Source organism: Lepidochelys kempii, chromosome 8 (genome assembly GCF_965140285.1).
Source record: "Lepidochelys kempii isolate rLepKem1 chromosome 8, rLepKem1.hap1, whole genome shotgun sequence".
NCBI lineage: Eukaryota > Metazoa > Chordata > Testudines > Cheloniidae > Lepidochelys > Lepidochelys kempii.
This window is the reverse complement of record NC_136387.1, coordinates 105252930-105356043: the sequence shown is the minus strand read 5'-3', so window position 1 is coordinate 105356043 and position 103114 is coordinate 105252930. Positions and strand designations below refer to the sequence as shown.

The 103114-nt window shown below is 60.2% G+C and overlaps 3 protein-coding genes across 7 annotated transcripts; 2 read left to right on the top strand and 1 right to left on the bottom strand.

Moving 5' to 3' along the window:
• The first annotated feature begins 1049 nt into the window (after nt 1-1049).
• PLK3 (polo like kinase 3) lies at nt 1050-12613 on the top strand. Its single transcript, XM_073357921.2, has 15 exons — nt 1050-1366; nt 2795-2902; nt 3030-3146; nt 4115-4244; nt 4351-4438; nt 4984-5079; nt 5996-6194; nt 6733-6859; nt 7388-7497; nt 7659-7776; nt 8415-8498; nt 8985-9147; nt 9805-9934; nt 10248-10358; nt 10994-12613. Exons 1-15 carry the CDS (start codon nt 1163-1165, stop codon nt 11186-11188), a joined length of 1980 nt encoding a protein of 659 aa, XP_073214022.1. The 5' UTR covers nt 1050-1162; the 3' UTR covers nt 11189-12613.
• Nucleotides 12614-15893: 3280 nt separating this feature from the next.
• Nucleotides 15894-20998, bottom strand: DYNLT4 (dynein light chain Tctex-type 4). Of its 2 annotated transcripts, none has more exons than XM_073358284.1 (2): nt 20938-20998; nt 15894-16746 (listed from the first exon to the last, which is right to left on the bottom strand). In XM_073358284.1, the coding sequence occupies exons 1-2, from the start codon at nt 20982-20984 to the stop codon at nt 16002-16004; spliced, it is 792 nt and encodes a 263-aa protein (XP_073214385.1). In that variant the 5' UTR covers nt 20985-20998; the 3' UTR covers nt 15894-16001. The 2 variants fall into 2 exon arrangements, with proteins under 2 accessions (XP_073214385.1, XP_073214386.1); XM_073358285.2 differs by lacking the exon at nt 20938-20998 and adding an exon at nt 19287-19417.
• Nucleotides 20999-24063: 3065 nt separating this feature from the next.
• BTBD19 (BTB domain containing 19) lies at nt 24064-102422 on the top strand. 4 transcript variants are annotated; one of them, XM_073357916.2, is made up of 8 exons: nt 24092-24731; nt 35933-36161; nt 44888-44941; nt 72196-72255; nt 98634-98702; nt 99742-99873; nt 100630-100755; nt 101569-102422. In XM_073357916.2, the coding sequence occupies exons 1-8, from the start codon at nt 24643-24645 to the stop codon at nt 101689-101691; spliced, it is 882 nt and encodes a 293-aa protein (XP_073214017.1). In that variant the 5' UTR covers nt 24092-24642; the 3' UTR covers nt 101692-102422. The 4 variants fall into 4 exon arrangements, with proteins under 4 accessions (XP_073214020.1, XP_073214021.1, XP_073214017.1 ...); XM_073357920.2 differs by lacking the exon at nt 100630-100755 and having other exon boundaries at nt 24087-24731; XM_073357917.2 differs by lacking the exon at nt 72196-72255.
• Nucleotides 102423-103114: the final 692 nt, after the last annotated feature.

Here is a 103114-nt window from a genome sequence, read left to right as displayed (position 1 = left end):
GGTAGGCAGAGCCCACCAAGGGCCCACTCCTGCAGGGTGCTGAGCTCCCGCCGCTCAACTCTGAGCAGAGTAAGATGACACAATGGGAAGTGAAGTATGAATCAAGGCAGACGGTGACCCTAAGAGTCCATCATGGTGGTAACCAGCCACCCCTTCCTATAACCTGCCCTGCCCCTTCTACAAAAATGAATGAGGAGAGAAACTCCTTTCAGGAAGAGCCTGACTGGCCCCATCCCCCTGATTAAAGTGCTCTCCTGTCAGATAAGACATTGGCCTGGATCCCAGTCGTTAGGTGCCTAAATACGTTTGGGCATCTGGCCATTATCTTACCCAAACAGAGCCAAACACAACTGATTGCAGGAACGTTGCCGCAGTATTTGGGGCCATTGCTGCAGGATAGCGGAGTGATTTGGTTATAAAATACTTTGGGAAAGAAACCCCCATTTCTTGTTCATCTCCGAAACAGGCTGGGGACAAGGAGGGCTCTGAGGGGCTGTGCAGACCCCAACTCTTCCCTGCAACCAGGTGTGGCTGTTACGCCAGGGGAAGCAAACACCTGGCAGCCAGAGTGTGGGCCCAAAGGACGGAAACAAACCAAACACACCCCAGGGACCGAATCCGCAGCCTTCTGGGGGCCGGTTTCTTCCCTTCCCAGGCCTGCCCTTGTGAACTGAACTTTTCCTTCTCTGGGTTTCCAGGGAGGGGCCCAGGGCAGACGCAGCCCCCCCCCGGGTTATTCTGTTGAAGAGTCTCTTGACCCTGCTGCGAACAGCGCAGCAACCCGGGGGCGGGCGGCCCTGGTTTCAGCCCGGGGGGCAGCGCAGCCGACGGCCACCCAAACGTCCCGCCCAGATCTAGCGGGCGCGGCCGCTGTCCCGTTACTAATTCGCTCGGTCGGGCGCCGACGGAACCGCGGCCCGAGGCGAGCCCCAGGCGAGCCCGCCGCTGCCCCCGGCCCCCGTCTGCTGGCGCCGCGGTCCCTTTAAGAGCTCGCCCCGCCCCCAGGCGGAGGGCGGGGCTCCGGGGGTGACGTCGGGCCCCTGCGTGGCTTAAAGGCTCCGGGGTTCCCTGGCGGCCGCGGCTCCCGGGTGTGGAGGTTCCAGGGCGGCTCGCCACGTGTGAGGGGCTGGAGCGGCGCGGAGCGGAGCGGCCGGCGCCCCCCATGGAGCTCGCCTGCCACGCGCGGCGTCACCCCGTCCGCTGCAGCCTCGTGGGCTCGGATCCGTACAAGCCTGGCCCCGCTGCCGGGGCCGCCCCGCCCGAGCCGAGCCCGGCCCGGGCCGAGCCCCGAGCGGCCGAGCCCACCCGGCTGATCGCCGACCCGCTCAAGGGCAGGCTTTACTGCAAGGGACGCCTGCTGGGCAAGGTACCGCCTGTCCCGGGGGCGCTCGGCGCGGGGCGTGCGCGGAGGGGGTCCCGGGGGGCGGCCTGCCGGGTCGGGGGCCCTGGGGCCGGGGCGGCGCCCGTGGGGGCAGAAGGCTCTTTGGACCCCCGAGGCCTGGCTGGGGCGCTGCTCTCCGATCCCGCCCCGCGCAGGTAGGAGCTGCTTGCGGGCTGCCGGCCCCTGGGGGTGGGTGGGTCCCTCCGTGGGCAGCCTGGCTCCGGTATCTGCGTGCTCGGGGGGCGCAGCCCTGCGGGGGGGTGATGCGGCTGTGAGCTGGTGCGTCGCCCCTTCCTTCCCTCCCCCATCCCCGGCACTGGGCAGCGGCAGACTCGGAGTCCGCTCGGAAGTGCCCCGGGCTCCCCCCCGGCTCCGCTGGGAGCTTTAGGGACTTGCTCTGGGGTGCGATCCAGCAAATCTCCCCGGGGCCTGCCCTCTCTCCCCCCGCCCCCGGGGAGCCCCTGCGGGGCCCGGTTCTCCTTCTGAGACAGCCTCCGGTTTCATCGCTCCGGCAGGAGCTGCCCCCGGAGCAGGTGTTTGGCTGCGGCACGCCCAGCCTCCGCTGCCTGTGGTCGCCGCAGTGGAGGGAGGCGACTCGATACTCTCCCCCTTGTGCCTCGATAACTCGTTATCTTTAGCGACACCCCCGTCCCACGCCCCCGAAAAGCGGCTTTCGCTCTGGAGGGAGCAATCGGAGGCTTCTGGTGACCTGCTGCCTTCAGCAACCTCCTCTTAGCACCTCGGTTTCAGAGCCCTGCCAGCGACCTCCCAGCCGGAGGGAGGGGGAAGTACTGAACAGGGCTGAGTTCTTTGTTCACTCCGGGCCGGGGCCTCATGGTTGGCCCCATTGGCTGCTGGGGCTATAGGGCAGAGGCTGATCCCCCATGAAAGAGCCGCTCGCCTTCTCCTTACCCTTCAGAGCATTGCTCCACCTAGGGCAAGGCGCAGGGCGCGATTCTGTGGCTGTGCGCCTTGCATCATGGCAGAAAAACCTGCCTGTACGGTTCTCTCTCCCCCCGTGGTCCAAAATCTTGGCCTGTTCTCGCTTCCCTCCCGTGTGCAGGACTTTCCAGTTGCTCTTGGGGAGAAGACTCAATAGTGGTGTGGTGGGAGGCTGGGCATGATACAGACTTACAGGAACTGATTTTAGAAAGTGGCCTGACTCAGGGCTGTCACTCCAGATTTTAATAATGGGGCTTCTAGCATGACAGGAAACCAGATATTTTGGTTTTCTTCAAAGCCCATGTGTTCCAGGGAAACCTCCAGGAAGTCAAATGGCAATTGTTCGATCCTGAGCAGGTGGACTTGTGAATAAGTGAGTCACTGACATGTGTTGAATGCTCTGACTTCCAAGAGCAGGGGGAGGAATGGAAAATGGTGACCCATGGGTAATGACTGCCTCTTCCTTTGCAGGGAGGATTTGCAAGATGCTATGAAATGACTGACGTCAACAGCAACAAAACCTATGCGGTGAAAGTTATTCCTCACAGCCGAGTGGCTAAACCACACCAACGGGAGAAGGTATGTGTGGAAGTGATGGCTGAGTGCTCAGCCCTGCGGGAGAGCAGAGAGATTTCAAGCTTGCCCTGAGCAAGGTCTTTGCATAGTGATGGGGCTGCTAATTGATGGGCTCCTTCCTCCTTTTCAGATTATGAATGAGATCGAGCTGCACAGAGACCTGCATCACAAACACATTGTCAAGTTCTCGCATCACTTTGATGATTCGGAGAACATCTATATCTTCCTGGAACACTGCAGCAGGAAAGTAAGTGGTGGGCTTGCCCCATATGGCCCATGGGCTGGTGTGGTGCTGTTGGGAGCGCTGGTGCATGGATTCGAGGTGTCAGTCGTGTTAAGGGGGGACCGTGCAGCAAACACACCCGATTTGCCTAGTGTAGGCAAGGCCGTAGCTGTGTTTTCGTTCCCAAGTCCCCGCAGGCCCCTCGTCACTCACCGCTTATGCACGGATGCAGATCTCGTTTTCTAACGGATGCTTGAATTCACACTCAGCTGCTTGTCAGATGTGCCCCTTTCATTTTCCAGTCCTTGCCTCATTGTGTGTCATTGGCCGGGTAACCGGGTTAGCTAAACACCACGTGCTGGTCTTGCGTAACCACACTAACCCTGTGACCGGGCTTCTCTTGGTGGGGCTGTTCCTAGATCCTACACATTGCTTGGGCCGTTCTAGTCTGGCTCTCTTGCCAGCAGTTCACTCCCTTGTAAATAGCAGTGGGGCTGACCCAAAATCCTTCAGTGACCCAAAGCTGCTAAGGTGGCATCTTTGGGCCTGCCTGGACCAATTCAGACTTTCGCCAGCCAGTCACGCTGGCAACTTCTCAGAACAGCCCCTGTGTAAAATGAGTGGCTCACAGCCACGGCTTCACCAGAAGTGGTATTTCGAGTCCTTTGGCCTGACCAAATATCCTGCTCCAGGAGCAGGCTGCACCTCTTAGTTCTAGAGCCTGAGGCCGGAAGAAATGGCTAGGGTGATCTAGTCTGACTGCCGATATAACGTGGGCCAGAGAACAAACCAGAGCCGCTCACACATGGGAATCGAGCCCCTGTTTTTCCTGGTACCAGAGCCAGCTCCCCTGGTCAGGGCGGGGCTTGCCAGATTAAGATCAGGGGTCTGCATGCTGCAAACCACAGCTCGCACTAGTGTCTCAGGCCTCTGGTGAGGCACGTCCCTGACTAAGGAGGTTTTCGCTAACTGCTTTGCTTTTCCTCTTCCAGTCCCTGGCGCACATCTGGAAAGCCCGGCAGACGCTGCTGGAGCCGGAGGTGCGGTATTACCTCAAACAGATCATATCCGCCTTGAAGTACCTCCATCTCAAAGGCATCCTTCACCGGGACCTCAAACTGGGTGTGTACCATGACCTGAGCGCCTGTTCGGGGGGCAGGGTGGGGAGCAGACCCCTGGGTAGCATCCATCCCTGCGCTGGTGTCCTAACACCTCCCTTCTGTTGTAGGCAACGTTTTTGTCAATGACAACATGGAGCTGAAAGTTGGAGACTTTGGCCTCGCCGCCCGGCGCGAGTCTATGGACCAGAAGAAAAAGTAAGACTCCTAATGTGCCAGGCTTTCCTGCTTGCCTGCACCCTGATACTTCATTCTTCCCCTCAGCCCCATACCCTGCCTGGGAAATCCACCACCGCCCTCCCATCTCTTACCTTGCTGTAATCAACTGCTGGCCCTGCCTGGCCGGGGGGAGGGGAATGCACAGGGAAGAAGGTGCCTCCTTGTCCCGGCCCCACACTCAGGCGGTGAGGGCAGCTGTGTGGGGATCAGAGGCTGGAGGGAGCTTGGTGCTGGGTCAGTAGTGGGGGGAGAGCTGGTCTGTAGATGCAGGGGGAGGGATCGTGGGGGGTTCTAATCTAGGGAAGGTGTTAAATTGGATTGTGAAGGGATGGGGGCAGGGTGCTTGGTGCATTCCCTGGAGAACAGGGGTGCTGGAGTCCTGGTGCTCTGGATGCAGAATATACATGCTGGAGTCCAGGGCTCGTGCGTCTACCCCGTTGGCCAGGGAGCTGCATGGAGGAAGACTTGTGCTCTGGTTTGTTACTGCGCCACTGACTATGCTCTGCTCTGCTCTCTCCCCATAGGACAATATGCGGCACCCCCAACTACCTCGCTCCTGAAGTGCTCCACCGGCAGGGTCACGGGCCGGAGTCAGACGTGTGGTCTCTGGGCTGTGTCGTGTAAGTTCCCAGCTCTTGTTACAAAGCAGGGCAGGGCTGGTGGGAAAAGAGACTGGAAGAATGACACTGTCCTGGGCAGCTTCCTGGGAAATCAGCCAGATCCGCTCCCCAGCACAGATGAGTGAGCTGGTCTCTGGTTTGCACGTGTACCAGTCAGATGCCACTAAAAGCAATGGGCCTTGCTGAGGGCCAAGCTTAGCTTGCAGAGATTTTATTACTGCTCCTGGATTGGAAGCAAAGCCCAGCTGGACTGATCCTGGGGCACCTGCAGGGCTGGCAGTTAAGGGGGGAACCCCGCTGTGCTTGTAAATGGCTGGCGCTTGGTGTCATCCAGTGAGCCCAATGAGACAGACGACACTGCTCTGCAGAGTGCTTTCAAAACAATGGAAAATGTCAGACACAAGAGGTGGTCACCAATCTATTAATATGGGCGGCTATCGCTCCCCACAGTGTGAATTGTAAACATCGCTCGTGTGGCTGTTTGCCCTGGTAAGCCACAGGCTTCCTGTTGAACTTTCCATTCACTCAGGCCTGGACAGATGGAGGCGGAAGGTGGGCTCACACAGCGGTGAGCTCAGCCGCCAGGGGTGGGACTGGGGCAGAGTTTAGCTCCACCCCTGCTAAATATAGAAGTGGCTCAACTGACATTCCTGGTTCCCAAGGCTTCCTTATCTCATGCTGTAAACGATTGCAGGGAGGCGCATTCCGGATGTGACTGCAGCCTCTCGCTACTTAGAGGATGGTGGTTGCTCAGAGGCTTGTTATAGGTGGCACTTAGAGCCAGGTGCAACCTCTCGTCAGCCTGTGAATAACTTACGTGCCTTGTAATTGCTTGGCTGGGGGTGAGTCAGGCCAGGGTTTGCTCAGGTGGACAGGGAACGTGTGCCCAGCCCTCACTCCCATCACCTCTTTCCAGGTATACCTTGTTGTGTGGGAACCCTCCCTTTGAGACCTCAGACCTCAAGGAGACGTACAGGTGTATCAAGCAGGTGGAATACACCCTTCCAGCCTTCCTCTCCACGCCAGCAAAGCAGCTGATCACAGGCATCTTGAAACGCAACCCGCGTGACCGCCTCACGCTGGAGGGGATCCTGGACCATGAATTCTTCACCAAAGTGAGTGGCTCTCCTGCAGGCAGCGAACGCCCCCCCACCCCTGGACCGGTCTGAGGAGAATGAAAGCAGGGTGGGCCTGATCTCTGCTCGGGTGGCAAACCTCCCAGGGTGTCTGTCTCAGTACACTGCACTCCTCCCATGACCCAGTGCCCCTGCAGGCTGCAAAGGACACCAGACTGCTGGAGACCCCAACCTGCAAGTGGCCGCTCTCCCTGAGCCTGGCTTATTGGCCATTAACATCACTGGGTCTTTAGCCTTAGCGTGCCTCCTAAATACCCTTGTATACATTTGAGCTGCATCTGCACTCCGGGGCCATGTGGCTGTTACACGTGAGCGGAGGCTGCGTCTCAGGGAGGCCGATTCTCAAGTGTAGCCCTTTCAAGGCAGCTCCCAGGAAATGTGAGCCGCCACTGGCTGTCAGAGGAGAGAAAGTGGCCACCGCCAACAAACCAAGGGCAGCTGTTGTCTGTCTTGCTGTGTGACGTGTGGTCCGTGGAGGAAGGTAAACCAGACAATGACACGCTTGCTCTCTCCCCAGGGTTACACACCTGATAAGCTCCCCCCCAGCAGCTGTGTGATGATGCCAGAGCTGAGTCCCCCCAACCCGGCAAAGAGTCTGTTTGCAAAAGTCACCAAGACGCTGTTTGGGAAAAAGAAACCCAAAAGTAAGTTCTCTCCCTCGTGTCTGTCTTGGCTTTTGTTGATGGCCAGCAGGTAGCATGAAGCCAGTTAAACCTGATGGAGGATGGCACGCCTGACCTCTAGAGCTCTGTCTGATCTTCCCCGGAAGCTTTGATTCTGACGCTCTGTTGCACAGAGCACTGCTCCAAGCAGGCGAGTCCTCATTGCCTAGGTTCTGCAGAACATGCTTGGAGCTGAAATGCCATTCCAATCCCTCTCCCTTGGGATGGAAATGTTTCCTTGCAACTTAGCAAGTTCACTGGGTGCATGAGAACCAGGAAATGAAACTGACTGAAACTGCCCAGCCTGGTTTCGCTGGCCAAGCTGAGTGAAGTGCAAAACTGGAACAGAATCAGGGGGTGGGAGAATGTAAACAAGATCTCAAACTGCTTCTGCTCTCGGCTGGGGCCAGTGGAAGGACTCTAAATATCGATCCTCTGACCCACCAACTCTGCTGGCCTCCCTGACCATCTGCTGGGTCTGCCCACTAAACGTCTCCTTCTTCCTTCTAGTTAAGAAGGGCCCCTCTGAAGAGAAGGAGGACATCTCCAAGTTGGTGGTTGGCCTCATGAAGACCTCCATCTGCAGGCAGATGAGCTACAAAACTGTGGAAGGGAATGAGGTAAGATTGAAGGCTGGGAAAGGGGAGCCTTGCTGGCTCCTTGGGCGAGGATCCTCTTCCCTGAGTGTCAGTATCCTGGCCGGGGAGCAGGGATGAGGTGGGGCTGCTCCTGGAACGGAGCCCCAGGTGGGACAGTGTCAATATGCACAACCTCTCTCCAGGTGATCCCCTTGACATGTCAGAGCACCAGCTGCAGCCCCGTGGAGACGCTGGCAGAAGAGGGTTCACGGAGGTCCGTCTCCAGGTCCATTAGGGGGACAGCAGCCAGCAGCTGTGAAGGTGAGTGAGGCGGAAGCCTGCTTTGAGCAGCTCCTGTATGTAGAGCCGTCCTGCCCTGAGATTCTCGAGTGCCTTGCAGCTCTGTCCCTGGCCTGCCGGGTGGGAGTGGCAGGGAGGCCAAGGAGCTGCTAGCGAAGTGTTGCACTGGGCTGGGGGAGGGGCACTGGAAACCCTGTGAGATCCCCAGCCGCCCCACGGGGGTTGGTGCTGACATCACACTTCCCAGCAAGGAGAGGACCATGTCTAGAGACCATTCTTTGTACCCAGCTGAGGGTGAGGGTTTGAATGACCAGTTACTGTAGACCCCAGATCTCTTCCTCCCATGCTTGTGACTCCCTGGTTCTGGCTGATGTGGTTTCCTGTTGTGAAGACGGGGGTCTAAATTTGAATCCCTCTATTCCCCAGTGACCTCAGAGCTGTGAATTCAAAAAGAACAGTAGCTCTTCATGGCAGCTCCACAAAATCCCTGCCCTTGCCTTGTGGGGAGGGAACATCGACTTGTGTCTTGGAATCTTCTTTGGCGTCAGACACAGCATGCTCCTCGGCAGCAGCTGATCAGGCTACCTGTCTTGCAATTTCTGAGCTGATCAGCAGCTCTCTGCCTCCAGTATGGCTGACGGATCTTTCTTCCCCTGCAGTGTTTGAAGAGTGCATTACGGCCTCTGCGGTCACTGAATCTGCCATCGGACTCCTGAAGAGCTGCCTGTCCTCCATGCCTCCAGGTAACGTGGATTCTCGGGCTCTTGCCGATTCTCAAGTTGCATCACACACAGGGTTAGCAGGGGGATGGAGGGGGACAACACAGGAGGGCCAGGTGTAGCAGCTTCTCCTCGAGGCTGCTGTTGGCTTGGTCAGAAAAGACTTCCATGGTCCCGGAGTGTGAAACCGAAGGTGGGGAGGGGGATGTGTCCCCATGGCTGCCCGGTGGCACTTGTGGGACTCCAGCATCTGTAAGATGCTCTGAATGGAGACTGGTGCCTCCTGTAGGGAACTGGCTACTTCCAGTGGTATTGAATAGGCTTAGGGAGGAAGCTGGCTGGGGTGGGTAATGTGGCTGGAGCAGAGGGCTGGACCTCTGGAGACCTGGCTGCCTCCCAATCTGCCTGCTGGGGCCAGCAGAGGTGCAGGCCACCCAGTGCTTGTTAGCATCCTCCATGAGGCACATCCTGGGTGTCGCCCTGCTCACAGTCCCTTCTTGCCCCCACCAGCCGAGCGGAACCCTGCCTCTCTGGCTTGCCATGAGCACTTTGCCTGGGTGAGCAAGTGGGTGGACTACTCCAACAAATACGGCTTTGGCTACCAGCTGTCCAACCACCGCATCGGGGTCCTCTTCAACGACGGGACGCACATGGCTCTGTCAGCCGATCGGAAGTAAGTGGAGGCCATGGGCCACCTGGATGTCTCTGCTCTGTGTGTGGGGGGACAGGGGGAAGTGGGGTCTCCTGGCTTTCTTCCTGTGTTGGCCTCTGGGCAGCTGCGTGGCACTTAGAACTCAAAGCAAGAAGGGGAGGAGAAGGTGTGGGGTTGGGGGGACTCTGTGAGGGCTTCCCTGCAGAACAGCAGTGTTCCCCTCCCCAGGGGCTGGGCCGAGCAAAGACTAGCATGGCTACAGGCCAATGGGGACCGGGAGGCAGTAACTGTACACGCCGAAGGCGGTGAACTCCAAGGAGTGTGTTCAGGTCCCAGGGGTACAAGCCCTGTTCCTAGACTCCAAGCCTTGGGCTGGGCGAGGGAAGCCAATGCCCTTCTCCCCAGGTCTAAGATCAGACTCTAACGAGGCTGCCAGCTCCTCTCCTCAGCAGGGCCCATGTCCTATGGTTACACCTCAGTCACAAGACGAGACCCTCAGACTATTGTTGGCTCTGAGCAGGTTCTGCCGCTTACACTAGAACCCCCCATCCAGCTGCGGGTGACCTAGGCTCCCCACGGTCTGGAACCTGATGGTGGAGCCCATGCGCATTGCACTCCTGGCAGTGCAGGGACTTGCTGCTGGAGATGGAAGCTCACCTGGTCTCCTCCCCTTTCCAGGATGGTCCATTACAACCTGACAAATAGCAAACACTTCGCCTTTCCCATGTCGGCCATCCCAGAGCAGCTGCAGAGCCAGACGAGCGTCCTGCGGTACTTTGCCTCCTACATGGAGCAGCATCTCATGAAGGTGAGTGGCCTTCTGGCTGTCCAGAAGCCAGTGCTGTGGGGTGGTCTCCTGGCAGAGCAAGCTCACTTGCTGAAGGGGGAGCCTGTGGCTCAGCAGGCGTGTGGCATAAATACCGGGGGGAACAGCCAGGTGTGCTCCTCAGGGAATGCACTCTGGGGAGCTCAGCTGGTGGCTTGTGCCTGGCCCAGGCGCTGTCTAGTCTCGCAGCAGTAGAAGCCTGTGAACCAGTGGGTAGCTGAGATGCTTGCTGGGTTTTGTCCTTGAGGCTGCTGCTCGGGCAGGAATCGGTGGCTAATGCGGATGCTTCTCCTAGGGGGGAGACCTGCCCAGCACAGATGAGACTGAGCATCCTGCACTGCTGCTCTTGCAGTGGGTGAAAACTGATCAGGCCTTGTTGATGCTCTTCAGCAACGGAACGCTCCAGGTATGTGTGTGGGGCCCTGGGGATGGAGGGGGGAAGATGGCATCTGCCCGGCTTGCCAGTCCCTAGACCTCTGCGTAGGTTTCCCAAGGCTGGCTCTACAGAGCTAGCCCCCACCCCTCTGTAGATGGCTGCTTCCCTCACCTGCAGGGAGCAGCTGCTTTCAGTGCTTCTCCACTTCTCCCAGATAATCTGTTTCAGGGCTGGAGTTTTCACACCAGGGCTTAGGAACCAGTTCTAGTTACAGGGGATTTCTTAGTCTTCCCCCAGAGCTCTGGGGCTCCTAGGGGGAGACAACAGGGGCAGAGCAACCTCCTCACTTGGTCTCTTGCTCATCTAACCTCTTGATTGGAAACCTTTGCAAGGGGAAGGAGGTTCCTTGGCTGAGTAGCCAACCTGTGGCTTCCCAGCATGGGACCCTTAGCCGCATGTGTCCCTCCCAGCTTTTGTTAGCCCTGAGGCTCCCCTTCTGCTTGGCCTAGCCATGGCACGGGGGCTGCCCTCCTGACCGTGGCCAAAGCTCCATCACAGGTCAGGGAGAAGGGGCTGGCTGAGGCCCAAAGCATCAGCCTGGGAACTATGAGACACACCCAGCCCGAGGCTGGAGAAGTAACTCCTCTGTAACATGGCTCTCCTAGGTGAACTTCTACAACGATCACACCAAGGTGATCCTCAGCAAGCCAGACCATTCCTGTCTCCTGACCTACGTCACCAAAGACCGCAGCTCCTACACGTACAAGACGAGCAGCATCAGGGAGCTGGGCTGCTCTCCAGAGCTCCAGTTTCGGCTCAAGTATGTCCTCAAGCTCCTCCAGGAGAGGGCCAATGCCTAGGCTGGAGCCTTGGGAGAAGCCTCCTTGGATTCGAAAGCCTTCCCCTGTCATGTCAATGGAATGAGTGACAGCTCTGGCTGCCCACCAGAACTTTCCTACCCAGCTAAATATGACCAGGCTGAAGGAACTTAGATAAGGGCATCTGGATATTTTGACTTAGCAGCAGCTGGCCTCAGCATCCTTCATCTCCTGATGGCTGATGGCTGTTGATACTGAAATCCTTGCCCTGGCGTTTGTCAGCTGACTGCTTCAATCCATGGAGGAGACGGGGAGGTGTGTGGGGTGAAGTTACACGTCAAGTTTACTCCTGTGTAATCTTTACACAGCTTAAGTCGTGCACGTGGTTGGGTAGGGGAATCTCCAGGGAACAGCTGTTCCTTCTCCTCCCATGCCAAGCAAGCTGAGGAGAGAAGGAACAAACCTGATTTTTAAGGGGGAGAAAAATCTTTGTCCAGTGTCTAAATGCCTAAATGTTAAGAGCCCAATGTCTGTCCAGGTCAGTGTCCTGGCCTCTGAGCTGGGGCAGGGAGGAGCTGAGAACCATGCTCCATCTGGGCTTGGTTAGAACCTCCCTGCTCCCACCCTGTCTGGCCCACATGGGGAAGGCTCCTAGTGAAACCTGCCCAGTCTGTGGGTGGCTGGGGTGAAGGGGAAGCTGCTTTTAGCTCCTCTGGCAGCGCTGCTGACTTTATGCTGAGCTGCTACCCCCAGGAACTCTCTTCTGCAGAGGGGGGTGTCTCCATGTCACTCTCTGGCCCTGGGGGTGGGATCTTAGCTAACACGAGCATCTTGCCTAGAGGCCTGAGAGCTGGATGGGGGCCAGGGCCACTCAGCAGGGGTGGGAGAGCCTGCTGTGGGGCAGACCAGCCTAGGCACAGACACACCAGGAAATACTTTATTGAACTTGAAAATATCTCTACAGCAGGAGCCCAATCGCTGTGTCAGGAGGGGATGAGAATAAGGATACCATCTCTGAGGGAGGAGGTATGGTGTTGCCAAGGCCAAGAGCTCTAAGGCAGAGCCTTTGTGTCAGCCCAGGCTGGCCCCTATTCCGGCCCTGGGTGGGGAACAGGAGAACTGCAGAATTGTTACACTAAAGAGGGGGCAGGGTCCCTCTCGTGCTGAGGCTTGGTGCGGGCACATCCCCTGCTTGTCTTGCAGCTTGCGCCAGGGAATGTGAATTGCCACGGTACAGACTCGAAATGCTTTAAAAAGGGACCCGATGAGCCCTCGGCCAGCTGGGACCTAAACAGAGTTGATTTTTTTCTGGTTTCCAAATGCAGGTTTTTTGGCCTGATGAAATTATTTATGTATTTGTATTTATATTGAAGTATTTATTTCACCCCTTCCGTGGTCTCCTGTCTGTGCAGGGCCCTGTTTGCTCTGTGCCTTGCTCACTAATAAAAGTGTTCCTTTTATAAAACACATGGGCCTGCTGCCACCCTTCTCTGTACCTTCTTGGGGAGCTGGGCCCTTGCTGGGGCAGTGCCATGTCTCTCGCTGCAGCCCCTGGCTCAACAATGGTTGCCTGCCTGTATGGGCATTCCCTGTGCACTGGGGACATTAACCTGCCCTATGCAAATGACTCCCATGTATCCTCCAGGGCCTAGGGCTACTGCTCCTGGCTCTTGAGCAATTGACTCTCCTAGGAAGCAGCCCTCAGGCTGCCCCTCACAAAGATGGGTGCAGGGGTGTATTATTGCAGAGGGGCAGCACCCCAGTGCGCTGTTTAGCAGCTGATCTGTACATGCTCCTACATCTGCATCGTACTCGGCTTGTCTGAGTGCTGGGGGTCCTCAGAGCCTGGGGTAGGGTTAGTGCTCCCATGTCGGCAGGGGGGTGAGTAAGGGGTGCTGGAGAGACAGCACCCTAAAATCAGGGCCATCCCAGTGCTTATTCTCAATGCTTTCTTACACGCTCTGCCTTGCTCTCACCTGTGCGGGATGGATCGCTGCTCATCTTCGACCCTGCCATCAACTCCATGCCGCAAGGGGCTGGCAGAGATGAGAAACTGGTTTTAGGCCCATCTTGCTTTAATCGTGACCAAGTAAAGCTCAAATCCTGTCCCTCCAACCTGCTGGAGCAACATCAGTCCCTGGCTATCCAAAACACTGCTTGGCTGCTGAACAAGGGGTCCTTAACAGCGCTAGTGTCCCCTACGGGGCTAAGGCCAGGTACAAAAGGGGGTTGGAGGGAGATCTGGTCAGGAGGCTTCTCAGCTATTGCCTGCTGAGGAGCGGCCCTTAAAGCACTCTCCAAAGCAGGGGCTGGGGAAGATTGTCTCGGATCTGGTCTGCTGGGTCAGAGGGTTGGATCGGTGTTCTCTGCCCTTACGAGCTGCTTTGTTTTCAGAACACTCTCAATCCGCAGCAGCGAGATGAGCTGGATGACACGGGCCTGGTGTAGATGGGGCGAGGGGGGGCCGCCTCGTGAGCCGAAAGGGTGCTTGGTGCTTTGGCAGGGCAGCGGGTGCTGCTTGTCAGCCTGAGCTCTGCCTTGATGGAGGAGCTAGGCTGTGACACTGCTGAGAGCTCAACAGGCTGGCTTCTGCAGCTCTAGGGAGGAGCGGGAGGTCCAGCCAGCCCCCTCCATGACTCAAATAGGGCTGGTAGCACACAATGGGGCCCCTGGGACTGGGGTTGCCCTTTGTGAAAGCAGCTGGGAGAGGAGCCAAGAATGTGCAGTCCTTTAATCCTGTGCTGGGCTGCAGAGCAGAGAGACCCCGCTGAGCCTCCACTCCTAGGCTCTGAGCTCTGAACACAAGAGGCCTGAACAGCTGGCCTTGCATTAAATCCCTCAGCTGCTGGGCTTCCTCCCTAGGGTGTGGCTGAAGGGCTGACTCCAGGAGGTGCTAGATGCTCCCCCCAGGGAAGTAAAAAGCCCCCCAAGGTGCAGTTTCCTTTGCCTGGTGCTTGCAGGGCAGTGAGCTTTGGGCAGCTGGCTAGCAAGGGGCTCCTCACCACTAAAACATGAGCACCAGCTGTTGGTTAACAGCTTCACCCCGCAAGGCAGGGAAGAACTAGCCCCATTGCGTGGATGGGGAGCTGGGGTGCTACCAGCTGAGAGCAGATCACCAACCATGTACATTCAAAAACCCTGAGATTGGCTTCACATCCTGAGATTTCAGACCTGAACCTGGCCTTCTGCCAGCTGAGCCAGGGGCTCCCCTCAGCTCCTGTCTTGGTGCTTCTCTCCATGCTCTCGAGGGCCAGGAACTACCTCTGCCTTTTCGAATGGGAAGTAGCGACGCCCCCATAACCCCGTGCCTCCAGGAGCTGGGGCTTTGAGAGCCTTCAAAGGTGGGGCTGAACTAGGCTGAGAACCCAGCTCCCTCTGGCCCCGCTCCCCAAGTACCAGCCCATCCTTTCTCCCCAGGCTGCAGCTTTCCAGTCATTTCTAGCAGCTGCCGTCAGCACCCCCAGAATTCTCCTTTTCTTAGCCACCTCTCGCCCCCTTCCTGTTGCTTCCTTGCCGGAGCTGGCTCCTGCAGACCCCACTAGTACTGCCGGCGAGAGCTGCACCTGCCGCCTCCTGGGTGGGCGCCCGCGCAGACTGAGCTGGCATTGTCAGCGTCCCAACAAAGGGGCTGTTCTGTGGGTGGGAGGCTGCTGGCTGTGACAGCTACTCTCTCTGTCTGGGCCCCCGTGGGGGCTACTGCCAATGGGGGCAAGTGACGACGGAGCTGCAGGGCCCTGCTGTGGCCCTGACATGGCGAAGGAGGAGCCGGGCCCCTGTGCTCCGGCTGTGGGAGTTGGAGGCAGGGCTCCTGGTGAGCTCAGACCTGCTGGGTCGTGGAGCAAAGCTCCTCACCTCTCTGGTGCCCTGTGTCCTGCCGTGTCTCGCAGGGAGGCGTGGGGACAGGGTGGCGCTCAATACCTTGCCACTCAAGCCCTTTGGAAGGCTCCTAAGGCCTGGGCTTGGGTGGGAGGGTGTTGATGTCTGCCTGTGAGCACCCTTCCTTCTGGGTTGTGCTGGTCCTTGGCCTGCCCTTAGGGGCTAGTCACCCTCTGGCCCAAGGAACATGAGTTGGGACCACTGGCTCAGACCAGTCCCTTGTGGCTCAGGGCAGGCTGGACCAGCTGGGGGGCCTCCAATGCGCCCCTGTCCTCAGGGCTCAGCAGCAGCCTCTCCTACCACGGGAGTAGCCAGAAAGCCGGGGCTGGGAGGGTTCCAGGGACTTGCTCAGACCAGCCAGAGCTCTGTGCTCAGAGGGGCCCGAGCTTGCTCTCCTCCCTCGCTTTCCCAGCAGGACAGGCCACGATTCAGGCCAGCAGGGGATGCGGGCGTTGTGGCTTCAAGTCCCAGCTCTGTTACAGCCTCCCTGTGTGCCCTGGGGAAAGTCCTTTAGGCCGAGATTGCCAGACGTCGAAACCTTGTAGGCAGGCTTAACAATCTGAGCTTTCCTCTCTGCAAAAGGGGCAGAACGCCCCCACGCCTCCCCTTTGCCTGCCCTGTCAGTGCACACACTGAGCTCGCCCTCTGGGTCGTGCAGCGCCTGGCACAGCGGGGCCCCGAGCTCAGCTGGGGCCTTTAGCTGGTACGGCAGTCCCCATCGCAACCCCCCGACAGTGAGTGGAACCCGGGGAACAGCCCATTCTCTCCTGACCCAGGCCCCCACGGCAGCAAAGCACAAAGGCCAGGCTTCCCCATGCCGCCGGCCAGCCCCACATCTGGTTAAGAAATTACTGGTTGTGAGTTAACAGAAGCCCCGGAGGTCAGGGCGGGCTTCTCTTTATTTCTGGCTGGGTCTCTCCTGCCGTGCCGTCGGTGGCCGAGTGTGGCACTCGGATCCTGGCAGGAGCTGGCCCAGGCGCTACTCGAAGTACAGCCCGTGCACCGTGGCCACGGCAAAGAGGGAGGCGTTGACGAAGGTGGCGGAGGCCATGCTGTCGTTCTCCGGGTCCCAGAGGCAGCGGCTGGCCACCTGCAGGCTCTGTTGGCCCTGCTGGCCCAGGAAGACGTTACAGACCAGCTTGTAGCGGGGCGGGGTGAGGTCCTTTAGGCGGCTGCGGATGAGCTCAGACAGGCTCTGGGCCAGCTGCCCGCTCGTCACCGGGTTGTACTTGGCATCCCCCAGGTAACTGGTGAGGGTGGACTCCAGAGCCCGCTGGGCCCGGCAGGGGTCAAACTTACAGCCTTCGTCTGGCTGGGTCTTGTAGGTGTTCTCATACTGCGTCTCCCGGATGGGCTGGAAGAGGGGGAGCCCCGAGAAGCTCACCCGCCCGCTGTGCATCCAGGGGCCGATGGAGAGGCGCCTCCCTCCCATTGCCATGGAGACAGAGTTTCTTCGGCTGGTGAAGGGGGCGTTGGCGATGCTCATGATGGAGCTCCTCCGCGAGTGCAGGGAGGGCGGCTTCCCCTCCTCTATGCTCTTCAGCCGCATCAGGGGCCTGGGCGGGTTGTCCACTGAGTGAGAGCTGCGGCGGGTGGACAGCAAGCCCGCCCTCAGGCGTGCAGCCTCCGGGTTCTCTGACACTACTGCCTGGTTGAACTGGGCCAGAGCCTCCTGGAACAGTGCTAGCGGCTTGCCTGCCATGCCCCCGGGGTGACACCTGGGTCTGGGCAAAGAGAAGAGCAGTGCTGGCAAGTTACTCCGCTTCCACCACCCACCCAGCTCATGGCCTGCCTGGGCGCTGGCAGGCAGGATGCCTGGGCTCAGCCTGCTCAGGGTTATGGCGACTAAAGCCTTCCCATAGCGGTGCTGGAAATGGACTTGTCCTGCTATGCTCAAGGAGCTTCCACCACCAAATGAGGACGGGGACCTGGTACTGACAACCATTGGAACAAGGGGCCATCTCCCTGGTGCAGCGAGACCTCGAGGCATGTTCCCCACAGCCCTGGATGCTCTTAGCAAAGTGTCTGGGACCATCAGCGAGCCTGAGCGAGCGGCTCCTGCTTCCAACCCGCATAGCGCAGGAACCCCAGCGCCGGAGCTGCCTCCTGCAAAGTGCCCTGGCCTCCGCTAAGTGAGGTCCCTGGGAATCGCTCTCCCATTGGGCTGTGGTGGCGCTCTGGGGATAACGCCCACAAAAGCCAGGAAGGTCTGAGTTAATTCACAGACACATCAGGCATCTTCCAACTCCTTCCTGCTGCTTCCTCACACTCCCCCTTTTGTGTCTAGCCAGACTCTGCCTGTCCCTAACCCCGCTCTGAACTCCCCCGCGGCTGTAGCTTTAGCTTGTTATCTCAAGGCTGTTTCTATTCTGGTTCACTAGTATTTACTCTGCCCCCAAGTCCCTGCATTCCATGGGGAGCCAGACGTCTCCGCAGAGACCCAGGCAAGAGGAGCTGGTGTGAGAGCTCCCAGCGGCTGGTCTGTTTGACAGGCCGCTCGGGGGGCGGATGGCCACGAGCCGAACCCCTTTCACTTTGCGAGATGTGTAAGGAGCAGCTGTGCCAAGGGCAGCAAAGACAAGGACCTCCAAGAAAGGACAATTACTCAATCAAAGGGATGTAAACAAGGCCTGGAGGATGGTCCTGTTGCATGTGACTAGAGCATTTTAAACGGAGCACCAGCTCCCTTGGCTTTGATATGAGATTTCCTATTTTAGTCTCCTCAGGCCCATCACCATGGTATCTGGTGCCTTTGCGGTTGGGAACCTGTGAAATGGAAGCCGGAAAACTGGGTTGGATGGAACAAGCCCTGACCCAAAGTTCACTCTCCTTTACTGGGAGCGGTGAGGGAGTCTGGCTAACTTGCCCCTGGCGTTTCATGGTCACGGCTACTGCTGCACTTCCCAACTTGTGCCCAGAGTCAAGAAGCAGAAGTGCCAAGGAAGGAGGTTGACTTTCTGGGCTGTTTCCAGCCTCGCTGGATACAGGAAGTCTCTCACCCCTACGCCGGGTGTCAGGAGAGAGTCGGACTAAGGATCGGATCCTCTGGGGGCTGAGCTGGACCACACCTAAGAACTTCACTGAAATTCACCCATCACCCCCTTGCGAGTATGGGGTTGATGTTAACATGTCTCCCCTGGTTTTCAGTGCCATTCACTGTTACTGACCTGGGATGTCAAGCAGAGATGGGCACGCTCAGGGTTTTACCCCCTTTAAATGGACTAATAGGAAACAAATTCCAGCCAGAGACAGACAGGAGCCAGGATGGACGTGACCCCTCAGCACCTTCCTCTGGGTCAATGCACACACGTTCTCTAGTGCTTTGTCCAGCTGGCCCATGCAAAGAGCCTCCTTGTTTCTGGGGGCACCACTGAGAGAATATGTGGCCACCAAAGAGCCCCTGCTTCATCTTGCCAAGGGGTAGGCATCTCCCTGCTCTTTGAGTCAGTTGCAAATGCCCTGGGTATAATGGCAGAGAATCCAGCCTTGCAGTGCGCCTGGTTCTTGGGGAGTGTGAGCAGGTGAGTACACCACAGCAGGCCACGTCTACACTGGAGCTGGCGGTGTGATTCCCAGCCCCAGTCGACATACTCGTGCTAGCTGTCCTAGAGCTATCCATGGGGTGTCAGTGAGTTTGTACTTGGGGCGGCTAGCCCCTCCCACGGCTCACCACTGCCCATCCTGCCGCAGCTTCCTATTGATCTTAGCCTGCTGGCTCTCACCGAGCTCGCATGAGCGCGTCTACTTGAGCTGGGTGTCACACCCCCAGCGCTGAGTGTGGACGTAGGCTGGGACCCAGCCTCCGCCAACACCTAGGCGGGATCTCCCAGTCCCTGATCCTCTGCCAGTGAATTCAGTGGGAGCTTTACTGTGGAATCCAACAGGTGCCAGCTCACATCCCTTGTGCATTGAGGGTCGGTGGGTGGGTGTTCACAGGCCCGCAAGGGTCCGATGTACTATAAGCAATGCCGTGGGAACAAATACAGTCGCAGGGCACCTTGTTGCCCGCATCCCATCTGCACTGGGGTGTCTTCACGGAAACGAGGATCCCTGTGCATGCAGGAGAGGGACAGGGGAAGCCAGGGCAATATTATTTCTGAGCTTCACTCTCATTTGCTTTTTCCATGCAATGACTAGAAAATAAACGAGCCTGCAATTAATAATTGATCCTTCCCTTGGAAACAGCCCAAATGCAGTGGGCTGGAGTGGGGCGAAAGGAATTTGTGGTGTCACTTCAGCAGGCAAGCCTCGGGCGCGATCTCACCTGGCAGTGCCACCCGCTCCGATGGGGGGCTGCGGGATTGCTGGCAGGGTCACCGCCCCCCGGATCTGGGAGTGGAGATATCGCAGGGAAGAGAGCGAATGGCGGTTATCTCACCAGCGCTTGCACTGGCTTGCTGTGTGCTCCCCTGGAGCTCCCTGCCTGCTGGCTTAATACCCCCCACCCCCCCGCAGTAAATCATTGGCCTCTTTGATGTGACAGTTCAATGCAAGAGCCTTCAAAAGGGTGGGGGCAGGGCTGGGCAGGCTCAGGTCCGTGACTCTGTTGCCTGTACAAGTTCTGTGAAGCCCTGGTTTTTTTCTTCTTCTTTCCCTCTTCTGAATTTCGTGGCGTTTTGAGTAGCAGGGTTTGCTTGCTAGAAGGCAAGACCAGGCTGCCCTATCCCCTCCTCCGGCAGGGGCCGACGGGTCACCTACCCAGACCTCCAGCCCTGACTCCTGGGATCAGATCCCCGCAGGCACCCCCCTGCGCCCACGTGGCACCCCCGGGGCTAGACCTGACCCGCGGAGATCTAATGGCAGGATTGGGGCCTCGGTTGGGGCTGAGTTGAGGGTTTATTTGCAATTTTTTCTTTTTAAAGGGGCAGCAGCTCCCGGAGGGAGCCAATACCAGCCCTTGCCATGTGCCGGGGGTACCGCTGTCTTGTACCCCAACCCACGTCACGTGTCAGGGGATGGCAGCCAAGGAAGTCCCACCATCTCTTCCCAGCACTCTGGGGTGTTGTTACAGGCCCCCTCCTCACTCACCACTTTGGCCCTGCCCCCGCCCCCCCATCAAGATGTTCCCTCACCTCTCTGCCATAGACATAAATATTCACTAGTGCTGGCATGTCCCTGGCCGCTCTCCTTGACCAGCCCTAGTGGAGGGCAGGAACCTGGGAGTCCCACTTCACCCCAGATGCCTCTTTCCTCCCTCGTTGCTTTGGCCAACAGTGTCAGAAGGGGCGAGTGGATACAAAGGCCTTGATTTCCTGACCCTTCTGGAAATTCGGCTTTAAGGGGCTCTCAAGCCAGGCACCCAAAACCAGGGCTCACTTTTGGTAGATCTTGTCCCTGGTCTCTAAGTCCCCTGTCCCCTACCCCTCTCAGGAATGGATCCTTGCCTCGACCCTGCTTCTAATCAGAGCCGTATTCCTCTCTTCATCACGTCCTGCCCTGGCTATCACAGCACCTTCCATGGTCTCCTCTATCTCCACTCTCTGCACTTCAGAGGCTTCGGGATGCCGCAGCCCCACTGATCTCTGACTCTGAGGACCTGGACTCTCTCACCCCAGCCTCCGTCAGACTCCAATTCAGAATTGCCCGGCCTGGTTTACAGAGCTTGCCAGGACTAGTGCCATGGACCCTCCCAGACATCACCCCACACATCCTTCCCGCTTGATCACACTGCCCTTCGAATCTCCACGCTGCCTTGTCCTGCTGCCCCCCTGCCCTCCCTCACTGCATCCCCTGACCTTGTTCCTCTCCAATGCTGCATGCTCCTGGCCTCCTCCAACCTGCCTGGTCACATCCACCCATCTACCTGGTCACATCCATGCCACTGCTCCCACCCACTCAGTCCAGTCTCAGCCCCCTCCTCTCGTCCCACCAGTACGCTCCTGAACTGGAGCCATGGCCTTCACCGCCAGACCTACCTTTCCCCCTCAGCTCCTGTGTGACTTTCCAGGAGGGGCCGGGACATTGTGTAGTAGGGACTCTGCCCAAAAATGAAAGGCATTGTGTTTATTTTGTAGTGAAACATTAGGTGTTGCTATGTGACACTGAAATCCTTTGGCCATCAGGCAGAATAGCTTTAACTCTTCGCTGCCCGGTCCCAGGAGCTCTCCTCTGCATTCTGCCGAACACACATGTTCTCTCTTTGGGGAGATATTTAAGAAAGTGATAAACTCCAACACAAAATCTATAGCTGTCTAGCTACCTAATCTAGCTACTTAGCTCTCCCCCATCCCTGTGGCATTGAGTGTGTAAACAAACTGCCCTGAACACTTGCGTGTGTGACTGCATGTGTAAACGCTAAAAGAACCAACTTTTATGGCGTATGATTGTTTTGTGGCCTGTATCTAGGTAGCTGGATCCCGACCAGCATTTGAGAGGGAAGCTGTCACCTCCGCTTTGCCCTCTGATTTAGACTTTGTACAAACAAACTTCGTACAAAACCTAAAGGCCTGTAGAAATGTTTCTATTAGTTAAAAGAAAAATCCGAGCAGAGTAGTTATTTTTAACCGTATAACTGCTCTCAGAAGTGTTTGCAACCCAACAGTGCCCTTCCAGAACCCTGACAGTAGTGACCAGGATTTCATTCTCTTTTATTGGCCAAAAAAAGAGACACGCAGAGTGACCAAACAGCAGAACTAGAGAAAAGCTCAATGGGTTTCTAAAATTCTTTCCTCTTTAATAATCTGAAGTGTTGTTTGTGACCCAGAGAAGGACACATATTACCGAGGTGTGCTTTTAAGCAAAGTGTGTCCCTTTAATTATTATTTATAATTTCTATCCCCCTAGCACGTAGGGGCTCTTGTCACAGACCAGAACCCCACTGCGCTAGGTGCTGTTTACACTAGCCCAGAACACAAGTGGTTCCTCTTGAATAGCGGCAGCCTCAGTCAGGGCGTCTTACATTTCGCCATGTGGCCAATAGGCCCTTCACAGCCGCTGCGTGAGGGCAAATCCAGGACCATGCGGCAGGAGCTCCTGCCCTGGCACAGTTGATTCAGTCAAGCGTTCTGCTTCCTGCAGTTGCAGAACAGACGAATACTCCATCCAGCCCGCTGTCCTGTCTTCAACACGGGTCAGAGCTGGACGGGTTGAAGAAAGACAGGGCCGTCTCTCATGTCATGATTCACCTTGCTGGTGATTATCTTCTGCCCTGAAGCATGAAAATTGATAGCCTTCATGCTTCCATCCTAGCATGCACTGGTGATGATTTAGTTGTTCAATGCACTAAACTAGTGAGGAGAGGAGTGAACGGCCTTGCAGGTCTCTCTCTCTCGCCTCACTTTTTTATAGGGCCCTGCTCACTGTAGCTGCCAGGAGGTTCAAGGTGGACTCTGCTCTCACCAGCCGTGGGTCACTTAATTCAGCCCTGAACCAAAGACTGGAGATGAGGGAGAGAGAGGGAAAAGGAACAAATCCAAATTTCAGGCAATCTGGGTTCCTATGGACACCCAAAGGGGGTACCCCCCATAATCATGTCCCTATGTCTCGCTAGGGTGGCAGCAAGTTTCAAGGGTAAGATGAATGGGGTGGTTCACACCTACTTGGAGTGATTGTTTCAGGCTGTCTGCAGACTCAGGCAGGTGTCAGTTACAGTCAGGTCACGTTGTCAAGCGTTTCTTTGCAGCTATGCGGGCGAGGAACATTGTTTTTTCTAATGAAGGCTGCGATTCTGATCTGGACACGAGGCACCAGGAGTTGGCACAAGCCTGTAGTGCCTTCGCCTTGGTCCAGCCCTGCTTTGGTGTCTGTTCGTGTGGACAGACTTCTGCGAACAGGAGAGTTCTGCACCCGGACCGGTCTGATCTCTTCCCTCCAGGTTTTCAACGGACCAGACCCCTGCTCCTGAGGGCCACACCCCGGGCACTGCTTGTTCCTGTGGGCACAGGTCTGAGGGCGGGTGGCAGGGGCGGGGCAGGTTCACAGCTTATTGAGGCCCCAGCCAGCTCCTCCCAGCCGGTCCCACTTCCCATCAGCGTTGGCGCTGTGCCACCTGGGTCGGTCCTGTCCCCTGCAAAGGAGTGCTGCACCTCGGGGCCTCTGCCAGCATGCCAGGCGTTTGCTGAAAGGGAGGGGGGAACAGCTATGACCCCTGTGGGACGCCCCATGGGAAGGCTGGTGAGGACGAGGGGTGGCTGCAATGCTCCTTTGCCGTGCCAGCCACCACCGGGACACATCGCTGACGTGCCGAAGCAGCGCCAGGCGCCGGGGAGCTGCGTTGCTGCAGGGGGTGGCCACAGCCCTCGGAGCAGCCCGAGGAAGCGCCCGGCAGCGTGGCCCCGTTTCCAGGGTCGGGCGTCCGAGGGCGTGCGCGATGGGGGCTTGGGTGCGGGACGGCAGCTGAGGTGCCTTTCGCGCTAGTGCTCGAGGCCGGGCGTTGCAAGGCTGCTGTCTCTGCCGCGCGTGGGTCCTGGCTCCTTACAGCTCATCCGTGAGATGGCACAAAGAGACCCTTGGTCCGAGCAGCCGCGCCGCTGCCCTCCCTCCACCGTCCAGCTGGCTCGGAGGCCTGGCCGCAAGGCAACTGGCGTGCTGGCAAGGGTCACCGGCTGCAGGGCTTGCCTCAGTGCCGGCTTCTCGGGGACAGAGCCCAGGCAGGGGAGGCTGGAGACAGATCTTTAGTGTTGAGCGCTGGCCCCTCTGCTGCAGCACTGCGGGCTATCGCTAGCCAAGAGGGGCACGGCGCCCAGCCCCGTGGCTGGTGGGTGTAGACTTCCCCTGGGCTTTCGAGGACTCCCAGGAGAACACCCCACCACTTCCCGCAAGCACCAGGATCTCCCCTGGAGGCCTGGCCCCCCTCTGAGCGCTGGCCCCGACAGCCCCATAGCAAAGGTGCGAGCCCACCGCACACGCATGCTCTTTGTGACCCCACAGCTGTGACTTTGCCCTACGTTTGGGAACTAAGAGAGCCTGCGGGCCCCCCGGAAGTGGCAGCAGCTATTCAGCCGGCCTGAACGACGGGTGGGGCTGGGGGGGCACCGGAAAGTGCTCAGCTGCGGGAGCCGTTTGCTTTCTTTCAGGGGCTGAGATCCGCTCAATAGCTTCGCCCCAGGGGCTGGCCACGGACCAGCCCTTCAGTTCCAAGGCTGAGCCAGGCTGAGCTCCCAGATGGTGGCTGGCTCTGGCTGGCTCTGGAAAGCAGATGCTGTGTGGGGTGTGATTTTCCAGCTGCTTTCCCGCCGCCCTCCTGCCGGCCCCAGCCGTGAGTCTCGGCCCCTGCAGAACTCCTGTCCCGCTGCTCCCGCTCCCCTCTGGTTTGCTGCCTTTCCTCGGCCTGGCCCCCGGGCCGGCTGGCTGCCTCGCTCTAGACTCTGACCCTGCTCCTCTCGGTTCAGGCCCACGGGTTTCCCACACACCCCGTCTGGCAGCCGCTGGATTTCTGGAGCTGGGCAGTGGCCGGTTTCCTTAGTGATGAGCTCTGTTGCTTGCAGCAGGGGCCTCCTCCCCGTGGCCTAGGCCTGCCTCCCCGGCTCTGGCCTGCTCCCGCCCGCTCCCGCCGGCTCTCTGCAAGGCGCTGGGCGAGATAGCGGCCCGCAGGCCTGGCTGAGCCGCTGAACCTGGCCGGCTCTCTCGGCCGCACGCCCAGCCCCGCTCCCTCCCGCCTGCCTCGGTCGCCGCCCCAGGCCATGGCCTACGCCGGCTCGGCCGTCCTGGAGGGGGACGCGGCCGCCTTCGCCGCAGCCATCAGGAGCCTCGTCAACAACCCGCGGTTCAGGTGAGCTGGGCCGGGGAGCGGCTGGGCCAGGCCGGGGATATGCCTGGTACAGCTGGCGGGGCCGTACGCCCGCCAGAGCCGTACTGAGGGTGGGCCCTTCCCTGTCCCTCGACTCCACCCTGTGGAAACTGTGGATGCATCCGATGACGTGAGCTGTAGCTCACGAAAGCTCATGCTCAGATAAATTGGCTAGTCTCTAAGGTGCCACCAGTCCTCCTTTCCTTTTTGTGGAAACTCAGCCGCCCTCCCGCTGCGCCCCCTGCCAGAGCGTGTGCGGGCGCGGCCCCCTGCCCAGCCCCTCTGCCCGTAGCCAGCATCACTCCTGAGGGCCTGTGTGCTGTGAGCTACTCCCTTTGCTCCCTGTCCTAAACCTGCGTGCAGCGCTGCTGGGGGCCGTGAAGCAGTCGCCGCGGCTCATCCCAGAGACGGCTGCATTCCCGTGCTGGACAAAGTGCTGTGTGTGTGGGGAGGGGGTTGAGAATTTCAGAGCAGCCGAGAGGGTTTAGACACGTGTCTAAACGTGTGTCGAGGTCCCCTAGCCTGCTTTGAAAATCTCCGCCTCTGTCCATGGAAGTTTGCAAAGCTCGCGGGGCTGCGTCGGAAGAACAGCGCCCTGTGCACGCAGCCCAGGTGGGTGACCCCCTAGCACTCTGGCGAGGAGCGGGCCCCGCCGTGGCCGACAGCAAGTCCGTGGGACAGGGTCGCTGGCCTTACATTGGCCCCCCACGCTAAGAATTTTATGCAAACTTCTGTGGTTTCAACTCACTTCTTGCAAACCATTTGACAAGCCCGCGTGCGGAACCGGCTGGCACCTCAGGGCTGATTTCGCCAACCTAGGGCCAGCCCTGCGCTCTGATGGGAGCACGTCGCCCACTGGAATCCATTCCAGGGGGGCCGTGGGTCTGGTCTGTTCGCTGAGTCACCGGCAGTTCTTTATTCTGGAGGCGGCTTGCGGGGCCCGTCTGAGCACTGAAACCCAGGGAGGGTGGAAGTCCCTGTGGGCAGTGCTGGGTTTACAATGGGCCAGTGGCACCATGGAGCCGGGCCCATGCTCAGAAGGGGCCCTGGCCTGCTCCGCTTGCTGGCTCCCCCCCTTCCACTTGCTCCTCTCGGCCTGCAGGGTTGTGCAGGGTGCTCTGCATTTGTGGGGGACTTTGGGGAGCCCTGGCCATAGGGAGTTGGGGGGGGCGGGTGTTGCAGAGGTGCAGAGGAAATTTCTGATTTCCCCATGGGTGCTTGACCCAGCTCTGTCCCAAGCCCCACCCCCACTCCACCCTTTCCCCCAAGGCCCTGCCACCCACCTCTTCCTGCCCCCACTCCACCCCCACCCCACCTCTTCCTGCCCCACCCCGCACCCTCCCCCCGAGCGCCCCCACCTCTTCCTGCCCCTGCTCCTCCCCTCCCCCCCAGCGCCTCCTGCCCCCTGCTGAACAGCTGATCAGCGGCACGTGGGAGGCGCTGGGGCGAAGCTGATCAGCAGGGCTGCCGGTGGGTCCTGAGCAGCCCCGGAGCACCCATGGAGTTGGTGCCTATGGGGTGTTGGGCGTGGGGGGCTGTGTGGCACGGCCTGGGCCTGCCCCCAAGGGGAAGGGGCACGCTGGCAGCACTGGGCTGGGCGGGCCACTGTGCGTCTGCTGGTTTGTGAATAGTGCCCTCGCACTGGGCTGGCAGAGCGGGGCCGCCCCTGCCATGCCCCATTGCCCCTGGCCGCCCCTCACTCTGGGGACCGACCTCCCCGCGCCGGTTCCATTGCCCCTATGGGGGCCCACAAATATGTTTGGTGCCAGGCCCACAAAATGTTAATCCGGCCCTGCTCATCCCTGGAGCACAGTGCAGCCGCTACGGGACTGTTTTCGGGCCCTTGCTGTCTGCTGGCCGTGATGGGGAGAGTTCGTGGGCAGCCGGCGAGAGAACCTGGTGGGAGGAAGGTGTGCACCTCCACTGCTCCTTGGGTTCTCTTCCTGCGAAATGGAAACCACCAGCTTGACGCGGGGCTGAGGCCGTGGCTAGCTGGTGAGCACGGGAAGCCAGTCGCATGCCCGTGACGGTTTCTTTTGAGGAACTTAATGCCCCCATGAACTCCACCCACGTCACCTTTACTCAGGCCTGGTCTGCACCAGACAATTAGGCCAGTTTAACGACGTCAGTTAGGGGGATGAAAAATCCACACCCCTGAGTGATGCCGTCGCGCTGACCTAAGTCACCGTGTAGACAGTACTGGGTTGACGGAAGAATCCTTCAGTTGACCTAGCTACTGCCTCTGCTAGCAAGAGGAGCCAGGAGTAGCTGTGATGAAGTGGGAACTGTTGTCATGTTTTGTAGGAGTACTGTGTGTGCCTCAGTTTCCCCAATGTGTTGCACAAGTATCTAGCTGGTGGGACAAAGGTGCGTGATCGTTGCAGAAACTCTACCGGGTAGCTGCCAGCGCCCAGACAATGGCCAGACACTCTGCACCCTGGCAACTGATGGCTGGGGCACATCCTCTTCAAGGAGCCAGCCGAAGGAGTTGGAGAACAAACAGACATGGAGGCCAGGTGACAAGTTTGCCTGAAAAAGAGACAAAGGATGGAGGGGCAACTGGGCACAACCGAGGTTGGGTTGCTGGAAGTGAGTCAGTCTCCTGGACTGGGACTCGGGGGGAGAGCCTGGGGCTCTGGACCCCCCCAACATAGACTTTGCTGAACCTTCCTGATTTCTGTGCTAGCAAGAACTGTTCTACGCTGCGTTCCAGATGACTAATAACCCTTCTGTTTTAGCAAAAAGAACAGGAGGACTTGTGGCACCTTAGAGACTAACCAATTTATTTGAGCATGAGCTTTCGTGAGCTACAGCTCACTTCATCGGATGCATACTGTGGAAACTGCAGTAGACATTATATACACACAGAGACCATGAAACAATACCTCCTCCCACCCCACTGTCCTGCTGGTAATAGCTTATCTAAAGTGATCATCAAGTTGGGCCATTTCCAGCACAAATCCGTTTTACACGCTGGCCAAGAGTCACTGCAGAGTTGGGGTGCAGAGCCCTCTAGGGGTGTGACACAAGCCCCCATCGAAGATAGGATTAGCCGTTCCACAAAGGGGCTCTTCCCACTTCTGCGTTCAGCACCCTGGTTCACGCGCCCCGGTGACGCCATGCTGACTAACCTGGCCGCCTGGAGTCTGACCAGCCACCCCCTCGTCGGCAGGCTTTGCCAACCCCATACTCGGTCACTGCTCTGTGTGGGGTCCCTGGCTCCTCTCTCCTGCCATGGGGCAGAGGCCGAGCATTGGTCTCTGTACTAGACCCCGGAGGCCCTGAGCGGAGCCAAACCCATAGGTACAGTTGCACTCTCTCACCACTGGATAGCTCACGCCTCAGCTCAGCATCGGCCTGCCTCCCAGCCATTATCTATTTGTGAAGGCTGGCGGGCGCGGCTGGCGCTGCCTGGGCACACAGCTCCTGCCCCACCGGGTCCTTCCTTCTGGGCCAGCTGGCTCTGGGAACTGTGGCACACCAGAGCTGGTAGCTGGACAACAGATTTGTGAGGCAGCAGGGGGCTTGGACAGTCCCAGCATGGCTGGTATGATGCGGTAACCCGCAAACACCCCCCACCCCGGGCACACAAGGAGGGCACCTCATTCCCCACGTGCAGTTAGCCAGAGAACCTCTCCACCCCAGAGCCGTTGCAGCTGCTTTGTTCAGCAACTAGAATCCCAGTGGATTGCCCCGATCCAGGGAAATCTGCAGTTCCAGGGAAGGGTGACTAACAAATCAGGCAGGTTTTCAGCGCTTGAAAGCTGAGCAGGGAAGGACCTGTCACAAGGCCCAGCGATGCACTGGGCTGAGGAGCGATGTATACGGCACGGTCCACACACTGCTCCTCCCTGGACAGGACTGGCTGAGGACAAGCTAAGCAGCAGCCTTTGCTCCTGGTGGTGGGTTTCACCAGTCGGTGCAGCCACACGTCACTAAAAGAAACCCAGCGCCTCCCAGCGGGATTTGCGCAGCCTTGTGCACTGGCCACGTGCTCCAGTAGGGGAGAGAGCCCTGGGTTTGTGCTTAAGGGCTTGACCCAAACCTTTCCACTGGCTTTGGTCAGGCCCGACATGGGGAGCGTGCGAAGTCACCCCTTTCCTTTAGGCCTACCTGCGGAGTCTTGCACAGCTAGGTGCCAGGTGCCAGTCCAGCCTCACTAGGGGGTGGACCCAGAGAGAGGAGCCGGGTGGGGCTGAGCCTCCCAGCACAGTTGGCCATCGTCGTCTCCCTTGGGGGCAGCCGTGGTGGAGAAGCCCAAGAGCTGAACAGGCCGCTGGGCGTGAGCAATCTGCTCCCTCTGGGCCCCTGGGCGGGCAGTGTGTGGCGTGGCGCGGCCACTGGCCCAGGCCCTGCCTGCTCTAGGGATGGAGAAGAGCCTCTCGCTTCTAGAAGCAGAGTGGAGCCGGCGGTGGAGGAGGAAGCTGGAGCCAAGGGGCGGAGGAGATGCTCAGGAGCGAGCTTTGTTGAGGCTGCTAAGGGAGAGCAGCTAGCAAGGCGTGCTGGGGAAAAGCAATTCCCCAGGCCCATGCACCTCACTCCAGAGCTCGGACTTTGGCACCATTGCTCATGGAGGCCGAGTGGTGTGAGCAGAAGCCAGGTTTCCTCTCCATGCAGGGCTTCAGGCGGCTGCCGAAAGCACAAAGGCAAACCTGCTGAGCTGGTGGAAAAATGTGGTTAACAGATTTTCTAGCACTTCATCAGCACTTTCATCTGTGGCCCAAGGGGCAGGTTTCTAAACGCCCAGGCCTGAGCGCTCGCTTCCCCCAGCTCCTATTCCCACTCGGATGGGGAAGCTCAGGCCTAAATGCCGGTGGCACGTAGTGGAAGGAGGCAGCTGGAGCAGCCATCAGCCATGCAATAGCTAGAAACTGGCAGGTGATGTGGGGCTGCCGGGCCAGTGTCCTGGCTGTGGTCCAACCCCAGGCATTACAAACTCAGCTGGCATTGTCCGGTGGCCCCATGTTCTCCACTGCCTGGCCATAGCTGTTGTGCCGTGTTGATGTGCGCTGTTAAACAGCTGCTGCGTTTCACCCCAGAGGTGGCTGGAGTTTTGGGCTCCATGATGTGAGGCTGGCTTGGGAAGCAGCTGGGGATGAAATGTAACGGGCAGTGATCCCTTTCCCTGCCTTGCGAGGCTCTGCCCTGAGCGGGGGCTGGGAGGTGCCCTTTTGATTCCCAGGGGTTCTCTGTGCCGTGAGGGCCAGTTTGATACTACAATGTGCGAGCGTCTCGCGTGGGGGGGAATGGGATGGCTCAGGCGCTGGGATACGGAGCTTGGCCCGTGTCGGTCACTCATTCAAATCCACTCGACACTCCACCGCTCTGCCAGGCAAGAGCCCTACTAAGGCTGCTCTCCCCTTGCTAAGGGGTTGTGCTGGGTACGGATGGATTTAAACAGTTTGGCCTAGATCCTGAAGGGTATCTAGGCTCCTAATGCTAGTTGCTTCCTGGGCCTTCCTCCCTGGGGCAGGCTCATGAAATACACCCAGGGGCCCAGCTGGCTGCTGTCAGCCCGCGTTCCCTTCGATGGCTGCAGTGCACGGGGTACAGTGCGGGACAGCATCGGTGCAGAGGAAGGATGGCCTCGTGCGTCGGGCACTTGAGAGACCTGGGCTTGATTCCCTGCTCTGCCACAGAGTCCCCGTGTGACCTTGGGAAAGTCCCTTAGTCTCTCTGTGGCTGAGCTCGCCAGCAGCATGATGGGGGGATTATATTAAAGCTACGCTGAAGGTAGTGAGGTGCTCAGAGGTGCCAGGGCCGGAGAAGGACTCCGCTCAAGCCACTGGCTTGTCTCAGGTGGCTTTGAAGGACAGAGTTCCAATGTTCTTAAGGCCAAACACTGGGCGGGGGGGGGGCCCATTTCAATGAGTCAGGCAGCTTTTCCCAGCTGCTTGGGGCAGCCTCTGGCTCCCACTGCCCACCAGGCAGAGCCTGGGCTAGCTCTGGGAGAGGAACAGGCTGGGTTAAGTGAGACAAGTCCAGGATTTGCAGTCTGCAGTGGGAGACAGGGACCACGCGGCAGTGGCCTTTGCTGGGAGAGGCCTGGCCACTTGGGCTGGAGCTGTCAGAGAGTGTTTGGGGGGAGGGCGGACGAGCCACATTCCTGGGCTCACGTAGACCTGGACTCTGTGATGCAATGGAGAGTATATCCCAGTCTCCGTCAAGGAATGTAGCACGCGCTGACCCTTAGTGCTAACGGGGTGGTTTATTGTCTGAGCATCATCTCTGAATTCCCAGGGCTCCAGCCTGTATCCCACAGGGTTGACTCAGCCTTCCAGCATAGGCACACTGAGTCCCTGCCACTCACTCCCTATGGCATTTTGGCTGAGTCCTTGAAGCTAAGGTCCTGTCTGCTCTACACAGGTACTAAAGAGCCCATACTTCATCAGAGGGTAGCTTTGCCTTTCTGCTCTTGGCCAAAATGCCATGCTCACCGCCCTTCTGCTGGTGCAGCGTGATATGTGCTGGGTGGTTGATGTCTTCCACACCAGAGGTGGCTGCATTTCATTGTGGGTGTATAGATCCTGAAGTGCTTTGAGATGGAGAGTGCTTGGAGATGGCAAAGTCACTAAACACAGAACAGGCCCAATGTCACTTAAAGGGCTCAACCCAAAAGCCAGGTCAGTAGACTCACCAGCTCTTTCAGGCTGCAGCCTACACAGGCAGCTTGGTGCCACATCCCGGTGCCCAACGCGCTTGGGAGATTTGGGTTCTGGGCTTGGCTCTACCATAGACTAGGCCCAGACTTTAGGCCCCTCACTTGCATGTAAATCCTCAGTCCCTTGAGGAGCTGCCCCTCCATGCCTTCCCTGCAAAATGGGGACCATCAGAATCCTGCCTTAGCTCACAGAGAGACTGGGCGGATCGGCCCGTTGGCTGGGGGTGAGCCGCCCAGATGCCATGGTGTGGTGGGCACAGGCGATCAGCGGGTGGTAGGATTGACTCCTCTTGTGCATTGTGAGCAGCGGCAGCCCCCGACCAGGCTGGCCCCACTGTGCCACCAGGCGGGTGTTGGCAGCAGCGCCCACACGCTGGCGTCCCGGGAGAACCGGGAGGTTGGAGGCGTTTACCCGCGGTGGAATTATTTGTCAGCATTTCTGGTTCTAGCCCAGCTGCCTGACTCAAGGGTCATGAGTCAAAGGAGGTGAAAAGCAGATTTCTGATTCTCAGCAGCTGGACTTTCCACTCCCTGCTGCACGGAGTGAAAACCCCTCCATGCAAGCGCTGGGCCCACGGCACTTTCCTTTTCAGTTCTGACTCCACACGGGTGTGCGGCCTGTAGTTTTATGAATCTTCCAGAGGAAGTGGTTTACCTGCCCTACATGGAGTTTTGAACCAAACAAACAAACAATAGCAGCCATGCAAACAATGAGAACCCTCAGCACTTCCCGAACCGCTGCACAAAGCCCTGGGGGGTACGCAAGGAGAACCTCCATTAGCTGTTAGCAGTACAGGGCCCATGATACTCGGTTGGGCAGTTCAGTCCAGCCAGTAGCAGGCACTGTGCGTATGTATTCAGGGAAATACCCACACCACCACCCCCGCCCAATGAGATGTAACCTCAGCCCCATGGTGTGACTGGCATTTGTGGGGGGGAGGTGAGGTGGAGGGGTGAAGGCTGCATGTCCTGGCCTCCTGCTGGAGTAGATTTGTTCAGTCACTTGCAGGGAGGCAGCACACAGATGGCTGAGCCGGGTAGGGGTGAGGGGGGGGATTAGTGGGAAGGAGCAGCCATGAGGGGCCACGTGCTGGGCTCTTCTGCCTCCATTAGGCTCTGCACAGGAGGATACTCTGAATGGAGGATGGGGGTTTAGGGGTTACATTGCATGGTGGGCAGGGTACTCTGCCTGGGGGATAGGGTGGGGGTCAGGGGTACTCTGCATGGAGGATGAGGGTTTAGGGGGTACATTGTATGGTGGGCAGGGGTATTCTGCCTGGGGGATGGGGGTCAGGAGTACTCTGCATGGAGGGTCAGGGTACTCTGCATGGGGGATGGGAGTCGGGATACTCTGCATGGGGGAAGGGGGTACTCTGCATGGGGGATGTGTTACCTGCACGCATTAGGGCACCCCACCTTTTCCCAATCCGTAGGGCTCAGGGTGTAACTAACCTGGTCAGTGTAAGGACCCACGCCCTTTCCCAATCCGTAGGGCTCAGGGTGTAACTAATCTGGTCAATGTAAGGACCCACGCCCTTTCCCAATCCGTAGGGCTCAGGGTGTAACTAACCTGGTCAATGTAAGGACCCACGCCCTTTCCCAATCCGTAGGGCTCAGGGTGTAACTAACCTGGTCAGTGTAAGGACCCACGCCCTTTCCCAATCCGTAGGGCTCAGGGTGTAACTAACCTGGTCAATGTAAGGACCCACGCCCTTTCCCAATCCGTAGGGCTCAGGGTGTAACTAACCTGGTCAGTGTAAGGACCCACGCCCTTTCCCAATCCGTAGGGCTCAGGGTGTAACTAACCTGGTCAATGTAAGGACCCACGCCCTTTCCCAATCCGTAGGGCTCAGGGTGTAACTAACCTGGTCAATGTAAGGACCCACGCCCTTTCCCAATCCGTAGGGCTCAGGGTGTAACTAACCTGGTCAGTGTAAGGACCCACGCCCTTTCCCAATCCGTAGGGCTCAGGGTGTAACTAACCTGGTCAGTGTAAGGACCCACGCCCTTTCCCAATCCGTAGGGCTCAGGGTGTAACTAACCTGGTCAGTGTAAGGACCCACGCCCTTTCCCAATCCGTAGGGCTCAGGGTGTAACTAACCTGGTCAGTGTAAGGACCCACGCCCTTTCCCAATCCGTAGGGCTCTGGATATATACTACTTCTGCAGGTGTGCAGGACCTTTTACCAGTGAAAGAGCCTTACACAGTAATATCTGGACCCTCTAGTCATTAACAATCACCAAGCAGAATACACACTAAGCAGACAGTGCCATGCTCACCAACCCTGATCAGGCAGGCGGACTTTCCCTGTTGGCCAGGCAAGGTCGGTCTCGTCTGTGTCCCAGTTGCTGCATGACACGTCTGAACAGCTCTGATCTTAGGCTGAGTCTTGGGGGTGAGTTCTTCTTCTTCCAGGTCTTTCCTTCTTCTTATGCTTCTCTTCCCAATTGGTCTCCTTCTTGGACCCCAGTTTATATAGTGAAACTTGAGTCCGGTTTAACTAGACCTTAACCAATCCTAACATAGAGTAACATAATTCTCTAACCAATTACATCCCACTACCCTAATTAACTGACACCTAGCAAAATTAATTATACAGCAGACAGAAACAATTAAAGAACCAGACGGAGACCATACAGGTAAACAATAGGGAAGTGGGGACTATAATGCCAAAACAATAAAGAAATGAGGATTTCACGGTCAGTTCTTGCCAGACAGGATGCTATCAGACTAAGTTTTCCTTAACCATCTTAAGCTCTGTTTCTTTATCTGGCGATACCGGGTGCCATTAGGATGAGGTCTCCTTCTTACCAGCCGGATAGGACATTGTTTTAATATAATTAGAGGCAATGTGAGGATGTGACTTCCTGCTTCTCAGCTAATGGCTGCTGCTCTTTTAATCTGACTGCAGATGAAGGCCTTAGGATATGGCTGCTGACAAAGGCCTTATCCTTACAGATGGGGGATTAGGGGGTACTCTGCATGAGGGGGCAGAGGTACTCTGCCTGGGGGATGGGGGAGTCAGGGGATACTCTGCATGGGGGGGCAGGGGTACGCTACATGGGGTATTAGGGAGTCTCTGCATGGGGGATGGGGGATTAGGGGGGTACTCTTCCTGCGGGATGGGGGAGTCGGGGTACTCTTCATGGGATATTAGGGAGTACTCTGCATGGGGGATGGGGGTACTCTGCATGGGGAATGGGGTGTAATGATGCTGGTTCTGGCGGGACCCAACTGAGAGTGCCAATTCAGGACAAATTGCTTAAAGCAGGGCAGTTACAACCCAAGGCTGGGGTTTCTATGCACACCAAGGCAAACCAAACCAGCCAGACAGAGGACTTCAGTTTTACCCCACTGGCTAACCACAAGTCACACAAGCAAGTCCCATAGACACTCCTGTTTCCCAGTATCCCCACCAGTGCCACTCATTATGGGGACAAATGGTGATGAAAACCAATACCCCAGTAAAAGAAAAAAGTTTCTCTCGATCCCAAAGGACCAAGCCCCAGACCCAGGTCAATATACAAATCAGATCTCACCCACAAATCACGCCGTTGCCAATCCTTTCGAATCGAAAATCTAAAGGTTTATTCATAAAAGGAAAGAAATATAGACGAGAGCTAGAATGGGTTCAATGGAATCAATGACATACAGTGAGGCAAAGTTCTTGGTTCAGGCTCGTAGCAGTGATGGAATAAACAGCAGGTTCAAATCAAGTCTCTGGAGAACATCCCCAGCTGGGATGGGTCCTTCAGTCCTTGGGTCAAAGCTTCAGTGTAGCAAAGTCTCTCCACAGGTACGAAGCAGGATTGAAGACCAGATGGAGGAGCTGCAGCAGCGTTTTATAGTCTCTTGCCATGTGGTCTCTTTCTTTGTCCCAAGGACACGCTGCCCATCCCATGGCCTGGAAACACCTCAGAGTTCTGTCCCTAGGCAGGTCCCTGCACACCTGGCTGAGTCCCCAGGCGAGTCTGCCTTCTCTCACTGGGTCAGTTGTGTTGCTGAGGGTCCTTAATGGGCCACCCAGCAGGCTAGGCAGAGCTGACACCCACTTGTCTGGGGTGTCCCCCAGAAGCAGAGCAGAAGTTTGAAATACAGACAGTCTAAAGCCAATACTTATATCTTTCAATACAAAAATGATACATGCAAACAGACAGCAAAATCATAACCAGCCAACCATCACCTCGTCTTAGACACCTTATTTGACCCCCTTTATACAAGATTTGGTGCCACTACAGGACCTTGGTTGCAACAACGTTCTAAACGGTCCCAGTTCAAGTCAATAACATCACATGGGGTCAGGGGTACTCTGCATGGGGGATGGGGGTCGGGGGTACTCTGTATGGGGGTAGGGGTACTCTGCATGGGGGATGGGGGTCGGGGTACTTTGCATGGGGGATAGGGGGTACTCTGAATGAGGGATGGGGGTCAGGGGTACTCTGCATGGGGCACTCAGGCAGTGGCCACCCTGTTGCAATCCCCGCTCCTCATGGCGTGGCTTGGCCTGTCTCCATCTCCGCAGTGACGTGACGTTTGTGGTGGGCAGGGAGAGGCAGGAGGTGTTTGCCCATCGCTGCATCCTCGCCTGCCGCTGCCAGACCTTCCAGGGGATGCTCTGCCAGCCCCAGCCAGGTGCCCAGGAGCCGTGGCCCCCCCAGACCCCATTGGTCCTCAGCCATGTGCAGCCCGAGGTCTTCCTGGCCGTCATCGAGTTCCTGTACACCAACAGTGTGACCCTCAACAGCCTCATCGTGAGTGCCGCATGCTGCCCCGGGGCCGGGCGCCCTGGGAAGGGCAGGGGTGGGTCAGGCACAATGACAAGGGACCCCAAACTGGGCTGCAGGGAGGGCATGGCAGGATAATACGTGGAGATGGCTCATGTCACATCCCCCTCTAGCAGCTAGGCCACAGAGAGGATTACAGCCTACTACTGTTGCCCTCTAAGGGATCTATTTCTTTAGCTCAAGTGGTAGAGGGCTGTGCCACAAGTCCTGGGTTCAAGCCCAGCCCACACAGGGGAAGGTACATGTGCTGTGGCTTGTAGGGCACGTAGAGTGTAGTTAGAGTCTGCAGTGCCGGATCCAGACAGCACCACCGCCTGATGGGAGCTAGGGCTGCAGCTGCCCCACTCATCTCCCCAGGCCTCCTGGCTGGGAGTGGCTTGCGTTGCTCCAGTCCCTGAACCATGGCTCTTCCTCCAGCCTGGCCTGGCCGAGGAGAGAGGGAGAAGTCCCTGGCCCAGGCCTGGTTAGCTTGGGGGCTGCAGGAAGAGGCCAGCGTGGGCTGGAGTGCTGGCTTGTCCCCGCCCCTGCTCTGCCAGCTTTGTAATCCTCGATACTCCTCGTTATGGGGGCAGTGGGGGAAAGGGCAGGGGTGCCAGTGGGAGGGGGCGGCACTGGAGGCTGCTTGCTCTAGGCTATTTTTAGAGCAATGCCCCTCGCCCCGCCCAGGCAGCACCGGAACAGGGTGCGAATCACCCAGCTCAGAGAACTAAGATAAACTCAGCCCAAGGAAACAGGAACCACCCCCGGGAAAACACTGCCAGCCGGGGCCATCCCGGGCATCGCCCTGCCTGGGGGCAGAGTCACCCGGGGGATTCAGCCCTTTCTCTCCTACGCTCTCCGCACCACGATCCTTGCTCAGACACCCCCCCTCACCTCCTGGCCCCATGCACTGACCTGCTGAGCCTTGGCTGGGGGCATCCCAGCCCCCCGGCAGCCGTGGAGAGGCCCAGGAGCGCAGATCAGCCCCGGCCATCACCTTACATTCCTGCAATGAAATGGGCCAGGGCTGGATTTTAACCTCTCCGCCAGCCCCAAATTGAGAGCCCACGGCACAGAGAAAGGGCCCCAGAACTCGGGGGGGTGGGGGGGAGACCGTGGGCACAGCCACGGCCTTTCCCCAGCCCCCGACGGCCCTGCAAGGTGGCTCCTGAGCTATGGAAGAATCAGGCTTCTCCGGAGGTTCCCTGTCCTTTACCCCGCTCCCATGGCAAAGCATGAGGCAAGTCCAAAGCCAGCTGTGGGGACGGGAAGTGCCCCTCAGTATTAACACCACTCAGCCATTCGCACGGCCATTGCATGGCCATCCTCATCCCCCACCCCCACTCCCGGCCCCTGGATCTAAGCAACTGCAGGGCGGGTGGGACGGCCTGGCAGCCCCCCAGCAGAGCATCGTGGTTCCCCCTCCAGCTGATTCAGCAGCGGTGCTGGGGGCGTCTGGGGGTGTCGTGGTGAGGCAGAGGTGGAGGTTGTTGCAGCCCAGAGCCTGGTGTGACATCCCCAGAGTCCAAGCCGGACTAATGAGGAGCTGTGTTCCCCTGCCCTCGGACCTGGGGTGCCCTTTACCCCACTCTGCTGCTGTCGCCTCCAGTCCCAAACTGCTCACCAACAGCCGCCTGCAGGCAAGTTGCCCACAGTCACGTCGGGGTGTGAACTGCAGCTGGGGACACCCACACGCCCTCGGTCTGGGATTCCCCCCCAGAAACAAGTGTCCTGCACTGGGCAGCTGTCCCCTGGCCAATACCAATTCACACAAGTCAGTGATCTCATCAAGGGAAATAATGCACAGACTCGGTGACCTCAAACGGACTTTCCCAACCCCTTCCACGCTGGATGAGATCAAACAAGTAGATTAACGACGAAGAGGGAGAGTTGACGTGAATACACAGCATGAGGCATGACTGTCAGAAGTGGCTGCAAGAGCAATACAGATAAAACGCAACTGACGCCTGACACACGGACCCAGGTGACACTCAAAGCTCGCCCCATCTTTCAGGAGCTTTGCTGGCTGAAGTTCTTTCGGTCCAGGTCCCTGCCCCAGCCCAACGCTGCTGCTTTTGTTCTTCGGGTGCCTGGACTGCCAGAGGCTGAGAGAATGGCAGGGAAACTCTGGGGCGTCTGCCCCCCCCTTTTTATAGTCCCCCCCACTCCAGTTCTGAGAAGCAGCTCCAGCTGGGAGTGTGGCAACAGGCAGGCTGCAGGCCTGGGAACCCCAGGCTGTTTCTTTGCTGGGATGGAGATTTTTTGCCCTGCCAATGAATGGCCACTTAGCAGGTGATGGCCCATGTGACCTTGTCCACACCTGGCTGAGGCACCAGCTTGCCCTCTGTCTGAAGAACGGGTCTGGCCGCTCCCCAGACTCGGAACATCAAGGGCTATTAGCCAGGATGGGCAGGGATGGTGTCCCTAGCCTCTGTTTGCGAGAAGCTGGGAATGGTGACGGGATGGACGGGGTGACAGGGGCTGCATCACTTGATGATTCCCTGTTCTGTTCTTTCCCTCTGGGGCACCTGGCACTGGTCACTGTCAGCAGACAGGATCAAACTGGGCTTTTGGTCTGACCCAGTGTGGCTGTTCTTTACATGTGGAGTAACTCCAAGCTTATACATTCACACACAAGGTTGCCACAGGTATTTTACCAGGACAATAATGACCAGCAAATAGGAGTTTTATACTTTGTCCAAGGGGTGACGCCAGGGGTCCAGACTGCCACAAGGGGTCTGCTTGAAAGGCCAGGCTGTGTTCCCTTCCCTGCTGAGGGCTGGCTCAAGGGTTGCTTCCCAGGGCGGCCTCCTCATGGCCCTTACTGCAGAGAGCCAGTTGCACTGAGCAGCCGTCTGGCCCGTTGAGCTGCCCTCTTGCCCCTCCGAGGCCCTTGTGGCCTGAGGAGCACAGACGGAGGAGAGACCTGGCCACACAGGCTGTCGTGGGACAGAAACTGTCTCTCTGCCCAGCTGGCGGCCAGTGCCTGTGGCTGTGTGGGTGAATGCCCGATCCTGTTCATCACGGCTCTGGTTGTGTTCCCTCTGGTGTGACTGTTCCAGTGTAAGAGGAGGTGGCCCCTTGTTAGCTGCCTGAAGCCAGGGAGAAATTCAGCTCCCGAGCCTGACACGTGACCTGGACTCTGAGTAAGCTCCGTGCAGGATCAGAGCCCAGCCCGGACCAGCTCTGTGGTCAGCGGATGGGGACCAAGTGTGAAATGCTCCTCTCCCAGAGTCTAGCTGAGCATGGGAGACCCGGCATCTCGCAGGGGATGGACAGGCTGTAGCTGGTGTGGCTGCTGCCTAGAATACACCGTGTGGAATCCCAGCTGGCGTTCTAATGAGAATGGTATTTGGGATTTCCTCTGAGGTGATCCATAGCCAAACAGTGGGCAAATGGGACCTGGTGAAGCCTCTCAGCACACCCGTGAATCAGTGAAGAAACTGAGGCACAGAGAGGGTTGAGCTAGGAATAGCACTGAAGAGCCCCGCTTTGCATCCCCTGCTCTAGCCAGCAGGCCCCAATGCCTATTGCCAGCCTGCGGCCTTCTGGACTAGGAGCTGGGGCATGTTATCCTGCAGTGATCCCGGCAGGGAGATGGTGGTTCCCAGCTTGGGGTCTGCAGGACACTCGCTGGTGGCCTGCAGAGAGCTGGCTGGTGACTTGGGTCCGGCTCTTCCTCCTGGCTTCCAGCTGTTAGAGAACTAAAAATATGCCAACTCCTTTACCTTCCCCTGGAAGGTTTCAGAGTAACAGCCGTGTTAGTCTGTATTTGCAAAAAGAAAAGGAGGACTTGTGGCACCTTAGAGACTAACCAATTTATTTGAGCATGAGCTTTCGTGAGCTACAGCTCACTTCATCGAATGCATATTGTGGAAAGTGTAGAAGATCTTTTTATATACACACAAAGCATGAAAAAATACCTCATCCCACCCCACTCTCCTGCTGCTAATAGCTTATCTAAAGTGATCACTCTCCTTACAATGTGTATGATAATCAAGTTGGGCCATTTCCAGCACAAATCCAGGTTTTCTCACCCCCACCCCCCCCACAAATCCACTCTCCTGCTGATAATAGCTTATCTAAAGTGACCGCTCTCCTTACAATGTGTATGATAATCAAGGTGGGCCATTTCCAGCACAAGTCCAGAGTTTAACAAGAAGGTCGGGGGGGGGGGGGGTAGGAAAAAACAAGGGGAAATAGGTTACCTTGCATAATGACTTAGCCACTCCCAGTCTCTATGCAAGCCTAAGTTAATTGTATCCAATTTGCAAATGAATTCCAATTCAAGGGTTTCTCGCTGGAGTCTGGATTTGAAGTGCACGGGCTGAAATTGTGGAAAAGCAGCACCACTTGCCCCATAACCTCAGCCATGCGGAACACAATGCCATCCACAGCCTCAGAAACAACTCTGACATCATAATCAAAAAGGCTGACAAAGGAGGTGCTGTTGTCATCATGAATAGGTTGGAATACGAACAAGAGGCTGCTCGGCAGCTCTCCAACACCACATTCTACAAGCCATTATCCTCTAATCCCACAGAGAGTTACCAAAAGAAACTACAGCATTTGCTCAAGAAACTCCCTGAAAAAGCTCAAGATCAAATCCGCACAGACACATCCCTGGAACCCCGACCTGGGATATTCTATCTACTACCCAAGATCCATAAACCTGGAAATCCTGGGCGCCCCATCATCTCAGGCATTGGCACCCTGACAGCAGGATTGTCTGGCTTTGTAGACTCCCTCCTCAGGCCCTACGCTACCAGCACTCCCAGCTACCTTTGAGACACCACTGACTTCCTGAGGAAACTACAGTCCATCAGTGATCTTCCTGATAACACCCTCCTGGCCACCATGGATGTAGAAGCCCTCTACACCAACATTCCACACAAAGATGGACTACAAGCCGTCAAGAACACTATCCCCGATAATGTCACGGCTCACCTGGTGGCTGAACTTTGTGACTTTGTCCTCACCCATAACTATTTTACATTTGGGGACAATGTATACCTTCAGATCACCGGCACTGCTATGGGTACCCGCATGGCCCCACAGTATGCCAACATTTTTATGGCTGACTTAGAACAACGCTTCCTCAGCTCTCGCCCCCTAACGCCCCTACTCTACTTGCACTATATTGATGACATCTTCATCATCTGGACCCATGGAAAAGAAGCCCTTGAGGAATTCCACCATGATTTCAACAATTTCCATCCCACCGTCAACCTCAGCCTGGTCCAGTCCACACAAGAGAGCCACTTCCTGGACACTACAGTGCTAATAAACGATGGTCACATAAACACCACCCTATACCGGAAACCTACTGACCGCTATTCCTACCTGCATGCCTCCAGCTTTCACCCTGACCACACCACACGATCCACTGTCTACAGCCAAGCTCTGCGATACAACCGCATTTGCTCCAACCCCTCAGACAGAGACAAACACCTACAAGCGTCTATCAAGCATTCTTACAACTACAGTACCCACCTGTGAAGTGAAGAAACAGATTGATAGAGCCAGAAGAGTTCCCAGAAGTCTCCTACTACAGGACAGGCCTAACAAAGAAAATAACAGAATGCCACTAGCCGTCACCTTCAGCCCCCAACTAAAACCCCTCCAACGCATTATTAAGGATCTACAACCTATCCTGAAGGATGACCCAACACTCTCACACATCTTGGGAGACAGGCCAGTCCTTGCCTACAGACAGCCCCCCAGCCTGAAGCAAATACTCACCAGCAACCACATACCACACAACAGAACCACTAACCCAGGAACCTATCCTTGCAACAAAGCCCGTTGCCAACTGTGCCCACATATCTATTCAGGGGACACCATCACAGGGCCTAATAACATCAGCCACACTATCAAAGGCTCGTTTACCCGCACATCCACTAATGTGATATATGCCATCATGTGCCAGCAATGCCCCTCTGCCATGTACATTGGTCAAACTGGACAGTCTCTATGTAAAAGAATAAATAGACACAAATCAGATGTCAAGAATTATAACATTCATAAACCAGTCGGAGAACACTTCAATCTCTCTGGTCACTCGATTACAGACATGAAAGTTGCTATATTACAACAAAAAAACTTCAAATCCAGATTCCAGCGAGAAACTGTTGAATTGGAATTCATTTGCAAATTGGATACAATTAACTTAGGCTTGAATAGAGACTGGGAATGGCTAAGTCATTATGCAAGGTAACCTATTTCCCCTTGTTTTTTCCTACCCCCACCCCTCCTCAGACCTTCTTGTTAAACCCTGGATTTGTGCTGGAAATGGCCCACCTTGATTATCATACACATTGTAAGGAGAGTAGTCACTTTAGATAAGCTATTACCAGCAGGAGAGTGGGGTGGGAGGAGGTATTTTTTCATGCTTTGTGTGTATATAAAAAGATCTTCTACACTTTCCACAGTATGCATCCGATGAAGTGAGCTGTAGCTCACGAAAGCTTATGCTCAAATAAATTGGTTAGTTTCTAAGGTGCCATAAGTACTCCTTTTCTTCTTCCCCTGGAAGCAGTTGCTGTAGCGGGGAGGGCAAGTAGTGGAAGGAGGGACCGTCTCTCTGGTAGAGTTTGGTTCATGTGGTTTACAAGTTGGAGAGCCCCTGCCCGTAATTAATTAATCAGGAAAAGTCAATAGTAAAACTAATGGCAAGGATCACTGCGTTCAAAGGAGCCGTCTGGCATGTGCATTTGCAATTAACTTTAACTGGGGCGTAGCCCTTTCTCCAAGAAAGCCCTGGCTGCTTCTCCTTGGACGCACTGGGGCTTGTTATGAGAGGCCCAGGTTTAGGGAGCAGGACGTGTCTAAGCTGGGGATCTCCGGCCAAGGGAAGAAATGATACCTGTGCCATCCATCACTGCAGCTGTCAGTATCCGCTGGCTGAGTGAAATACCATTGCCAGGAGCAAAAGCAAAATGCTCAACATAGGTAAGATCCTAGGGAGGAGGGATGGTTTGGTCTACTATGTCCCAGCTAGTCCACCTCCTGCACTGTCCCACCCAGTGCCTGGTCCTGCCCCGCCATGAGTTGCGTCCTGGGGACCCAGCATCCTCACTCTGGTACTGCATCGCACCATAACGACACAGATGTCCCAGCACTTGTCTGACATGCTCAGAAGAAGGTGGCAGCCCAGCTCCAGGCAGTGGTGAGAAAATAACCCCACTAGGAGAGTGAGCAACAAGGCTTGGGGTGTCACCCAGGAGGGGATGTCTCACCTCTTCTCCTACCCATTGTCCCTGCTACATAGGTCCCTCCCTTTGCACTTCTTAGGCTGGGGAGGATGGTGGGAAATTGCAAACCAGCTGGGGGCTGGATAACAGCCCTGCCAGGGCTCACGGGTTCCCAGCGGCCTGCCCCTTTCAGCAGCTGTCTCCATAGCTCCTCCCGTTGACTTCTGTCCCTTGCGCTGATCCCAGCTCTGAGCAGACCTCTCCTGACTCGAGCCCACCATACGTGTCTGTTGGGCCACTAGGCAGCTGACCTTGGGCCCCAGGTGTCGTGAGTTGTGCATGTCAAACCAGTGACACAGGCTCCTGGTGTTACCCGCTGTGCCCAGCAATTCTGGGAGAGGGTGAGGCTGGGTTGCGTCCCGCTGCTGGGAAGTTATGAATCAGGCTCTTCCAGTTTTCCTGGCGTTCCTGGGGCTTGTTGAGGCAACACGGTGGCTTTCCCTCGGAGCACCTCTGACTCCGGCCCATCTCCCTCCTCCTTCCCATGCGGCTCAGGAAGTCTTTTAAGGCTCTGCTCACTCATGGAGCTTCGGGCTGGGGATTGTCAGGCTAGCAACACTCAGTAATGTGGGGCGGACGGGATGGCTCCAGGGGCTGGGATCCATCCACCCTGGGTGGCCAGGTCCCCTTCACTCTAGGCTGACGGGAGAGCAGCCATCCTGCCTTGTGTGAATGGTACTGTGGAAACTGAACTGCCCTGCCTTCAATGCGACGGGGGGCCTTCTAGGTCCCAGCTGGGTCACATGGACGGGGAGTTGTACAAGAAGACCACAAGCCAGTTCTGGGGCTGAGCAGAGGCCTCCCATCTCCAGGCCGTCCCAGGAGAGCCTGAGGGTCAGATCTGTGCCACCTGGCGCTTGGCAGCAGTTCTGCCAGCTGTGAGTGGGTACAGTGCCCCGAGCGTTGCTCAGACCCTGGGCTAGCGCCTCCCCTGGGCAACGGGAGAATGTCTGTGGCAATGAGCCTCTGCTGCCCACAGCTTTGTGAAATGCCGAACGGTCAGAATGGGCCCTGGTGCTTTGCCACGTTGGCGGCTGAGATCTGCTGTGGCCGGGCCACGTGCCTGCTTGGAGGAGAGCGCGTCGGGGAGAGCCTACGAATGTGTGTGTCTCCTGGCACTTGTCAACACTTCAGCTCCCATGAGCAGGCCAGGCTGCTTCCTGCAGGTGCCAGCTTCCTTTGTAACGTTTCCAAAGCTCTCGGTCTCTTTTCAAACACATTTGTCAGGTGGGGGCCCCCGGCTGGAGCCCCCAAGACGCTCTGTCCCCCCCAACCAATGCCAGTCCCTTGCCCATGCATGTGGGGTGTGTGTGTGTGGGGGGACGGCTGTAGAATAACCCCAGTGCGACCGGCTGAGAGCGGCTGGAGAGGACAGATGCAGAGAACAGACCTGAGGCCCCTGGCCCTGCCAGCATGGCACCTGCGCTCTCTTGCTCACCAATGTGTTTCTTCACTCTGCAGGCCCTGGAGGTGTTCACCTCGGCTGTGGAGTATGGGCTGGTCGACCTGAGGAAGGTAAGGCCCTCGCCTCACGGCCTGGGCTGCCTCTTGTTAAATACATGGGTGCTAGGGGGACGGGACGGCAGGTGATGGGTGGTGATGTCCGGCGGGCCAGGGACTGCACATTTAGCCCTGTCTGTCCCTGGGGGGAGGAAGGGAGTGAGTAGATTGACACAGGGCTGCTAACGTTAGGGGGGCACGTCACCCCAGCAATGCGGATTTGCACCTTCAGAGGGCTGGGCCGGTACCGCCCCATGAGGGACCCGGCAGGAGCGCCCAGAGGGGGCAGGAGCGGGTGATTGTGTCCCTTGGTCGCAGGCTTGTTCTTACACCTCAGGGAGCTGGGTGCAGGGGAATGGTACCAGTAGCTTCTTTCAGCAGGTCACTGGAGATGGTTAAGGGTGCAGGGAGGTAACATCTCGGGGGAGCAAACCAGGGTTGTTTGTTGCCAGCTGCTTCCACCCTGCCGGAGATTGTCTGGAATCACTGCAGAGAAAGCAGCCAGGCCAATGGGAATGGGCTGCTCAATACCTGGCCTTGTGGGTGCATTGCATTGTGGGAGTTTGTAGTCAAGGGCCAAGGCTGCATGAGTAGATTTTGGGTGACTCTATTTCTGGGAAAACTTGGCAATGGGAGGCTCATTCTCTGTGCTCAGTCCAGCAAACTGAGCTGAGTTCCCCAATGTGATCTCAGCTGAGCCTGTCAGCGCTTCTGGGCAGCTCAGAAAGTGGAGAGGTTATGAAAAGTTACCATCGAACCTCAGCCTTATGGACACCTCGGGGATGGGGGTGCCACGGCATCCCTGGGCAGTGCTCTGGGACTGCTCCCTATGGAGCCGAGCAGGACTCTGGTGAAGTTTCCTCTCTGTGAGCAGCCTGTCTGCAGGACACAAAGCTCACACAGCTTCCACCTTCCTGGGTCTGACCTCGGAGCATTCAGCATCCTCTGCCCCTCCGTGCGCTTCCCACAGTGAGTCCACCCAGGCGGGGTCCTAGGGAAGCCAGAGGGTCCTGCCCCACAACTCCACAGTCAGACGTGCCTCTCAGCCAGCCAGTAAAACAGAAGGTTTATTAGATGACAGGAACATGGTCTAAAACAGAGCTTGTTGGTACAGGACCCCTCAGCCGAGTCCATTCTGGGGGGCAGTGAACCAGACAACCGCGTCTGCACTTCACTCCTCGTCCCTGGCCAGTCCAGTTTGCAAATTAATTCCAATTCAGCAGTCTCTCGTTGGAGTCTGTTTTTGAAGTTTTTTTATTGAAGAATTGCCACTTTTAGATCTGTAATCGAGAGACCAGAGAGATTGAAGTGTTCTCTGACTGGTTTTGGAATATTGCAATTCTTGACGTCTGATTTGTGTCTATTTATTCTTTTACGTAGAGACTGTCCGGTTTGGCCAAGGTACATGGCAGAGGGGCATTGCTGGCACATGATGGCATCTGTCACATTGGTAGATGTGCAGGTGAACGAGCCTCTGATAGTGTGGCTGATGTGATTAGGCCCTTTGATGGTGTCCCCTGAATAGATATGTGGACACAGTTGGCAACAGGTTTTGTTGCAAGGATAGGTTCCTGGGTTAGTGTTTCTGTGTGGTGTGTGGTTGCTGGTGAGTATTTGCTTCAGGTTGGGGGCTGTCTGTAGGCAAGGACTGGCCTGTCTCCCAAGATCTGTGAGAGTGATGGGTCATCCTTCAGGATAGGTTGTAGATCCTTGATGATGCGTTGGAGAGTTTTTAGTTGGGGGCTGAAGGTGACGGCTAGTGGTGTTCTGTTATTTTCTTTGTTGGGCCTGTCCTGGAGTAGGAGACTTCTGGGAACTCTTCTGGCTCTGTCAATCTGTTTCTTCTCTTCAGCAGGTGGGTATTGTAGTTGTAAGACAGGTTTCAGAGTAACAGCCGTGTTAGTCTGTATTCGCAAAAAGAAAAGGCGTACTTGTGGCACCTTAGAGACTAACCAATTTGAGCATGAGCTTTCGTGAGCTACAGCTTATGCTCAAATAAATTGGTTAGTCTCTAAGGTGCCACAAGTACTCCTTTTCTTTTTGAAGTTGTAAGAATGTAAGAATGCTTGACAGAGATCTTGTAGGTGTTTGTCTCTGTCTGAGGGGTTGGAGCAAATGCGGTTGTATCGTAGAGCTTGGCCGTAGACAGTGGATCGTGTGGTGTGGTCTGGATGAAAGCTGGAGGCATGTAGGTAAGCATAGCGGTCAGTAGGTTTCCAGTATAAGGAAACAGTTTCCTCAGCTTGTCAAATCTTTTTTTAAACTTTTCCTTTATTTTTTTTATACTTTACATTTCATGAAGTACTGTTCTGTATTTGCTTTATTTATTTATTTTGACTCTGCTGCTGCCTGATTGTGTACTTCCGGTTCCAGATGAGGTGTGTGGTTGACTGGTCAGTTCTATTGTATTTATTTGATGACAGTAGCACCTGGAGGCCCAAGCAGATCAGGGCCCTCTTCTGCTGGGCACCATATTTACACACAGTAACAGTTAGTCAGTCACCTGAAGAGTCTGTATAGATGAAGCAGGGATGATTATCCCTGTTTTACAGATTGGGAAACTGAGGCATGGAGGGATAATGACATGCCTGTCCTCCATAGCAGAGCCAGGAGTTGAACCCAGCTCTCCTGACTGACCGTCCAGTGCCTTACCCACAGCACTCTCCTTTGTGTCCAGAGCTGATGGGGTCACCACCTGCCAGCTGTGTAGATCCACAGCCCCGTGTGGCTCGCCCTGTGAGTGTATCTCAGCTCTTCGGCACCCGTCTTGGGGAGGAGGGGTAGCTAAGCCACTTGTTCTTCAGCCGTTTTCCTCCATTCCAGTGTGTGGACACGGCTGGCTTTCCCTGGCCATGGCGTCACAGGACCATCGCAGTCCGAGGTGGGAAAACCCCATGAGGTCATCCACTCCAAGGCAGTTCCTTGCTTTCTAAGTAAGATCCTTAAACTGCGGATGACTCAGGCCCCTCCTAGCCACATGCACTCGGGATGTGTCAGGGTCATTCCAGGCATGCTAAAGAGACAACCCATAGTGACTTGGCTAAGTGCAGCAAACTGCCTTGACTCAGCAGGAGCTCTCCGCATGGGACCTGCTGACACACCATGTAATGGCCGATGAAGTGAGCTGTAGCTCACGAAAGCTCATGCTCAAATAAATTGGTTAGTCTCTAAGGTGCCACAAGTACTCCTTTTCTTTTTGCGAATACAGACTAACACAGCTGTTACTCTGAAACCTTCCCTACAAGGCGCAGCCATGAGCTGCTGCAGTCTCCTTTCATTTACAGGGGCCTAACTGTGGAGTGGCTCCGGTTTCTTATTTGTACAGCCGAATGGCTGATCCTGCATGAAGCAAGAGACTTCCCCTGCTCAGCTGTGTCTGAGGCAGCGTGAGAGGATCTGAGACGGGCTGATCTATCCCTCCCAGGCTGATCCGTCCCTCTCAGAGCCGGGAGTGAAGTGAAGGCTCATGAAGCTGGGAGAGAAATACGGGGCTTGGGGCAGGGAAGCCAGGGCTGTGCTTGTCTGAGCGAATTAGTGAAATCCTTTGGGTTAGGAGGAAGAGGGGTCGAGGAATGGAAAAACAAAAGGGAAGTGACAGACAGAATCTCCTGCCCACTCCCAGGACTGGGGGTGGGGGGTGGGGAGAGCGAAAACTTCCCAGGCCAGCTGCCAACGGACTTGAGAGCATGGGAAGTTGCAGTCATGGGGGATTTTTAACCACTGGTATCTCTCTGCTGGGTTTATACACAGCCAAATATGCACAATCAAAGAGATTCCTAAGTTAGGGTGGAATCGGCCTTATGATCCAGAGACTCACACCAGGATTTCCCCTCCCTTTGTACTCCTCACCAAAAGGGAGATGCTAACAAGGATGTGAGAGTAACCATGAACCACTTGGGTTCCTGGTGAACGCAGCAAGAGAGCTCAGGGAGAATTCAAGTATCTAGCGAGCAAGGGGAGAAGGGAGGAAAGGGTAACTCAAACCAGCGGGGAGTTCCAAGGGTTCGGACATCCCAGACTGGGAAAGAGGAGTATGAGATATGGCTGATATGGGGTTCATGGGGGACAGACTGCTCAAAACCCTGCAGTTTAAAACGGGTGGAAGAGGAGAAGGAAGCAAACCAGAATAGGCAGTTATAGTGCGAGGGGAGTGCAGACCAAGTGAAGGACAGCCAAGGGGTCTAAGAGAAACTAGCTATTTATGAAGACCAGGGAAAGGAATTCTGCGCCTTAGCATGCCCAGGTGACAGGCATCCTAGAGTGGTAGCTTCCAAACACTTGGAACAGCTGATAATTATTCCTAAAATAACACCCAGGTTTTATACCGCGCTTTTCATCTGTAGATCTCAAAGCACATTCTAAAGGAGGTTGGTATTGTTATCCCCGTTTTACAGATGGGGAAACGAGGAAACAGAGGGAAAATAGGGGAGGTACTAGAAAATTATAAATTAATACAACATGGTACTGATCTTTGAATGGGAAAGGAGGGTCCTCCAGGCAGTTGCCCTTTGGGGGATGAAATTCAGTCCCCCAGTAAAATCTTGGAACAGATCTTACGCGGGAAATGACGCCCAACTCCTACCTAACAGAACCAAGTGCTGTAAGCAGCATGTACTTACCCAGATCAGACCTCATCAGGCAAAGCTGACTGCTTGTTTGGCTAGGTGGACGCAATGAGTGGACGCAGGGAATGCTGGATGTGAAGTGTGTGCTGGAATTTTAGCTAAGAGTTTGCAATCTCGCATGAAATGAATACAAATGTGCTTTGGTATGCACTGTTCCATGGACTGCAGACTGGATGTAAATAAGGGCTAAGGATTCACTGCACGGTATTTAATCAGGAAGGAAATGTCCAGGGGTAGCGCGGGTCTGTCGTCTGGTCTCACATTGAATATCTTCATTAATGACCTGGAAGAGGGGAAAAAACAGTGCAGCTGGTCCTAAACTGAGGCATTGTGAGCCAGTTAATGATCAAGAGGAGCTAGAAATCTGAGCAGAAACGATCCAGCTAGTAAATCTAAGGCAAAGTAATTCAAACCAGATATGCAGCGAGAAAGCAGAGAAGGAGCAATGTCTGGAGGAGATCCAGGGCAGAAAGTTGCAGTGTCACATTGCATGAAAGCCAGTCCAGTCCAGTTGTGAGCTGAGTACACAGAATCAGCAGGTCACGGAGCGGGGAGGGAAGGCGCTGTTTGACTCTGCAATCTCTTTTGGGATTGTGTGTCCTCTTCTCAGTTATTTTGTTACCAGGACAATAGTGACAAACAGGAGGGAGTTCAGAGAAGAGCCATAAAAAAGATCAAGGGCTGGGAGCGGTTTCTGAGGAATGCTTCAAAGAACTAACCTCATTTCTTTGGCTAAATAAGGACAAAGTCCTTGGCTTTGCTGAGTCTGTATTGAATTGGTTTAAGCATTGATAGTTCCGTGTATCCGCACTAGTCATGCCGTAGGTATTTTCCTAAGTCATTTCAGTTGCAATGCCTTCTGGGTACTTAACCCACAGTTCCTTGCCAAGCTTCCAGAAACAGTGCATTGTGGGAGACGTCCCAAGGTGGCTGGTGCCCTGTGGGATCGCAGTGGGGTGTCTAGTTGAACTGGTTTGATGGATCTTCAGCCACACTGGCACTAACCTGGGATCTAGCCCTGAAAACACACTGGTCCCTTTTGCACATTTGTGAACTGGTTGGAACCTGTGTGCATGGGCGTGTGTGCATTACGAGCAAACTACAAGGTGACAGCAGTTCTCAGCATGGTCAACTTCTCTAGTGTAGACAAGACCAGGGGGGTGGAAGGGGAGCCATAGGAACCCTGCATTGATCTGAACGGGTCAAGGCCGCTGACGGAGGGGAATTATTTAGAGGCATGCTTTGAGGAACAACTGTCACGGAGTCCCCAGGCGATGCTCTGGAACTGCTCCCTATGAAGCCAGTCAGGAGTCTGGGGAAGTCTCCTCTCTGGGAGCAGAGTAGCAGCCGTGTTAGTCTGTATCCGTAAAAAGAAAAGGAGTACTTGTGGCACCTTAAAGATTAACAAATTTATTAAAGCATAAGCTTTCGTGAGCTACAGCTCACTTCATCGGATGCATACAGTGGAAAATATAGTGGGGAGATTTTATATACACAGAGAACATGGAACAATTGGTGTTACCATACAGACTGTAACAAGAGTGATCAGGAAAGGTGAGCTATTACCAGCTGGACAGTCTCTACGTAAAAGAATAAATGGGCACAAATCAGACATCAAGAATTATAACATTCAAAAACCAGTCAGAGAACACTTCAATCTCTTTGGTCACTCGATTACAGACCTAAAGGTCGCAATATTACAACAAAAAGACTTCAAAAACAGACTCCAACAGAGACTGCTGAATTGGAATTAATTTGCAAACTGGATACAATTAATTTAGGCTTGAATGTGGATGTGTCATTACACAAAGTAAAACTATTTCCCCTTTGTTTATTTCCCCTCCTACTGTTCTTGTAAACTGCTGGAAATGGCCCACCTTGATTATCACTACAAAAGGTCCCCCCCACCCCCCCAACCCCCGCTCTCCTGCTGGTAATAGCTCACCTTTCCTGATCACTCTTGTTACAGTCTGTATGGTAACACCCATTGTTTCATGTTCTCTGTGTATATAAAATCTCCCCACTATATTTTCCACTGTATGCATCCGATGAGGTGAGCTGTAGCTCACGAAAGCTTATGCTCTAATACATTGGTTAGTCTCTAAGGTGCCACAAGTCCTCCTTTTCTTTTTTCTCTGGGAGTAGACCGTCTTCAGGGCAGGAAGCTCACACAGCTTCCACCTTCCTGGGTCTGACCTCAGAGAATTCAGCATCCTCTGCCCCTCCATGCACTTCCCACAGCGAGCCCACCCAGACGGGGCTTCTGGGAAAGCCAGCGGGTCCTGCCCCCCAACTCTGCAGTCAGACGTGACTCTAAGCCAGCCAGTAAAACAGAGGTTTATTAGACGAGTAAATAAAGCCGGTAAAACAGAGCTTGGTAGGTACAGAGAACAGGACCCCTCAGCTGAGTCCATTTTGGGGGACAGTGAGCCAGACAACCACGTCTGCACTTCACTCCATGTCCCCAGCCAGCCCCAAACTGAAACTCCCTCCAGCCCCTCCTCCTCTGGGCTTTGTCCCTTTCCCGGGCCAGGAGGTCACCGGATGCCTTTGTTCTCCAACCCTTTAGCTCTCACCTTGCAGGGGGAAGGGCCCAGGCCATCAGTTGCCAGGAGACAGAGTGTCGGCCATTTGTGTACACTGGCCCTTTGCTCTGCAACCATTACACCCCCTTATCCCTCCACCTAGAGACTTACGAAATGCCTAGGGGAAACTGAGGCACTCCTACTGTATTCAGAGGAAACATTAAGAACAGTCCCACTTCGTCACAATGAGGAGCAGTAGGACGAGATTTAGAAAGGGGGAACATTTAGGCTGAATATCAGGCTGAACGTCCTGGCGGCAGGGTTCCCCGTGGCGGTGGAACAGCTTCCCCGGGATGTGGTGTGATGCAGATTCCCACGCCCGTTCTGCACATGGCAGCAGGGCCTGGGCATGGTGATCTCATGGGTCTTCCTCATGCCTGTATGGTGTGATTCAGAGAGGTGCTGGGATGAAGCCAGCAGCCTCTGGCTAACTGCGCCTGGCTCTTTCCACACCTGCATGCCATTTGGATCTCAAGGCACTTTCAGTTTTTCAGGAATCCCTCTCCGGGTGCGGGTGGTGTCAGCAGCAGGGAATTCACCCCTTCCTTCCCGCAGAGGCCCGCACTGCTTTCCCATAACCTGCCCAGGGAGCACGTGTCACTAGCACTCTCTGCACGTGTCCTTTCCGCTTCAGCCTAGTGCCTCTCCTTTCCCGGAGCTCTCCTGGCTGGCGATGCTGGTCAGCGAGGGAACCCACACCTGCTGCTCGTTCTCCCAGCCACCGTGTCAGGGGAACCTGCCGTCAGGGCTCTTCTACGGCCCGTACTGCAGCTGCGTCTCTTAGCGGTTGGGCTTGGGACGGAGGAGCCCAGCAAAGTGTCTTCTGCAGGGCTAACCAAAGCCAGGCTGGAAACTTGCCAACAGCCCAACGGCCACATGGGATGGGGACATAAATAGAGCAGATGAGAACGGGAATTACAATGGAGAGTGTAATTCCCAGGATGCAGTGCTCCACCTTGAGCCACGCCGGCATCGCTGCAGGACGGGCTGGAGGCTGTGTGTTGTGTTCTGGGAGCTGCGGTTTCTGCGGGGGCCTCCCAAGGGTCCAGAGATTTCCCCGTGACTTACCCTGCATTAGCCAGGACCAGTGTGGGGTGTTGGACCCACCTGGGGTGGAAAGTGACCAAGCCAGTCCTGGGCAGTGGTAAGGAATTGCCCACCCAAAGCACAGGGGCCTGGGCCTGCTCCCCGGGAGCCCATGGCTGTGTGGCTGGCCCGAGAGCTGAGGGAACGTTTCATTTCGAGCCCAGGCCAACGTAGGGCAGAGGGGAAGCTGCCAGGCAGTGAGGGCTGGCAGGCAGGGCAATGTGTGGAAGCTACTTTCTTGGGTAATTGAAAACCAGCCCAGCCAGAATACTGAGGGAACCATCCCCCGGGTCTGGGGAGGTCTCGTCTCCCAGGCCTTCTGCAGCCCAAGCAGCTGCGGGAAGGGGCTTTGAAGGCTAGTTTTCTTCCCTTGTGCCCACTGATGTGGGGCTGCCCCTGTAACTAACAGGCCAGTGGCTCCCTGGCCATAGGCAGAGCTGGACGGGGCAGGACCTGGCTGGACAGGGAGACCAGAGTCTCCTTCCTTAGTGGAGAGAAGGGGCCTTGCTGTTGCATTGATCCCATCCTGTGTGATCAGGAGGAGCCGTCCGCGTGGGGCAGCGAGGGCTGGCTGAGGGCGCCCAAGCTTCCTCTTAGCCGAGTGTGAAGAATGTGGGGGGGGGGGGTGTGTGCAGGGGATATGTGTGTCTCACCCGTGCTAATTCCCAGACGAGTATGTTCTAAACACTGGGCCTGAAGCACCGGCTAAAGGCCAGCACGTGGGGCATGGGGCTGGCAGACCCAGGCCAGGGAGCAGTGGGGTTGGTGCAGGGGGCACGGGGTTGGCTGTGGGGTTGGCACAGGGGGCATGGGGCTGGCAGTGGGGGAGCTGCAGGGCTGATGCAGGGGGTGTGGAGCTGGTAGACCCAGGCCAGGGACTGGGAGCCATGGGGCCGGTGTGGGTGGCACGGGACTGGCAGTGAGGGAGATGCTGGGCTGGCGTGGGGGGCACGGGGCTGGCAGTGAGGGAGACGTGGGGCTGGTAGGCCCAGGCCGGGGGGCCGGCGCAGGGGGTGTAGGGCTGACAGTGAGGGAGCTGTGGGGCTGGAGTGGGGGTGTGGGGCCGGCAGTGAGGAAGCTGTGGGGGTGGAGTGAAGGAGCTGTGGGGCCGGCAGTGAGGGAGCTGCGGGGCTGGAGTGGGGGGTGTGGGGCCGGCAGTGAGGGAACTGTGGGGGTGGAGTGGGGGGGGCGGCAGTGAGGGAACTGTGGGGGTGGAGTGGGGCAGGGGGGCCCACAGTGAGGGAGCTGTGGGGGTGGAGTGGGGGGTGTGGGGCCGGCAGTGAGGGAGCTGTGGGGGTGGAGTGGGGGGTGTGGGGCTGGCAGTGAGGGAGCTGTGGGGGTGGAGTGGGGGGTGTGGGGCCGGCAGTGAGGGAGCTGTGGGGGTGGAGTGGGGGGTGTGGGGCCGGCAGTGAGGGAGCTGCGGGGCTGGAGTGGGGGGGGCCAGCAGTGAGGGAGCTGTGGGGCTGGAGTGGGGGGGCGGCAGTGAGGGAGCTGTGGGGGTGGAGTGGGGGGGGGCTATCGGTGGGGGAGCTGTGGGGGTGGAGTTGGGGGGGGTGGGGCCGGCAGTGAGGGAGCTGTGGGGGTGGAGTGGGGGGGGCGGCAGTGAGGGAGCTGTGGGGGTGGAGTGGGGGGTGTGGGGCCGGCAGTGAGGGAGCTGCGGGGCTGGAGTGGGGGGGGCCAGCAGTGAGGGAGCTGTGGGGCTGGAGTGGGGGGGCGGCAGTGAGGGAGCTGTGGGGGTGGAGTTGGGGGGGGGGCCGGCAGTGAGGGAGCTGTGGGGGTGGAGTGGGGGGTGTGGGGCCGGCAGTGAGGGAACTGTGGGGGTGGAGTGGGGGGTGTGGGGCCAGCAGTCAGGGAGCTGTGGGGGTGGAGTGGGGGGTGTGGGGCCAGCAGTCAGGGAGCTGTGGGGGTGGAGTGGGGGGTGTGGGGCCGGCAGTGAGGGAACTGTGGGGGTGGAGTGGGGGGTGTGGGGCCAGCAGTCAGGGAGCTGTGGGGGTGGAGTGGGGGGTGTGGGGCCGGCAGTGAGGGAGCTGTGGGGGTGGAGTGGGGGGGGCCGGCAGTGAGGGAGCTGTGGGGGTGGAGTGGGGGGGGGCCGGCAGTGAGGGAGCTGTGGGGGTGGAGTGGGGGGGGTGGGGCCGGCAGTGAGGGAGCTGTGGGGGTGGAGTGGGGGGTGTGGGGCCGGCAGTGAGGGAGCTGTGGGGGTGGAGTGGGGGGTGTGGGGCCAGCAGTCAGGGAGCTGTGGGGGTGGAGTGGGGGGTGTGGGGCCAGCAGTCAGGGAGCTGTGGGGGTGGAGTTGGGGGGGGTGGGGCCGGCAGTGAGGGAGCTGTGGGGGTGGAGTGGGGGGTGTGGGGCCGGCAGTGAGGGAGCTGTGGGGCTGGAGATTGGGGGGGCCAGCAGTGAGGGAGCTGTGGGGGTGGAGTGGGGGGGGGCGGCAGTGAGGGAGCTGTGGGGGTGGAGTTGGGGGGGGGGCCGGCAGTGAGGGAGCTGTGGGGGTGGAGTGGGGGGGGTGGGGCTATCGGTGGGGGAGCTGTGGGGGTGGAGTGAGAGGGGGGTGGGGCCGGCAGTGAGGGAGCTGCGGGGCTGGAGTGGGGGGGGCCAGCAGTGAGGGAGCTGTGGGGGTGGAGTGGGGGGGGGGCGGCAGTGAGGGAGCTGTGGGGGTGGAGTTGGGGGGGGGGCCGGCAGTGAGGGAGCTGTGGGGGTGGAGTGGGGGGTGTGGGGCCGGCAGTGAGGGAGCTGTGGGGGTGGAGTTGGGGGGGGTGGGGCCGGCAGTGAGGGAGCTGCGGGGCTGGAGTGGGGGGGGGCGGCAGTGAGGGAACTGTGGGGGTGGAGTGGGGGGGGGCGGCAGTGAGGGAACTGTGGGGGTGGAGTTGGGGGGGGCCGGCAGTGAGGGAGCTGTGGGGGTGGAGTGGGGGGGGCCAGCAGTGAGGGAGCTGTGGGGGTGGAGTGTGGGGGGGCGGCAGTGAGGGAGCTGTGGGGGTGGAGTTGGGGGGGGGGCCGGCAGTGAGGGAGCTGCGGGGCTGGAGTGGGGGGGGCCAGCAGTGAGGGAGCTGTGGGGGTGGAGTGGGGGGGGGGCGGCAGTGAGGGAGCTGTGGGGGTGGAGTTGGGGGGGGGGCCGGCAGTGAGGGAGCTGTGGGGGTGGAGTGGGGGGTGTGGGGCCGGCAGTGAGGGAGCTGTGGGGGTGGAGTTGGGGGGGGGGCCGGCAGTGAGGGAGCTGTGGGGGTGGAGTGGGGGGTGTGGGGCCAGCAGTCAGGGAGCTGTGGGGGTGGAGTGGGGGGTGTGGGGCCGGCAGTGAGGAGCTGTGGGGTGGCATGCCCAGGCACATGCTTTGTTTTGATTGTGAGGTTGCCTCGTTTTTCATTGATCTCCTCTCCTAAGAATATCTGGCTGCTCCCGCCCCCAGCTCCGGTGCCTGCCCCATCCGGCCCCCGGGCTGGGAGCTGGGCTCATGAAAGCCAGGCAGGTGGGCTGGGAGGCGGGGGGGGGCGGTCAGGAAATGACCGCAGCGCTGGGCTGGGGCCAGCCGTGCACAGCTGCCGTCCCACAGACAAAGAGGGGCTCAGGCCCGGGGAACAGGGCCGGGGGGGATCCAAGAATTCGTTCAGAGCAGTCCTGGGCCAGGCCAACCAAGGCTTTGCTGCTGCGCCAGGCGGCCGGGCATCGAGCTGCTCCCCGCTCCTCCTGGCTGGGGGAAGAGCCCCCCAATTCTTCCCTTCTCCCGGGGGAAGAGCCGCAGCGCTGGGCCGTGGCGGCAGGGTGGGCGCGGCTTGGCTTTGATGCCGGTTCTGCCCTCAACAGGCAGGCGCCGTGGGGCCTGGCTGCTGCACACGCAGCAAGGGGCATCCTGGGAGGGAGAGGGAGGGGAGCTCGAGTTAGGGGGAGCACAGCTAACAGCTCCCCTTGTCCCCCTGGCTGGGGTAACAGCCCCCCCAGTTCCCCCCTTCTCCTCCTGGCTGGGGTAACTCCCCCTCAACACCCCCACAGCCCCCCTTTTCCCCCTGGCTGGGGCAACAGCTCTCCAATTCCCTCCTTCTCCCCTGGCTGGGGTAACTCTCCCTCAACACCTCCACAGCCCCTCCTCTTCCCCCTGGCTGGGGTAGCTACCCCTTCAACACCCCCCACAGCCCCACTCCTCCCTTTGGCTGTGGTAACAGCCTCCCCATTCCCCCCCTTCTTCCCCTGACTGGGGTAAGCAGCCCCCCCGTCTCCTGGGCTGTGGTGAGAACTCCCTGTCTGGCTTGTCTAAGGGCTGCCCCCCGCAGGCCAGCATGTCTCCATCGGGGTTCTCAACCTGGGCTCAGGGCACCACCCCCTTAATAGCCACATGGGGGGTGGCCTCTCAAACCTGGGGTCACAGTGCAGAAAAAGCTGGGAACCCCTGGGTCCTCCCTGGGCTCCTTGTCCCTGCCAGCCATAGCTCCTCACCCTGCCGCCCTCCTGTTCCCGGCCTCTCCGCCTGGCATCCTACGCGGCCCAATCTCCTGTCTGTACAGGGCCATGCACGCTCACAGCTCTGAATGCAGTGTTAGGAGAGCCCTGACAGACAGACACAGCTCTCTGTGCACATGGGCTGCGAGCAGGGATTGTGCAATCTCACTGCGCTAGGCCCCAAAGTGGGTTGACTGGCAGACTGGGTGCCAGGACGCCTGGGTTCCTTTCCGAGCTCTGGGAGGGGAGTTTGATCTAGAGCAGTGTTAGTCAGAGTGGTGGTCCGCAGACCGGTGCCGGTCCACGAGCCAGCAGCTGCCGGTCTGCGCACACATTGGAAAATAAAATTGCCGGTCCCCCACATCAGATAGCTTGAGAAGCGCTGGTCTAGAGCAGAGAACCGGACGCCTGGGTTCTGGTTTTGATGGTTCTGTCCTGACTCACTGGGATTTTAGGCAAGTCACTTTGCTGTCTGTGCCAAATGGAGACCCCAGTACGTCCCTCCTGGGGTGGAGCAGGGGGCTGTGAGACTAAATCCCTGCATGGCTTTGAGGTGCCTTGGAGTGGTGGTGGGGCAGGCCCAGCCAGTGGCTACCCCGTTCCCCCACCACTCTCACCCTCTGGGGCCGGGTAAAGCATTTTACAGCCCTAGCCACCTGGCAGAGGGCCAGTCTCCCATGCCATTCCTGCTGCCCCAGAGCCAAGCAGCCAGCAGGCTAAGGAACAAAGAGCAGGTCTGGACATGCCTGCAGCAGGGCCTAGTGGTGTGGGGGAGGGGCCAGGGGCATGCGGTGCTGAGCCCCTCCTGCAGACCAGGCGGAAAGGAATCTCTGCCCCCCTGGATGCATGGCTGGCAGCGGCCGCCCAGCCCTGCGTGAAGTTCACCATGTTCCCATGGGGAATGGTCTGTGAGCCAGGTGGCGTGGGGGCAGCGCTCGAGCGTAGCCAGCCTGCGAGCGCCTGTCCCTGCTGGCTCAGTGGGGGGGGCTGCTCTCCCCTGTGACGAAGCCGGACTGTTCTTAATGTTTCCTCTGAATAGTGTGGGGGTGCCTCAGTTTCCCCTAGGCAGTTCTTAAGTATCTAGGGGGTGGGGTGAGGGTGTATGATGGTTGCAGATCCCTAGAGGGCAGGTGTGTGCAGGGGTCTGGACACAGAGAATGGCCGACGCCCTGTTTCCTGGCAACTGATGGCCTGGGCCCTTCCCCCCTGCAAGGTGAGAACTAAAGGGTCGGAGAACAAAGCAATCCGGTGCCCTCCTGGCCCGGGAAAGGGACAAAGCCCAGAGGAGGGGGGGCTGGAGGGAGTTTTAGTTTGAGGCTGGCTGGGACATGGAGTGAAGTGCAGACGTGGTTGTCTGGCTCACTGCCCCCCAAAATGGACCCAGCTGAGGGGTCCTGTTCTCTGCACCTACAAACTCTGGTTTAGACCATGTCCCTGTCGTCTAATGAACCTCTGTTTTACTGGCTGGCTGAGAGTTACGTCTGACTGCGGAGTTGTGGGGCAGGACCCTCTGGCTTCCCCAGGACCCCGCCTGGGCGGACTCGCTGTGGGAAGCGCACGGAGGGGCAGAGGATGCTGAATGCTCCAAGGTCAGACCCAGGAAGGTGGAAGCCGGGTGAGCTTTGTGTCCTGCAGACAGGCTGCTCCCGGAGAGGAGACTTCCCCAGAGTCCTGCCTGGCTTCATGGGGAGCAGTCCCAGAGCATCGCCCGGGGACTCCGTGACAACTGGTGGCAGGGGTGGGATGTACTGAATGCTCTGTGTGCCAGCTGGCGTGGGGCAGAGCTCGGGTGTAGCCAGCCTGCGAGCGCCCATCCCTGCTGGCGAAGTGGGGGAGGGTCTGCGCTCCCCGAAGTTTCCTTCTTCTCCCTGCTCCTGGGCTGATGTGTGCTCCGCTGAGCAGGGGGGAGCGGGGTTGGGGGGAGCGGAGTTTTGCACCATCCCAGCATGGGGGCGGGCGGTGATGTGACAAACTCTGCTCTAGAGCAGCGCAGGCTCTGGAGATGCTGAGGGGCCTCCTGGAGGTGGTCAAGGCGGGGCCCCGATCCTCAAAGGCCCTGAACTCCCATTAACTTCTGTGTCAATGAGGAATCGGGCCCGGCTCCTCAGTCGCCTGCCACCTTGGCAGCACATGGACGGGCGATGCCCTCGGGTGGCCCCCTGCCCCTGGCGTTCCTGGCCACCTGGCTGGCATCTCTGAATGGTGCCGGGGGGTCCGTCCAGCCTGCGCCTCGCTCCCACCCGAATACTCCACGCCTGGCCATTTTCTAGGCCCTCCCATGCCCACATCTCCAGGTGCTTCACAGGCAGCCGGCTCCCGCCCTGGCCCACTTTGGTGCTTTGACTGGGATAAAAGCACGCAGGCCAGCGTAGCTTCTGCTCGTCTGGTGAAGCCAGATAATCGGTACTGGTGTAAAACGCCTCCTCCCCCGTATCTGCATCTGCACGTTCGAGCTGAAACCCGCCCCCGCCGGCTGCCTTGGTGGTGATGCTGATAAAACTCAGCGCGGAGACCCCCTAAGCCTCCCTCCCTCCCGCCGGATGGGTGAGTGCCATTGTCTGCTTGCCCTGTTGGAGAAACTGAGGCAGGGAGTGGGGAAGGGGCCTGGCCGAAGTCTGCCAGAGCTCAGAACAGAATCCTGGGCTTCTGAGCCCTAGCAACCGACTCTTCCCCACGACCATCCTTCCCTCCCCGACCTGCCCGCAGGGTGAGTTCGGGGGGCGGGGTAGTTACTGGTGGCGGGCGGTAGAAGGCTGCACCCATGGTCTCGGTGAGCAGCTGGCACATGGAATCCAGAGCCAGGCTCCTCTCGGCCCCGCTGTCGGTTCCAACGATGCAGCCCACCCTGCGGGGGGAGGGGCCGGGGGCAGTGATTTATTTGTGAAGTTCCCAGAAAGCAGGAAGCCAAAACAAAAAGCAGAGGCTGTTTGTGACACAGCTGCGGTCGCCTGCCGGGGCGGTGATGGTGCTGCGCGCCTGGGGGACTCACAGCCACAGCAGGGCTCGAGCTCAGGCCCTGCTGCTGGCACTGGGAGCAACTCTCCATTAACTGGGAGCAATGCAGGGACACGGACATGCAGCCAAGCAGCTCTGCTTCCTTCCTGGAGCGGGCTCGGGTGCCTGGGGGCGGCTGCCCGTGAAGGATAAAGCAAACGGCAGGGAAAGCGCAGAGCAGGGAAGTGAGGGGAAAAGCCGCGCCCTGCTGGAAGTCACAGACTGTTTAGAAGGAGGATGGAGCAGTGGGGGGATGACCCCAAGCCGGGAGGGGTTGCAAGCACTTTAGAGGGCAGGGCAGGGTTTTACGAGCCCCTCCGAGGCCTGGCTAACTCATACCATTTAGGGCATTGCATTTAGCAGCCTCTTTCTTTGTCACAGGCTCCCAGCCGTACACCGTCCTGGTTGGCTCAGCCAGACTCTGGTTAGACGGAAGGCAAAGGAGAGCAGTCGGCGGGGGAAGGAAGAGCTCACGCCGGGTGGGGGAGGATGACAAAGTCTCACATCCTGGGTGATATTTGGGGTCAGACAGCGGAGGTGGCGCGGGCGGTTGGCTCTCGCTCTCCCTGGCCTGGCCCCAGAACCCCCGTCAGGATCAGCCTGGCGAAGGCCGGGGTCCCAGGCGGGGCCAGCCAGCGTCGTGATGTTTGCTCCTTCCCCATCTCGTCCTTCAGCCAGCCTGTGCTGCTCTTCCCTTTGCTGTGCCAACATGTCCCCCGCAGGGGACAGCCCATCCCCTCATTATTCTGGGCACCAATTTGGCCTCGTGTCTGCAGCAGCAGGTTTGGCCCCTGCATTTCCATGTCCCCCAGCGCGGGACGCAGCCCTGGAGCGTCTCTGGTGGGACCGGCCCTGCCTGGCTGGCTCGCGCCCTGCGCTGTTGCTCGTTGTCGGTTAGCGAGACGTTTGCTGAACTCGCTCGCTGGGAAGTGGTTCCTGTGGCTGATAGTTCTCCCGGGCGCGCGGCATTTCCACCCCCATGTGCTGCAGGCCAGGCGAGAAGCAGCCCCCTGGCGGGTTAAAGCGCACCCAGGGTGAAGATCAAGGCAGACAGGGGGCCGCCATCTGCCATCAAAGGGGAGTGGTGCATTCTCCATCCCGGGGAGTCTCCCACTAAACACCAGGCCAGCTCAGCCAGCAGAAACCGGGCGCGCTGCTGGCTTCCCGAGGTGACGTTCTCCGGGGAAGCTCAGACCAGATGCTCAGAGCAGTCCCTGCTGGCCAGGAGATCTCTGGCTAGTCCAGGATCGTGGCTCAGTTCAGCCCAACGGCCCATCTAGGCTGGGATCCAGGCTCATCCCAGTCCAGACCAGTGCGCTCTGATCCAGTGCCTGGTCTGACAATAGCCAGCGCTTGATGCTTGTTCCAGGTCACGCTGTGACCCTCCTCCTGCCTGGCGATGCACTGCGTCACTCCTGTGGGAATTCGCTCCTGCCCCCAGCTGCAGACCCTTGTGCCCAGACACGTGCGGGCTCAGCGGAGGTGCGGTAGCTCTTCCGTGGGGCCTGTGGTCTGGGCTGCGTTGCAGGCAGCGAACGGCAGAGCACAATCCGCTGGAGGCAGTCTCCACCACGCCCCCCACACCCCTGCGCCTGCTTCCATCCGCTTCATGGGACATGAGGCGTGATGCTCCAGCCCCCTGAGCGTCGGTCGGTTGTGGCGAACCTGGGGCTTGCCCAAGTTAAAATCCCCTCTGCCAGCCCCCGCACAGCCTGCTCCCTCCGCCCTGCCAAAGCAGCGACGCCCCATTGGAGATGTGGTCAAGGGGTCCCGCGCTCGGGGGTGGGATCGACGCTGCCTGATCTCCAGGGCTCTGGGGTTAGAGCAGGCAGCTAACGTTAAAACTGGGTGCAAGTCCAGCGCCCCGGCTCTCCACGGTGCCTCCCGAGCCCGGCTTTGCCTGGAGAGGCCGGGGGCACTGGGTGATGGGCGGGGATGGAGAGTTGGGTACTCTGATGGGATGGACAGTCCCGTCCCCCTGGCTGTGGGGGGGTGGTTCTGAGAGACGCAGCTGAGAAAATGCCTCCTCTCCCCACTCCAGGAGAAATGGCCTGGCACATGGCAGCCAGTGGGGCCGGGAATTGGGGCGGGGAGGGGGGGCGGTTGCTGTGGCCCAGCTGGAAAGAGGATTAGGGTTTTCCTATTGCTCTGGATGGTGGGAAGCAGCTGCAGTCGGCAGCCTGCTGTGATACTGTTGACACCTCCTGGTGTTACCTCCGGGCTGCGGGATGGGGCGGTGGCGACCTGCCAGCTGGCCCCGGGCCCTGGCTCATGGGAAAGCGCTGAAAGAGGCCTGTTTGCCGATGCTCAGGTGACAGTTAATCCCGTTTCCTCTGCCCCAGGTCAGGCCCCCCCCAGAAGCCTCCGGGGCTCCCTTACAGCTGCAGCCGCCCTCTGGGAAAGGCTCGCAGGCCTCGCCGGTTGATTGGCAAAGGCAGACAAGTCACCGGCAGGCTGCCTGCCAATGCGGGTGCCGCCCGACCCAGCCTCTGCAGGGGCGCAGTTTGTCATGGCAGGCGGCCCCTGCTTGGGAGAGGGCCAGGGCTGGAGTAAGAGGGGTAGTGTGGGATTGAGGGGCCTTGGAGGAGCTGTGTGTGTGGGGGGGGAAGCCCAGGGCAGCGGGTCAGGATTGAAGGGCAGTGGCAGAGCTGTGGGGGAGCCCAGGGCTGGGGTAGCAGGGGCTGCGGAGTTGGAAGTGAGGGGCATGGGGCGGGGAGCCCAGGGCTGGGGTAACAGGGGCTGCGGGGTTGGGAGTGAGGGACGGGGTGGGGAGCCCAAGGCTGGGGTAACAGGGGCTGCGGGGTTGGGAGTGAGGGACGGGGTGGGGAGCCCAGGGCTGGGGTAACAGGGGCTGCGGGGTTGGGAGTGAGGGACGGGGTGGGGAGCCCAAGGCTGGGGTAACAGGGGCTGCGGGGTTGGGAGTGAGGGACGGGGTGGGGAGCCCAGGGCTGGGGTAGCAGGGGCTGCGGGTCGGGAGTGAGGGATGGGGTGGGGAGCCCAGGGCTGGGGTAGCAGGGGCTGCGGGGTTGGGAGTGAGGGACGGGGGGGGGGAGCCCAAGGCTGGGGTAGCAGGGGCTGCGGGTCGGGAGTGAGGGGCACAGAGGCGGGGGAGCCCAGGGCTGGGGTAGCAGGGGCTGCGGGTCGGGAGTGAGGGACGGGGTGGGGAGCCCAGGGCTGGGGTAGCAGGGGCTGCGGGTTGGGAGTGAGGGGCACAGAGGCGGGGGAGCCCAGGGCTGGGGTAGCAGGGGCTGCGGGGTTAGGAGTGAGGGACGGGGTGGGGAGCCCAGGGCTGGGGTAGCAGGGGCTGCGGGTCGGGAGTGAGGGACGGGGTGGGGAGCCCAGGGCTGGGGTAGCAGGGGCTGCGGGTTGGGAGTGAGGGGCACAGAGGCGGGGGAGCCCAGGGCTGGGGTAGCAGGGGCTGCGGGGTTAGGAGTGAGGGACGGGGTGGGGAGCCCAAGGCTGGGGTAGCAGGGGCTGCGGGTTGGGAGTGAGGGGCACGGGGGGGGGGGGAGGGAGCCGAGGGCTGGGGTAGCAGGGGCTGCGGGTCGGGAGTGAGGGGCACCGGCAGAGCTGGGTCCCGGCTGCACCTGCCTGTCCTGTGTGCTGCCAGCACCTGGCTCTCCTGAGTGCTGTGGCGCAGCGGGCGGGGTGCTGCTGGGGGGCCCTGTCCACGCGCTGCCTGCGGCTGGATGCGGGCTCTGCTGATAACGGGAATCAGTCCGTGCCCCACAGGGGCCTGGCAGCACCTCGGAGCCGGCGGGATGTTCTCCGCAGCACTGCCGAGTCCAGTTCTCTCTGTCCCTGGCACCTTTCTCTGTGCTCTGGGGTTTGGTTCCGGGGGGGGGTGGTCACTGGGTCACCCTGCGGAGCCACGGATCAGGGTGTCTGTGGCCAGCCCTGCCCTGCTGGTGCCCGGCACCCAGCTAGGAAGATGCCAGTGAATGGCCCTGCTGCAGATGGGCCTGGCAGAAAGGTGGGAGCACGGGGCACCTGTGACGAAGTGGGACTATTCTTAATGTTTCCTCTGAATATTGTGGGGGTGCCTCAGTTTCCCCTAGGCAGTTCTTAAGTATCTAGGTGGTGGGGTAAGGGTGTATGATCATTGCAGAACCCTAGAGGGCAGGTGTGTGCAGGGGCCTGGACACAGAGAATGGCCGACATCCTGTTTACTGGCAATTGATGGCCTGGGCCCTTCCCCCCTGCAAGGTGAGAGCTAAAGGGTTGGAGAACAAAGGAATCAGGTGACCTCCTGGCCCGGGAAAGGGACAAAGCCCAGAGGAGGAGGGGCTGGAGAGAGTTTCAGTTTGGGGCTGGTCCGGACATGGAGTGAAGGGCAGACGTGGTTGTCTGGCTCACTGCCCCCCAGAATGGACCCAGCTGAAGGGTCCTGTTCTCTGCACCTGCAAGCTCTGTTTTAGACCATGTTCCTATCGTCTAATAAACCTTCTGTTTTTCTGGCTGGCTGAGAGTCACATCTGTCTGCGAAGTTGGGGGGCAGGACCCTCTGGCTTCCCCAGGACCCCGCCTGGGCAGACTCGCTGTGGGAAGCACACGGAGGGGCAGAGGATGCTGAATGCTCCGGGGTCAGACCCAGGAAGGTGGAAGCTGTGTGAGCTTTGTGTCCTGCAGACAGGCTGCTACCAGAGAGGAGACTTCTCCAGAGTCCTGCCTGGCTTCATGGGGAGCAGTTCCAGAGCATCGCCCAGGGACTCCGTGACAGCACCTGGCACGCGCTGCGGGCATGCTGGGTTTGACGAGGGGCCCGTCTGCCAGCCCCCAGGCACAAGGCTGGCTGCTTGCTTTGAGTCCAGGTTTGCCTCTGCATGGCCTGTGGCTGGGAAAAGCTGGGCTTGCTTTCCTCCCCCCCGGGGCCAATAGGACAGCAGCCGCCTCTGCTGACCTGCTCCCGAGCCCCTGGCTGGGAGGTTGTCGCATCTTGGCTCCGTGAGTTTTGTTGGCCCAGGCCTGGGGTGCATGGCTAAGGCCCCTCACCTCCCAGGGGGAGGGGAAAGTTTGCCAGCACTGGAAAGAACTGGACTGTGTGTCTGTGCACTAACGCCCCCTGCAGGCTGGAATCAGACCTGCTCTACTCTCTGTCATAGGCCCTGTACCGCTCTCCACTAATGGGGAGTCTCCCTTTGCTCCAGGAGCAGGGGCTGCTGCTTTGGGAGCTGGCTCTGAGTCACTGTTGCTGTCACTGTGAAGTTGTCTGTAACTCTGGCATGCAGCAGAGTGAGAACCAGGAAGCTGTGGGTGGCCCTGGAATTGATGCAACAGCAAAGGTGACCTTCCAGCCAGGGGCTCTGCGGCAATGCTGCTCCTCTGGCAGCCGGTGCGCTCTCACTTTCCACATCCTTGCCACGCTGACACCTACCTGAGGGTGTGGCGTCAGCCCAGTGCGCAGCAGCGTTCTTACACAGCCAGCAGCCTCGCCTGCGAGCTCCAAGGCCCACGCACAGGAGCTAGGCACCTCGCCCAATGCTGACAGGGCAGGGCGCCATCCACCCGCTGGGGCTGTCCCAGCACTCCCAGGGTGGGAACAGGCATTCGTGCCCTGGGTGAGCTCCGGCGGGGGCCTGGTGTGCTCTCAGCACACTTTGTTCAGCCTTGAATTCACCAGCGGCCACCCTCCCCGCCCCTGCACGGCACGGCGGACACAAGGGGTGTACGAATGCGGCATTGTCCTGGCGGTGACCCCGGCCTCTGTGTGTGTGTCGCGGGGCTCTCCTGCATCCCACAGAGATTTCCCTTTAACTCTCTGTGTCGGGAAAAGGAGCCAGCTCGGTAGCCCCGGAGCCTCTCTTGATCCATGCAAGCAGCCCCATGTCTGAGCCGGAGAGGTGAGGGGGCCAGTCCCTCTCAGCCTCTCTCTGCCACCGAGGGGGCCAGCCACTGCCCGTCAGTGATGGGGGTACCTGCCTGGTGGGACTGGTCTGAGACCCACCCAGCTCATTGCATGTGGGGGCCATCAGCCAGGCGTGTGTTCCAGCCCCACCCCCTCGAGCCAGCCCATCTGCTCGAGCGGGTGTTTGGGGAAGCTGGAGGCTGGTTCCCTCTGTGGCTCATCAGTCCAGCCCTTTCCCTTCCAGTGCTGAAGGGATTCCTCCCCCTGGGTGGGTGGCTAGCCGGGCGGATGTGGCTGGGTGAGCCAGAGTTGGAAACGCAAAACGCTGGCCTCTACAATGGGACTGCGGGCCAGGGCGTGTGTGTCAGGCAGGGACCTGGAAGAGAGAGCATTTCTGTGCTATTTTCTCATCACCCAGGGGCATAATGATCGGGGTGGGAGGGTGGCTAACAAGTCCCAGCCCATGTGATTAGACCAAAGACCTCCACCAGCCAGCCAGCAGCCTCCTTTCCTAATGCCCAGCGAGGGGATGTGGCCACGGCAGGTGGGGAGGGTTGTCCTCTGGGATGCAGGTGGAGGGGTAAGCAGGAAGCAGTGGGAAATCCCCAGCCGGGCGGCCTGGCTTGGCTGAGACGCAGATGCGAAGTTTAGGCTCCCTTCCCAGCGCTGACGGGCCCAGCCCCTGATGCAATGGCCCCAAAGCCTGAGCTGGCTTTTCCCACGCAGCATCTGGCAGTAAGGCTGCTGATCCAGCCAGACCAGCCCTGCGCCTCCCCAGTGCCCCAGCTCGGCTGGATGGGGGCCCTGCCCCAGGCACTGCAGAGCTCTGCTCCATGGCCCAGGCTGGGGTGAGTGGGGTAGCAGCTGCACAAATACACTTATCCCTTGGCCCCTGTATATGCTACAGGCTTGGGGCCCCGCTGCACCAGCCCCCTCCTTTCCCCGGGCTGCCTGTGGCCCAGTGTCTGGGGCTGACAACGCCCCATTGCTCAATAAGGACAAATACCAAGTACACCACTTAGGAAGAAACATTCAGTTGCACAAACACAAAATGGGAACTGACTGCCTAGGAAGGAGCACTGCGGAAAGGGATCTGAGGGTCATGGTAGACCACAAGCTAAATATGAGTCAACACTGTAAAAAACCCAAACATCATTCTGGGCTGTATTAGCAGGAGTGTTGTAAGCAAGACCCAAGAAGTAATCTCCGCTCTGCTCCGATTAGACCTAAACTAGAGTATTACATTACAATACAGGAGAGCCAGGGAGCAGTGGGAGAGTGCTAGAGGGGAAGGCTAATTAAGGTGTGCTTCCCTATAGACTAGGGAAGGTGGCTGCAGGTTAATTGGAGCACCTGCAGTCAATTAAGGCCCTGTTAGGAACTTAATAAAACCCCCTGCTCCAGGCAGGCAGGGGAGGAGAACTTGAGCTTGGATATGTGCTGTGAGACTTGGGGGCGGCGGAAATCAAAGAACTGAAGCAAGGGAGACCCTGCCCCAGCATCTAAGGACTGCAGGTACCCCACCCAAGGGGGAAGAGGGTAAGAACCTGCAGGGGTTGAGAGGGGCCACCTCTCAGAGTGAGGCGCAAACCCAGACCCCTCCCCTGTTTCCCTCCTTTACCACCTTTCTGGGCCACTAGTGAGGCCATCGATGGCCCAAGAACAGGGGCAAGGGGTGGCATCTTAGCTCTCCGCCAAGAAAAGCGCAGGATTGCCCAGACTAACATTGGCTATCTTGTCACAGTGTCCAGTTCTGGGTGCCACATTTCAGGAAAGATGGGGACACACTGGAGAAAGTCTAGAACAGAGCAACAAAAATGATTAAAGGTCTAGAAAACATGACCTATGAGGGAAGACTGAAACATTGGGTTTGTATCTTCTGGAGAAGAGAAGACTGAGAGGGGACAGGATACCAGTTTTCAAGTATGTAAAAGGTTATAAGGAGGAGGGAGGTAAATTGTTCTCATGAACCTCTGAGGATAGGACAAGAAGCCATGGGCTTAAATTGCAGCAAGGGACATTAGGAAAAACTTTCTGTCAGGGTGGTTAAGCACTGGAATAAATTGCCTAGAGAGGTTGTGGAGTCCCCGTCATTGGGGATTGTTAAGAGCAGGCTGGACAAACACCTATCAAGGATGGTCTAGACAATACTTCGTCCTGCCTGAGTGCAGGGGACTGGAGTAGATGACCTCTCGAGGTCCCTTCCAGTCCTGTGAAATATGATCACTGACAGAACGGCTCATGCTGCTTGGGGTGGGGGGGGAATGGGGCTCTCACATGGGGGGGTCGATGGAACATTTCAAACTGAACGGCAAAGGGGAAGGCAGTGCAGAGCTGGAGATGTGGGGAGAGGCTCAGGCAGTGTGGCTGGGCCGGGGTGCGTGGGACCGTGGTGGAGCCAGTGGGACCAAGGGGCATGTGGCTGGAGGGTGGGGCCATGGGGCACATGGCGGGGTGGGCGGGGCCGTGATGGGGCAGGCGGGGCTGTGGCAGAGCAGGGTGTGGCTGGGTGGGCTCTGAAGGGGTGAGAGCCATCTCACCCGCGTGCCACGTGGCGGGCTCAGCTCGGTGCCTCCTGGCACTCCTCGCCAGCGGGCTAGATGAGCCACCCATGGCTGCAGCAGGAAGTCACCAGCTTCCCTAGCCGGGGCTTCTAGTGCCAACATCACCCTCTGCTGCAATTTCCTTTGCTTGTGGTTTGCTTTCCGGGGCTGTGCTTGCTGGACACGCCCAGGGGTCCTGGGAAGGGCACAGCTTTTCCTTCCTCTGCTCACAGCCCCTGGGTTAAGCCAGGGAAGGGGACCAGGGTGGCCAGTCCATAGCAGGGCTGACCTGTCCAGTCCGAGCAGTCCTGGGGCTCCTGGATTGAGCGGCTGCCCGGCCTGCTCCCCCTCTGCTGCACCATGTAACCTCCTGGTGCAGAGTCCTGGCTTTGTGGCTTCCCTTGAACCCTCAGCAAAGGCACCAGCTTCCTCCCCTTGCCCTCATGGGCCATGGTCTCGCTCTGCCATGCCTCCCCGCCCGAGAACCCGGAACCTCTCCGGGAAGTCTTAGAGTCTTAGGTCAGCGGGGTGGGGGCGGGACTGAATCACAGCCTGGGGGCAGGTCACCGCCAGCCAGGGGCAGAGCTGGGGCTGGAGCTGAGGCCTCCGGACCCATCCTTCAACCTCTTCCCTCACAGCCAAGTGCTAGTGACGGGACCCCAGCGACCGCCGGGGCTGGTGCCTCTCTCAAGGGAAGGGGGTCGGTGCCCTGCGCCCGAATCAGGGCGCCAGGCGGCACGTGGAGCGGGCATTGCGATGGCACCCAAGGAATTGGGCAAGGAGGCTGGCTGTGACTCCCAGCCAGGAGTGGGAGTCAGGGCCGCCGGCTGCATAGCCGCAAACATGCCCTGGCCTGTGTTCCTAAGCCCCCCCACTCCCGCCGGGGTGCCCGGGGTTCCGGCGAGTGGCGGTTCAGTCCGTGGCCTTTAGGACCCAGCACCATAGACTGGTGTTGACCAGTGTTTGGACAATGGCGCAGCCTGGCGAGTGGCTCAGCCAGGGCAGAACCGTGGCGCAAAGGGCTGGGGCAATCGCTCGGGTGAATGGGCCAATGCCCCCCCACGAGCTGCCCATGGGGGGTGAGCCCGGGAGCTCCGGAGCCAGGCGCCCGCAGACAGGAGCAGACTCGTCCTGTTCTGGGCCGTGTCGTTCTCAGCCCACCCTCCTCACGCTGCTCCCCGGGCACCTTCCGGTCATGCGCTGAGGGTGTGGCTGCCCGGGGGTTCGATCTCTCCCCAGGGGCTGAAGTGGGCGTGCAACGGGGTGGGTTGTTTTGGTAGGGCTGGGGTTTGTAAGCACTCTGGGTGGAGGCCGTGGGATTTCCCAGCTGGCTGCACAGGGGCGTCCTGGATGTTCTGGGAGAGGAGCCAGAACTGGCTGGAGTCCGGCAGAGGGCCATGGGCCTCACTTGCTAGGTCCCCAGTGGCCGGGCCACTGTCTGGGCCAGGCCCAAGCCAGCTAGGTGTCACCTCCACCTGGGAACCATCTCGGGGTTCTTTCTGCCAACACCCCACCACACACCTAGTTACCCAGGCAGGGCATCGGGGAAACTGAGGCCCACACACAAGTCCCAGAAAATATTATGAAAAGTTCCACTTCGTCACAGCGGGGTCAGCCAAGCTGTTACTCTTCAGTCACCCCCCTCTCTATTAGCAAGGGTCAGAGGTCAGGAACCCCACTGGAATGGCACAGCGAGAGCCCCCTGCCCCACCCCCTTTAGTACATCTTGGGGTGGGGGAGCTTTGAAACCCCTCATTTCCCCCAGTCACAGTGCACCCATCCCTGCTGGTGCTGCCTGGCCTCCTGCTCTGCCAACCACCCAGCCCAGTGCACGGGGCTGGTGGCCGCATCTGGGAGCAGCGGCAAGGCCTAATGGTTAAAGTGAGTGGCTGGGGTTTGTAAGGTGCTTTGAGAGCCCTGCCTGGAGGCTGCACTGGGTGGCAGCTCTGGGTCCCCTCAGCACTGCTGGCTGGTTCCCTGGTGTAGTTTACACCACTGGATCCTCTGCCCAGGGGCCCCGGTGGGAGGCCCAAAGGCAGCAGCACCCCCGCAGGCAGGGCCAGGGACCACTGCCTCGCCCGGGGCTGGGGATTGAATGGTTTGCCTGGAAGTGGGAGCCATGTTAGTGCAGCTGCGCCGGGTCTGGTTGCTGGCACCTGCCGGCTGGGCCCGCCAGGGTCCACGTCGGCCTCAGAGCAGCCCACCCCCTGCAGGGCTAACCGGTCTGCAATGCTGACGTGGAGCGAAAACCCCCCAAGTCCGAAGGTCAGAGCCTCCGAGTGCCTAACTCCCATTGGAATCGATACCTTAAACACCCTGAAATACAGGCCCCAGTGCTCACGTGGCTTCTTAACCCCAGGGGCACGGGGCACACCCCCTGCCTGCCCCGAGCCTGAGAACAATAACTAACCCCCCAGAAACAGCCAGCCAGGTGGGGAGGGTATTAACAGTGAGCAAAGGTGGGGGGCAGGGGAGTTCTTCCTCCAGCGGGGACCTGGGGGCACGGCAGGGGTGGGTGGAACCTGGAGATCAGCTTGGCATGCTGGGATTTCCTCGGAGCGCTCTTGGCTTCCCTGGGGCTGGGGTCGGCTCCAGACTGAGCTGATCAGGGCATGTCCCAGATTCAAACTCGGTCCCTTTATTTACATTAGCCCATCGCATTGCATCTGCTCTATACTGCATCCCACATTCCTCCGTTGGCTTGATCGCCTGGGAGGAACCGGTCCCTGGGCAGCCCACGCGCGCGACTCCTTTCAGCCTCCTCTTTCCCCGTCCGTTGTCCTCTGGCTCTTTGTGATGGTTCCCGAGATCCAGGCTGGTGCTTAGTTCACTAACCCCTTAACCTGCCTCAGTGGGCACAACTGTTTCCAGGTTGCGGCTGTGTTCACCACCCTGCCCCTGTCTTCCACAAAATGCAGCCTCCCCCAGGTTCAGTTCCCCATGTCACGCCCAATGGCCTACACCATGGCACTCCCCCGGATCCACCTGGCAGAGGGGCCCTGGCGAAGGGCTGGGGGCTCCCCCTTCTGCCAGCCTCCCCACAGTGCTGAGTCAGACTGGAACAGTGTGTATCGGAGCCGTGGGGATCTCCTGGCGGCACTCGGTGTGGGAGGGGGAGTCACGGTGGTTTCTCTGCTCTGCCCCCACAGTCTGTCTCTGTCTCCTGCAGCTGTGCGTTGAGTTCCTCACGGGTGCGCTGAGCGTGGAGCTGGTCTGCGAGGCGCTGCAGGTGAGTCTCCTCCCTCCCCTTCTGATGGCTCTGTTCCCAGGAGCTGGCTGGGGCGGGGGCCCATGACTGGGATTCCTCCTCCGCTGCTCACACGCACAGTCCCGGACACGTGAGCGGCTCTCTGCCCACGTGCCGTGCCCCGATCCTTGCCAGCTGTGCCCCTCGACAGACAGGGCACATGGCTAGGGGCCGGGTGTTGGTGGCGAGGAGTGGGTTGGCCTCTCCCCTGAAGGATCCACCAGCAGGATCTGGCCCCAGTGTGTGCCCTGCCAGAGGAGGGGGAGGCCAGGCATCTTGGGAGGGCTGGAGTGCAGCAGCCCCTCTCCAAGCCCCGGCTTCGATCCACCCTGCGCTGTCCCAGGAGGGAGCCCAGGCCCCATTCAGCCCCCCAGGGGGCCTATTGTGCGGGGGGCTCTTTGTACCTGGACACCTGCCCCTAAGGAAGTGAAGTGAGCCCTGCTGGCACAAAGGAGCCCAGCCAGGCAGCTGCAGCGTGCAGACAGGCCCCGCGGCCCCTGCACCAGCTGGCCCTTTGTCTGCCGAGCCGGGGTTTTGGTGGAGGGGGGTCGTCCGCGTCTGTCCCCCCGTGGATAGGCTTTGAGCCCTGGCTGGTTGTTTCCCATGGCAGCTGGCCCACCCTGAGAGGAAGTGTGGCCTAGCGGTCAGGTCGTGGACCTGGCAGAGGAGTTAGCGGGGTGGGCTGGTATCGGCCAGGCCTGCGGCATGCGATGCCGAGTGGGGCATTGTTCTGTGCAGCCAGCTCCTTCCCCTCAGGCTCTGGGGGCTGGGCCCCTTTGATCGGACAAAAGGCCTGGGCTGACTTTTTCTCCTTTGCCCTGATTTGTCCTCGGCAGCTGCTGCTGACTGGCACAATCCCAAGCGCTGGCTGGGGGATGGGGCTAGAGCCATCGCACTGGGTGGGACACAGGCACGGTGGGCAGCAGGGATCCCAGGACGACTTGAGTAGCTCCCCCTGCCATGTGCCAGGTGCTTTGCAGGCCAGTTGGTGACCATGTCCCAGCCCCACAGAGCCAGCGTTGTGGATACATCGCCGGCGTGGTGGTGGAGGACCTCTGGGGGAAATCAAGGCCGGGATCCACGCTGCCTGGGCGATTGGGTGCTGCGGGACGAGCACAGTGTGGAAACCTGGCTGGAGGAGAAGGCAGAGCCCAGCCCCTCAGTGCCAGGATGGAGCAGCTGGACAGCCCTGGGGCAGGCCTGGCCGAGGAGCAGGCTGCCCCGGGAAGTGGATCAGTGCCTAGCTCTGGGCTCTCGGATGTGGCTGTGGCATCCTTTTGCCTCTGCCCTGCCTCATGGGGGCGACAGCGAGTCTGTGCCGGCTGTGGACCGAGGGGCTGAGAATCTCAGGGGCTTGGGGCCGGATTCAGAGCTCACTGGAGTCGAACAGCCTTTGCACCAGGCCTTCTGATGCCAGGCACAAGCCCTGGGCAGCCGGAATAGCCGGATGCAGAGCTCTGCCCTGGGCAGAAGCTCTGGGGACTGCAGGGGGCAGCTTAGGCCCGATTCTGCCCTCACAAAGCCGGGGTAAGTCAGGCGTCGCCCTTGAAGCCAGTGGAGTTGCCCCGGATCAGAGCCGAGCCCTGGAGGCTCAGCGTGCAGATGCAATGTTACCTGCCCTGGGGGTCTGAGGCTTGCTGCTCCTGGCCTGTAGGTCAGCGTGGCACTGGGGGTGGGGGGCAAGGACTGGCCCAGACCGCAGGGCTGAGGGCCCAGACCGCAGGGCCTAGGGAGCTTGCTGGCACAGTGACCAAGTTCCCCACCAGGCCCATTCCCACACAGTCAGTCCTCTGGGCCTGAGCTCTTGTGTGGTGCGGGGCTCTGAGCAGGCGTCGGGGCGGGGTTTCTGCTGCTGAGCACCCGGACCCAGCATGGCCTGTGGCTCTCCATGCTCCTGTTCTCCCCGGGAGAGGCCAGTGCCCGCCCCGCAGCCCGTTGTCCTCGCTGGTTGTGCCTGAGGCCCAAGGAGAATCTGGGCCCCTCCTGGCTTAGCCTGCCCACTCGTAAGCCCGAGGGCAGTCTCTCCACGGCAGGCGACAGCGCGTCGGGGTGATGCACAGGCCCCTGGGGCTCCCTGGCTCTTGGAGCCGCTGTCCGCCTCGTCCCCGCTGCCCAGCCTGCTCGCTCAGGGCACAGGAGAACAGCGGGAATTGGCTCGGAGGCTGCCCTGGGGTGGGTGTCTGTGAACCTCGCAGCCGCGCATGGGGAGACTTGCGCAGCCCAGACGCCGGGGGGAGAACACTGCTGAGGTGGCAGCATCCGGCGCGCAGAAGCAAGGAGGCACCGGGATGAATTGCTGCAGCAATTTGAATTCAGCCCCTGGCCTGAGGCCGCTGCCTGGCTCAGGGCACAGACGGACAGTGCTCACGTACAACCCCGCCTGCGATAGCCAGACAGCACAGATTGGATCCCAGCTGCTCCCGAAGGCCTTGCTCCAGATCGGGCTCCCTTGTGCAGGGAGGGGGGCCCTGCCCACAGAGTTTATAATCTCTGGTGCTGAGCGCTCCAGCCTCGGCTGAGTCCCACACGGGCCAGGCTGTTAAACTAACTGGCTGGGCACCGGCACAGAGGTAGCAAACCCTGAGCAGGAGCCAGGGCCAGATTTTTTCAAGTGCTCAGCACCCGGAACTGGAGCAGATTTCCCCAAGTGTGTGGTGTGGCGCAATGCCTGGGAACCACAGCCCATGCCACCTCAGTGCGGTGCCTGGAGCAGAACGACGAGCTGGCCAGACTGGAGATGCCCCAGAAGTGTTGAGCTGTGTCTGGACCAGCGGAGAGGCCCTGCGAGTCGATCACCCCGCACTGGGCTCTCCATTGGCCTGGGGGGCATGGTGGGGAGCTCAGTGAAAGGTCTCAGCGCAGTCAGCAGCAGCCCGCCATGCTGGCAGGGCACGGGAAGAGCAAGCCAGAGCACAGCAGCGGGGCGGCCTGCCCTGGGCCCGGTGGTCAGCTCGGGCCGCCTGTCTTGGATCACAGGGAGCAGAGGCGCAGTGGATGCAACCAAGGACCAGCGACAAAATATTGCTCGGGCATGCAGGAGTGAAATCAAGAAGGCCAAATCACACCTGGAGTTGCAGCTAGCAAGGGATGTTAAGAGTAACAAGAAGGGTTTCTTCAGGTATGTTAGCAACAAGAAGAAGGTCAAGGAAAGTGTGGGCCCCTTACTGAATGGGGGAAGCAACCTAGTGACAGAGGATGTGGAAAAAGCTAATGTACTCAGTGCGCTTTTTTTTTTTTTTTGCCTCTGTCTTCACGAACAAGGTTAGCTCCCAGACTGCTGCACCGGGCAGCACAGCATGGGGAGGAGGTGACCAGCCCTCTGGAGAAAGAAGTGGTCGGGACTATTTAGAAAAGCTGGATGTGCAAAAGTCCATGGGGCTGGATGCACTGCATCCGAGAGTGCTGAAGGAGTTGGCGGATGTGATTGCAGAGCCATTGGCCATTATCTTTTGAAAACTCATGGCGATCGGGGGAGGTCCCAGATGACTGGAGAGAGGCTAATGTAGTGCCAATCTTTAAAAAAGGGAAGATGGAGAATCTGGGGAACTACAGGCCAGTCAACCTCACCTCAGTCCCAGGGAAAAATCATGGAGCAAGTCCTCAGGAATCAATTCTGAAGCATTTAGAGGAGAGGAAATTGATCAGGAACAGTCAGCATGGATTCACCAAGGGCAAGTCATGCCTGACTAATCTAATTCCCTTCTATGATGAGAACTGGTTCTGTGGATGAAGGGAAAGCAGTGGACGTGTTGTTCCTTGACTTTAGCAAAACTTTTGATACGTCTCCCACAGTATTCTTGCCAGCAAGTTAAAGAAGTATGGGCTGGATGAATGCACTATAAGGTGGGTAGAAAGCTGGCTAGATCATCGGGCTCAACGGGTAGTGATCAATGGCTCCATGTCTAGTTGGCAGCCGGTATCAAGTGGAGTGCCCCAAGAGTCAGTCCTGGGGCCAGTTTTGTTCAATATCTTCATTAATAGAATAATGATCCAGAGGATGACGTGGATTGCACCCTCAGCAAGTTTGCAGATGACACTAACCTGGGAGGAGAGGTTGATATGCTGGAAGGAAGGGATAGGATACCGAGGGACCTAGACAAATTGGAGGATTGGGCCAAAAGAAATCTGATGAGGTTCAACAAGGACAAGTGCAGAGTCCTGCGCTTAGGATGGAAGAATCCCATGCATGGCTACAGACTAGGGACCGAATGGCTCATCAGCAGTTCTGCAGAAAATGACCTAGGGGTTACAGTGGACGAGAAGTTGGATATGAGTCAACAGTGTGCCCTTGTTGCCCAGAAGGCTGTGACAAAGTAGGACTGTTCTTAATGTTTCCTCTGAATAGTGTGGGAGTGCCTCAGTTTCCTCTAGGCAGTTCTTAAGTATCTAGGGGGTGGGGTAAGGGTGTATGATCGTTGCAGAGCCCTAGAGGGCATGTGTGTGCAGGAGTCTGGACACAGAGAATGGCCGACACCCTGTTTCCTGGCAACTGATGGCCTGGGCCCTTCCCCCTTGCAAGGTGAGAGCTAAAGGGTTGGAGAACAAAGGAATCAGGTGCCCTCCTGGCCCGGGAAATGGACAAAGCCCAGAGGAGGAGGGGCTGGAGGGAGTTTCAGTTGGGGGCTGGCTGGAACATGGAGTGAAGGGCAGACGTGGTTGTCTGGCTCACTGGCCCCCAAAATGGACCCAGCTGAGGGGTCCTGTTCTCTGCACCTGCAAGCTCTGTTTTGGACCATGTTCCTGTCATCTAATAAACCTCTGATTTACTGGCTGGCTGAGAGTCACGTCTGACTGTGAAGTTGGGGTGCAGGACTCTCTGGCTTCCCCAGGACCCTGCCTGAGCAGACTCGCTGGGGGAAGCGCACGGAGGGGCAGAGGATGCTGAATGCTCCGAGGTCAGACCCAGGAAGGTGGAAGCTGTGTGAGCTTTGTGTCCTGAAGACAGGCTGCTCACAGAAAGGAGACTTCCCCAGAGTCCTGATGGGCTTCATGGGGAGCAGTCCCAGAGCATCGCCCAGGGACTCCGTGACAAAGGCCAATGGCATTTTGGGATGTATAAGTAGGGGCATTGCCAGCAGATCGAGGGATGTAATCATTCCCCTCTATTCAACGCTGGTGAGGCCTCATCTGGAGTACTGTGTCCACCACAAGAAGGATGGGGGAAAAATTGGAAAGCATCCAGCGGTGGGCAACAAAAATGACTAGGGGCCTGGAACACAGGACTTATGAGGAGAGGCTGAGGGAACTGGGATTGTTTAGTCTGCAGAAGAGAAGACTGAAGGGGGATTTGATAGCTGCTTTCAACTACCTGAAAGGGGGTTCCAAAGAGGACAGATCTAGACTGTTCTCAGTGGTAGCAGATGACGGAACGAGGAGTAATGGTCTCAAGTTGCAGTGGGGGAGGTTTAGGTTGGATATTAGGAAACACTATTTCACTAGGAGGGTGATGAAGCACTGGAATGGGTTACCTGGGGAGGTGGTGGAATCTCCTTCCTTAAACGTCTTTAAGGTCAGTCTTGACAAAGCCCTGGCTGGGATGATTTAGTTGGGGATTGGTCCTGTTTTGAGCAGGGGGTGAGGTCCCTTCCAACGCTGATATTCTATGACTTGGAAAGACCCTCTGTGCGGGATGAGGGGAGAGAGCAGGCCTCTGCTGGGAGTAGTTGGGTGAGAAGGGCCAGGGCATGGATCAAGGCAACGCATGTATGGAAGGGGAAAGCTGGCCCGGGTATGCGGTGTTCGCCGAAGTCTTGGCAGAGTTCCTGCCACAGACTCCCTAGTGTGTGACCCTGGGCACTACCCATGCTAGTGGGTATCTGCACCTAGGAAGAGCTTTGCTCTTCTGGTGCCAGCTCTTGGGCTGGCGGGTGTGTGATGTGGCATGTGCCACACGCTGGCCTATAATGGGGTTAAAGGACCCTAAAGAGACTGGGCAGAAAGCAGCCAGTAGGAGAGGGGCTGGGAGGAGCAGCCAGTCAGGGCTGGCTGAAGATGCTGGGCAGAGCATCTTCAGCTGCTCCGTGGAGGTGGGAGACCTGGCTGCCTGGCAGGAGGAGGAAAGGTGGCACCTTGGACAGAGCAGTGCTGTGTGGGATCAGGGTGAGAGCACGAGCCCCTGGCTCGCTGCTCAGACAGACACGCTGAGGCCCTGAGATAAGGGTGGAGAAGGTGCTGGAAGAGGCCCAGGGAAATAGACTGCAAAGGTGGAAGGGGTGCAGCGTGTGGCTGCTATCTACAGGGTCCCTGGCCTGGGACCCGGATTAGTGGATGGGCCTGGGTTCCCCCCAACTCCCCACTGAGGAAGGGGCTGGACTGTCAGACTGCAGGAGTTCCCCACCGAAGTGGGGAGCACTGGGTGGGGCACAGCTGGAGGCCTGGAACGGAGAGGCCTGCAGTCCCTGGAATGACACGGTCAAGGAGGAGAAGTGATGGTGGCAAAAGGTCACCAGAAGGGGGCACTTGGGCTAGCAGAGCTAATCCCCGGGACAGCCGGCAGGAGGCGCTAGCGTGCTGAGTCGCACCCCGTCACAGGGTGGTTTCCTTGAAGCCCCAGCTCCTGGACTCCCATGATCACAGCAGAGGCAGTTTTCATTTAAAAAGAAACAAGTTTCTAGCCCCCGTTACTGCAGAAAACCAGCCGCAAGTGGCTCCAAAAGCAGAAGGCGAAGAGCCCTGGACATGTGTGTTCTCATGGTTTGGGGGGCCTGCCTCCTTGGGGATGGGCAACCACATTGGTCTGAGCAAGAGACCGGGAGCCAGGAATGTCATTGGGATGGTGACCCCACTGCAGCCAGAGGGGCGGGGTTCTTAGCCAGTGATTGTCCGCCACGGCTGCACCCCTCTTGGAGAGCTCTGCTGGGCACAGCTGGGTGGTGGTGGTGGGTGTGACAAAGCGGGACTGTTCTTAATGTTCCTCTGAATAGTGTGGGGGTGCCTCAGTTTCCCCTAGGCAGTTCTTAAGTATCTAGGGGGTGGGGTAAGGGTGTATGATCGCTGCAGAGCCCTAGAGGGCAGGTGTGTGCAGGGGTCTGGACACAGAGGATGGCTGATGCCCTGTTTCTTGGCAACTGATGGCCTGGGCCCTTCCCCCCTGCAAGGTGAGAGCTAAAAGGTTGGAGAAGAAAGGAATCTGGTGACCACCTGGCCCGGGAAAGAGACCAGGTCCAGAGGAGGGGGGGCTGAAGGGGGAGTCAGTTTGGGGCTGGCTGGGGACATGGAGTGAAGTGCAGACGTGGTTGTCTGGCTCACTGGCCCCCAAAATGGACCCGGCTGAGGGGTCCTGTTCTCTGCACCTGCAAGCTCTGTTTTGGACCATGTTCCTGTCGTCTATTACTGGCTGGCTGAGAGTCACGTCTCACTGTGGAGTTGGGGGGCAGGACCCTCTGGCTTCCCCAGGAGCCCACCTGAGCGGACTCGCTGGGGGAAGCGCACGGAGGGGCAGAGGATGCTGAATGCTCTGAGGTCAGACCCAGGAAGGTGGGAGCTGTGTGTCCTGCAGACAGGCTGCTCGCAGAAAGGAGACTTCCCTAGAGTCCTGCCTGGCTCCGTGGGGAGCATCGCCCGGAGACTCCGTGACCATGGGAAGCCCTTCAGCTGCCCCCACTGGGCATATCAGGGCACCTCCTGCTAGGCACACATCTGTGCCTGTCCCTCGGGCCCCACGCTGCCTTCCACAGAGCTGCTCCCTGCCGCTGCGCCCCTCACCACCGCGTCTGGGCGCCCCCCACAAGCAGACCATTGGGCTCCCTCCTGGGAATTGTGGGAGCTCCCTGCAGGCCTCGGCGTGGGGCAGACACATGTGAACAGCCGCGTGTGCCCCACTCAGCGAGCCAGGCAGCTAATAATAGCGTGGTGAGGTCAGCGCCGTTCCCCAGCACTTCCTGTTTTGCTGCAAGGGGCCCTGGCTGCAGGTGGGGGTGGGGTGAGTGCGTCCAGGGCGGCGCGGTAACCTTTGCTGGGGAGTTCACATCTTGTGCCTGGCGCGCCGGTGACGCACTTGGGACGCCCCCCCGGCTCCCTGCCCCGGGCTCACATCAAAGCAGTGTGCACTGCCCTCCCCCAGCCCCAGCCAGGCTGACGTAACCCTCCAGGCAAGCAGCTCCCCTGGGCATAGGGGCCTCCCCCACGCTGCCAGCTCAGCTGGGCTCCTAACCCTTCAGCGGGCCAGGGGGCTGGCTGGGGGGTGGAGGAGAGGGGTGGCAGACTCAGGAGCAGGAGACAGGGAATGTGGAAGAGCAAGAGGTGGCTTGGGGCAGGGTAGGTCAGGTCCGGGGGCACCTGGCCCGCTCCCTGTGAGGCAGGGCATGGCTGGCAATTCCTCCAGGTCCCTGGTAACGGCGGGATCTGTGCCGGCGTTTGTCTGTCCACTGCGCCCACACGTCCGTGGTGCCGAGGGCTGGAGGCGGGACCAGGCTCTGCATCGTGCCATGGCTCTGGCTTGGGGATCCCCTGGAGGCAGCAAGCGCCAGCCCCCTGGGGCGATGGTGAGGATGCTGAGAGGGCAGAATGTGCTGCCGGGAGGCTGAGCCGGGCACATCACGGGCAGCAGGAGCCAGGGAGGACCTGTGTCACGGAGTCCCTGGGCGATGCTCTGGAACTGCTCCCTACGAAGCCAGGCAGGACTCTGGGGAAGTCTCCTCTCTGGGAGCAGCCTGTCTGCAGGACACACAGCTCCCCCGGCTCCACCTTCCTGGGTCTGACCCCGGAGCATTCAGCATCCTCTGCCCCTCCGTGCGCTTCCCCCAGCGCGTCCACTCAGGTGGGGTCCTGGGGAAGCCAGAGGGTCCTGCCCCCCAACTCCGCAGTCAGACGTGACTCTCAGCCAGACAGTAAAACAGAGGTTTATTAGAGGACAGGAACATGGTCTAAAACAGAGCTTGTCAGTGCAGAGAACAGGACCCCTCAGCCGGGTCCATTTTGGGGGGCAGTGAGCCAGACAACCATGTCTGCCCTTCACTCCATGTCCCAGCCAGCCACAAACTGAAACTCCCTCCAGGCCCCCCCGCCCCTCCCCGGGCTTTGTCCCTTTGGGCCAGGAGGTCACCTGATTCCTTTGTTCTCCAACCCTTTAGCTCTCACCTTGCAGGGGGAAGGGCCCAGGCCGTCAGTTGCCAGGAGACAGGGTGTCGGCCATTCTCTGTGTCCAGGTCCCTGCACACACCTGCCCTCTAGGGCTCTGCAACGATCATACACCCTTACCCCACCCCCTAGATACTTAAGAACTGCACAGGGGAAACTGAGGCATCCCCACAATATTCAGAGGAAACATTAAGAAAAGCAGCATCACTTGCCCCATAACCTCAGCCATGCGGAACGCAATGCCATCCACAGCCTCAGAAACAACTCTGACATCATAATCAAAAAGGCTGACAAAGGAGGTGCTGTTGTCATCATGAATAGGTCGGAATATGAACAAGAGGCTGCTCGGCAGCTCTCCAACACGAGTTTCTACAAGCCATTACCCTATGATCCCACTGAGAGTTACCAAAAGCAACTACAGCATTTGCTCAAGAAACTTCCTGAAAAAGCACAAGATCAAATCCGCACAGACACACCCCTGGAACCCCGACCTGGGATATTCTATCTACTACCCAAGATCCATAAACCTGGAAATCCTGGGCGCCCCATCATCTCAGGCACTGGCACCCTGACAGCAGGATTGTCTGGCTATGTAGACTCCCTCCTCAGGCCCTACGCTACCAGCACTCCCAGCTACCTTCGAGACACCACTGACTTCCTGAGGAAACTTCAATCCATCGGTGATCTTCCTGATAACACCATCCTGGCCACTATGGATGTAGAAGCCCTCTACACCAACATTCCACACAAAGATGGACTACAAGCCGTCAAGAACACTATCCCCGATAATGTCACGGCTAACCTGGTGGCTGAACTTTGTGACTTTGTCCTTACCCATAACTATTTCACATTTGGGGACAATGTATACCTTCAGATCAGCGGCACTGCTATGGGTACCCGCATGGCCCCACAGTATGCCAACATTTTTATGGCTGACTTAGAACAACGCTTCCTCAGCTCTCGTCCCCTAAAGCCCCTACTCTACTTGCGCTATATTGATGACATCTTCATCATCTGGACCCATGGAAAAGAAGCCCTTGAGGAATTCCACCATGATTTCAACAATTTCCATCCCACCACCAACCTCAGCCTGGTCCAGTCCACACAAGAGATCCACTTCCTGGACACTACAGTGCTAATAAACAATGGCCACATAAACACCACCCTATACCGTAAACCTACTGACCGCTATTCCTACCTGCATGCCTCCAGCTTTCACCCTGACCACACCACACGATCCATCGTCTACAGCCAAGCTCTGCGATACAACCGCATTTGCTCCAACCCCTCAGACAGAGACAAACACCTACAAGATCTCTGTCAAGCTTTCTTACAACTACAATACCCACCTGCAGAAGTAAAGAAACAGATTGATAGAGCCAGAAGAGTTCCCAGAAGTTACCTACTACAGGACAGGCCTAACAAAGAAAATAACAGAACGCCACTAGCCGTCACCTTCAGCCCCCAACTAAAACCCCTCCAACGCATTATTAAGGATCTACAACCTATCCTAAAGGATGACCCAACACTCTCACAAGTCTTGGGAGACAGGCCAGTCCTTGTCTACAGACAGCCCCGCAACCTGAAGCAAATACTCACCAACAACCACATACCACACAACAGAACCACTAACCCAGGAACTTATCCTTGCAACAAAGCCCGTTGCCAATTGTGCCCACATATCTATTCAGGGGACACCATCACAGGGCCTAATAACATCAGCCACACTATCAGAGGCTCGTTCACCTGCACATCCACCAATGTGATCTATGCCATCATGTGCCAGCAATGCCCCTCTGCCATGTACATTGGTCAAACTGGACAGTCTCTACGTAAAAGAATAAATGGACACAAATCAGATGTCAAGAATTATAACATTCATAAACCAGTCGGAGAACACTTCAATCTCTCTGGTCACGCAATCACAGACATGAAGGTCGCTATCTTAAAACAAAAAAACTTCAAATCCAGACTCCAGCGAGAAACTGCTGAATTGGAATTCATTTGCAAATTGGATACTATTAATTTAGGCTTAAATAGAGACTGGGAGTGGCTAAGTCATTATGCAAGGTAGCCTGTTTCCTCTTGTTTTTTCCTACCCCCCCCCCCCCCAGATGTTCTGGTTTAACTTGGATTTAAACCTGGAGAATGGTCAGTTTAGATGAGCTATTACCAGCAGGAGAGTGAGTTTGTGTGTGTATGGGGGTGGGGGGGATGTGAGAAAACCTTGATCTATGCAGGAAATAGCCCGACTTGATTATGTAAAGAGTTGTCACTTTGGATGGGCTAGCACCAGCAGGAGAGTGAATTTGTGTGGGGGGGTGGAGGGTGAGAAAACCTGGATTTGTGCTGGAAATGGCCCACCTGTTGATCACTTTAGATAAGCTATTACCAGCAGGACAGTGGGGTGGGAGGAGGTATTGTTTCATGATTTCTGTGTGTATATAAAGTCTGCTGCAGTTTCCACGGTAAACATCTGATGAAGTGAGCTGTAGCTCACGAAAGCTCATGCTCAAATAAATTGGTTAGTCTCTAAGGTGCCACAAGTACTCCTTTTCTTATTAAGAACAAACGGGCCAGACAACCTGGACGCGGGTCTGCCGTGCAGCACAGCCAGAGCCGCAGCCCCAAACCCACAGTCGCTTTCCCCTCTGGTGGCGCCTGGCCCCGTTGAGGGAAATGCCCGCTGGCTGCTCAGCCGGGCCTGGGCCGAGCTGCAGCATCCGTGGCCGGGAAGGGGCTGGCATGGCAGCCAGAGACTGACGGGCGGCGGGCATGGCCCAGCCTGGGGCTGGCGTGGCTAGCGGCAGGGTGAGCTCCCCAGCCAGTCCCTCCTGGGCCTCGGCTTGTGGGCGCTGCCAGTTCACGTCAGCGGGGATACTGGCTGGAGCGTTAGACGCCGCGAGACAGGGAACAATCCTGCCTTGGCTGGCTGGGGACGCTGGGGCTGCCCTGGGAGGTGAGCGCCGCTCTCGGCGAGTGTCTGGCTGGGGACGCTGGGGCTGCCCTGGGAGGTGGGGGACGCTGGGGCTGCCCTGGGAGGTGAGCGCCGCTCTCGGCGAGTGTCTGGCTGGGGACGCTGGGCCTGCCCTGGGAGGTGAGCGCCGCTCTCGGCGAGTGTCTGGCTGGGGACGCTGGGGCTGCCCTGGGAGGTGGGGGACGCTGGGGCTGCCCTGGGAGGTGAGCGCCGCTCGGCGAGTGTCTGGCTGGGGACGCTGGGGCTGCCCTGGGAGGTGAGCGCCGCTCTCGGCGAGTGTCTGGCTGGGGACGCTGGGCCTGCCCTGGGAGGTGGGGGACGCTGGGGCTGCCCTGGGAGGTGAGCGCCGCTCGGCGAGTGTCTGGCTGGGGACGCTGGGGCTGCCTGGGAGGTGGGGGACGCTGGGGCTGCCCTGGGAGGTGAGCGCCGCTCGGCGAGTGTCTGGCTGGGGACGCTGGGGCTGCCCTGGGAGGTGAGCGCCGCTCTCGGCGAGTGTCTGGCTGGGGACGCTGGGGCTGCCCTGGGAGGTGAGCGCCGCTCGGCGAGTGTCTGGCAGGGGACGCTGGGGCTGCCCTGGGAGGTGAGCGCCGCTCTCGGCGAGTGTCTGGCTGGGGACGCTGGGCCTGCCCTGGGAGGTGAGCGCCGCTCTCGGCGAGTGTCTGGCTGGGGACGCTGGGGCTGCCCTGGGAGGTGAGCGCCGCTCGGCGAGTGTCTGGCTGGGGACGCTGGGGCTGCCCTGGGAGCTGAGCGCCGCTCTCGGCGAGTGTCTGGCTGGGGACGCTGGGGCTGCCCTGGGAGGTGAGCGCCGCTCTCGGCGAGTGTCTGGCTGGGGACGCTGGGGCTGCCCTGGGAGGTGAGCGCCGCTCTCGGCGAGTGTCTGGCAGGGGACGCTGGGGCTGCCCTGGGAGGTGAGCGCCGCTCTCGGCGAGTGTCTGGCTGGGCCCCGCTGGGGCTGCCCTGGGAGGTGAGCGCCGCTCTCGGCGAGTGTCTGGCTGGGCCCCGCTGGGGCTGCCCTGGGAGGTGAGCGCTGCTCTCGGCGAGTGTCTGGCTGGGCCCCGCTGGGGCTGCCCTGGGAGGTGAGCGCCGCTCTCGGCGAGTGTCTGGCTGGGGACGCTGGGCCTGCCCTGGGAGGTGAGCGCCGCTCTCGGCGAGTGTCTGGCTGGGGACGCTGGGGCTGCCCTGGGAGGTGAGCGCCGCTCTCGGCGAGTGTCTGGCTGGGCCCCGCTGGGGCTGCCCTGGGAGGTGAGCGCCGCTCTCGGCGAGTGTCTGGCTGGGGACGCTGGGGCTGCCCTGGGAGGTGAGCGCCGCTCTCGGCGAGTGTCTGGCTGGGGACGCTGGGGCTGCCCTGGGAGGTGAGCGCCGCTCTCGGCGAGTGTCTGGCTGGGGACGCTGGGCCTGCCCTGGGAGGTGAGCGCCGCTCTCGGCGAGTGTCTGGCTGGGGACGCTGGGGCTGCCCTGGGAGGTGAGCGCCGCTCTCGGCGAGTGTCTGGCTGGGGACGCTGGGGCTGCCCTGGGAGGTGAGCGCCGCTCTCGGCGAGTGTCTGGCTGGGGACGCTGGGGCTGCCCTGGGAGGTGAGCGCCGCTCTCGGCGAGTGTCTGGCTGGGGACGCTGGGGCTGCCCTGGGAGGTGAGCGCCGCTCTCGGCGAGTGTCTGGCTGGGGACGCTGGGGCTGCCCTGGGAGGTGAGCGCCGCTCTCGGCGAGTGTCTGGCAGGGGACGCTGGGGCTGCCCTGGGAGGTGAGCGCCGCTCTCGGCGAGTGTCTGGCAGGGGACGCTGGGGCTGCCCTGGGAGGTGAGCGCCGCTCTCGGCGAGTGTCTGGCTGGGGACGCTGGGGCTGCCCTGGGAGGTGAGCGCCGCTCTCGGCGAGTGTCTGGCAGGGGACGCTGGGGCTGCCCTGGGAGGTGAGCGCCGCTCTCGGCGAGTGTCTGGCTGGGGACGCTGGGGCTGCCCTGGGAGGTGAGCGCCGCTCTCGGCGAGTGTCTGGCTGGGCCCCGCTGGGGCTGCCCTGGGAGGTGAGCGCCGCTCTCGGCGAGTGTCTGGCTGGGGACGCTGGGCCTGCCCTGGGAGGTGAGCGCCGCTCTCGGCGAGTGTCTGGCTGGGGACGCTGGGGCTGCCCTGGGAGGTGAGCGCCGCTCTCGGCGAGTGTCTGGCTGGGGACGCTGGGGCTGCCCTGGGAGGTGAGCGCCGCTCTCGGCGAGTGTCTGGCTGGGGACGCTGGGGCTGCCCTGGGAGGTGAGCGCCGCTCTCGGCGAGTGTCTGGCTGGGGACGCTGGGGCTGCCCTGGGAGGTGAGCGCCGCTCTCGGCGAGTGTCTGGCTGGGGACGCTGGGGCTGCCCTGGGAGGTGAGCGCCGCTCTCGGCGAGTGTCCCAGCAGGGCCTGGGGGCTCAGCAGCAGATGGGACAGGAGAGGTGGTGCCAAGGGCCAGGGGAGTCCCAGGGAGCAGTGCCAGACGCTGGCAGGTGTGGGAGGAGAGGGCTCTTGCTGCTGGGCAAGGGGGGACGGGAGGAGCTGCTCCAGCCTCTGTATTGCTGCTGGGACTCAGGGCCGGGGATCCCACCTTTTGGGGGGGTCATTGCCCCCCAGGGGAGGGAGCTGAGCCTCTCATCCCTGGACCCCTGTGCAGGGGGGCTGTGAGTCCTGGGCAGGTGATGTGGAACGTTCCCAAGGTCAAAACGGGGGCACGTCAACCCCCATGTTTGACACCGAGGGCTGGCAGGCCCCATGGCAGGTTGATCACGTCCAGGCTGAGCCAGGAGCAACCCACCAGTGTCACCCTTTGGCCAAAGAAACCTCAACATGTCCGGCCAGGTCCTCTGAGCCACTGAGCACCAGGGGGGAGCTGTTCAAGACCTGGCAGGATCAGGCCCTGAATAAAGCCCTCTGGTGGCAGTGGGGTGTTCCCCACCCTGCTTGGCTGGGCATTCCCTGCTCTGTCTGGCCACAGGAGCCAGCTGAGCGAGGAGGGGAAACTGAGGCACAAAGACAGGTTTCAGAGTAACAGCCGTGTTAGTCTGTATTCGCAAAAAGAAAAGGAGTACTTGTGGCACCTTAGAGACTAACCAATTTATTAGAGCATAAGCTTTCGTGAGCTACAGCTCACTTCATCGGATGCAGTGATGATGAAGTGAGCTGTAGCTCACGAAAGCTCATGCTCTAATAAATTGGGTAGTCTCTAAGGTGCCACAAGTCCTCCTTTTCTTCTTGAGGCACAAAGCCGCTCCTTGCAGCCAATCTCCAGAGACCTGCTTCGGAGCAGGCTGGCGATGCCATGGCCTCCTGGGAGATGCACCCCTCCACCTGGGCTGCTTCCGGCTCCCCCACCAGAGCTGAGGTTGCCTCTGCAGGGCGGGGGAGGGCTGAGAGCAGGCACTGACAGAGAGGCAGTGATGCCCAGTGAGTAGAGCACTGGGCTGGCTCTCCAGAGACCTGGCTCCTCCTATTCCTGGATCTCCCACTGGCCTGCTGGGGGAACTTGGTCACGTCGTTCCCCCTCCCCATGTCTCAGTTTCCCTTCCCACTCCGGGTTGAGGAGCTCTGTGGGGCAGGGGCTGTCTGTCCCTCTGTACAGTACCCGGTGCAGGGGGCCCTGCTCTCAGCTGGGAGCTGGCAGGAAGCCCTGGCTTTGCCGGAGGAGAGTCAGCAAGGGCACCAGGTCTGTGAGGGCAGAGCTGGGGAGGGGAGGGTGGCAGCTTTCCATGGTGCAGGGAGATTTTCCCCCTTGGTCTGCAAGCTGCTCTCGGTCGCTGATTGATTCAGAGAGTGGCTCAGAGCAGGGTTGGCGGCGAGGAGGAGGCCCCGGGCAACATGCTGACGCCGGGGTTTCTGTTCCACCGAAACGCTGCTCCCAATAGCCACGGGGCCTGTGCTGGTGCAATCAGGAGTCGCTCAAAGGGCCTGATTCTCCCCTCGCTGATGCTGGCAGACTGGTGGATCCCTGATAATGTAGCCATTGGTTCCCAGCCGAGCTGCACCACCCAGAAGGGGCTCTGTTGCCCGGCACTACCTGGGTGAGAACTACCCCTCGCAGGCATCATTCCCCCCTGCCCGTCCCGCTGACTGAGGAGGGCTGGACATGACCAGCGTGCCCGCGAGACACAGACACGCAGGACTCTGTGCTCCAGAGCTGCCTGGCAGTACCATAGGCCTGGGCCTGGCTCTGGGCCTGGAGATCGGACCCCCTGTGTTGCCCAAATGACCCTGTCGGCTCACAGAGCAGACAGGCTGACGGTGTCCCGCTGGCCTGCTCTGGCCTGGGCACCGGGCACCACAGGCAGGCCAGAGGGCCAGTGGCTGAGCTGCACTCCCATGAAGAAGGCTCTGCTCCCCCGATGGCTCCTTAGGGAGCCCTTGGAAACTGGCTTTGCCTAGCTCCTTTCTTCCTTTCCCCGAGTCCTGCCCTGGCCCTGCTGGACCAGCTGCCCTGCTGCACCCCCATTGGTGGCAGCGGGCGCCTGGCTGGGCACAGGGGGCACCGTGGCAGATTGGAGCGAAGGCCGGCAGCTGAGCCGCCCTGCTGTGGGTCTGTGTCAGCCTGCCCCCTGCCCGGGCCTCAGGCTGGTAGCCGGAGCATGGCATCAGGCTGATAGCGCAGCCCTCCACCTGCCTCGAGGGACCACCCCTTAGGCCCCACTGTTCGCCGGCCACAGAGCCTGGCTTGCCGCTTGTCTGACGCTGGGAGCTGAATTCAATCCATTGCGCCGGGGCTGCGGCAGAGCCGTGCACAGAGCCGCACCGCACCCGGCTCGTGGGTCTCCCCAGCTCTGCCCGTGCCCCTCGCTCCCGACCCGCAGCCCCCTGCTCTTCCAGCCTGGGCTCCCCTCCCCCAGCTCTGCCCGTGCCCCTCGCTCCCGACCCTCAGCCCCCCTGCTCTTCCAGCCTGGGCTCCCCTCCCCCAGCTCTGCCCGTGCCCCTCACTCCCGACCCTCAGCCCCCCTGCTCTTCCAGCCTGGGCTCCCCTCCCCCAGCTCTGCCCGTGCCCCTCACTCCCGACCCTCAGCCCCCCTGGTCTTCCAGCCTGGGCTCCCCACCCCCAGCTCTGCCCGTGCCCCTCGCTCCCGACCCGCAGCCTCCTGCTCTTCCAGCCTGGGCTCCCAGCCCAGCTCTGTGGGTGCCCCTCACTCAGGCCAATTAAAATTGAAGGGATTGTTGCCTGAAGCATGGCTCAGAGTTCAGCCTGCCAGGAGCTGCTGGTGCTCAGGGCATGAACTGAGCCAAGAGAAACACTCCCCTGCTCGAGCGTCACCTAGGAACGAGGCGCATTTGTGTGGCCAGAATTGGCCGCTGTTGGGGAGCTGCTCCTGGGCTGGCTGGACCAATGATCGATCTCTTCAGCTACAGCTGCCCCCTGTCCTTAGGATGTTGCCTTCTGAAGTTTCTGAGGCCAGCACATTCCACGTGGGCTCTTGTTGTGTGTATGGTCATGGCAGGCGTTACCGGGGGGCGCTGATACACAGTCTGCCAAGCGCACGAGCAAGTGCTCAGTCTTGGGCAGACAAGCTGCGGGATGAGGCCCTGGTTCTGTGCAGAGGCAGCTGAGCAAGCCACGGCAGCGTTGCTCTCTGCCTTGGGCTCTGATTAGAGTCAAGGCTTGAGGCGGCTGCTCCCTGGGAGCTGGGATTTCCCCGCGTGCTGGTTGAGACCTGCTCTGGTCCAGGCCAGGTGCAGGTGGGTAAACAAGCCAATTGCACTTCGAATAGACCCTGACTCTGCGTCACACATTTCTCCTGCACTGGGAAGCCACCAGGCCCCGGGCGCCTGCTACCACTCAGTGGAGGAGCTGGCGTTTCTGTGCCGCATGCCTCAGTGGGTCTGAGCCGGGCTGGGTGCCTGGTAGCCAACGGAGTCCTGGTGCTGTCAGACCCGGATAGGAGCCCTCCCTGAACAGGCCCTAGCGGAAGCCTTTGCACTCGTTGTTCTCTCCGCTGGCAGCTTCCCCCCGGCGCCCGGCTCTGTGGTTGCTGTCATGCGGCTGGGGCAGGCCTGTCTCAGCAGGGTTTCCCTGGCGCGGGCGCGGCGGCTGGCACCACGTGAAGCGCTGCTCGGCGGAAAGAAGCAGGAGGGGAAACCGGCATCAGGTGCCCTGGAAAGTGACGGTTGGGCCCTGGTGCGTGGAACAATCCGTCTGGCGGGGGGAGGAGCCGCCCGCAGGGGGGTTCCCCTGGCTCCCCTTCCAGGGCAGGTTCGGCTGCGATGTGCACAGACCCCTCCCACCAGACCTTGCCACCAATGCAGGGGAGAGCTGCTCTCGCCCTCTGCAGCTGGCTGGGGGTGGGGGGCGGACCCTGTACGGCACCCATTCCCGTCCCTGGGGGTGCAGGGCTTAGCCTGGCTTAGTGACCCCACTGAGGTCCCTGACCTCGACTCTGTCACTCAGTTGTGGAGCAGCCCCTCCCCCCAGCTCCGCGCTGCCCCATGGGTGGGTGGCTCCTGGCGGGAGAGGGTGTGCGGACTGCAAAGGTCTCAGCTACATGGGGGGAGAACAGCCCCGAAGGTCCCAGGGTAGAGATGGGGCTGGGACCAGACAGGTCTATGGGCCACCTCTGCCCTGGGCACGGCCCCCAATACCCACCACAGAGCAGGGTGAGGGATCGTCTGGCCTGGGACAGAGCCAGCCGCCCAGGAATTCCCTCTTTCCAGCAGTGCCAGCAGCTGTGGGGTGATCTGTGGCAGGGGCTGCTGTGTCTCCCTGTCAAGCCGTGGAGCCCAGATCGGGTCTGCACCCAGATGGGGGGCATTTCGCTGTGGGGTGCTCGGAAGAGCCACCCTGTCTGAGACTGCAGCTAATGCAGCTGCTGTGGGGTGCCCCCTGTGACGAAGTGGGACTGTTCTTAATGTTTCCTTTGAATACTGTAGGGGTGCCTCAGTTTCCCCTAGGCAGTTCTTAAGTCTCTAGGTAGTGGGATAAGGGGGTGCAATTGTTGCAGAGCACAGGGCCAGGGTACATAAATGGCCGACACCCTGTTTCCTGGCAACTGATGGCCTGGACCCTTCCCCCTGCAAGGTGAGAGCTAAAGGGTTGGAGAACAAAGGAATCAGGTGACCTCCTGGCCTGGGAAAGGGGAAAGCCCAGAGGAGGAGGGGCTGGGGAGAATTGCAGTTTGAGGCTGGCTGGGGACATGGAGTGAAGAGCAGATGTGGTTGTCTGGCTCACTGCCCCCCAAAATGGACCCAGCTGAGGGGTCCTGTTCTCTGCACCTACAAGCTCTGTTTTAGACCATGTCCCTGTCGTCTAATAAACTTTCTGTGTTACTGGCTGGCTGAGAGTCACGTCTGACTGCGGAGTTGTGGGGCAGGACCCTCTGGCTTCCCCAGGACCCTGCCTGGGTGGACTCGCTGGGGGAAGTGCACAGGGGGCAGAGGATGCTGAATGCTCCGGGGTCAGACCCAGGAAGGTGGAGCCGGGTGAGCTTTGTGTCCTGCAGACAGGCTGCTCCCAGCGGGGAGACCTCCCCAGAGTCCTGCCTGGCTTCGTAGGGAGCAGTCCCAGAGCATCGCCCGGGGACTCCGTGACACCCCCCAGCCAGGCCTGGCTCCCTGGAGTCACTCTTTGGGCGTCGCTGGCTGCTAGGACCGATTTTGCAGCTGGAAGGGATTTCACTCAGTGAAGCTGGATCCGTCTGGACAGTGCCCCTGCCCAGAGCGCCCAGGGCCTGGTCTCCCTCGAACGTGTGGGCCCAGGTACCTTTACCTGCTGTCCTTACTGTTCAGCTAGTGTCCACCTCATGACACCCAGATGCTGTGGTGATGGGCACCCAGGTGAGAGCCCAGCCAGCTGGCCCTCACCAGCCATGCGTGTCAGGCCGGGTTTGGCGGTACTCACCCAGACTCCAGTGCCTCCCCGATGGATGGCACGGGTGCCCATTTCCCCGGGTTTGGCTGCAGACATTCCCTGGCACTGCGGCATTACCTGTGATGGCGCGGCACACAAATAACCCCAGGCTTGGTGCCAGGGCACCTGACCACACCTCAGTGGCACGGAGCCCCCTCCCTGCCCCGGGCAGGGCTGGCAGGGTAGGAGCATCACCACCATACAGTCAGCACCCACCCTCCGTTACAGGGCAGCCGGGCACCCCAGCCTGTCAGCTAGGCAGAGGCGGGTGGGGTCTGCTGGGCACGATGGTTCTTGCTGGGCGCCTGCCCTCGGCTTTGGGATCAGGGTGTCTGGGCTGCAGAGCTGTTTGCTGAGGGGCGCTGGGCATCGCCGAGAGGCTGGTGGGGGCAGGGGAGGGGTTTGGAAGCTGCGGGTGGGGTGAGGTTAGGGCTGCACCGTGGGTCAGGGAGTGCCAGGGTGGGAGGGGCAGGAGGTGCTGGGCCCAGACGGAGGGGGTTAACGGTCATGCCATTGTTGGGGGACTGTGGCAGGTGTCTTCGCGGCCGGGCCCCTGGCGCTCTGCTCCCCCCGGCGTGTTCGCGGCCGTGCCGGGCCCCTGGCGCTCTGCTCCCCCCGGTGTGTTCGCGGCCGTGCCGGGCCCCTGGTGCTCTGCTCCCCCGGTGTGTTCGCGGCCGTGCCGGGCCCCTGGTGCTCTGCTCCCCCCGGTGTGTTTGCGGCCGGGCCCCTGGCGCTCTGCTCCCCCCGGCGTGTTCGCGGCCGTGCCGGGTGTCACGGAGTCCCTGGGCGATGCTCTGGAACTGCTCCCCATGAAGCCAGTCAGGACTCTGGGGTAGTGGCCTTTCTGTGAGCAGTCTGTCTTCAGGACACACAGCTCACCCAGCTTCCACCTTCCTGGGTCTGACCTCGGAGCATTCAGCATCCTCTGCCCCTCCGTGTGCTTCCCCCCAGCGAGTCCACTCAGGTGGGGTCCTGGGGAAGCCAGAGGGCCCTGCACCCCAACTTCGCAGTCAGACGGGACTCTCAGCCAGCCAGTAACACAGAAGGTTTATTAGACGACAGGAACATGGTCTAAAACAGAGCTTGCAGGTGCAGAGAACAGGACCCCTCAGCTGGGTCCATTTTGGGGGGCAGTGAGCCAGACAACCACGTCTGCACTTCACTCCATGTCCCAGCCAGCCCCAAACTGAAACTCCCTCCAGCCCCCCCTCCTCTGGGCTTTGTCCCTTTCCCGGGCCAGGAGGTCACCTGATTCCTTTGTTCTCCAACCCTTTAGCTCTCACCTTGCAGGGGGGAAGGGCCCAGGCCATCAGTTGCCAGGAAACAGGGTGTCGGCCATTCTCTGTGTCCAGACTCCTGCACACACGGGCCCTCTAGGGCTCTGCAATGATCATACACCCTTACCCCACCACCTAGATACTTAAGAACTGCCTAGGGGAAACTGAGGCACCCCCATACTATTCAGAGGAAACATTAAGAAGAGTCCCACTTCATCACACCGGGCCCCTGGTGCTCTGCTCCCCCGGTGTGTTCGCGGATGTGCCGGGCCCCTGGCGCTCTGCTCCCCCCGGTGTGTTCGTGGCCGTGCCGGGCCCCTGGCGCTCTGCTTCCCCGGTGTGTTTGCGGCCGGGCCCCTGGCGCTCTGCTCCCCCGGTGTGTTTGCGGCCGTGCCGGGCCCCTGGCGCTCTGCTCCCCCCGGTGTGTTCGCGGCCGGGCCCCTGGCGCTCTGCTCCCCCGGTGTGTTTGCGGCCGTGCCGGGCCCCTGGCGCTCTGCTCCCCCCGGTGTGTTCGCGGCCGGGCCCCTGGCGCTCTGCTCCCCCGGTGTGTTTGCGGCCGGGCCCCTGGCGCTCTGCTCCCCCCGGCGTGTTCGCGGCCGTGCCGGGCCCCTGGCGCTCTGCTCCCCCCGGTGTGTTTGCGGCCGGGCCCCTGGCGCTCTGCTCCCCCCGGCGTGTTCGCGGCCGGGCCCCTGGCGCTCTGCTCCCCCCGGTGTGTTTGCGGTCAGGCCGGGCCCCTGGCGCTCTGCTCCCCCGGTGTGTTTGCGGCCAGGCCCCTGGCGCTCTGCTCCCCCGGTGTGTTTGCGGCCGTGCCGGGCCCCTGGCGCTCTGCTCCCCCCGGTGTGTTTGCAGCTGGGCCCCTGGCGCTCTGCTCCCCCCGGCGTGCTCGCGGCCGTGCCGGGCCCCTGGCGCTCTGCTCCCCCCGGTGTGTTCGTGGCCGTGCCGGGCCCCTGGCGCTCTGCTCCCCCCCGGTGTGTTCGCGGCCGGGCCCCTGGCGCTCTGCTCCCCCGGTGTGTTCGCGCCCGGGCCCCTGGCGCTCTGCTACCCCGGTGTGTTCGCGGCCGTGCCGGGCCCCTGGCGCTCTGCTCCCCCCGGTGTGTTCGCGGCCGTGCCGGGCCCCTGGCGCTCTGCTCCCCCGGTGTGTTTGCGGCCGGGCCCCCTGGCGCTCTGCTCCCCCCGGCGTGCTCGCGGCCGTGCCGGGCCCCTGGCGCTCTGCTCCCCCCGGTGTGTTCGTGGCCGTGCCGGGCCCCTGGCGCTCTGCTCCCCCCGGTGTGTTCGCGGCCGGGCCCCTGGCGCTCTGCTCCCCCGGTGTGTTCGCGGCTGGGCCCCTGGCGCTCTGCTCCCCCCGGTGTGTTCGCGGCCGGGCCCCTGGCGCTCTGCTCCCCTGGTGTGTTTGCGGCCGTGCCGGGCCCCTGGCGCTCTGCTCCCCACGGTGTGTTCGCGGCCGGGCCCCTGGCGCTCTGCTCCCCCCGGTGTGTTCGCGGCCGTGCCGGGCCCCTGGCGCTCTGCTCCCCCCGGTGTGTTCGCGGCCGGGTCCCTGGCGCTCTACTCCCCCCGGTGTGTTCGCGGCCGGGCCCCTGGCGCTCTGCTCCCCCCAGTGTGTTCGCGGCCGTGCCGGGCCCCTGGCGCTCTGCTCCCCACGGTGTGTTCGCGGCCGTGCCGGGCCCCTGGCGCTCTGCTCCCCCCGGCGTGTTCGCGGCCGGGCCCCTGGCGCTCTGCTCCCCCCGGTGTGTTCGCGGCCGTGCCGGGCCCCTGGCGCTCTGCTCCCCCCGGTGTGTTCGCGGCCGGGTCCCTGGCGCTCTACTCCCCCCGGTGTGTTCGCGGCCGGGCCCCTGGCGCTCTGCTCCCCCCAGTGTGTTTGCGGCCGTGCCAGGCCCCTGGCGCTCTGCTCCCCCCGGTGTGTTCGCGGCCGTGCCGGGCCCCTGGCGCTCTGCTCCCCCCGGTGTGTTCGCGGCCGGGCCCCTGGCGCTCTGCTCCCCCCGGTGTGTTCGCGGCCGGGCCCCTGGCGCTCTGCTCCCCCGGTGTGTTCGCGGCCGGGCCCCTGGCGCTCTGCTCCCCCCGGTGTGTTCGCGGCCGTGCCGGGCCCCTGGCGCTCTGCTCCCCCCGGTGTGTTCGCGGCCGGGCCCCTGGCGCTCTGCTCCCCTGGTGTGTTTGCGGCCGTGCCGGGCCCCTGGCGCTCTGCTCCCCACGGTGTGTTCGCGGCCGGGCCCCTGGCGCTCTGCTCCCCCCGGTGTGTTCGCGGCCGGGCCCCTGGCGCTCTGCTCCCCCCGGTGTGTTCGCGGCCGGGTCCCTGGCGCTCTACTCCCCCCGGTGTGTTCGCGGCCGGGCCCCTGGCGCTCTGCTCCCCCCAGTGTGTTCGCGGCCGTGCCGGGCCCCTGGCGCTCTGCTCCCCCCGGCGTGTTCGCGGCCGGGCCCCTGGCGCTCTGCTCCCCCCGGTGTGTTCGCGGCCGTGCCGGGCCCCTGGCGCTCTGCTCCCCCCGGTGTGTTCGCGGCCGGGTCCCTGGCGCTCTACTCCCCCCGGTGTGTTCGCGGCCGGGCCCCTGGCGCTCTGCTCCCCCCAGTGTGTTCGCGGCCGTGCCGGGCCCCTGGCGCTCTGCTCCCCCCGGCGTGTTCGCGGCTGGGCCCCTGGCGCTCTGCTCCCCCCGGTGTGTTCGCGGCCGTGCCGGGCCCCTGGCGCTCTGCTCCCCCCGGTGTGTTCGCGGCCGGGCCCCTGGCACTCTGCTCCCCCGGTGTGTTCGCGGCCGTGCCCCTGGCGCTCTGCTCCCCCCGGTGTGTTCGCGGCCGTGCTGACATCGCTGCTGTGGCAAGTCAGGTGTTTCCTGTTTACCCTGCGGCGGGGAGGCCTTTGCCTGGCGGTGTTAGAACCGAAATACTTGCTCGGGCTGTGGTCACCCAGCCCCGGAGCAGGGACAGGACAAGCGGGCCCCGGGGTGGGACAGTTTGTCCTCCAAAGAACTGTGCGAACAGTGTGTCACAGCAGACGCACACCGTGAGGTACACGCACAGTCAGGCGCCCATGCGGTTTGTGCCCAGACGCGCGGGGTGAGATACAGGCGTACGCACGGACCGGTCACACGCCGACCTACAGGCCCACGCGGGGTGAGATACAGGCGTACGCACGGACCGGTCAAACGCCGACCTACAGGCACATGCGGGGTGAGATACAGGCGTACGCACGGACCGATCACACGCCGACCTACAGGCACACGCGGGGTGAGATACAGGTGTACGCACGACCGGTCACACGCCGACCTACAGGCCCACGCGGGGTGAGATACAGGCGTACACACGGACCGGTCACACACCGACCTACAGGCACACGCGGGGTGAGATACAGGCGTACGCACGGACCGGTCACACGCCGACCTACAGGCCCACGCGGGGTGAGATACAGGCGTACGCACGGACCGGTCACACGCCGACCTACAGGCCCACGCGGGGTGAGATACAGGCGTACGCACGGACCGGTCTCACGCCGACCTACAGGCACACGCGGGGTGAGATACAGGCGTACGCACGGACCGGTCACACGCCGACCTACAGGCCCGCGCGGGGTGAGATACAGGCGTACGCACGGACCGGTCACACGCCGACCTACAGGCCCGCGCGGGGTGAGATACAGGCGTACGCACGGACCGGTCACACGCCGACCTACAGGCCCGCGCGGGGTGAGATACAGGCGTACGCACGGACCGGTCACACGCCGACCTACAGGCCCGCGCGGGGTGAGATACAGGCGTACGCTGTGAAACCGAGCGCTGGGGCTGCTCCCGACTGTGCTGGCTGGGGGAGCAGCTCCATGCTCCAGCCCGGCCGTGGGGCGCCCCCTGCTGGCGCCCCTACAAACCGTGTAAATCCTTCGGGACCGACCTTCACAGGAACCAAGGATCTGGCCCCACTGAATGCCAGGCGGGCACGACTGCCGTGGTGGCCTGGCTCATGCCCCGTCCCTCGGAGCGGCTGAGAACAGGACAGGCTGAGATCCCGTCCGAGGCAGGGCATGTGCGTGCGTGTGTGTGAGTGTGAGTGTGCGCCACGTGTGCACGGCACGGTTGTGTGTGATTTGTGGAGCTGGGTGTCTGTGCTCTGGGTGCCACGTGTGAATTGTGGTGCTGTGTGTTGTATAGCTGTGCCGTGTGTGAGTCGGGGCCTGGGTGCCCTGTGTGCACGGCACGGCTGTGTGTGTGTGTCTGTGTGTGCGTGGCAGGCGTACGTTGTACCTGTGTGTGTTGGCAGTGCCCCACAGGTGACGGCTCCAGCCCCAGTCATGGACCCCCCGCCCCACGGCTCACTCTCTGCGTCGCAGGTGCCCGGCCCTGGCAACGCCCCCCTCTGCCCCCCAACGGAGCAGCAGCCTCGCTGGGCCCCCCCAACCCTTGCCCAGTGCCTTGAGGGTGCAGCGATCCTGGGAGCTCTTTGGGGTGGGGATCCCTGCAAAACCGCCCGGCCCTTGTGCGGCCCTGACCCGCAGGCTCCCTGGGGCGGGGCAGCCTCCCTGCTGGGAAGCGCAAGGGGGTGCTGCCCGCCACCCCCGAGCCCGTGTCCCTGCGGCCCCCCAGCAGAGCCGAGCTGAGCCTGGGGCTCCCAGGGTGACGCTCCCAACGAGAGGCTCATGGCCCCGTTTCCCTCCCAGCGAAGGCCGCCAGGGTGACAATGCCCCAGCGGGCACCGAGCCCTGGGCTCCACCGGCTGCGTGGGGGGACGTGGCGAATCCTAGAGCTCGTGAGACTGAGCGATTGTAAGCAGGGGCTAGTCAGACACCCCCGACCCCCCGCTCCGCCGGTGCCCCTCACTCCCGACGCGCAGCCCCCTCCTAGCCCAGCCCTGGGCTCCCCCACGGCTCCGCCGGTGCCCCTCACTCCCGACCCGCAGCCCCCCGCTAGCCCAGCCCTGGGCTCCCCCACGGCTCCGCCGGTGCCCCTCACTCCCGACGCGCAGCCCCCCGCTAGCCCAGCCCTGGGCTCCCCCACGGCTCCGCCGGTGCCCCTCACTCCCGACCCGCAGCCCCCCGCTAGCCCAGCCCTGGGCTCCCCCACGGCTCCGCTGGTGCCCCTCACTCCCGACCCGCAGCCCCCCGCTAGCCCAGCCCTGGGCTCCCCCACGGCTCCGCCGGTGCCCCTCACTCCTGACCCGCAGCCCCCTGGTGTGCCATGCCCCCTTCTCCAGCTGACTCCGGCTGTCTGTCTGTGCTCTCCCTGCAGGCGGCTGTGACCTACGGACAGATGGACCTGCAGCAGCACTGCCTGGTGTTCGTGGAGGACCACACGCGGGTATGGGCACTCAGGGAGCGAGGGGGGGGCCCAGGGCCCCAGCGCTGTGCATCGGCCGGCCCCCCACCGAGCTCTGGCAATAGCCCCACGCCCCGCCGGCAGACTCAGGCATGCGGCCAGGGCCCCACGTGGAACCAGCCCTGAGCAGCCAAGAGAAGGGGCGTCGCCCCAGGCAGGGGGGCACAGGCCAGGCTGGCCCTGTCAGTGCAGGGCCCCGGGGGGTAGGATGCCCCAGATGGCCATGGGCAGCGGGTGCTGGGTCACGCAGGGGGCGCTGGGCGAGGGGAGCTGGGTCACGCAGGGGCGCTGGGCGAATGGGTCTGGGTCACGTGGGGGCGCTGGACGAGGGGAGCTGGGTCACGAGGGGGGCACTGGGCAAATGGGTCTGGGTCACGCAGGGGCGCTGGGCGAGGGGAGCTGGGTCACGCAGGGGGCGCTGGGCGAGGGGAGCTGGGTCACGCGGGGGCGCTGGGCGAGGGGAGCTGGGTCACGCGGGGGCGCTGGGCGAGGGGAGCTGGGTCACGCAGGGGGCGCTGGGTGAATGGAGCTGGGTCACGCGGGGGCGCTGGGCGAGGGGAGCTGGGTCACGCGGGGGCGCTGGGCGAATGGGTCTGGGTCACGCGGGGGTGCTGGGCGAATGGGTCTGGGTCACGCAGGGGGTGCTGGGCGAGGGGAGCTGGGTCACGTGGGGGTTCCCAGGGCCCCTTCTGCCCTCAAGGTCGATGAGTCTGAGCTGCTGCTCCCCTCGGGTGGGGTGCAGCAGAGGGGTGGCGGGATGGGACAGGGCAGAGGGGGGATGGGGGTGGGGCGGATCAGAGGGGTGGCAGGATGGGGCGGGGCGGAGCAGAGGGGTGGCAGGACAGGGGCAGGGCAGAGGGGGCGGGTCAGGGGGGCAGTAGGACAGGGACGACGGGAGGGGTGGGCGGCAGGTACATGCCCGGCAGTTGTGGGGCGGGGTTCTGGGCCCGCCCCATGCCAGGTGGGGCCAGCCCCGCTGCCAGGCTGCCAGGGGTGACCGGGCCCGTTTGTGGCACCTCAGGAGGTTGTGCAGACACGGGGCTTCCACGAGCTGTCGGGCGTGGCGCTGGGGGTCGTGCTGCAGAGCGACCGGCTGGCCATCGACGAGCCGGACCTGATCCGGGCTGTGCGGGAATGGGCCCACGTCAGCTCGGTGAGTGCCGGCAGCCCCAGGGCCAGGAGCTGGGGCTCACCCAGCCAGGGGCTTTCTCAGCCCCCACCACGGGGAGGCTGGCAGGGGTTGTTCCCTGGCGTGCGGGGGGTGGGATGTGTCCCCGGTCACCCACTGAGTGCATGGCAGAGCTGGGAATGAACTCTCCCGACTCTAACCCATAGACCCCACTCCCCGCCCAGAGCCGGGGGAGAACCAGGCGTCCTGGCTGCCAGATCCCTCCGCCCCACCCCTATAGATCCCACTGCCTTCCCCTCCCCTCGCCTCCCAGAGCTGGGGATAGAACCCAGGCATCCTGGCTGCCAGCCCCCACCCACCCCAGCCCACCCAGGAGAAGCAGAGCACAGGGCCCCAGGGGTGTCCCCCACCCAGGACCCAATCTCTGGGGCACAAGCACAGGTGATGCCAGTCCCTGCCCAGCCCTCAGTGCTCCCCTGTCTGCCCTGGGGGCGAGATGCCAGGGCTCTGTCCCTTGGGATGCCTGAGGGGGACTGGTCGCTGCAGGGCCGAGCACACAGGAGGGCGGATGGTGGTGGCTGGTGACATGGGCCCCCATCACCTGGGAACCTGGCCGAGACCCCCAGCCCATCTCCTGCCGGCTGCCAAAGAGCTGGGGGGCCCTGCCACCCCGGGGTCAAAGGCCCCAGATCGCACCCCCCCCCTCCGGCTCCCCATTTCCTCCCCGCCCCGGCTCTCTGGGTCATGGATCCGGCCCCTGACTCTGCACTCCTGTTCCAGGCCGTCCTGGAGCGGCCGGTGGCCGAGGTGGCAGCAGGGCCGGTGCGCGAGCTCCGCCTACCCCTGCTCTCGCCCCGCGAGCTGGCAGCCCTGGAGAGCCACAACCAGAGGGACCCGCTCATCCCGGTGAGGGGCCAGCCGGCTGCGTCCGTCCGGCTGCGTCCGTCCGGCTGTCCTTTGGCCCCATCTATCTCGGTGTCTGTCTGGCTGTGTCCAGCTGGCTGTCCATGAGCCCTGGCTGTCTCTGTGTCCGTCCGTCTGTGTCCGTCCGTCTGTGTCTGTCTGTCTGTCCATGGTCCCCAGCTGTGGCCGTCTGTCCGTGGCCGTCTGTCCATGGACCCGGGCTGTCTCTGTGTCCATCTGTCTGTGTCCATCTGGCTGTCCACGCTCCCCAGCTGTGTCTGTGTCCGTCTGTCTGCCTGTGCGGCCCTGGCTGTCTATGTCCATCTGTCTGTCTGTGTCCATCTGTCCATGCACCCCATCTGTGTCTGTGTCCGTCTGTTCAGTCACCCCTGGCTGAGATCAGGCCCTTGGGAAGGCCTGGCCAGCCTAAGGCATTTGGGGGCGGGGGCTGAGCCCCATGGGACCTGCTCCAGGCCCTTGGGCCAGCCCCTGGGGTCGGTCTGGACAGTGTCCCCAGGATGGGGAGAGGCTGGTGAGAGATGCCAAGGGACTGGGGTCAGGAAGCTGCTGCTGGGGAGAAGCAGGGATGTTTGCGGCCTGCCCCACATCCCCCTTTGCCAGGCACCAGCCCTATCGCCCTCTCCGTCCCTGTCACTTCTTGGTGCCTCTTGCAGCCCTGTCCTGCCCCACGGCCCCAAGCTCCCTGGTGCCAGTCCCCGTGTCCGGCTGGGCCCGGCTGCGAGCTGCGTGCCCAGGGACAGCCCTGGCATGGCTGGGACCGGCCGGCATTGCAGCAACCTGGTGTCACCCCCACAGGTGGAGTGCATCACTGAGGCCTGGAAGTGCCACGCGCTGAGGAAGGGGAGAGGGGCGCCATCCCGTCTGTACCAGTGCCGCAGGGGCACCCAGCCCCGGGAGCACCACAGCTACCTCCAGTGAGGGGGCGGCAGTCAGCGGCGGGCGCCGGGCGTTGCCCGGGGGCAGGGAGAGGCTGTTCCTGCGTCTCTGGGACGAGTGACGGGCAAAGCGAACTTCCCAGGACACCGCTGGTCTTGTGCCCCCGACATGCCAGAGCTGGGGGCAGGCCATTGTCCTGCGTGCGTGGGGGGGGGCACGGCTGAGACGGGGGCTGTCCCAGCCATGCTGCGCCCCACAGCCGCCGGGGCATTGTGCTAAGCTCAGCCTGCCCACAACGCCTCACGTCTGAACCTGATCTCGGGTGGAGCTGGGGAAGGTCAGGTTAGTACCTCCTGCAGCCCGGGGCCAGCTACAGCAGCCCAGGGGCTGCTCTAATGTACACCTGGGCTGTAACAAGGGCTAGCTAGCAGCTCAGACTAGCCAGAGGGCCCAGCCTGGTGGGCAAGCCCCCTCCTGTCTACCCTGGGGTGCGTGCTGCCCAGGGATCCCCCTGAGCCGGAGGGAGCCCCGGCTTGGGTTGCTAGCTGCTTTCCAGCCCCTTTGTGCACAGGCCCTGCCTCTCCAGCGTGTGTATGATCCCGGGCGGGGGTTAGATGCCCACAAGCCCCAGGGCCATGCCTCTCACCAAGTCACAGGGCCACCGAAGGAGGGGGCCAGCCCTGGCACATGCTGGGCAAGGCCTCAGGGGGTCACTTGGGGCCCTGGGGCTGCCCTGCACTGCAGACAGGACCAATACATCTCCATGGAGCTCATTGCTGAGTCAGCGTCTTGATTTCAGTAACGCCTCAGAGCTGGGGGGGAGCCCTGGGCTCGGCTAGCAGGGAGCTGCGGGTCGGGAGTGAGGGGCACCACAGAGCTGGCAGTGGGTAAAGCCCAGGGCTGAGCTAGCAGGGGGCTGCAGAGATAGACTAAGGGGGTCTGGGGGGGAGTTGCCCATTGACGGCCTATGGCCAGCACCCCATGTCCCTGCACCCCACATCCCCGGGTGAGTCAGGGTGGGGGCAAGGGCTAGCTCTGCCTGGGAAAGCCCCTAGGACAGTGGGCTCCCCTTTGTGACTGTAACCCCTGCTGGGGGTCCAGACTCCTGGGTTCATTGCCCTGCCACCGGCCCCCTGTGGGACCTCAGGGAAGTTGTGCTCTTGCTCTGTGCCTCAGTTTCCCTATCTATGGCAGGGCTGCCAGGCTGAGACCAGCCAGAGCCCACAGAGGGGTGGCACCGGAGATGGGGTCCCCCAACGCTGGTAGCAAGCATGCCTGCCAGCTGGGTGGGTAACAGCAGCGGGCACAGTGCAGCACGGCCAGACTGGCCCCCCCATCTGTCGGTCTAGGCTGCCCAGCTCCCTGCACTCTCTGCCCATCACACGTAGCAGCAGCAGCTCAGGGTCAGTGCAAGGCGCTGGATCCCGAGGCCGGCGCTGAGCCATCCCTGTGGCACTGATGGGTC

Bases quoted from the DNA above. Each gene is read 5' to 3' on its own strand.
- PLK3 (XM_073357921.2), top strand. From the start codon at position 1,163: ATGGAGCTCGCCTGCCACGCGCGGCGTCACCCCGTCCGCTGCAGCCTC. The intron at 6,860-7,387 runs GTAAGTTCTCTC...TCTTCCTTCTAG, and splicing joins TGGGAAAAAGAAACCCAAAA to TTAAGAAGGGCCCCTCTGAA. The intron at 9,148-9,804 runs GTAAGTGGAGGC...TCCCCTTTCCAG, and splicing joins GCTCTGTCAGCCGATCGGAA to GATGGTCCATTACAACCTGA.
- DYNLT4 (XM_073358284.1), bottom strand. From the start codon at position 20,984: ATGTCCCGGCCCCTCCTGGAAAGTCACACAGGAGCTGAGGGGGAAAG. The intron at 16,747-20,937 runs GTAGGTCTGGCG...CTCTTTGCCCAG, and splicing joins ACAGGAGCTGAGGGGGAAAG to ACCCAGGTGTCACCCCGGGG.
- BTBD19 (XM_073357916.2), top strand. From the start codon at position 24,643: ATGGCCTACGCCGGCTCGGCCGTCCTGGAGGGGGACGCGGCCGCCTTC. The intron at 98,703-99,741 runs GTATGGGCACTC...GTGGCACCTCAG, and splicing joins TCGTGGAGGACCACACGCGG to GAGGTTGTGCAGACACGGGG. The intron at 99,874-100,629 runs GTGAGTGCCGGC...CTCCTGTTCCAG, and splicing joins AATGGGCCCACGTCAGCTCG to GCCGTCCTGGAGCGGCCGGT.